This window comes from Falco punctatus (genome assembly GCF_963210335.1).
Source record: "Falco punctatus genome assembly, chromosome: 6".
NCBI classification, from domain to species: domain Eukaryota; kingdom Metazoa; phylum Chordata; class Aves; order Falconiformes; family Falconidae; genus Falco; species Falco punctatus.
This window is the reverse complement of record NC_137585.1, coordinates 7,426,371-7,570,549: the sequence shown is the minus strand read 5'-3', so window position 1 is coordinate 7,570,549 and position 144,179 is coordinate 7,426,371. Positions and strand designations below refer to the sequence as shown.

General features: G+C 41.9%; 2 protein-coding genes and 2 long non-coding RNA genes across 4 annotated transcripts; 1 reads left to right on the top strand and 3 right to left on the bottom strand.

The window, feature by feature from the left end:
* Window positions 1-6,732: 6,732 nt before the first annotated feature.
* Window positions 6,733-8,702, bottom strand: LOC308066436. The gene is made up of 2 exons (XR_013929155.1): window positions 8,618-8,702; window positions 6,733-8,069 (listed from the first exon to the last, which is right to left on the bottom strand). It is a non-coding gene; the product is annotated as an uncharacterized lncRNA (long non-coding RNA).
* Window positions 8,703-27,480: 18,778 nt separating this feature from the next.
* LOC308066435 lies at window positions 27,481-80,479 on the top strand. Its single transcript, XR_013929154.1, has 3 exons — window positions 27,481-30,548; window positions 36,220-36,289; window positions 76,908-80,479. It is a non-coding gene; the product is annotated as an uncharacterized lncRNA (long non-coding RNA).
* LOC308066429 (lymphotactin-like) lies at window positions 41,126-46,034 on the bottom strand. Its single transcript, XM_080393711.1, is given in 4 exon segments — window positions 41,126-42,141; window positions 42,882-42,999; window positions 45,544-45,645; window positions 45,648-46,034. Coding segments are annotated over 4 exon segments (366 nt in total). The 5' UTR covers window positions 45,688-46,034; the 3' UTR covers window positions 41,126-42,035.
* Window positions 80,480-104,874: 24,395 nt separating the features above from the next.
* On the bottom strand, window positions 104,875-133,921 carry DPT (dermatopontin). Its single transcript, XM_080393707.1, has 4 exons — window positions 130,449-133,921; window positions 120,509-120,634; window positions 110,348-110,455; window positions 104,875-105,177 (listed from the first exon to the last, which is right to left on the bottom strand). Exons 1-4 carry the CDS (start codon window positions 130,745-130,747, stop codon window positions 105,111-105,113), a joined length of 600 nt encoding a protein of 199 aa, XP_080249833.1. The 5' UTR covers window positions 130,748-133,921; the 3' UTR covers window positions 104,875-105,110.
* Window positions 133,922-144,179: the final 10,258 nt, after the last annotated feature.

Below are 144,179 nucleotides of genomic sequence, written 5' to 3'. Positions count from 1 at the left end.
TGAATATCAGATACTTTACCACCCAGGTGGAAATCAGCAGCAATGCCAATTAGGTCAAAAGGTTATCAAGTTTGAAAGTGGTAGGAAGGTGAAATGAGACACAGTCATTTAACAATGAAGCATGTATGATTTTGGGAGGGTTTTTTTTCCTTCCTGGGAAACATCCTAAAGCAACACATGATAGATAAAAAAATAATGAAATGCCAGAAGCTAAAAAGATAATTTGGAGAGTAACGTGCAATTCCTCTCAACACAGAGCAATCTTAGTCTCATTCAAACACATTTTTCAAATTTGTTTTTTCCCTTTCCCCCAGCCCATATCCTAATTCATATAATGTTGCCTTCTTGATAGTTTGGCTTCTTACTTTTGATTAAACAAATTAGTGCACTAGATGAGCAACCCTGACACATTTCCAGATATCCTTTTTGTTCCTTATTGATTCCTGCATAAAAAAATTTACATTCAGTGTCCATGCAGAGGTATGCAGTTTGTTATTATAGTGCTCTCTACCATTTTAGACCATGTTTTCTCAGGGATCAGCAAAGCTGATGAACACTACTGAATTCTGATTGTGCAGCTACAGAAGCAAGCCATACGTTCTGTGCGTGTCCTGTGTGCAAACACAGGAGCTGCTGCACTGATCCATTTTGAAGAGCAGAACAGTTGTCTCCTACAGGGGCTAATGCATGTTCCTTAGAAGTAGGTATAAAAATTGCTTCTCTGTTTAATCACTCAGGTTGGATCAGTGAATAACATTTTTTCCATACCCTGTATGGAAAGCAGCTTTATTATCAGAAGTAAAAGAACAGAGAACAAACTAGGATTTTATCGTTACTGGTGTAACATCACATACGGTGCTTCATCACTCCGTGATTTCTAACCTCTGTTGGTTTTGACAAAGTTGCTGTACTGTACCACAGTCACATCCTGTACCAATAAGGTTTTGGTTTTTCTCTTCTCATCTTCTCAGAATCTCTAATGCATAAGGTTTCTTCCAGTATCTGCCATTTACTCTGGACTTGGAGCCAGACAAAATGCCACAGTTTCAGCCTGTGGAGGACTTTGAATGTCATACTGGTGAACTGGGCTTTTTCTTACATTCCTCTATAAAGTGTTTCCCTAGGTTGCTTACTCTCTTTCCCAGAGGATGCTAGCACTTGGTAAAGGAATCATACAGGTAACAAGTCCTGGGTCTGTCTGCCCTCCTACGCTTGATAATGTTACAAGAATTTGCAACTGGCCTTTGCCAACCGAGGAGAGAGGCTAGGACACCAGGTATAGAATTACAAGGGTAAATATTTATTCCTGTGCCTGAGGTTTGCCAGCCAAATTGGGGCACTCCGAGTATGGTTTTACACAGGGTTCTTAGAACCTTCAAGCTTTCAGGCACAACATGATTTGGCTAATCACTAACAGCTACACTACTGATTACTAATCATAGTAAAACTTTGCAAAGCAATTATATTTCTGTAGTGTCCTTGCCTCTTGTCTATTGTCCACGTGTCCTATGATGCCAGACAATGCTGGGAAGGTTTCAGACATGTGTTAGAGGGCCTAGGATGCTGGTGTTATTTCAGTTGTCCAGGGCTATCTTTTATCCTTTATGGACAGCTCTAAGCTTCCAGGAAGCAAAGCCTTTACATTACTTCCAGGGCCAGGCTGTACTTTAGTTTGTTTTACAAGTCTCCAGTAAAATTCTCATACCTCAATCATTGCAGTGTATAATGTGAACTGATACATATTAACAAATTTAATACACTGTCATACCATAAAGACTGATACTATAGTTAGGGAGGGGAATTTTCATAACAATACATCAGTTTAGAATTTTCCAAAGAACTTTTTCCATTGGACTCTGAGGACACTTTCATTTTCCTATCGATCACTGTGGCAGATTTTTGTGACTTTGATTCATGATGACAGTATTGAAAGTTTATATTTTTGTACCAGCACTGATCGTGCTGCTTGTTTGTTGTGCTTTTTATAATTGTCTTGCTACATAGCACCTAATATGGTCTTTTACGTGACAGGTAAAATTATTTACACGTTCACCTACGTTTGATGGGTGCCTTTGGGACAATGCTATCTATGTATTTTGTCTTTCTGTTATTGATAAATGAGCTCTTTTATTAGGCTACATGTGCTAGCAGGTGTCACTCCTATTCAACAATGTTATTGAACAAATTTTGGCAATATTGAGAAAACCTTGAGGTTTTAAAAAGGTTTTAGAATGTTCCATTATATTTCTTACTTGCCTTTAACAATCTCATCCTCTGTGGACTGTGGCCCTGTCCATACAGAGAACTGTAGTCGTTATGTGCTCTTGATAAACTCCAGCTGTCACTGAAGACTGCTGGCTGATGTTGTCCTCATGCCCAACTACACATTCAGTGGCACACAGTCCTTTGGGCTTAATTATTTTTGCTGCTAACCCATAATATACTGTAATCTTCCAGAGATTTGTCTCTCGTTACATGCTTTTCAAGATCTTGCAGGAAATTCTTAGCATTTTTTGCAGGAGGTGCCTTCTGCTGTACACTTTGTCAGTAGTCAGAAAGTAAAGGTGTAGTTGGCACACGAGCTCCCTGTTCAGAAATTTGCCTCTTTCTTTCAGACCTGGTGATCCCTTTTGTAATCATGGGGAGTCATGAGTCATGTATGCCTTCCCTCGATACTACACTTGGGCAGGTCATCTATTTTTGCAGCTTCGCTATGAAGCTTCTTCCTCAGTGGCTTCTCTGTCTTGTTTCAAAGTGCATGGAAACTCTGGATGATTTTTCTGTCACTTGCCTGAAGCATCTCTCCAGTAACGGTTTCTTCTCCAGCCACTTTTCCATTTTTATGTTTAATAATGGAGTTTCCTCTCAGTGTTACAAGTTAATTACACAGAAGCTCTAAATATTTCAGTCTGTGTTACTGATTTGCTGTCATCTCTTCTGAGCCCTCTCCTGAGCTTGCATCGGGGGAGAGAAGAGATGGTTCTTTCTATCCTTCTATTTCAGAGATTTGTTTGAACTGTCACTCATTTGGAGGGCTGTCACTTATTTGAAGAGTAATCACTGATTTTAATCCCAAAGCTACATGATATAACCTTGAGTAGTATTTGTAATCAGAAGTAAAAACTAACAATTATGAGGATGGAGGGAGTCTTCCATGCTGAAAGTATGAAATTCATGACATAGGAATTTCTAAATAACTTCTAGGGATCTTATTTCAGATGTAAACCACAAATTGCTTCCTACTTTTGGATATACATTTGCTTGAAAATTTGCCTATTGTTGAGTCCTTATGAACTTGAAGATAGGTTTGTACCAAATGATAAAATAGAAGTGTTAAAACATTCTCCAGCTGAGATACAGGAATGTAGTCTGTACGCTGCATGCCCTCAAACTCTGATTATGAGGTGATCACGCTTGTTTGGGGTATGACTGCTGTTTGTTACAGACTTACCACAGCCGATTCCTGTAGTAATACCTGTGGGCTGGCCAGATATTAGGTCGTGAATTATCTTTTTCTTGTGGTGCTCCCAGAGCACGGATCTGATGCCTGGGGTCCTGTATGTAATTATGGAGAATCTGAGCATTTTTTAAGAAACTGTTCATTCTCACTCCCAAGCAAAAGCAAAACACCAGATAAAATTCTGTTGGAGTAGAAGAAATTTCTGGCAGTCCAGTGAGATGGCTATTTTTCATGAGGTGTCAAAGTCAGGGAAATTTCCTCAAGTGTTCAAGTCTGGCTACTCTTCCAGACCTTTAAAGCTGACCTCATAGTTTCTAGCTCTAAAAGTCTTAGTACTTGTTTATAGCATCCTTAGCAACTAGAAAGAGCTGAAAGTCAGACCAAATTTAAAGTCAGATCAAAGGCTTGCAAGTCAAGAATAGCTGACACATTTTTCTGAATTGTTGCACTATAGGCTTAATTTGTTCTGGTTTTTGGGTTGTGTGGGGTTGTTTGGTTTTTGTTTGTTCGATGGGGTTTTTTTGTCTCTTATGTCACAGCCTATAATAAAGATTTGGCTGGTGAAAATTGGTTGATATCTACTTCTACTAATGATGAACAAACCAAAATGGAAGTGGCTTCTTTCTCATTACTGTTCTGTCTCCTGTGGGTAATTAGAGGTTATCTCAGCAGAGCTGTGATATCCATACTGAATTCCCTGTGATTGCAGAGTGATTTTTTTGTCAGGTCTTATTTTCCCTATGTTGACTTTTCCAGCCTTTGCCACATTAAAAACAGAGACCTTAAATAACCACGTTCATTAGCTATGTGCTGATGTTGCTATTCATCCCCTGTAGTAAGGCTGCCTGTTGCAAGGCTGCGGGACCCCTGCAGTCATGAAGGACTTTGCCCTCAGCTTGCATCAAGGTAACACCCACCCTTGTTCACGGCCTCTTCTGATGGCTCCTTTCCATGACAGCAGTGATGGCCAAAGGCTGGGGTGTTTGGTGATCAGGAGACAGGTTGTTCACCCTCCTCTCTGACCACAGGCCTGTTTTCAGGCATCAGTGCAAAAATAGCTTCTTCCACTACACTATCCCTACACCAGTCTCTTTTTCCACAGGCAAATAAAACCAAGACAGTCCTCAGATGTGCAGCCAGCAGTTTGTTCCAGGAGGTGAACAAGGGAGGTGTGAGAGAGAAGAGCCCGAAAACTCAGGACAGAATCTTATCAAACTCAAGTGCGTAGCATGGCACAAGTAAATACTTGTGGTGGCTTTTCTTGAGTGACTTGAGGAAACGTGGGGAATCAGTGGACCAGTAAGGCACAGGTGATAAACAGGAGCAAGGTGCAGGGCAGCTGAAGCACATTATGGGCTGGTGGGCCCTCACCAGAGGTACTACATGTTCAGCAAAGAGCTGCTGCTTTGCTTGCTTGCAGATGTGCCCGAGCTGACTTTGGCCCCTAAACCCCCTCTCTGAGGACCCAAGGTCCTGCATTTGGGTAACAACAACCCCCTGCAGTGCTACAGGCTTGGGGAAGAGTGGTTGGGAAGCTGCCTGGGGAAAAAGGACCTGAGGGTGTTGATCAGCTGCCAGCTCAACATGAGCCAACAGTGTGCTCAGGTGGCCAGAAGGCCAATAACATCTTGACTTGTATCAGAAACAGCATGGCCAGCAGGACTAGGGAGGCGGTTGTCCCCCTGTACTCAGCACGGGTGAGGCCACACCTCAAATCCTGTTCAGTTTTGGGCCCCTCACTACAAGAAAGGCACTGAGGTGCTGGAGCATGTCCAGAGAAGGGCAATGGCAATAGAGCTTGTGAAGGATCTGGAGCCCAAGTCTGATGAGGAGTGGCTGAGGGAACTGGGGTGGTTTAGTTTGGAGAAAAGAAGACTCAGGGGAGGCCTTATTGCTCTCTACAACTGCCTGAAAGGATGTTGTAGGCAGGTGGGGATTGGTCTCTTCTCCCAGATAACAAGCGACAGGACAAGAGGAAACATCATCAAGCTATGCCAGAGGAGGTTTAGATTGGATATTAAGAAAAATTTCTTCACTGAAAAGGTGATCAAGCATTGGAACAGGTGCCCAGGGAGGTGATGGAATCACCACTCCTGAAGGTGTTTAAAAAAACACGTAAATGCAGTGCTTGGTGACGTAGTTTAGTGATGGACTTGGCAATCCTGGGTTAACAGTTAGAGTCTATGACCTTAAAGATCTTTTCCAACCTAAACAATTATATGATTCTGCAGTTCTATCCAGAATCACATTATGGCAGCTTTTCACTAATGTGGTGTCTGTATCTCTTTGAAAGTGGGTGAAGATCATGATCCTAGGAATTGAAGTGACTACCTGATACAGGGCCAGATCACTTCAATACCTGCAACCCCAAATGCATTAATGTCTTCATAGATATCAATTCCTCTTAATTTCTTTCCATCCAGTTAATCTAATTAGTCATATGTTGGTCTTGCAGCTCTCCACTGCAAAACAGAGGGAGGTGCTTCTGATCTTTCCTTTTTGCAGTTTTGAGTCCTTCTGTGTCACACTACATGGTTGCAGCTAGCTGCTTGGATAACCTTCAACATGAAGCCAAGTTCATTGTGGGCTGACTCTGGAGGCTCTGGTTGGTTAGCTGTCCGCAGACTAATGTGGGTCTGGTCGGTAGTACTTTGTATCCTCATTAGCAGCACAGAGAAGGAAAGACAGAGTGAGATAGGGAATTTAGCTGATCACGGTAATTTGTTTCAGTTGGTGAAAGCTGTTGAGGTTTGTTAGATGCTCCAGGAAGAACTGAACATCTTGGCAGTGCAGTGAGAGATTAAATTTGATGTGGATAAAGCTACAATAATGCCCAGTGGCAAAAGTAACCCAAGTTTCCCTTCACCTGCCTGTGCTCTGAATTTGCAGTCTGTTCTGAAGGCAGAACATTAGGATAGATATTATCACAGACAGCTTAATGAAGTGTGTAGCTACAGTTTTAAAAAGGGAACCGAGCTGCTTGCATGTTTGAAAAAAATAATACAGTAACACAGAGCAAACTGTGATACATGGATATTCTGGTAGAAAGTTAATGAAGAACACTTACCACAAAATTACACTGCAGTTGCCTCCTGCTGGGACCAAGAGCTCAGCAGGTAAAAAAAAAAATAAATCTACTTGTACAGGTATTAAAAGTGCCTCAGATTAAATGATATGAGAGAAATACTTAGAAGGCTGTTCCATTTGTATTATTCAGAGGCATAAGCTAATTCCTCCCTGAGGCAAGGAAAAAAGTGTTATGGACATAGATATTGTTTCTCTGTTTTTTTGGTTTTTTTTTTTTTTTTTTTTTTTACATCTTTCCTTTGAAGCATTAGTACTGGCTGCTGCCAGTGGGACAGAACATCAGAATGGACTTCAGGTCTGATCCAACGAGGAAATAAATCATATTTGCATAGGAAAATTACAGTGATACATAGTACAGTGCTCTGTCATATCAGTAAGCTCTCAGATAGTACGTAGATTTGATCATGCCTCCTTTAAAAACACCCACTGCCATCTTGTTAAATGCTAGATCTGTGAAATTTTGTGCTGAGCTGGACAATATTTCATTCAATAGGAGATAGCTTCAGAAAGACTAAAGCTCAAATGCAAGAGGTGAGGTTTTAAAAAAGTCTGGAAAACTCTGCAGTTCTGACGAGCAAGTATCTGGTTACCAGATGGGTCTGCCCAGAAGAGAGTATCAGCAGAGTATGTGAAAAACATTTTGACCTCTTAAGGTGAGAGGCATAAGGATGTACCAGAAAATACAAGGAGAACCAAGGGCAAACACTACATTTACAGGTTGTGTAATGCTTTTAATGCTTCTAGTGAGTGTTTTAAACCCATGAAAGTAGGAAATACAAACATATTCAAAAGGTAGTTCTCCCTTTACAAATGCACAGGGTAGGTAATACTGCCTTTTCACAAGGTGATCAATCGACACTGGGTTTTAAGTACCTTACTTCTTGATTTGCTTTTTCAGTGCCAGGTTACAACCCAAACACTTTCTCATGGAGCTGTAATCATTTCGGAGCCATTATCACACCAGACAGCTCAACTTTGTTTTCTTTTTTTTCCTCAGTTTGCCAGTCTGGATTTGGTTTTGTTTTGCAAGCTTTATTGTGCTGGGAGGAAGTGTTGTTCTGACGGTCTAAAGGTGAGATTCTTCTCCTTGCAGGCTGTAGCAGCACAGGAAAGCCAGTTCCCGTTCCCGGTGAGCGCACCAGGGCTTGGGAGAAGAGTAGAGTCACCAGGGCCTGGCCAGTCCTTGTACTAAGTGCATTGTGGGGACTGCTGACATGACAATTTTACAGTATGGACTCACAGGGATAAAACTGGAGCCAATCATTTCACAAGGGTCCTTGGAGGTTCAGGGGTTTCGCATCACAGATTTGAGGTCTGTTCCTGCAGACAACCAAGGTCAACGTCAGGTCTTTTTGCTTTCAGCCTTGAGCTACCAGAGTTTTGCAAGTCGGTGCTGGTTGGGAATTTGAAACACCTTGTGTCATTTCTTCTGCATTCAGTGGTCTGGCTGGGTGCTTAGATGGCTTTACCTCAATACTTCTGCAGAACACTGTAGGGCCAGATTTTGCAGAAGAATCTCATCCTTTGACGTGCGGAATTAGACTCTATAACTCGAAAGTTATAAAGTAGGTATGTTTATTGCACGCAGATGCACGGGGGATCGCTCCTCCACAAGCGTGCATGCCCGAAGTGACGAACCATCTCACATTTGTACAATAAAACAAATGAATATTCAATTAACGCCTATACATATTCGTTACCTAAACCCGCTTACTCTCGCTTCGAATGTTAATTAGCTTATCAGTCCTTTGCCTGGAATGTGGTGGTCTTGCAGGTTTGTAGGTGATTTGTGTTCTTGTGACCATCCGATCTTCTCCAGCAAGGAGACTTAGCACTCCCTCCCTCTAGATAGCATCGGAATATCTCTCATCCTTTTCTCATTCTTTTTAAATAGCCCCTTTGTTAGAGGAAGAAGGGCAGGCGTCTCCTCAAAACTGTAGTTGTCTCTTCAAAGCTGTGTGCCTATGTGACCAGACACCGCACCCATGACTAGTCACCATACCCACATTCCTTGAGCAGACATACAATCGATGTCCATTGTCCCCATTTCACACTATTTCTCCCTATCACCTTGGCTGTTCCCAAAGGGGACAATGGGAGTCTTTGGCTAGTGAGCACCTTCAGTAAGGGGCAACACTAATGGCTGTGCTTTGTGGTACTGACCTTGTATTCCTTGAGACACTGGCCTGATGCATTTAATTGTTTTTTTGAGGAGGGAAAACATGAGGAAACTTGTTTTTCCAAAGTCTTGTTACATGAATTTATCACTATAGTTTGCAAAGTGCATGCCTTCTGTAAAGCAGCTGCATGGTATGTTTCTTGAGTCTTGGTCACCATTTGTTGGGAAACAAATCAAAAACTGTGGCTTGATCCTCAGCTGATGAAAAATAGGATTTGAAGCCGGTCAGGTTTTGCTAGCTAAGAACTTGACTCCTGCTCTTTAAGAGCCTGCTTTTTTTTCTTCCCTACCCCCCCCCCCCCCTTCTTTTTTAGCATTTCTTGTGATGGGAGACAATTATGAAGTCAAAAGAGAGGAGACATCCAACTGTTCTCATATGTGACTCTTCCAAAATACAATTGAAGGGTGAGAAGGAGGAGGCATAAATAGTGTTTGGGTGGGGAGGCAATAAAGCTTTGTCACCCAGCTATTTGCTATTGTACTGCAATAGAGCAAGGACTTTGAAATCCGCTGCTGCCATAGAGGAGTTTTGCTCCTCTGGTCGGGAACAGCCATAGTCTTGTCATGCAGAGTGAGGCTCAGGGTATTTTGTCAAGTGCTCGCAGGACTCCCACTGAGTACAGGATACTCATCACTGCCTTCGAAGCTGCACCTACAAGCAGTTTCTAGTTCTTAGCGACTCTCCCTCAGTGCAATTGAATTCTGAGTGGCTGCTGTTCTTTTTGAAAAGAACATTTAATTGTTTAAAAGTGTAATGATATCAACCTTTTTTGATTTACCATCTGTGCTCTGTATTTGCAGCAAACTGATGTTTAAAGCTGTCTGTGTGGTTAACCCATGGGAGTAGAGGTAAAGAGCCACAACTGCCTCTGACAGTACAAAGGAGTTAACCATACATTTTCTGCTGAGGATCTTTGGAGTTACAGTAAGATTAACGGGCTCTAGTTGGTGCTGCCTTGCAGTGACACATCATTGCCCCTGAGTCAGTAAGACCAATTGTGGCACTCCATTTGCTAATGCACGTTGATACAGCCCAGCGCTGTGCCGTGCTTCAGCACTAGAATGCTCAGATGCTGTAGTAGCTTGGCTGGTTGGTGAAGTGTTATGTGTCTTCTCGGCACTGCCACGGGTCACTGGCTTATCTAGCAATTTTCAAGATACTAATGTAACAATCTAGATTTGATTTTCTCTTTCTCACTGTGCAATGTGTCATTGAGGCCTGGTACCTCACAAGCTATCCTAATGTCCTATGACCAAATGAAATACTTTTTTTTAAAAAAATATTTTTTCTCCCCCCCCCCCCCTTTTTTTTTTCTTTCTTTAAATAATTTTTAAAAAACCCAGTCATTTTTCTTCAGCTAGAATTGTATTTTTTGTGTTAAGTATATGTTTTGGGGAAAGGAAGGCAGGTTCTTGAGACAGCTAGTCTAATTCCTGTTCTACTGAAAACTGTATATGCTTCCACCAGAACTGCAGCTTGCATTGTGTAATTACTGTCCTGGTGGCAGGCCCAGATGAAAATCCTGCTAAACATATACAAATGGAAAAAGAACTATCTGATCCTACAACAGGGAGATATTTGAAGTCTTGCTTCACTGGTGCTGTTACCGTGGAGATATAGAGGCAAACCCAGGATTTTTTATCATCTATTTTTAGGCTCTGCCTAAGTGTGTCTACAGAAAAGCATGCCCTATTACTTTTATAGGTTAGTTCGATCCATGGTCCGCATCTTCCTAGTGCACAGTCTGCAGACGCTTCTCCCTCTCCTTCAGGGAGGATAAAACCCACTTAACAGCTACCACTGGGGCAGCGTTCAGGAGGCTTGCATTGTTACAGGGGATGGCAGGCCTGTTTTGTACAGGAACTGAAGTCTTATTGCGTATCTGTACAGTGCCTACTAAAGATGTTGTTCAGGTGCTGTGGAGCATTCATCCCTTGACAGAAAGCAAAAGCAAATATGAAGTCCAAATTTTTTCTTCAGACTGCTACTATAAATGAAAGGAAGGACTTAATCTTTATACGTGGTTAAACCTGCTGAAGCTCTGCTGAGCTACAGATGGAAATACGTTCTGGAGTCATGGACTGTCTATAACTGTACCAGATAACGCTTGGTATCTTTTAGCATCAAAATGCTTGTTTCATTAGTCAGGAGTCGGTATCTACTAGAACATACAGAAATGTTTTTGGCTACATCTGTTGAGGAAAACATAATAAGTCCAAGGAGCCTGTGATTTACCTCAAAACCTCTAGTGTCCCCTTGCACTTTCAAAAAGTTTTCTGCTTAAATGGGAAATTAGAATGATCTGAAACTTGCAAGATCTCATGCAAGAGGGCTAATGGAAGGAGTTGTCATCGTGACTTCTCTGCCACCTGTCTTGGGGTTTTGAATGTAGCCAAACTGGTTGGTGCCTACTAAAATTGTACTAACTGGGGCTGGCTGCCACAATGTCTGGTGAGATGTCTGACTATTCAGTGTTGTTTATTCTGAGGCAGTTAAGCAGAAATTTGCCACTGTCCACATCCTCTCTGTGTCTGATACTTGATTGTAAGGGCTATTTAGACTGTCCCTTTACAAAGGATGTGGAAGGTTAACATTGATTTCTCAACCAATACCCATGTATTTTACAGACCTGTATGGTGTTCCTATCACCTTTTTAGCTGAAGAGCATCTTAAAGAGAAGAGACGTTATTTCTGATCTTACTGAGAAAAACTGCTGCTTTTTTTTTTTAAAGTCAATCAGGATAGATTGATAAAGGATGAAGCAAACGCTGAGGCAAAAAGAGAGTGACATTTCAGATTTTTTGATAGTCTAATGATTTATTTATTAATTTATATTGAAATTTTATCTGCCATGGAATATGATTCATGTCCAATACCTCAGCAGTTTATGCACTCATCAATGTTACTGTGGGCAATAATGCATTGCATGGTTTTTTTATGAAGTCATTTGGATACCTGGACCGAGAGGGTGTGTTAGAGGAGACTGGTTGGCTTAAGAGTGGCAAACAAGTCCCTGCATGGCCTAGTCCTTGCTCTGAGTTTCACATGTAGTGACAATACCCAAAAGTCACAGATTATTTTACAGTGGCTGATGTGAAAAGTGTTGGTGTTACCAGTCAGGTGTGAATAGGCTGGCACATCGGCACCCACTGTGGGCCTTTGGGGTGAACTGCTGTGACCAGTGTAAAGGTCTGCTTCCATTACAGACCCTCAGCATGGAGCCGCTACTGTCTGTCTCGTGCTTACCTTTCCCATCCCCAGAGTGCGAGGAGCCACCCTGCCGCAGGCGCAGGCTCTGGGGACCCAGAGGCAGGGTCGGGGATAGCAGCCCTTGGCCCAGCCATAGGGCACCACTGATAACGATGGTGGAAGAACCTTGGTTACTCCTGCCTTTTTTTGTGGGCCTCATCCTCCTATAAAGACTGGTGTTTTTCATTTAGGAAATAATTTTTCCAAGTCATGTTTCAGGCCTATTTATATTGCTACTTACACCTTGTACCTTTTCTGCCGATCAACAGAAGACTTTAGTATCTGAAACTTGTCATTGTCACTACAGTTCACTCAATGTCAGCAGCTCTCTTGAAATCACAGAGCTGGGACCCAGAGGTGGGGAGCTCCATGTGGAGTGGCCACTGATGCTTGCAGGAGTTTGCTCCTGTAACAGAAATGGCAGTATGAGGAGGATCTGGGTCTCACAAATGAAAGCACAGCTTTCTAAAGAACATAGTGGTCTTGTGGCCAGGAAATAGTGTTTCTTCATGGTGTGAAATATGTGGTAAGGTGGGGGAAAATATGTACGTGATGCCACATACTTGGAGGGAAAATGTTAACTGAGTGGAGTGATGGGGTGTGTGTGGAAGGGTCTATGTGAAGTGCATGGGTAGGAAAGGGTTGGTGTGCCAGGAGGTCCGTGAGAGTGCTGTGAGATAGGGAAGGAAAGAGTGGGCTTTGCTGCTGACTGCTTTGTGTGCTTACTTTTGCTTTGGCTTGCAGAGGAGGAGAAAGGTGGAGAAAAGAGGGGTGTCATAGGGCTCTTCTGAGGTAGTAAGTAACCTTATGCGGTTTGAGAAGGCTTGCCTATAATCATGGGTGGCCATCTGAGTGGTTGGGGTGGAAAATATGCACACTGTTTGAGTTTCCTTCCCTTTCACTAGTGTCTGTAGTTTTTAAGCAGTGGCTTCAGGCAAGGCACTTCTGGTGAGGGATCAAGGAAAGATCAGAAGCATTGACCCCAAACAACACAAGCTCACTCCTTAGCATGTGGGCTGTAGAGGGTACTCTGAAGCGGGAGGATTTCCAGAGGTTACAAATCAACTTCTGAGAGGCTGGTATATCTCATCTGGTGGTTTTGAGCATTAGAGAGCAAGTATTTCAGGCAGTGGGTTTTAATAGCATTTAAATGTTTAACTAATCCCAGTTTCTGGAACCTGTGAGAATTTTTGGGTTCTCTGCAGTCTTTTTTTTTGGCTAAACCCCCTTCTGAATCCACTGTTTTCCAGAGGTTCTTTCTGTATGCTGTGGTTGGTAGGTCCGTGCTCTTCCTCCAGAACAGCTACACCTCACTGGGTTTAGACAGTGGTCTGTCGGTGCAATTTACCTTGCATGGAGACATCTGTTTTGCAGTTAATTGTGTAGTATCCAGGGGACGGTTCAAGTCTGGTGCTGACAGTCTTGAACGGCTGCCCGAGGTCATCCTATCCCTGAAACTGCAGGCTAAGGAGGAATTAGCCAATTTAATTGCTGGTGGCAGCAAAACCTAATGTTTCTTTCCATTTCTTTATGAAGGAGGGTCCAAGCGTAAGTGAAGATGCCTGTGAGGTTTTATTTTTAATTGAAAAATAAGCAAATAATCCTTGCTTGTTCTGATTAAATCCAGTTACTTGCCAAGGACTGCCTTGTTCTTACAAGGCTGTAGGGATGCGTGTTTACCTGGCAACGTATTCACAGGCATCTGTGGCAGATCTGTGGTGCCTGGTGCTCTGCGGTATTTACCATGTTGCAGATACTTTGCTGGTCCCCAAAATGCAGCCAGTGACAGCCAGCTTGTAAACTGCAGTTCTTCTAATTTCAGGCTGATATCTCAGCTAAAAGAAATGGCTTTGCACTGAAAGAGGCATTGAAAATCGATGGGGGTGGTGGTGCAAATTCAGGTGTGTTATTTAAGGACAGGTTTATATGATCCTGCCAGCTTCAGTATGGTGACTGCCATGGTGCCCCCTCTCCATACCTGGGGCCTTCTTTTTCTCTAACTTTTCAGCCTCTGATTACAAGTAGGTCTATGACAAGCCCCACAGCTTTTACCTGTTGCCACATGCAGAGCTTTTCAAAACAGCAATAAACTTTCCAAAGGGTGAATACATATGGGAACATGTGAGAGTTCTGTCTTTACTGCATCCCACTGGCTTAGAGGCATACAGAGGGAATATGTGTCAACTCAGTTGCTAACTGTAAATTGTGTGAAAGCAAGACTTCAGAGACATATAGGTACAGGCACTTGTAAGTCCTTATTTCTGTAGCACTTCCCAGGTTTGTGGGATAAAGGGCAGTGATTCAAGATGAAGGTAAACCAAAACTTGATAGCTAATATAGTGCTTTCAGTTCCACTGATTTGTGCTGAGGATCTGGTACCTTCTGCTTCTGCCTCAGGTAGGCTTATTTTTATTGTAAGTGGTTATTATTGTTGGCACGGGAGGCAAGGGAGCAGCTGCAGGCTTTGTTTGCTCTGATTTTGAATTTAACTTTTGGCAAAGGCAATTTTGTACCCATGATCAGTCATTTCTTTTCCATCTATTTGTTATAAAACCAGATAAATAAAAGTCTGTCAGCACAGAAGTTGAAGAAATGGAATCATACCATTGGATGAAAAGCCAAAGAGGATAAAATGAATTAGATACTGGACTTAATAAACCCCCATTAATTACGATGCAATAGTGTATTTCCTGCCTGCCATAGAAATGGATTGTATTTCTCTGTTGCATAAAACATTGTAATCTTCTCTCACATTAAGACTAAGTCTGAATAGAAAAATGTGATTTAATTCTTCTGAGAGAAACCTTTCTCCTCTTAGTCCCCAGGTCCTCGTCAGGAAGCAGGAGAGCAGTAATAGAGTATGGAAAGAGGAGAGGTAGAAAACCGATGTCCATGTTGGATATGGAGTCAGTGAAAGAGGATACATTTAGGACCCATTGTGCTCTCACTTGTTTGCAAAGATCTTTTTCAGGTGAGGAACAGGAATGGGGAAAAGAGTTAATGGAATGAATATGCAGTGGTTGTAAGACTAGAAGCAAGCTTTTTACAGCTTTGCTGGAGAAGGCCAGAGTTGAATTTTGACCAGCTAAAGTATTATTAAGCTAGTTGTCTATTCATGTGACTGCATCTTGGAAATACTTAACTGTATGGAATTGGGACTTTACTGTTGGTCCATACCCACTGGGAAGGTAAGTGGTTATCTATGAGCATTTGTGTTTACAGTAATACACTGTGCATTGTGGGGAAAGACAGGTAATTAGAAAGATATTTTTGGCTTATTAAGGCCCATTTAAACCCATCATGAATTATCTAAATTCTGTGATTTCTTATGATAAAAAGCCTTTAACAAGGCTAAATGTGGAAAAGCCTGTTACAAGGCTGAGTAACACATGGCTTATGGTCTGCATGAGGTGTATTTTGTGTACCTGTTTGTGCTCTGCAAATTCTCAGCTGTGTGTGCTTGGTCTTTCAAACCTATTTCAGTTCAAGGTAATGACTTCAGGGAATGTTACCTAGGCTCACAGAAGGCTTACTGTATTTGAATCAATTGACTTTAATAACCAGAAGGAAAATTAAGTATGGAGTATAAAAATAGGTATACGAGGTAGGTACATTCTTTTAGGAAATGCACACAGGAACTTTTTCTGCTTTTGGTAACAAAGCTGTTCTTTTGAAAGCCCCAGTTTGAAACCCCCCTGAGAACATCTCCAAAATTAAACAGGGCATACCCTCTTACACTGAACAGCTTAACAGTCTATAGTTGATAATAAAACACAGTTCAGACTTGTCCTTTAGGAACATGGTATAACTTTAACACATATAGTAAGGACAAGGACTAGCTTAGAAACATCTGACCAGGATGCTTAGCTGAATATTGCTGAGAATCTGACCCAGAGCTCAGTTATCACCTCAAACTCTTCCAAGTCCAGAAATAAAGCTTCTTTCATTTGTATTTGGTGAAATAGTTAAAAGGCGAGTAGACTGTGAAGCAGATGTGACACATCAATAGCAGTTTCTGCAGATGAATAACAAAGCTCTTTAGGAGTGCTAAAAATAGTCATAAACTGTAGTTGTGAAGAGGCAATCCCTAGTAATGAATCTATAAATAAATAAGCTAAAGGCCAATATGGTAGGTTTATATCTTTCATATATTTTAAGCACGTTTGAAATCAGAGGTAGCATGACCTGGAGGTTAGAGCAAAGAGCTGGGAAGTGAGGACTGTTTCCAGTGTCTGAGACCTGGTTTACAGGACTTGCCGTAATCACAGCCATAGGGTTTGGGGATCTTGCAGAGCAGTGGTACTATTTTCAACCTTCACCAGTTTCACAATGCAGTCAGCTAAGATGAGTGGGACATTTTAAAATGCAGTCCCACCACTAGATGGGGGGAAATAGTTATCCTGATGGTACTTTACAGTCCCCCTTATTAAAAGGAAAACCAAAAATCTTTACTGTACATGCTGTTCTTTACCCTATACACCGTTTTTAAGCACAGTTCATCTGTGTGGATGCCTTCAGTCTGAGTGGGTTGCTTGAACTCTCTTTATGGGAGAGAACAATGGCCACATCAGCAGTTCACCTTCTTTTTTCCTAAAGTAGATCTCTAAACATACAGGCAGTTGAATGACATTGTAGAAGTGCTTGTTTCCCCTGTCCTGGACTATAAAGGGGATCCTACGTGCTCTCTGTCTCCATATGAGATGGAGACATCTTTGCTGTAGGTGCCAAAAAGTGGGTGGAGCAAGACCCAGATCTTTTCTTCACTCCTTGCAGGTGTTGCCCTTCACAATCTTATATTCTGGGGAAGCACTGCTGTCTACCAGACTGAAAGATTAGGGAGAGCCCTCATCTGCCTTGGAAATCTGAAAGGTTTTGGAGAAGCCTATTTGTTTTTCTTTCACCATCTGTCTCCTCTAAAACAGGGTAATCTCGGGGGAATACAGATGCTTTGCCTATAGGACAGGGATCCCACCGTGGCCAGGGCTTCTGCATGCTCCAGTTGGTTATTTTGTCTCATCAGCATCACATATATTCCAGCTCTGTATGTATAGCTGAGGGAGACTTAAAGTAATTTCCACACCTACTCCCTTCTCAAAAAAGCTTTCACTTTAACTCATAAGAATGTACAAATGTTTGGGGGGCCTTAAAGATGGGGTTTTGGAGGCAATGTTTAGTTTTGCAAGACCTGTGTCTGTTACAATACCTAAACCAAGCTGACAACGTCCCCTCAGGTAGTTCTTCACCTTTAAACAGATATTTCTAAGAGACTTAAGGCTTGATTCAGCCCACAGAGAAAACAGATAGCAATGCTCTTCTGAGTTTCATTGGCAATGGATGAGGCTCATAATTCAATCAAGAAATCCAGGTGGGCTTCTGTATTCAAATTTTCCAGCAAAAGTGGTTGCAATTAGTTCAGTTGGAAGCCATTACATTGTAAAAAAGCATAGAAATGCTCCTGATCTGCATCTCACAAGGCTGTCCGGCCTGTCTGCTTCCCCGATCTCTTTGGTCGTGCTAAGTTAAAAGGTCATAAGTTAGTGTGACCTGGGTTGCTGATTGTTTTATCTTCATCTCTCATTCTACCTTCAGACAGTGTCTTACATGAAAACGGACAGAATGTACCTGCCAATAACTTCTAAATTTTGCAGAGGCTTCCTGCTTCCTTTCTAACATGTAAAAATGTGGGTTTACTTGCAAGCAGTTCATAGTGAGAAAATTGTCAGAGATACACCTTTGTATTTAGATGGTTTATATTTAGTACTTTTTTTTTTTTCTTCAGAAGTGATTAACAGGAGGTGCTGCTAATGGTCCTGCAGGCTTTTGATGAAGGCTGATTTCATATCTATGTATGTACATACACACACAAAATAGTTCTGTTTTCTGAGAACTAAAAAAAAAAAGTAGTATATTTTCACCTAAAGGCATTGTGTGATTTCACAGACATTATTGCTTGTCTTGGAGGCTGCAATTCTGAGGAAAATAGGTACTGAAGAGAGAGGAAAAATGAAGGGGGTGGTGGGGGGAAGAAACCAGCAGCTCTTATAACGCAATGAACAGTCTCATTAGGCAAGCCAAGGACAGGTGTCATTGCAAAAGGTAGGGTAGTCACTTCAGATACTGCTAAAGCATGCTGACAAGCAGGGAATATTTCAATTGCCAAGGCTGATAACCTTGACTTCTTATTGCCATTATAACTGTGGGATTTTTTAATGAGCTCCAGTTGAGAAGCTGGACTTTATTTCTACGATTAGAGGTTCAAATGAGAAACTTTTAAGGTCATTCCCATCCTCTTGAGACAGGAACTCTGGCTGGCTACCATGCAGGTGTAGTTTTCCTCAGCTTTTAGTTTTCTATTACTTTTCAGTTCTGCTAAAGGTAGAAAACCCACCCCCACCCCCCCTTTCACTGGGGAATAGGAGTTCAACAGGAACTGTGAAAGAAATATGCTGCAGTTTCATGGCGAGAAGGCTATTTTTCTAGCTGAGCTATGAAATAATAATACTTTTAAGCCAGGAAAGGATTGCTCTTTGAGGCATAAATTTCTTTGTTCTGTCAGGAAGGCTCTGAATGAGGAGAGAAAGCGTGATTTAGGAGCTGAGCTGAGAGCCAAGAGAGCTGCATTCGGTCCCTTGGACTGTTAACTTCAGCAAGTCACTCCTTGGCTTTATGCCACCTATAAAATGGGATGAGAGATGCGTTCACTTCTTGTTCATCTCGCCTCTGTAGATTGCTGAGCATATGGTGCACGAATTGCCTTTTCCTCGGTGCCAAGGACACTGGGGACCCGGATCGCAGCTGTGGGTTCTGATGCATGCCATAAACTATAACTGGAAACAAGATTTTTGTCTTGCCTCTTTTTTTGTAGAGACCTTGTTAAGAATTTGTGTCCCTCCACTTAACCTGTAAAGATACCCAGCTGATTCCCAAATGGGGGCTAGCCACTGTACAGGTGAAAGGGGTATCCCCAAAGTCTCCTTCTTGCCAGGAGAAAGGTCTTCCTCACCTAACCCTGCCCTCCTGACAAGGGACTGCTTGTCTGTCTTGCCCAGACTGAACCTTGAGTCATGAAACAAGTACAGCGGTGCTTTACAGAGAAGAGGGGAGCCAGCGAGTGGCTGTGGTTAGAGTAAAGAAATGGGATGTGTAAAGCAGTGTAAGTATTAGCGCTGGGGAAGATGTTGAGCAACATAGGAACACAAATAAGGCAGATAGGAGTCTTTGGTAGAGGAGGAGGATTTGGAGGAAGCTTGTGTGTAGTATGATTGTCCTGTCCCCTTACTTAAAGTGAATTAAGAGCTGCAGAGTCCTGTAGCTTGTTCTGCTACTGGCAGTGTAGTAATTTTACTGACAGTTTCCACAGGGAAATGCTGTCTTTGAATAAAAAACTGGGGTTTCCTTTGAGGAAAAGCTACCTGAAAATTTTCAGGTTAAATCAGTATTCTGAAGAGAAATGATGGTTTTGATTTTCCTTTGTCTTAAAATGCTTTTTTATTTTCCTTGTTTATGAATAAAAAATATAAACCACAATTCTGTTTTAAATTGAAATGGAACAAAAATCATTGTTTTACATCAAACCACACGTGTAAGCATGAAACAGGATTTTTCTTTTTTGTTCATAATTTCTTGGCTTAATAGTTGTAAATAAAGGGTTTTTTTTCACTTGAATTTAATCAGTAGGAAAAAATCTGGTTTTCTAGCTCATTTTTAACTATCATTAAGTTGCACAGTACAATTTAGGCACATATAATGTTTCTTGACAGTTAAGAAGCAAAACTATTTTGTTGGGAATGAAGGGCTACAGTGCTATGTACCTAAGACTCACTTCTCAGGTAATCGTGGCTTGCATGGTCACTTTCCTGCTGAATTTGAAGGCATAAACAAAGTACAGAAGGACCACAGTACAAACATCACTGATGGGACAGTGGGAAATGGGTGGCCTCCAAGCATTACTGAAATCCTTCTGCTTTATTATCATCTGTCCTCATCTGTAGGGCCAGTTGTAGGTGTAAGTAGGCAGCTGCCCAAGGTGAGTAGGCTGCTGTGGGCAGTAAGATGGCTGCTTGCTTGGCCTGTGCCAAAGCCCTGCAAGGCCAGGCTGCTGCTGGAGAGATGGTGAGCCCTGGGAAGCTGTGGCTGGCCCCTTCCTGTGACCACAACCTCCACCCACCCTGCCATCGGCCATGCAGCTGCTGGGGCTTTGTGTCCCACAGATCTTCATCCCAAGTTCTTCCCATCTTTTCCCATGGCAGGGGCGTCTTGTCCCTGGTCTCTCGTTCTTGGCCATCCATACTGACTCAGTGTATATAGATGACCAGCCTTGAGCTGGCTCCGCTTGGCTGTGCAAGAAACAGACTACAGGAGTCTGCTTCTCATGGCACTAGGCAGTGCTGAGGCATTCATCACCTGCAGCTGCTGATCAAAGAGGAGGGAGACTTTTCCTGAAAATAACTCCCTGCAGATTAAACTCTGTACATTGCCTGAGTCAATCTGATTTTTAGCAGATTGCCATAAATCTACGTGTGTCTTTCTCTTTTTAGAACAGTATCTTCAGCTTTCCTTTTAAGATAAAAAGCTAGAAGAAAGTCAAGCTGGAAGTAAAAATAATTCCTTATATGTATATACAGCTTGCATAAAATACATTCCGGCAATGTTTGCTCTGACAGCTGGAGAATAGAACTATTTTTTTTTTCATTTAAACTTTGTTTTTTGGGCTTTGGCATACCAGATGCTCTGGAAGAGTGTTAGCCTAGTTGTCTCTGCGTTGAAGCCATATATAAATGGTTCCATTTTTGGTGCAGATCTAACATCAGAATAGCAGTCTTTGGGATGTCAGAAAACAAACTAATTATCGTTATGAGTTTTGAACTGCTACTCTATCTTGACAAATAGCATGTGTAATTGGAAGCAGAGGAATAACCCGTACACTCTCTAAAAGTCATCTGTTACCAAGTAAATATCTCCTGCTAAATGACTGTTGAAGTGAGAGCTGTATGTTCTATAGCATTTGCTGTGGACTGTATAGAAATAATAATCCAAAGAAAAATGAGTTACTGTGTTAGCGTTATATACATACAGAAAGCTGCAAAGCAAGTATCAGGGAAAAGGAATTGGAATTGAGAAAGCAGAGTAGCATTTGGAACTTGGAGAAATATCTATATTATATTATCTTGGTATCAGCTGTTGGGAACAAAGGCCATGTCTCTTAACCTTAAAAATTATCTGGTCTATACTTGGATAGGAGCCTTTTCACTGGCATCTATACTTCGCTGGCAGCGGTGATGGTGATTTATTTACTCTCCCAGCTAACCCCAGACTGATGAAGAAGGGGTTTTTAGACTTCATATCACAGGAAATAACCATCCTTTAAGTGAGATCTAAAATTGAAGACAGCCTTACTTTTCACCATTTCATTCCACTCATTTCTTCAAAGCTTTGAGTTTGCTGTAGTTTTGTTTCTTGTGTCTTGCTGTGGTAAGGTCTGATTTGGTCTGATATTCCTTGTTTCCCCTTTTCACATTCTGTTTTGGATGTGAGTTAAGCTTGAATACTTTTTACTTCAAGCTTTTCTCCCTGATGCTCTTGTTACCTCTGTATTAAGCTGAAGCCCATCCACTTAAAGAAGCCTCTTTTGTAACGTAAGTGTAACAAGCGGTTTGGATGTCACAGTAACTTTGTGTTTGATGCTGCTTTCTAGAAGATGGCTTAAGCTGGCGCAGAGTCCTGGTGAATTTGGTACATTTCTGTTACTGTTCGTAGCTGTATAACAGTTGCCACATGGAGGTCTGAGCCTTAGTGCACTAGGAGGCACCTCTCCTGTGGAGAGACTCGATGTTCAGGTAGCTGAGAGAGAGGCCTCGCTCCCTGACGCTCCTCAGTCTGATCTTGCTAATATTAATGTGAAGGTGGTCTTGAGGTAGTATTTTTTGTGACATCTCATACTTCCTGGCCAAAGGCACTTGGAAGGAATTGACTTTTGATGATGTTCCACCGAGAAAGTCCAACAGGAAAATTTCTGACTCAGGATTTAATTATTTTTTTTTTCAGTGAAAAAATGGTATTGGTGATAGCTCACATGGAATGTAGGAATGGCTACTTCTGTCACGTATGTTTGCTTTTCACACAAATTACATACGTGGTGCTGCTTCTGTCTCTGGTTGCATTTAGAAAACTAGCCTTTAAAAAACCACAGTGAGTACTGAGCCAAAAGTCAAGTCTTTTTTTTGCCCCTCATGGCTGTAACAAGGGGAGTTGGGGCAGCAGTTTGCAGACCTTGCTAATTTATTTCTGTCTGTCAGTGTTCTAGTCAATAAGGTCTGGTCACTCATACTGTAGCGACATGAAATGTCACCTTTCTCTTGCTGCTTATCATGCTGTCAGCTTGCTGGATTTTGTGGTCATGTAACAGCACTGGCAGAGAGGTGTATGCGTCTCTGTCTTGGCTGCTTCAGCTTGGTGTAGGAGTCTGGCCTGTTCATTTACACTTCCAATGAAAATTGTCCTGCACTACTTTGCTAGGCTGGGAACTGGAGTCCCAGCCAGGTAGATGCACCAGTCCAAGCTGGCGGAATTACAGCAAAATCAGAACAGGCCAACTTTGCTGCTCCTGACTTGGGTTTGGTGGACTCAAACAGGCTGAAGGTGGAAATGCTGTCAGGTGCCAGGCAGAGTTGGCTTGAATCTTTATGCAGTTTCTTGTCAAAGGGGAAAAATTTCTGCTTGAGTATTTGAGTTCCAAAGCTTTTACTTCTAATATGAGTAGGGGATAGAGATTTAAAAAAGCATCTCAGAAAATATTCATAAGAAAGTGAAAAAAAGTTACTTTTAAAAAACCCCAAAAGTCTTATGGACTCTACTTGCTATTTATTAATCTTTCATACTGTAGTCAGTGTCACTCATGCATTTGGCTGGGTCTGTTATAAAGCAGAAGACAGTTTGAAAAATGGTCTCTTTAACTTGTATCATTGTCCATGTATCCCAGTTCTCCACAATGCTTATACTAGTATTGCTTAAGACTAAACTTGGTTCACCCTGTGCTGCTCCCTGGGTACAAATTCTGACTTTGGGAAACCAAGCTTTGATTTGTTACTTATACAGCAGTATTAAAGTACCCAGTCGGTCCTCACCATAACAGATAAGTCTTTTTTTCCTGAGAAGACTGTAATTTCCTAGTCTTCAGTCATGTTCACACCTCTCTTGAAACCAGAGGAGCATCCCTGGTGACTGAGGCCCAAAAGCCTTCAGAGTTGTTTCTGGGATCGCTGATCTATAACCAAATCTCTGCTGGCTCGTACATGCCCAGATATCCTTATATACCTGACTTTTGCACAGCCTCAAAAAAGATAGGGAGCTGGAAAACACTGTGCTGAAGTATATTTGTTCTGGGGGTCCTGAGGTAGCACTGCTTTTCATAGTCTTGGCTCACATAATCCAAAAGTTAACATGAACCACTGAGTGGTTTTGGCAAGCATGAAAAGAATTGAACATATTTAAAATTACAGTTGGCTAGTTGTATCCTCAGCTCTAGGCTTCTTTTTCACCAAGTCAAATGTGATGAACAGAACAAAGGGCTATTGGTAGGCCATGCTCTGCTGGTTTCTTATGCCTTTTTTTTTTTTTTTCCCTTCTCTTTTCTTTTCTTTTACTTTTTCCCCCATTAACAATTGTAGCAGGGATTCTTCCAGCTCCTCTGGCCAACTCAGGATGGTTTCTTTAGAGATGTTTCATTAATGCAACTGCTGTTCTCATCTGGAGAATGTTTTACTAGTTTTAATATTTAATATTTATTTTAATATTTAAAATATTTTACGGATTTTATCTGTTCTTTCTTCCCTCTGTAGAATTTCTCAAAGAAAGTAGCAGGCATGCTGCTTATCTGGTGAAACTGAATCCAATGTGCTTCAGGGAAGTGCTCACCTGCTCAGTCTTGCTTCTGGCTGCACTGTGGTAGATGGATTCACATTTCATGTAGCTGATGCACACCATGACTGCCCTTCCAGTAACCCTGCCCAGCCATCCTTTCCTCCAGGTATTGTGTACGGGCATGTAGTTTCATTAATAAATAACACTGGTACAGGACATGGGCTCCTGCAGGCTTCACTGCTTTAATAAAGACAAACCAATTTACACATAGCTGAAGTCTGAGATCGGGGTGCCCAACATCAGGGGTTCCCAGCTTTTAGCTGTACTCTTTGAGGGCTGGGTTTACCTTTGGCTCACACCTACTACTTCTGGCAGTGTGGGTGCCCGTGCCCTTCCCAGCTTGTCAGGGCCATGCTGCCGTGCAGGGAGTTACATTACCTCATGTAGCCTTGCCTTTTAGGACAAGTGTTCCCACAGCACAGAAGGATCTCTGCCTGTTCCTTACAGGAGAGGTGCAACAGATCTGTCCTGATCTCTTAGAGGCAAGGAGGAAGGCCCACTGTACAGGGTACGTTGCCTGCTGGAGACAAACAGGACATTGGGGTGTGACAGCTACAGGGTGGGCTGGAGAGCATGAGGGAAGCTAAGTGCCCCTCCCTGCCCTGCGGTTAGAGTAGTGCTGATGAGAAGGCTGAAGCTTCCACTGTACTGCTTCCTCCTTCCTGCTGGTTTATCTGTTCTCTAATGCCACACAGCCTTGCACAGGGAAGCTGGACTGACCTGCGAAGCACAGGGACTCTGGTGAAGGGCTGAGCAGTGAAGACTTAAGAATGAAGTTCAGGGTCTGGCTGTAAGATTTGTTTATATGTTTGCTCTTGCCTTGCGCAAAGCACAGTGTGGGAAGAGATAGATCTAAAAATAAGAAAGATGGGAGCTTATATGAAATAGGAATATCTAAAAAAAGGGTGACAGGGAAAGCAGCAGAAATAAATGGGACAGCAGTACCAGCTTGAAACAGAAGGTAAGGTAGGAAAACGAAGGTGAAAGCAGTCACTGAAGTCCCCCCTTCCTACATCATCTTACGTGCAATTCTACAGAAGGCTCACCTTGCATTCACACAAAACACATCCTGTTACTTGTGGGGTTTTGTGTAGGTGTGGAGATCCATGCTCAGAGCTGCTTGCCACTTAGCTAGTTCTGCTTGAGGAAAGGGACAGTAGCCAGAAGAGAACTAGGGACAGATAAAAACCTAATATTGGTATGTAGCAATACCTACAGCATCTCAGCACCACCAGAGGACAAGCTCAGCTCCTGTAAGAGAAAATAAGATCACCTCTCAGGAGACTGAAGAGATATGCTGGTCTCCAGTATAAGCCAGAAATCTGGCAAAAGGGAAAGTACCAAATCAACACTGTGACCTGGTGCTATGTTTTTGATCCCATTAAAAGCTCTAAACCCCATTTTAACAGTTGAATAATAGCTGCGTTTTTTAATAGGATTTTATCATCATAAGATTATCAAACCTTTCAATGAACATCCACTGCATCTGGCAAGGTTGGAGGGACTAACCTTCAGATTTCAGAGCCTGGGATGAGGAACCTGCTGACAGGGCTTTAATATAAGTCAGAAGAACAGACTGTCTTGTGAACCTGAAATAGACTGTCAAGGGAAAACACCCTTGCCTACTCACTGGAAAAGCTCAGGATAAAAAGCCTGATAATCATTGTGCAGCTGAGCAGCCCATTCAACTCCTTTGTGGAAAGTTAAACTGGAATGTCAGAAATGTGGGAGTCTTGGCTAGCTAAATCTGTATTTAATGATAGACCTATTGCATAGGTACATACTGTGGGCTGGTTTACAGTTACCAGGAGGCTGCTGTTCCCCTTTCTGGCAGTGCACAGTGGTAAGAATCTTACCCTGTATATATGAATGTGTATAAAATGTATTGTAGCTATTTATATAAAATGAGGAGGAGGTTGAAACAGTGCTGGTTATTTCTGAAAACTCTTCTGAAACAAATCATCTATGCTTCTGTCTAGATAGTTGTATCTGTCTGTCTAATACACAACTTATTTCAAATTGTTTTTCAGAAATAGCTGTCATTCTAAAAACACTGCCCTCACTGAGGATGGAGCTGATGTCTTTTTTTGGAGGCAACATTTATCAGTGTTTTTAGTTGCAGTTTGGTTGTGTCATCTGAGACAGGATGTTCAGTTCTTGAAAGTACGTATGTAAGGACAAAGAAAGAGTGGTGCTTCAGTGGTATAAGGACTCTTACATACTTGGCAATATTTGTTTAAGTTTTCTACATAAACAATGTAGTAGGGCTTGCTGTAACACTTCACAGCTTCTGAAAGCTTCCTGTAGGTCATGGATTTCCATTAGGCTTGCAACCTTAGAAACCAAAAGAAGAGAAAAAGTGGTTAGCCACACTGGCTGGAGGTGATCTACATGTTTAGTGAGTGCAGCACTGACCTAATGAAAAAAGGCAACTTATCGCATTTTAGTGACTTTTTTCCTTCTTAATTTTGAAGCTGGGTGAAAAAAAATAAAATAATTGTTGACATACAGGGTTATAAACCATTAGTAAACAGCTCGGGAAAAAAACTTCCCTTGCTTAAAGTCATGGTGTCCTCCTCCAAGCCAGTTCTAGCTCAAATTGAGTGTTAGACACCACTGAATCAGGATAGTTTAACAACTGATTTATATGGAACCCCAATTCTGCCTACAGGATGCACTCTCTTTTCAGGAATGTAATGAACCAAAGCACAGAACAATGGAGAATCAACTCCACTGTCAGTCTCATACAGTCAAAATAACTTGCTGCTTTCTTCCTAATGTTACATGCATGTTTCTTTATTATCTGGTGTTTTTTTTTCTATTTAAAAAATAATTCTGTCTTCTGATATGGATATGCTTACAAAATTGTATGAAAAATACATAAAACTGATGTATAGATGGACTGCAATAAGAAAGTTCTTGCATTACAGACAGATTAGAGGCCTCTCCTCAGCAGATCTTTTCTGAGACTTGGCATATGTTTAGAGAATCCACTAAATAGTAGGTAAGCAACTGATTATTTATACTACTTGAAATTCTTGTTTAGTACTTGGGACATTTTTAATTAGATGGTTTGTTATATAAAGCAGTAACGAAGACAAGAGCCTGGCAGATTGGAGCATTTTCTAAGACTCAGGAATGACTTGGAATGAAAACTTTTGCTCTGCTCTTAGCTCTAACACGAGTAGTTTAGTGACAGGTGTGCCACTCAACTTCTGTGTCATTTGACTCATTACATGATGATAGGTAAGATTTATCAATACATAATTGCTGGACTTGTCATAAAGTCTTAATTATACAACAAGACACTCTCAGGTAGGAAAAGCTACCAAAACGTTAAGTTTTTACAGCTAGAGATAGTGAAAACTCAAGATTATTCAACCTTGGGAAGTTACGACATTCAAGAAAAAAGGAGGTTTATTTCCATTTGGAAACAGAAAAATGCCCTAGACCTTTCTGTACAACTGAAAATGGTTTTTCAGTTTTGAGGAAAAAAAAAAAAGTTGAAATATTTTATTTATTTGAAACACATCCCAGCTTCTCTGGGACTTCAGTTCTAGGGATTCTCTGCTACTACCATGTTATCCCTTGGTATAGAGAGTGGATTTGGTAGACCATGATCAATCTGCCTTGAGCAAGGGTTCTTTGGGCTTTTGGGCTTCTACCAAAGTCTGTGTATCCAGCATGCACTTGCTTTGGAGCAGTGCTATGATATCTGCTTCTCTGATGTTGGGGACCCCAAAGCTTTTAGAATCTGAAACTGTGGGTTTTCAAAGTGCACTGCTCCAAGAAAATGACAGAACACATGGGCTCTCCTTGGGCGAGGCCACACGCAATTCATGCATGACCTGCTAAGCCAGAAACACAGATGATTTGAAGGGTCACTGTCTTCCCTGCTGGCCCCATGGGAATCTGAGAAACCAGATTTAAGCCACAGTTGTCAGCACTTCCCCTCTCCTTGCTGCAGCATGTCCCGCTGAGCTCCTAGTGCTGCATAGTCTGCTGGTAAACTCTTGGGGCAGCCTGAGAGGCAGGCTCAGCTTGAGTCTCTTGAGAGCCTGTTTGGCCAGTAGGAAGGCACCAGGCAATGAATCAAGAAAAGCTCTTTGGAGCAGTGGCACTTCTGTACTGAATTTTTGTCTTAGGGGGTTAGAGAGGGTTTTTTTGTTAGGAAAGATGTGTCAAGCTGTAATTACAGTTTTGGAATAGTGCAGCTTCAAGTCAGTGTTGTGATCTCTGTTAGACTGACTTCAAGTCAGTGCTGCCAGCATTCCCCAGCTCAGCGGCAGGCCTTTAGCATTTCTCTCTCCATCCTGAACAGTTTCACACAACTACTGAATTTACTCATTAATTCTTTGTGTGGAAGAAGTAAAAATTCATTAGTGTGGAAGAAGTAAGCCACTGCATTTACTTCATAAGCATTTGTAAGGCTTCGTTTGCTTGGAGATGCTTTGGGTGAAAGATACTCTAGGTGCAAAATAACAGTAACAGAGGTCTATCATACCAGAACTCATAGCAAAGGGATATTGTTATAACAAAGTTCTTTGTTTTATTGTACTCTGCTAAACAATGGGTAATGACAGGATATGAAGAAATATGCTGACTTGAATTGAAAATGAGAGAATAACAACCTCATCTTAGCTTTGATTACAGAAATAAACATGGAGAAAAGCCTTATCTGCCTCTGGCAAGTAGCTGAAATGAATATTTCAAAATAAGACCTCTCTTTCTGCTCAGCAAAAAGCATCCTGTTATGTTATTAGCTTGGCCTCTCCCTGATGCTCATCATCTGGTTTAGAAGGGAGAGAGCATGATGTTTTTAGTCACCTGAGCTTAGCTGGGAAGGTGCATGACACTTACAAAGCAAGCACAGATTGAATTTTCAACCTTGCATATACCATCCCACCTTCTCAGCTGTAAAAGGGATAAGGATTGTGAAGATTGCTATAGAAACACTATTGGCATCTTTACTGTTACAGCCCTTGGCTGCTTTTCCTGTTAGTCACAAGCTGGTGACCACAGAAACTATCCCCCATGTGAAAAGTAATTTGTTTTTATAACTGGTGGTATTGCAATGATCTAGACTGAGAGGCCTAGAACCTGATGTTCTCTTTCCACAGAGTGGTTCTAGCCTGAACACCTTCAAAAGTAACCTTCCTTAGGATTTACAGCAGTGTTTAATTCCTTCCAGCAGAGGAAGCGAGAAGGGAGATGAATCTATGCAATCTAGATCCATGCTACCCAAAGTGTGTGCTATGAAAGTGCCCAGAGGGGTTTATGAAGCATAGGAAAAGCTGAGCAATCAGCATTTCAGTGCGTCCAGAGAGTGTTTGTGTAGGCAGGTCAGTTCTGAGTTAGGTCTAGACCTTCCAGTGAGGTCCAGAAGCATGGATAGCTGTACATCAGCTGGCCAAAATCACTTCTGTCATGGTAAACAGCCTGCCAGGTGTTTTCACAGCTCCCCGTTGCTACTCATCTACAAAAGGCCATGCCACCGGTATGGGAGTAGTACAGTCTTAGCCTATTATCAGTCCCTTGGCCATCAAATCATATGTATCACAGCTTGCTAAACAGAATTATTCATAATTTCAGATGTAGATTGTATAGTTTTGATTGTTAGGAAGGATTTTTTTTTTTTTGTCACTAGCAGCAGTCCAAGATGTCAAAATCTTCATCATTCATTATTAGCATGCAGCACACTCGTGTATGTGCTGTGTTTTCCTCATCGCACCACGTATGGGATCTACTGTTGTTTCAGTGGAAAACTCCCCTGCTGAATAGCTGGCTAAAAGCAAAACCATGCTTTTGATGACACAAGGATCATTTTTGTAAGTTTTTTGTAGTTTTTAAGAGAATTTTGCTCACAGTCAGCTAAGCGAATAAAGTTATTAGAGATTTGTCTCTGGCATAACAATGGCTTTGGAGAGACCCTGATGAAAGGACTGTGCAACCCTACATCCCCAAGGAAGCACAACAGACCCAGATAGTCACTGTGCCTCCCAAATGCACACCCTTTCTTCCCCTAGCAAGGCTGAGCTTCACTACCTATTTCAAGTGATGGAGTGTGCCTGCAGGCATCTATTTGGGTGCTCAGACTTTCTTCTTGAAACCTTTTAACTTAAAATCTGTACAACAAGTTTTTTCAGAATTAATAACAGAAAGAGATTAAGCAGTTAAGCTTGTAATCTGTGAGGAATATATCCGTCAGCTAAATTGAAAGTTAATAGGGCATCCGTTTTACACACGTTTACATTTTACTGGCCTACAGTAAGGAGAGACATTCCTTTGTATGTCTGGAATGGGTTTATAACTGGGTTACAGTTAGCTTTGTAATTCTAGCTGATTTGATCTGAGGCCAGGAAAGAGAGATGGAGCAGCTCACATAAAAATGCAGTCTCATGCAGTATTATTTCATTCTTGGCAGTTCTTTTTGCCTTCTTGTCTTACCTAGCTGTATGCGCAGGATCACTGACTCCTCTCTGACTGTACCAGCTTGCATTTGGAGACCTGGAGGGACGGCTTTGGCTGAAGGACATACGAATCTTGTGCAATTGTGGTTGCCCGTACCACCCAGGAGCAGAAGCAGAAAGACAGTCATTCATACAGTGCTGAATAAATCCACGAGAGAACTTGGCAGAGAAAAGGAGCTAAAGGTTAGTTGATCTGAACAATCTCAAACTAACACATCCCACCTTCTCACCCCCCTGCCCCCCCATATGATCTGAATCAGCTCTTCTGAAGTGTGGAAGCGCTTTCCAGTAACCCACTTGAGCAACAGTGAAAAGAATTCCCACGGGAATAATCAGCTAAAGCAACTGTGATTTTGGCCAGTTAAAACTACTGGACCAAATTCTGCAAGTCCTTCATCTGTATTCTGCTAAGTTCCTGCTGGCCTCAAAGGGAATAATTTTGCTTGAGTAAAAGTATAGTGATTGTATGGTGCTGCTGGACTGAGTGAGTATTTCTGGATCTGTTTACTACTTGATGGCAAGAGCACGAGCACCACTTGTCTGCCACAGGAATGAGTGAGAAGCCACGACTGGTGTTTGCCAAGTAAAAAAAAACCCACTGAGTGAATAGGCAGAAGGACTTTATTGTGCCCCAAAATCACAGCTGAGCTGACAGGCAAGAATTAGAGAAATAAATGGGACGGCATGATTTGTCCATAAGAGCTACAGCTTAAAAAGAGGGTCTGGCAGCACTTTTAAGAATGTTAGGAGACTGGGAAGATGGGTGGTTTTGCTCATTTTCACTGTAATCTAGAAAGCTTCCTCCAGGCTCCCTCCTCCTCCAGTGCTGCCTGTGAGCACTGTTCTGTTGACAGCAAGAGCAAGCCCCAGATGATCACAGATTCGTTGGTATAGCCAGACAGAAAGGGAGGCTTTAGGCTTTGCTCCAGGTGAAGTACAGGATTGGGATTTTTTTGTTTATCATGAAACAGTGGGGGTGGACAGGTGCTATGTCCATGGGAAATTTAATCTGGAATAATAGAAGGGAGAGGGGAAAAACTCACTACAATGTGAGGCTGCACACACTTTGGTAACGCTCTGCTACAAGTGGTGGGCTTAGACTACAGCAGAACAGATTTCCCCTCCTTCCTTTGACACTATTCTGTATATATGAAGGGAGTTTGTATTCCCCAGAGTATCTTAGTTTATTTAGCAGCTTATTGGAAGGAAAAAATTGTAGGTTAGTTGATTTGTTAAATAAATTCTCATAACAGACTCCTAGAATTGCAGGTTTCTTAGGTTTAAGGGTATTCCTTTTTTCTTTGTTTGCTGAGTTCTCTAAGGGTTGAGCTAATTATATTACAGCAAGTTCAAAGTAGCTGTGTGTATGCCCTGGGCAGCTCTCAAAAATATGCTGAAAGGTATAACAGGTGGCTAGGTGGTACACGGTCATAAATAATCCTTTACTGTATTGTTGGGATTCAAACGTGTAGTTAAGTTGTGTCCTCTGTCTCCTGTCCCTGCTCTTGCACAGACAGTGTCTGTGGTTTTGGTTGAGGGCGGCGCCTGGCAGGGATTAGAGCACTGCACTGAACACTTAAGCAGGCAAGATAATTTCCACAGTTGTTATCTGAGTAAAAGTGAGGTTTTGTTGGACCTTCCCCCAACCACCCTCGTGCAACAATTGCTTTGTTTATTGTGGCTTGCCTGTTGGATGTATTTTCCCCTCCATTAGTCCCCTTTTGCCACCCCACCACTTTGTCATATGTGTAAATGTCAAGTGGCTTTAAAGATGAATCAGAACTTTATTTCTGTCACCCTCAGGTATCTGATTGCCTCCACCTCTGTACTTGCCCCTCTGAAATGCTCTCTGTAATTACTTGGTATGGACTAAGTTGGACTAATTTGGTAAAGATAAGCGTAAAGTGAATTACTGGAACTTACTTGATTCCCCAGCCACATTTCAGACTTCTCACGTATCTTTCCTAAATTGTAACAACTAATATGTGTACCTCATCCCACACCATATTGGCATCAATGCCGGGATTTGGGAGGGTTTGTAAGAGTACTCATTCCTCATTTGGTCTCAAATTAGGCTAAAATGCAAACTTTATAAAAACAAATGCGATTCATTTTTCAGGAAATTAATATTTTTATTTAATTTTCAATCTTTAAAACATTATTAAACAGTATATAATATAAAATATTATATATGAGATTGGAAAAATATAATTTTTAAAATTTAAATGTAAATATAATTTAAAAATAAATTTAAATATGAAATACAAATACGGACAGTTGAAACAGCTAAACCTTTTCAGAATTTTTGTGGGATTTACTATTTGTATTCTCAACTCAAGACTCTGCCAAGGTGAAGAAGAATTTGCAAAATGTTTTGGTCTACCTGACACTTCTTTTTTTAATTTCAGCAAAGTCTCAACCACCAAATGTCATCTTCAGCTGCATGAGCAGGATTCTTTACTGAAGTGAAATAATATAGTGCCACGGCTTCAAGGAGCTGTTTGGCTTATTTGTTGAGCATGGATTTACTCAAAGGGCTCTAGAGGCTCAGAGAACTCAAACTCCATCTTTCAATCTAACTAGCAATGGTCAGTGTGATATATACATTCTCCTATCACATGGTGTACTTACAGCTGGATGGCATAGTAGTTAATTCTCAGAAAATACAAGCAGAGGTGTAGGGCTGAATGGAGCCTGTATTTGTTCAGAGACTTTCCTGCTGCCTAGTGAATAGCAGTTTCAAGTACTTTCAAGGTACATGTGGTGAATTTGCTGTTTCTTGCTATATTTGGTGCCATGTTTAGTCACCTGCCGTAGGTTTGCACTGCCAGTTTTGAGTGGGTTTTAAAGCGACTGTGGGTCTGAGAGTGCATTTGGGAGAGGCTGCGTGGTTAGGAGTGGATATAACTTTAGGAATGGACGTGGCCTTGGGAGCTGGTTTGGGAAAGATTGTGGCCCTGAGGATACATTTGGGGAAGCATCTGGGGCTGTGAGAGAGAGCAAGCTTGGGAGTGAATGGAGCTTTGTGCGTTTGGTAGATGATAGGGTCTTTGGAGGAATATCAGGAGTGGGCACGGTCTTTGGAAAAAATGCAGTCCTTGGTGTGCTCTTGGAGGTGGTCTTTGGACTGACTTTGCTTGAGGGTTTGGGAACTTGTCTTGCTTTTTGTGTGTTAAGACTGGTGCTTATGGCTTTGCTGGAAGGTCATTTTTTTTGACCTGTCTTTCATGGGGTATTTTCATGGCATCTTGCACCCACTGGAGGTCAGTCCTCACATAGATCTTGTGGTGTGCTATAGTAAGGAACCTGCAGAAGACAAGCAAAGCCAGGCAGCCATTACACTTCCGGTTTCTAATTTTTAAAATTCTAATTCACTGTAATTGCAAGTATAGTACAAGTTTATATTGTTATACTGATGTGCAAGGTATGCAGAGTTAGTGTTGCTGCCTGCAACTGTGAACCACTCTGGACAGTCTCATATACAGCAAATAGCTGGTGAAAAAGTTACGAAGCTAAAGGATAAAATTACCTGGCAAAAAGCCTCATATATGCTTAGAAAAGAGGTATGTTTGTGGAGCAGCACTAAGTACCACTGGTGGGAACATCTCAAAATGTTCTCCATGTATATATCAGCAGTTACAGAGGATGAAAACCATGCTCCCTTTTTCTTCACGTGTATAACCCCAGTGGTTTTATTTTGGGTGCCAACTTCCAGTACTGTACAGCACCTATAAATTCTGTATGCACAGCAGCTCCAAAAATGAAGGTTATTTTGTCTTAAGATAGGCATCCAAAAATAGAAGCCACCCCCTCCTTCCCCTGGTATGCAGGGGAATGTATGAAAAGAATGAAGCATCAAAAGGCCAACAGCTTTGTAGTGACTGCTCGTGAAGTGATGGTGATCCCAGTCATTATTCCTCTCTTCCCCATGCAAGTGTGTTCTGCAGAGGGAATGCACTGAGGGTTTACTATGATGGAGATGAGAGCCTAAAGGTATGGGTGGGTCTTACCAAGGAGCTTATAGCATCTATAAGCATGTTCTCAACTCATGCTGCAGGAACCAGCCTTCTAAGAGAAACCAGAAAATGCCATGAGCACCAAGGTCCACGTCTAGAATTCCATTTATCTAATTTCTTATCTCCTGCCATTCATTTTTCTGATCCTTTCTTGCCTTTTCTCCTTCTGTCTGCCTCCCACGCTCCTTTGCCACTACTATTCTTGCCCGTCGTTCCCTCTCCAATTCTTCTTTACATGACAGGACCAATCCATCTCCCCTGTTTTTACTCCTTGCAATTTTTTCCCCTCATAAAATGTATGGCTGCCTTCTGTACCTGTAGCACTGACTTTTTAGAAAAAAAACCAAACTCACCTTGCAACCAACATCAAAGTTCTTGAAAAGCATCCTCACAACTTGATCTCCAAGCCATGTTTTTTTGACTCTTTTTCACTTTGTTTTTGGCATAATGTTTCTTCTATAGCATGTTAGTCAACAGACCTATTATTTACCTTGGTTACTCCTCTGAGCCTTGTCACCTCTGCATATCTCTTGTATTTAACAGCAAAAAATCCCAGGGTGTTTTTTTTTTTATCCCAGGGTATTTTTCCACAAACTTTCTCCTGCATGTCTCTCCCCCCACATGGACATGTTTTATAGCAAATTATCCCTCCCAGAAAACAGGATTACTTAGCTCTGAAAAGCTACTAACAATGCTGCAAACAAGAAAGATCACACATGGAATTACCCTCCATGAAATTGCTCAGAATAAGCAGCAGCAAAAATAGTGGCAGTAACCTCAGGGCATGCATGGGTTATATCACAAAAAAGTTAGAGGTGTCCTTGTGTCGCAGCACTCTGCAAACTAGCCAGCTGCAGCAAGGTCTTTTACCATCACATACCAACATGCTCTTCATGCCAGTCCTTCTGCTGCCTTCTCCTAGTCTCCCCTCATCCAGGGCACTCTCGCTCTTCCTTCTCTCTGCTTCTTCCTCCTCTCTCTTCCTCGGCTGCCCAACTTCTCAACAGAACCAGCCACAGCTGCACCTTGTCTACATCAGCCAACCCACCGCCCCTGAAGCCAGCCCACAGAAGTATGTTATCAATGTCAATTAACCCAGCTTCATTCCTCTACATCCTTGGTTTTGGCTTTCCCTTGTATTGTGAATGTGAATGTTTGTGCCTTCATCTTTGCATTTTGATGGGTTTGCATGAGGCTATATGTGTGTGATTTTTTGCCCTCTCAAGTCCATGCAAAGATTTTTCTTCCATTTGTGATTATGCACACCATGTGAGAGCTTCAGCAGCAGGCATGGTCTGTGCATTCAAGGCTATATCACATCACCACTGTAAATAATGGGCAGCAGTGGTCTTAAGGTCTGAAGTGTACAAAGTCAGGAATAATTTCATTATATAAATCACTCGTACCCCGTTGTCTTGAATGCTCTTTTTGTTTCCACTATCCTCACTTCTATAACATATTTATCAGGAAGATAAGAACCCCAGAAAAAGGTAAGATGCATTGTCAGAGAGCTGACTGACTGATAAATTGAGGATACTGGAAGATGAGGTCTGTATAGATTAGAGAGCAAATAAGAGGTGAACTACGAGTATGCACAGCAAAAAGGGGAAAAACTATCTGAAACTGACTCAGGAATCTTCATAAATTATTAACCTGTGCAGCTCATTGCCGTAAGGCATCAGTGAGATTAAAAGACATTACCTATATCTATGGCTTCAAGACTTCATACTTACAGGAGAGAAAATAAGGCATAGAAACTCTCCTTGCTTTCAGGTGGAAGCCCACCACCAAGATGAATCTTCCATGTAGGCAACTTACGCTGTAACTCTCTTCCACAGGATTTCTTGCTGATTTGATCACATGAATCCACTCTGGCTGAGAATGAATCCTGAACTCATCAGACTACAGGTACACTGGGGTTGGGAATTCCTCTCTTCCTGTTGGCTTGCAAATTTGTGTCTCACTTTGTGCACAGTGAAGATATTAAGCCAAAAGATGACCAGAATAACTGTGATGCAGTTTCATTGCTGGTGGCTTCTGTGCCAAGGCAGAGAAGAAAGTGATTAACACGAGCCTTCCTGCATGGAGCTGATGTACTGTTGTTCAGTTGTCACATCCTGGTTTTGCCAAAAAAGGTAGTGGCATAGTGGGAAAGGGATACATATGTAGAAAATTCTTATTCTTTCCAATGCCAACGTTTCAGGGGGACTCCAAGTCCTAGTGATTACTCTTAAAACAAACCCTTCTTCACCTAATGGTTCTTGAGGAAACTGTAACCTCAGTGTGGAACTAAAAGGCTCAGAGACTCAATTGGAACAAAAAAGTTATCAGATTAGTTTCAGCTCTTAAAATTTCTAAATAGCTTTTGAGGTTTGGGTTGGTCTTTTTTTCTCTTCAGTTTTTAAGGGCCTAATGCAAGAAGTATTCATTATAATAAATAATAATCAGCCCAAATCAAGTGACAGCCACTGCACAAAAATGAACAATTAAGTCCTTAATAGAGCAGGACATGAGTTTGCATTTTTGGAGTCCCTTTCTTGTGTTTTGAGACAGGACCAGCCTCTTTCTTTGCATAACATGTAGCAATTTGGTCTAGACTCTTTTGTTCTAAGCCACAGTCAGACAGGAAGCAAAACCAAAACTTGTCCAGGAAAGGGCTTGCTGTGCAACTCCGTTTTCTGTGATCTCTTTAAAGGAAGAGGGTAGGGGCAGTAAGTAGGCCTTGAACCAGCACATGCTCTGGAAATGTCTCAAATGAGCTTTGCAAAGTTAGGGGGTTTATTTAAATTGCAATCCCATACATGGTTTTGGGATATTTATTTCCTGTTTCATATGACAGGCTTCTCCAACTCCCTGGAGATCAGGTGCTGGAAGGTGTGTCCATGGTTTGCTCTGGTCGTTTTCTATATGGGGTCTATGGGCTGATGTATCCTGTTTCTAATGATGGTGAAATTATTAGCAGACAAGGTGTTTTTGTCAGTACTTCCTTTCCTGTTGGAAATGCAGGAACACACAGGTAGATTGTACAAATATGGAAACACTAGTTTTTGTCAGTCTGAACCTGCTGGTTCGGTTGTTTTAATGTTTCCTAGGCTAAAGGTTGAGAAGGATCAGGTGAAATAGGTTTTCTTCTCTGCTTTTGGCATTAGTTCTTTGTTGCACAATTTCCCTTCCCTCTGCTGCCTTTAGCTGTCAGGTGAAATGAGGGGAAGGTAAACCATGACATAACAGCAGAATATTTTTAAATGTTCTGGGCAACCTCTGTAGCTGTTGTCCTGCCAGGTCTGTTCCCTTCTTCTCAGATGTCCTAACCAAAATACAACTTGTAGGTGGATAGCATGGTGTGGGAAACAGCAGAGAGAAATAGCTCGCAGTGTTAGTAAGTGCACAGGCATCGTGGCAGGCAGTGAGGGGAGTCAGAAGGGTGCTCGCAGCACAGGTCAGGTATTGCTGCAGGACGGGCCTTAGACCTACCTGGAGAGCGGATGGGCTCCCTGGGGCATGTAGCCGTGGTGTTGCTGATCACAGAACGCGCTATATAGATACAGTTTTATCATGCTGTTCACATCAAATGCTCAGCTAAAATTTGTATTCTGAATTACACTGGCAACCACTTACAGTGTAGTAATTTCAGATGTTTTCAACTTATTGATTCCTAAAACTTTGCTACTGGGAGAGTATAGCTTGGGGCTTCCAGGTTTATGACACATCGTTTAAGCTTCTGTTTTCCCAAGGTGATGAGAACCTTACCCTAGCGCATATGCCCCAGAGCAGAGGTGACAACTCCAGAGAGCAAGTGAGCTGCTAAAAGATTGTGACTTACTAAGGATTTAACAGCAGCTACCTCATACCACTTTCTCCTGAAACAACTCCCTGTCACTCCATTCCTTTTTATTACCCACCTACCTTTCCTCTCACCTTCTCCTCTACTGGTTTGCCATAAAATTTGAATTAGCATCTTCTGTAGCAAACCCCAATAATTTGGATTAAGTAATCAATTAATTTTCAGTTTTAAATATAAGGTTTGGCTTTCCAAAATCCATGCAGTGCACTGTTCCATGGGGATGAGAGAAGAAAATATTTGTAATTGCTGAATTAACATGCCTTACTTATCATGTCATGTAGCAATATTTGGCAAAATAGCATCACCGTTGCATGAACATTTGTACACAGGTGCCCAGTCCTCCTCCATTTTCTTCTTCCCATGTAGTGTCTTGGGTGATCTGTTAAAATAGGTGATCAGCTGATGAAAACCTCCAGTGTAAAGCAAAGCACAAATGATAGTCAGAAGGCATGTAAAATACCAATCAAAGAATATTCCAGCTTATCACTGGGGGTTAGGGATTGAATGTTGTATTTTTTTTTCCAGAAAAGCCAATTGTCATTGTAAAACCTTAACTTTTTAGTTCGTTATTTAAAAATAAGCAGTGAAAAGAATACATCAGCTGCAGCTACATAAAGTCATTGCCCAGGAAGTACTCTTTTAGTGCAAAAAGCCGGCATGCCCAGAGGGGTGGGTAGTTGTCCTGTCTGCCTCCATTGAAGTTAGTGAAGCTGTGAACACAGGTTGAGGGTTTGTTCGCTGTGTCCCTTGCTGTCTGTCCCCTGTGCTAAAGATCTGAGCACAGCACATTGCTTCAGTCCCTTTGGAAACTGAGCGAGTGGTGTGCGACACAAGAGAAATGCTTGACTTGTTTCAAATATCGCTGCCCTCTGGTCTGCCGTGTGTATTTGGAGGGTCTTTTCTGGCAGAGTCGGGCACAGATCTTGCAAAAGGAGTCAAAGGAAATCATGTTCATGTTACAGGCTGCAACCTAGCAGAGGATGAGCAGGAAGGGAAGGATTCACTGTGAGCCCCCTGCTCCCTGCCTCACTTGGAGAAGAAATGCTGGGCAGCCAGGTGGAGGGAGGACATTAGTGCAGCCACAGCCCCAGATTTTCAGATGTACCTTAGAGTCTAACTTCCTGTTTTTCCATCTAAGCGAGATGTTTCCTAAGGATGTTGGACAGACCGAGACTATGGTTCTTAATTGCCTCCAACACAACAGCAGCACTTGAGTTCTTCATTTTGCACTTTCCTTGTGTGTGTGTGTGTGTGAAAAGGTTTAATCATACTTTCTGTTCTTTCTAAAGCATTTTGAGAGCCTCAGGGAAAAGTGCTAGGCAGGAGCAGTGCCATTACAGATAAGCTTCCAGATTGTGCACAGCTAGAGATGACAAAAATAGCACACAACTGGGACCACAGCAAGGACTGGAGTAGGGAATGGTCAGGGAAAGACAGGGAAGTCCCTGGGGTTTAATGGCTGAGGAGGAAAAGATGTTGAGAGCATTGTTCACCCATAGCAAATAACTCCCAAGAAGTGCACAAGGATCATTACAGATCTTGCAAGGTATAACAAACAAGATGTAATTATTAAATAGGACAATTCACTCTTAAAAATTATTATTAATCATACTATGAACTGTGATGAGGATGAGCAGATATTAAGTATTAATTGCTATGTGATGGTTAATTAATATATCCTCAGGTTGTGATAGTCCTAATTAAAAAAAAATTATATTCACTTCAGCAAGATTAATTCCAGGATAAGATACTACTGAGTATGAGCAAAGGAATTAAAATTCTGCCTGCCAAAAGCATGCTAGTTAGTTCTGGTCCTGGATGAATTTGATCAGTGGAAGCTGATGATATTCATCAGAGAGAGCTTACCATAAAAATGCTTTTATAAGTGACCTGGTTTTATAGCCTGCTGATAGTCTGATGATGCTGAAGGGAACAGAAGTGCTTCTGTTGTCTACAATATGAGAGACTGGGGCCTTGAGATTGGTGATTCAAAATGAATTAAAAGTTTATATATTGCCATACTCCAGAAATATCTTCACTCAACATTTCTTTCTACCTGTAAAGCTCTTCATACAAAGTTTGTAGCAAAAACTGTTTGTTTTTTTTTTTGTTTGTTTTTCTAGTGTAGATGATATTGAGAATTTCAGTAAGGAAGCATCACTCTGTATAATGGAGGCTCAGTAGCCTGCCTTGGCTCTGTTCTGTCATGTAACATGTACAGTCATCCTTCTCTTCCCTGCCTCAGCAGTAGCACTGCATTAATACCTGTCCTGGATAGTGAAAACTAAATGCATTTCCCTACACAGGACTGACCTATAAAAAACAGTGAGCCACAGGAGACAAATTCTGTCTGCAGACTTGACCAGAGCAGGGAACTGTAAAGACTGGCTTTTACAGTAACGTGATTTTGTTTCTATAATGTAGTTTGGAAGTGCTTTATCTTCATGTGTATTTCTAAGAGGTTCTTTGCGATGAGAAGCCCATAGTTTAGCAGTGTTGCAGGCTACATATATGTGGTAGTATGAGAGGAAGTTTATTCCTGGAGTCCCTCTGCCTGTACCTTTCCTCCACCCCTCAAGCTCCTCAAATGCCAGTTTTTTTCTCTCTCTGTCCCAAGTTCTTCTGTGTCTGCTTCTGGTAACATGTAGATCTTCCTAGCATTGTATGAATTCTGACTTTGAAGTACCTGAACTCTTGAAGAGATATTGTCTGAAATATGGGCTTTACAGCTGAAATATGGTGTAGAAAGCTCAGAATCAGATTGCTTTTGAACAATCTGAGTCACGAGTGGGCAGTAGTGTCAGCTCTAGCTGGCTTGCCCAGAAATTCTCAGATTTATGCTGTCATCTTGGCACCAGTTTCAACAATCTCCATCTGTATTACATACTAGCAGATAAGTGTACCGTTTGATTCCAGGTTTATATTAACTTTATTAAAATTAAAACCCTTCTGTCAGTAGAATTTATAAATTTTTAAAATACAAGATGTTTACATATACATAGTTCAGTAGGGCAGGGAGTTCCTATGAGTTTGTGAAATACAGATTCCAGACATGGTCTGTTCTTGCTTATTCAGAGAAAAGCAAAGGAAAAAGTAAAACAGTTACTTCAGGTTTGTCTCACACGAGAGTAAAACTGAAGTGACTTAACAGAAGTCAGTGGGTAGGATAACTCTTCCCCAGTACAAAGCTGAATGGGGTTAATTCATAGAGTTACACTGAATTACTCCATGTCATCCCCTTGTGAGGAGTATCCATACGTCATTGTGGACTCAGCTAATAGTCAATACTGTGTACTAGAAGACCCAAGAATCTCCTTCTGAATATCGCACTGATCAGGTGATCAGAGCCTGAAACACAAGATTAGTTTACTTAAGAGATTATATAGGCATGAGTAACCATTAAATGATACAGCACCTTCTCAAACCCACTCAATGCAGAACATTCTGACCTCCATCATCATTCATCCAGCTCTGTGCAAGGTCATCTTCTTTGCTACAGTATGTGAAAGTATCTGCCTCACCCTTAAACACCATACTGGTCAGGACAACAAGGATGAGAAGATATCTACATTCAGTTGTAAATAAATATTAGCAAGCATTTTAGAAAATAAACAGTGTAACAGAGTCCAGCTATAAAACAAAGGAGTCAGCCAGTGATGAACAGATTCTGTTGAGTTCATGCTTGTTCAGAGATTTATTGCCAACTAATAAATAGGAATTAAAGGCAGATACTAAGGTTTTCTTCCCTGTGATGTGCAGCACTGATGATGATTCCATTTGGTTGGCCTTAGATGCTTGCCTAGGACAGTATCATTTGCCCTTGGTGGTACGTGTTTGGTCTATTTTCTTTATAGCAGCCTGCACCTGTTTGTGATCAGGGCTTACGCAGATCTTGATACCTTTTGCAGTGATAAACCTGTAGAAAGAAAGAAAACAAACCAGCTGGCCATTAAATTCCAGTCACCAAACTCAGGTTTGCTGTTCTTTTTTTTAATGCAGAACATGAGGAATAATGTGGTAAAACCACATCACATGCCAGAGTTTGTAGTTGCTCGTTGGAATAAAAGCAGTTAGCAACATTAGTTCCCTATTATGACACAGGTACATATGTAACATACATGGTCATGTCCATATATACTGATACCTAGAAAACTGAACATACCTGGTATTCTGAGATTTTATGTGAAATCATGATGAACATTTACTTCCTAGGAGCAGATCCCAGATTTGATAAAAATGTATGCTCATGAGATCAAAAGACCAAATACATCTCCTAGCAGGAGTCAGAGTTACCCCAAACTCTTCTACATGACCTTTCCCTTTGGCTCAGTTCAGTGCGCTGGGCTTCTGACTGCTCCACCCTGACCCCTCACTGAGATCTTTCCCACTTTCTGGGCACAAAAGATCAGGCTGTTCAGTGAGATTTCAGTCAGCTTTTGTGAGCAGCATACATCTCCCAGCTCTCTGAGACCCACTCCTCTTCCCTCACTCCCTCCGCTGCCAGGTGACTGCTTCATGGGGGAATGGAAGGGTGATCCGAACTAGCCAGATATAGTGAGTTGAGCCATGAAGTGTCTTCTGATTCCCTTTCCCTTTTCAATGGTAAGTGTGTTTGCATAGATGAATCTGAAGGTGAACTGGGCACTGGATACTTACATGATGGCATCTACTGGAACTTGTCGCTTTTCATAGTTGACAAGATTTCGGATATTGAGTTGCCGGGTAGACAGACGTACACAACTGAATTTGGCCATGGACTGACTTGCAATGCTTCCTAGAAGGGGAAAAAAATAGATAAATGACAAAGGCCGTCAATACTGTATCAATATTTAGCCATTGTTACTTAATAATTATGAATTCCAGCAGATTTCCAGTAGTGATTAGAACATGAGTGTCTTATGATGTACAGCCACAATACCAGTTACGCAGAAAGCTTAAGGTATATTTTTGTGATGCAGCCTACCATCTCTGAAGTGTTACTGCTATTTCAGTTAAGCCACCAATTTTCACCCATTCTCCTGAACAACTGTGTAGTTGTTCTGCCCCGAGGAAGTCACTGCTTCAATAGCAGACAAAATATTTGGCATCATTCATAATTAGGTCTGTATCATCTGCAGATAAATGTCCATATGGAGTAGCGCCTAGAACCAGCACCTTTATGGGATGGACGTCTAAATGCCATCTGAATGTGGATCAGTAATTCCCCCTGCTTTCCAAGTGAAGGAAAGGAAAACGTGGCTACTTGTCTCACACTGGACATCCAAAACCAGCATTAAAAAAAAAAAATCTTGAAAGAGAGAGAGGTATATCTGCCAGAAGACTAAGTACTTACATACTGTTGCTATAAGTCTGGTTTCATAGGCAATGGAGTGCTACTTAATCATCTCTTTCCTCAACATTTTTATGCATTTCAGGGAAATGCACTGGTGATTAATAAAGAGGATTGTGGTATCAGTGTAAAATTCTCTGGGCCCTTGTTACCTTACGTGATGATAACTAAAAATGGGAGGTCATTTAAGTGAGATGGAGTATATGTATACATGACTGGAAGGCCCCACTTGCTAGTTTCTGGTTTTCTCCTCCCCATCAAAGACAGGTTTGGGAAGGCATGAGTGGGGCAAACAGAACACTGCTGTATTCTGAGTTTGTTTTGGTTTTTTGTGTTTTTTTTTTTTTTTAAATGTGTGGAGAAACCAGCTTCAGAAAAGTCCAAGAGCTGTTCAGGTACAACTTGCAAAATATAAAACCTGCTTCACATAATCTCATTATCTGTGAGCTTTTCTTTGTTTGAAATAATTGGAATAGCCGAGGCAAACACACCAGCCTTTGCAGAAGCTGTAGCATAGTCAGTGCACGGGTACTGGCAGAGTTGCTCATTCTTGAGATTTTGTTTGCCTGAAGGAATATCTCTTCTGATCTTGCTTTAGTCATGAGTAACACGATGTATTTTTTGATGATTCATTACAAATACGTTTCTTACAGCCTCAGACTGGTTTTCAAAATGTGGCATTTAAAGACCTCAAAGATAGTCAAGCAATCCTTACTAGTCCTGGAAATATTCTCTCTGCTACTAACCTATCTCCAGGGAATGTGTGTGGGGAATACCAGCAGAGCTTCTCTAAGCCTGGCAACAAACCTGAACTGCTCTGCACCTATAACTACCCTTTTTCTGTTGGGTTGTTTTGGTTTTTTTTCTTTATCATTCTTCTTTCTAATCCTTTTTCTATCCCTTGCACGCCACCTCAATGTGCTTTTTCAGACTTGGTGATATTTATGGCAAACTATACAACCTGGAGAATGACATGACAAGCTGGTTGTCTGTGATATGAAGAAATGAGCAGCAGTAGCGTTAATCCATGTAAGAGAATGTAGTATGATTTAGCTGTAGCAGCACATAACCAGTGTGTAGCTACATAATTTTTTATGCTTAGCAGGTCTCAGTTTGGTTTTGGTGTGGTTTTGTGAAGATGCTTTTTCTATGTGTTCCTCTTTGCATATTTTTGTGGGTTTGCATATGAGTGTTTTCTGTGATTTTTATGTGTTTGTGTGAATCTGATTGTGTATAAGAAGACATGTGCTTATGTGTGTATGTTCATGTTTTCACATGTGTAGCCTAATCCAAAAGTTACAGACCTAAACATCACTGTAGACAAACTTATTTAAAGCATGGCTAATAAACATGGCTCATATCAGTGCTCATAAATGGTCCCAAGTAAGGTGTTAGACTGTATGAAATCAGGAACAGAGAGAAGACATTGCATAAATCCATTGCTCTCCTTTGCAGTTTTTGTTCATAGTTTGCTGATCTGTACAAAACATTTGGACAGAAACAAGCAAATAGGCAAAATGTGATATAAACTGGAAGAACTTTTTAAAATAGGGACATTAGAGGGATTAAGGCTATATAGTTAGAGAAAGAAAAAAAACCAAAACCCAAAACATGTAAAAGTATTATATCTGGAAAAAGAAAAAAATACATCTTATTCAAGAGATATTTTTCATAAAATATTATTAACCTATAGAACTTATTGCTATATGACATCAGCGAGATTAAAAGACATTGTGTCTTCAAGATTTCATGATTCTAAGAGAGATAACAATGGCACAGAAACTCTCCATGCATTAAAGCAGAAGCCAACCACTAATTGGCAGGGCATCAGATGAAATCTCCCATAAAGGTGCCTTTGTTGCAGTTCTGATTTGGATTTCTTGCAAGATTTACCTTATGAATCAGCTCTGGCTGAGAATGTATCCTGCTCATCAGACCACTGGTACAATGGGAAGCAACTCCTGTATTCCTTTTGGGCTGTAAACTTACCTTTCACTGTGTGCAGAGTGAAGATGCCAAGCCAGAAGATGACGAGGATAGCTGCAGCGTGGAGCTTCATTGCTGGTGACTTCTTTGTCAAGGCAGAGAAGTGGCTATTGTCAGCCCTCTTTCACCAGGTTTATATATTGTCATTCAGTGGTCAGTTCTTGTCTTCACTTTTGGGGCGTCATGGGGGGGCTGACGATAAGTGGAAAAAATTGAGTGGCAGTACTTTTTCTGGTGACAGAGAACCACCTCCTTTCCCCCACTCGTCCTTCACTAGCCCCCCTGTGAACGTTTTTCCTGCTCAAACCCTGCTGTGGTTGCACTTGCTGTGTTGCAAGTAGGGTTTATTTCAAGCTGCAGAAAGTGAGAGCTCTTGTTCTGTAGTGGAAACCTTTAATGAATGTTCCTGTCCTTTCACAACTCAATTTAGAGAGCTGTAGCTAAACCGCACTGCAGAGGCACAGAGTAACTTTCAGAGGTACCTCTTTGACCAATGGACCACGGACCACTGAAAAGGGGAACTGTGAGCTAAAGGATTATGGAAACAGGAACGTCTTGGCTTTTTCCATGGTGGCTGTAGATAGTTGGTCGCTTTAATGTGTAGGTTTGGAGGGGTATCACTCCTGTTTCCTGTGTATGGTGGAGAGTGTCAAATTCTGTTTTCTCTGTGATTTGATATGGTCAAAGCTGGTATTTGCCATGTGCTGGGAGAAGGAAGAGTGAACGTACTTTTACATGCAGAGCCAGATCCACTAGCCCACCTGCGAGTCGGGCATAAGTAAAATACAGTGGTTTCAAAGAGGAGTAAGAGTATAAAGTTGTTCGTGGGGTTTTGGTGCGGGGTCTTTTTTTGATTTTTTTCCCCTTTTTTTTTCTTTTGTTTGCTTGTGCTGTGGTCGTTCTAGTATAAGGAATGGAGCCCAAGAAAGTAGCCAGACAATCAGAGAGGCAGAATTTATAGGAAAGAGGAAAAAAGTTAATTGCATTTCTATGTAAACATGGTGTTGAGAACAGGTCTGTCAACTTGTTCCAGTTGTACCTCTATCAAAAGTTTTGTTTTTTGTGGTCTGTGTTAGTCCTATTACTTAGTTTTAGGTGCCCTTTCTGTATTGTGGTAAGGTGGTCTGTGTTACTACTCAGAGCACTACAGCATTGCTACATGCATTAAGAAAGAATTCTTCACCAAAAAGGTTGTCAAGCACTGGAACAGGCTGCCCAAGGAAGTGGTCAAGTCACCATCCCTGGAGATAGTTAAAAGACATGTAGATGTGACACTTAAGGACATGGGTTAGTGGTGGAGAGCTGGCAGTGTTATCTTTATGGTTGGACTTGATGATCTTAAACATCTTTTCCAACCTATATGATTCTGTGATTCTATACCAGTGGTTTTTTGCCTGCAAATACTTTTCAGGCAAGCTGTGGACTTCCAGGCCACACATGAAGCAGCACCTGAGCTGGCATCGTCATTCAGAGCCTCTGAGCAGAAATGGTCTCTCATGCTCTACATTCTGAAGCCTGGTACAAAAAGCAATGCTTGGCTAGGCCCACGGAGACCCAGGCAGGGCTGGTGTGAGTGGGTAAGCACCAGGCTGCCCGATGCCTGGGACTGTAAGGTGGCGGTGCAGAACAGCTGTCAGTGCAAAGCCTGGAGCAAGCATCCATTCATGCGAGTCTGAAGTTTCCCCTGCTCTTACCTCCAGGCCTTGCTTCAGCTGGTTACTTCCAGTTTTCCAAATTCTTGACAACATCAGTGTAACAGCATGTGGAATTAAATTCCCTAAGATCGCTCAGGCTAATTAAGATCAAGGTAAGAACTAAGGTCAAATGCTTGACTCCTAGGCTCCTAATAGCTGGTCTGTAACCTGAGGAACAGTCTATAGGTCTTGCAGGTAGAGAACACGCTGCTTGGTACACTTGTATATACACGTACCTTCTTTGTTCCTTTTGGTTGGATTCTTTCATCTTACATATACTGTGCAACCCAGGGAAAAGCAACGGCAAAAGCAGACAGTAAGCAGGTATAAGGTACTTGCTGCTTTACTTGAATGCCTGCTAAGCCCATTGCAACACTAATGAAGCTGCAAGAAAATGGAAGCCAAAGCTGCAACCAAAGCCCCTAAAGGACATGCCTGATGCCACACAGGGGCATAACTTCTGACCTCATAGCACTACCGGGAAATCTATGTTAAGTTTGTATTCAAGGAGCGTTGCAGTCTGGTGTTATGCTGAACCCTGCCTGAAATCACTCCTTGAATGAGATATTCTAACTTCTTGCTGCTTGTCAGCTTTAAGATGCAAGATAGAAACTTTTTGATTGATGGTTTTCTCCCCGTTAAAAGAGGAGATGCAACCCACTTGGGCTCACTGCTATGGTATGTACATGTATGTACATACTCACTGTCTACAGCTTTGAGAGGAAGGGTCACCAGCTGTATTGAGCATGAGCCAGCTCAGGAAAAATCAGTTCTTCCCACAGAAGCTTCTGAAAGTTGTCAATTCATCCCTGAGGTATTGCTAGAAAGTGTGGTGCTTCTTCCGTTTTCCACCATTTTTAAGGTGGGATGGAAAAATTGCCCTGTGGCAAGTTTTCCCCTCTTTGTAGTTCTCATTTGCTGTGGCTTTCTGGGCTGTTGTTCTGTGTAGCTGGCTTATGTCCAGTAAAGTCTCTGTTTTGGAGAAGAGTTTTACAGGCTTCAGTCCCACAGCCCTGTCTGTGGCTATTTGGTATTGATGTTCCAGTGTTGCATAAGGCTCATTTTGCATGTACGTCTGTGCTGTGGCAAAAGCTTAGCGCAACATGGTCAGATGTATAGTCTTTCTGTTTTCTTGCTGGTAAGCCATGTTCAAAAGACAGCTAATAAGTGCCCAAAGTACTTTTCCTATAACTGCTTCTCAGCTCTGGATAAGTTGAATGCTAATGATACTTGTCTGGGGGCTTGGCCGCCTCTTGCATGGCTCGGTTAACATAGGCTGCTTTCAAAGCATTCTGGAGTAAAATTATCATTTGCACCTTATGATACACCCACAGACAAAAGGCACAGTATGATTATGGAGTTCTCTAATAGTTTGTGAAGTCTGAATTTTGGATACAGATGGCTAACTTTACCGTGATGCTTCCCAAACTCTTGGGTACAGGTATGATGTTGTGTACCATGAGAGCTGCCCCCTTTTCCCTTCCACATCTCACGTTTAACATGTGCACTCTTTGCTGAGAGAAGGCAGGTGCAGACAGTGGGTATCGCAGGTATGGGTGTGGAGATGGATCAGTATGTGACCTTTGGAGCCTGCTCGTGCAGAAAACCACAGGCTTTGAGTTAGTCTCCTAGGCTTCCTGTATGATGTGTCGAGAGGCTGGGACACACAACCCTGGGAGAGGACAGCAACAGCAAGCTCCTTCTTGAGATGTTCAAGGGCTCTCCTAAGTCCTCCCACCCCTGTCCATGCAAAGCAACCTGCCTTTTTCTGGTATTTTACCAATACGGTGGCTGGGACACGGAGAGGTGAAGGGATGCGTGAGACTGCTCACACCCAGCAGGAGGCAAAGTCAGGGCCTGCTTTAGCACAGCTCATAGCCAACTGCTGAATGCAATAGTTTTCTTAATTTTTAACAAAGTCACTGAAATAATTGTAGTATATACCTTGTTGCATGTCAGCAACCCTGCTGAAGGAAAAAAAACCCAATATGCACTAGGCAGAAGTGTCAGGCCTAATATCAGAGTTTACTTACCAGGGTGAATGGTCTGAAGCATTGCATCTTCTCATCTTGTAGTTAGCTTTCAAAAAAGAGAGGCCAAGATCTTCACAAACAAGTAAATTCTTATGCACTCTTAGAAATGAGCATCTATAGTGAATGTTCAGCAGCCCCTTGAACTTGAAGATGTGCCAGCAGGTCACCGTCACTTTTGAAGACTGATCAGGGAATTCAGTGACTTTCAAAGGACACCCAAGTACCTCAGCTTAGACACATCTGTATCTCAGACAACTGTTTTTAGGGTGGCAGATACAACCCTCAGGGGATATGTGTCTGTCTCCATGATTTACAGTAGCAATATATGTATGTATCTTATGCTGGACATAATAAGTGAGCGAAGTTAGGTGGGACAAATCTGACGTTAATGTATTTTGGTTTTGCACTGTTTAACAGTTTGGAGTACTGGTTTAAAAATCACCAGCAAGTGACATGCAGCTGTGATATTTATGTGACTTTCATCTCCCCCTTCTTCCTTTGCTTTTCATTATTTTTACTGTGTAGATTTCACGCTGATTTCATAGGTACCTGAAATAGCAGTTTATGTTCAGTCTCTTTCATTCATATTGTAATGGAGTAGAAAAAACCACATGCTCAGTGCTCACATCTCATCTTAGAGACAATGACTTTTAATCTGATCACTTAAAACACATTTTTAATAACTACTCTGTTTTGTGCTGATTTTGGCAGAGCTCCTCCTTTAGAAATGTAACCCTGTTAACAATACTTTCTCTTAATCATAATAGACTTTTTGCTTGTAGACCATCTGTTTCCACTACCATGCTGCCAGCTTTTCCCTGGTCCTGGTAACATGCTCCTCCCCTGCTGTATCATGTGCTCTTAAATCAGGTAGTTGTATCAAAATACTTCCTGCAGTCATCCAACTTGAAGCATTCAGATACATAAAATTAGACCGAGAATTACTTGGTTTGAAAGGGACCTTGAGCAAGACATACAAAGGCTACTCTATGCTCTATAGTCAACTCTACACTCAGCTGTACGCAGGCATGCACCTGTTTTCCTGATGATTTAAGGTGACATGGCATGAATGTGGCATTCTTTTTATAGCAGATATCTTAGGTCTTTCATTCAGTGTTGTTTTCTTTCTTTTTTTTCCCCCCCCCCCCCAATGAGCAGTTATACAGTCACCCAAGAGTTTACAAGAGGAAGACTCTGATCCTCACCTATATTATCTTAGTCTTGTGTGTTTTGGTTCCTTGTGAGATAACATACCAGGAAGCTAACTAACCACTGTGGTGCTGCAGAGAATTGCAGAGGTAGGACTGTAGCTCAATTCTGGGAAAGTATCTAAATATGTCACATGCTGAAACAGAAGCCAGATGCCTGTGGGAATTTGTGGAATAGTCTCAATCCATCCTATTGCTTTTTTCTTCCTTGTTTTGATTTGGCTTCCCCCCACCCCCCTGCTTTCGCTTCTGTACAGCTCTCATGTAAAACAGAGAATGCGGATTTTGTTTGGCACTTCTTCCTGTGCGTGCCATATCTGTAGGATCAAGGATGTGGGAACCAAGTCTTATTCTGTTAGTTTTCAGGTGAAGAACCAAGCCTACTGTGTGAGTAATAAACCTACTTCTTGGTTAACCATGGATAGTCAGTGTCTGTAGACACTGGAGATGGATCTGGACCAATGTGTTGCTTCTGGGTAAACCTGAGCTTTCCTCAGAAAACTGAAGAAGCTCAGATGCTTATGCTTTCTCAGTGGAGAACAGTTTCCTAAACTGTATCTCATGCTTTGGAGAGACTCCCTTGTCCAATCTGTGTGTGTTTGGATTCCCTTGCTCCATGACGTTCATCGCAGGAAATATGTTGAAGAGCTAAGGATTTTAGGGGAAGGGGGGAGTTACAGGCATAAGACCACACATCAATGATATTAATATGTCTCGTTCTGATCTGTTGTGCATGTGCTATTATTTTCAAATACGCAGACTTTTTCTAATGACTGCCATTAAAACTTTTGCAGTCATATCTCTTTTAATGAGTGTTTGGAGGGGGGGCTGTGTGAAAGAGAATCCCAAATAAAGCAGCAGGTTCCAGGCAACACAGAGCAACAAGGAGAACAAACCTGGATTCAGCTTTCAGTCCTTTATCTGCTAACTTCTCTTGACTCCACCCAGGAATTACTCTTAACTCCTCAGCATGTGTTTTCACATGCCAAAGAAAATCATGCATGCTCTCCACATGCTTGTGGCTCTCCAGTTAACGTGTCCCGATAGACCTGCTGCATCAAATACCCCTATGCTGCTGGCTTTTCACTATAGTGGAGGCCCTGTGTTGAGTCTTCCTCCTGTTCAGACACTAGGTTTTGAAAAACTTGTAGGAATTTCTGCCTTTTGTTTTGCATTGGTTGAAACTGGCCAGTGGGTTAAAAAAAGAAATATATAAAAAAATTAAGGGAAGAGAGATGAATAATGCAAAATTCCTTTTTTGAAAATGTTACCTTCTTGAACTTTCCAAAAGGAAATCCTTGGGATTTATTTCTTCTGGTTTTCCCCACATAGTTGATATCTAATAAGTGCATTTGTTTAAAACAATAATACTTGTAGGGGTTTTTAATAACCAAATCTTCATGAGGTCCTATGGTGGAGTTGAACGAACTTAACAAAGTTTAATCTACAGTTACTATGTTAACCCCTATGGCTTCCGGGAAAAAAAAAATGAGAAGAAGGTAGGAAGAGATCATTCCAGAGTCTTTGCGAGAGAAACCCATGGATTTTTTATTTTTTTTTCAGTGAGGAAAATTTTCTTCCTTCAAAGAGAGTTACAATAGCCTCTGGAACAGGTACTTTTCTACTTAATCTCTCAGATGAAGAACTGCCACACTTTCTAACCACACCACGGGTGAGGTATATTGCCTTGCTTCACATTGGTTACTATAATCTGACAATTTAGGGCCACATCCTGTTCCGCAAAGTGTTACAGAATTTCTTAAAACTGATCACAGCACTTGATCCTCATCAGCCCTATGAAAAGAAACTTGGTGCTCATGCAGCCATACCCTTGAACAGATACAGACTGAGAAAAAGTATTTTCTTTTCAGTTGGCTTACATTTCCTTAGCCATTTGCTCAGTGAGCCCATAATGACAGGATAGTGACGGTGCAAACAAAGGCTTAAATGAGAGGGGCAAGGGAAAAAGAGCTTAGCTCACAGGGGCCTGCTGCAAACACCCACTCTTGAAATAAATGTTCCGCTCTGAACCTTCTAAAAGAGAGTCCTTGGGGTTTATTCATTCTCTGGGTTTTTCCTCTTCATAATGACTATGAAAGCATGTGTTAGACAAATGCATCAGTCTGTATTATTCACCTGAGCTCACTGCAGCGAGTGATGCAATGTGGGAGGCAAGAGGGGATGGGAAATTTTCCCCCCTCAAGTTAGCATTCATTTTGTTCTTTGCAGTTTCAGACATGAGGCTGTGACTGTTAAATGCTGTTTCACTTTTCCTTTGCAAACTGCTTTTATCTCTGACTAAGGGCTGCAGAACCACCACCCCTCCCTTTGTCTAAGACAGCAATAAATTGAGAGCTCCCTCCCATGGTTATCATATTTCTTGCACTTAATTCAGCTGATTTCAGCGTGGCCATGGGGTACTGGATCCCTCCGGCATGGTTCAGCATGCCCTCATATGCAGCACTGCATCCTGTTCAGCAAAGCATGCCAGACCTGGGGAATATCCTCACCCTCCTCCCATACACAAACCCAGCCCAAACTGGCCACATATCCCAGTGGCCACTAAGGCTACCTGCTTGTGTCAGCTCTAGTGTCAGGTTATCAATCAGTTTCCTTTCCGTGCACATTTACTGACATGGAACACGGGTTTCGGCTATCCCCTATACTACCTTCTTTGAGATAAATAATCCTTTTCCTCATTTTCTAAACAGAATGAGGAGGCGGCTACTGGTATCATACTATCAAAGGCACACATGGGGAACAGGTGACCTAATCACTACTTGATGGGTCAAGTTATACTTCAGAGCAAGCAGGTGTTGATGCAGCCCCAAATTAAATGGGATCAGAGTCAGCTGAATGTTGCTAGTTAAAAAAATCTGGGGACTGCCCTACCTGTTTAGTCCAGTCCTTACCTTGCTCCAGCTCTTCTTTCTGTCAGTCTACCTGTGAACTATTTTGCCTCCTCTAACTGCGTGCAACCAACAGATTCACTGTAAGTAATGGCACTGCTTTTGTGTGGTGTTTCTCTCCTGAGGTTCTCAAAAAGTTGTAAGAGTATTGGAAAGTATAGTTAGCTCTATCACACAAACAGTGCTTTAGCAGTGCACTGTTCCTCAGGTCAGCTGTGGAGAGGGCATGGTAGCTCCCAGGCACCACTTGTTTGCTGGATTTCTGTGCCCTGTCAGGGGATGGAGCTCTGTTGTTCAATTAGATGTAAAATAAACTGCATGGTGTAGGTCTTAAAGGCATTAGGAAATAGCTGTGACATAAGTAGGAGCTGGACTTTTGCCTTGAGGTAGCAGTAGCATTTTTCAGTGGCCACTTGCTGTAGTTATTAGTGTTTATGTAAGGTTTGTATGTATGTTTTACTGTCTGGTAGTGAAGCCCACAGGAGGTGTGCAGATTTGGTGCTCCTTGCAGAATGCTGGAGTTCCCTCACAGAAACCTGGAGCTGGGAAGTTTGTAAACTCTTAGTCTCTGTCTCCAGATTTGTACCTCAGTCCTTCTATCAGAGACATGTATGAGCCTCATAATCTTGATTGCTCCTCAGCCTTGAAGTGCTCTCACACTTTTTACCTGATTTCTTTCTTCTATACCCTGTGGCTAAATATATCTAATTTCTGAATTTTCTTTTTCTTTATGAGGGAGCCCAGCTCTCACTGCAAATCAGCTTGACAGCTGGATCAGGGTCCAAAGTTCTGCCTAATTTCTCTAGGCTCTTGTGTGTCCATTTGCTTCTCCTTTGAATAGGGTGAGGCAGGTGTGTCATGGAGGTTGTTGCTCCCCCATTCTTCAGACCTTGGCTTGTAATCTATGTGGCTTGTAATCTGTGTGGCTTGCGCAGGGAGTACTGGCCATGTTACAGTGCCATCCTGCTACAAAGACTCACCCTCTCGCTGTATGGCAGGTGAGTACAAAGAAAAGGGAGGGAATGTAGATCTGTCAGAGAACATTGTAAGGGGAAGTGGACGGAGGTAGCTGCAGTCTTGTCCAGGTAAATCATAGTCTTTAATGTCTCATCTACTCCCTTATTACCTGCCTCTGTTTGGGGATTTCAGCTTTACCTTAGCGAAAGAGAAGGTTGAAAGGTGTGTGACGAACAGAGCGCCTTAAACCTGGGCGAATTAGTAGTTATCCTGGGAAGCCAGCGGGAAAGAGACATTGCAAAGAGAAGAAACTAGCAGGAGAGTGCTAAGCCTCCTCTCCCCGGGCAGAAGTGTTGGAGGGAGGGGAGAAGTGGAAGGTATTCCAAGGATTTAGTCTTGGTTGCCTTGGCAAAGGGCAGCCTAATAAAATGGATTTCAAGGGCAACCTGATCTGGCTTACTTTTGTTGTGAGGAAATGAACTGAATGTTTGCCATACTGTAAACACCCCTCGTTCTTCCCAGTCAGGGACTGGAGAGACTCATTTCGGACCAGCCCAGGCCTGCTGATACCTCACTGCCAGGTTAGAAGGAGGTGCCTTTTCCCAGCAGCTGTTCTCTGCAGCAGCCTTTGTCATGCAGGATGTCAGGCTAGGTGGCCTGCTGGTCCTTTCTGGTCTGAAAAACTGCTGAAAATAATTTTCCCTCAGCAGAGCTTTCCTTGCAGCAATTCAGTTTCAGCTGGCTTTGGGCATGACCTTGCTTAGGCATCTTCACGGTAGGGGGAAGGACGATCCAAGTTCAAACAGGTGAGAATCAGGTTTTGTGCCTTTGTGATCCTGATGGCTGTTGTGCCTTGGAGGCTCCCTGCACTCTGGTTGCTCTGTGTGCATAGCTCTAGCTGGAGCCCAGCAAGGCAGGAGGAAGCCAGTGAGGCAGAACAGAGGTGGTTAAACATCAACAGGGTGTACCAGTGAGAGATAATGTGCTATGCTCTCAGAAAGGGAGAGATGACTTGCAGGGCTGTTTTTTCAAGACCTTAATTTCATGTAATAATGCCAGAAAATGAAGCTTCCTCCTCTTAGCAGCTGACTGTTGAGGAGCATCTCCTTTTGAATTTTATTTTCTAGGCTGTGTGTTAAGTCTGCTTACTGGCACAGTTGCGCAGTACAGAGAGGCTTCTTTGTTTCTTACAACAGCAGGGCAGAACTGCAAGACTTTCCACAAGCTTGGGATTGATGAACTGCCAATACCTACTGAAGTGTAGTTCGCTCCTGCTTGAGATTGGGCTGGACTGTACACCAGCACCAACACCGGCTTTGCCTGCCTGTGCTGCCGTTGTGCAGCCGAAGTCGCTGCCTGCTGCTGCTGCCTGAACTCCCTAGTGCAGACAAGCTCCAAATATCACACCGCAGAGCAGCGGGATCTGTCTGCACATCAAAGCCTGCAGTGCTGGGAGCTCCGAGGGACAGAAGGGGCTTCTCTGGGCTGCAGGACTATTCAAAACAGGAATACAGAAAACCTGACAATGGGTTTGGTTTCATTGTGCGGAGTCTGTTTCCCAAGGGCAAGGGTTTTAGGGGTAAGCATGTTCAAAGGGTTAAAAATCACTACACTTGAATTATTATAATATCCAGGCCACAGCATGGGCAACTTATTTGGGCAGAATAATAAAGAGTGCAGTATTTTCTTTGAACAGCCACATCACAGAAATCTTATTTCTGAATGACCTGGATGACCTATACTGTCCTTTTAGATAATTCTAAAGCCCCTTTCACCATAAGCTTGACTTCCTCCAGAAGAAATTTTTCTCATTCCCCTCAATATGAGGTGAGGCCCTTGGTGCAGTGTGAACAACCAAACGCATGAATAGCATTTGCACAAATGGTTGAATACATTTTGTCACATCTTCAGTGTGATGTCTTGTATTGTCCCTATTTTCCCTGACCACTAAAGGAATTGGAAAGACAAAAAAAGACATTCAGCTGAAGCAGAGCAGGACAGAAAAATGTAATTCTCCACCTTCTCTTCCACCTTCTTTGCTGTAATTGTTAAACAGTCACCCTTCACCACAGCATCTGGGTTAAACGATTGGGTTCAAACCAACAACCCCCCGTCTGTCCAAAGTTGTCCATTCTTGTACATCTCGGCACCTCAAAATCATGATTGGGATCAAGAGGATTTCTTGGCTGGTAATTTTTGCAGGTTCAAAAATAAGAAATGCTGGCTTGTGAAGCTGTTTAAGCACATCTAGAACCTGATTTGGATTAAGCCAAAGGAGCTTTCCAGAAGTCTATGTTTTCTGTTATGAAAGAGAAAATAATATTCCCTAACAGAAGTATAAACTGCTGAGGTGACCTGACTTTGTTAGGATCACTTGGGACATTTCTAAAGGCTGCCTGTGTTTGTTCCCTCTGTTTCATACCTGAGGATTCAGCTTGTTTGCAGAGATGACACCTCTCTGCCCTTCCAAATGGGGTTACACAGCAGGTTCTTTCCAGGGCAGGTTTTGTTTTTCCTTCCCGGCTGGCAGTGGCCTCAATTAAGAGACTCCACACCAAGTCATTGCAGTTGTTCTTTATGCAAAGAAAGAGGCTCACTTTTAAAGAAAGCGTTACAAAAGTATTCTGAAAACTTGGATTTGTGTACTGCTGATTACCTCTTGTAACCTTTTGCACGCTGCTTCTCTGGCTTTACCTGCCCAGTGAGGATATTGTTACTTTCTTCCTCCTCTTTATTTAAAATGTGTGCTCCTAAGATGTTTGGTTATATGGTAACCAGCTTTTCTAACCCTGAACTCCTAGCAGCTGAGCCCCCCCAGAGCATGAGGTTAGATTAAAAAATCACGGCACTTTTTTGATTAAAGGAGGAGGGATTTGTTTTCCTGTGCTGAGGATTTGGAGTATTTAGGGATATGGTCATGCAAAATTGTCAAGATTTTCTTCAAGATCTTGAGGGAAAGATTTATTTCCCCTAGAAGGTAAAATACAAACCAGAACCCCCTCTTAACTTCCACAAAGGAGTGTGTGCTCACCTCCTGAGTGAGTAGGGAAGCAAACTTAAGAAATGTAACTGCCCTCATTGTACCAGGCATGCTGGCAATGTTGAATGTCAGGTGACAAATCCCTTGGGCACTGCTCTAAAATAATCCCTCTTTTATGGTTTCCCTGTTTCTTCCGTTGGGCATATGGTTCCAGATAATGAAAAAGATGAGATGAGTGTTAGCCCAGCATGTGAAACCAAACCTGTACCTTCTCTTGCTGCTTGTGCCTCTGACTCACTTCGAAATGGCATGCTGAGCATAGGTCTCGTCTGTAAAAGCAACTGGGTGGCTTAACATGTATAAAGGCACCCAGGAGCAAAAATGTGCTCATGTGGCAAAAGCTAGACAGGCTTCGTGGTTTTTCCTTTAATCTTAGAATATTCTGTTTGAGCTCAGGCTTCTCTGGGGCTGTTGGCAAGTAAGTGCATGCTCATACACACCGCTACCTTAGCAGGGTGCCCTGGTGCTGGCTGGTTTTGCCTGCACTTGTACTGTTGCAGATTGGCAATTCCAGGAGGCACAGAGAGCTTGCTGTGGTTTTTCTGCTTTCTTTAAAAGCCTGGATTCCAGAGAGGCTTTGATCAAGGTGAGCTTTCCTTCCTGCCCCTGCCTGCATAGCTGGTTTACACACCGTTCGCAGGCAGGGAGCGAGGTCCCTTGCCAAGCCTGCCAGGTTGTAAGCTGCCCCAGTGGGGGATACCAGAGTCCCAAATGCTGTCGGAACTGTGCTCCAACCCAGTGGCTGTTTCCCCTGATAATAAACAGTGTGGTAGCTGGTGAGTGTGGTCTTGGGGCTGCTTTTACCAGAGGGTGCAGGCCTTGCCAGAGAATTTTGGGATCCTGTTCTAAGAATGTGAAAGGCTGTCATCTTATATAAAGTCTTATGCAAGAAATTATTCTAGGGAGAATTCAGAGCTGATTTTTTCCTCCCACCTGTGGCTATCCATTACATTTTGCCTACGTGTTCTTTCCATGCCTTTTTTATTCTTTAGTGAACTTAATACCTAAGCTCCTGAGAACATTAGTAATGCTTGATTGCAGCCCCTGGCCCCTGTGCTCCAGTGCTGTAGCTCTGCTATTACAGAAGCAGGAATGTCCTTGGCCTCCTACTCAGCTACTCTATGAACAGGAAACAACACCTCATTAATATCTTTTACTGACCAGTCATTGCTAGGTGTTGCTTTGTGGAATGAGAGAAGGAAAAGGCTCTTTTATGGTATTTGGCCTATCTCCCGGATATTTATAGACCTACTCTGCCTATAAATAAACTTGTAATGGGAATTGTCTCAGTGCAAGTTATTGATGGACTAAGTATTGTGCCAGCATGGCCTCTGCTCTGAGCTGTTGTGGACTTGATTGAATGAATGCGGTCTGGGCACCTGCTGCACTGCTGATATGGGATGGCGTGTGCTTTGGGGGTGCAGGGAGTGGGCAGCTTGGGAGGAGTGAAGGGGACCCCCATGGGAGCACACTGTCAGGGCCTTGGGTGCACCAGGGAGCACTTACAGCAGATACAGGAGCACAGGAGACCCCCATTTCTGCTGACTTGCGAGCTTGCATTCACTTCAGTCAGGAGGAGCTTGGTACTTATAGGAACTAGTAGGACCTGTGCTCTACAAGTTCTTGCCTGATTCGTGTCCCATACATTAGATTAAATTGATCATGTACAGTGCTGGAAATTTCTGTCTGCCATGGTACATTTTTATTTCTGTGGAGAAACTGACTGATGCTGTACTGTAACAGTAAAGCATAGGAATGCAGGTAACAGCTTTTGTGTATGGGGATATTACACAGCCTAACTTACCTTCACTCTCCCACATACTTCAAATCTCTGCAGGATGAATATCCTTGAATAATGAGTTTCTCTCATTAATTCATCTATTCAGAAGGACCTTCCTTCTGGGGTGAATAGTGACAGGACACTGTAAGCTACTGCATTCTGCGCTTCACTCTGAAAGATCTGCTGGTGTTTCTATGCTAATTGTGCACAAATACTGTACCACTGCTGGGGAAAGGCAGCTGCCTCTGGGTTCAGTATGTCCTAGTGGTCAGAAGTGATTTGCACTTTAATTTTTCAATTTAGCATTAAAGCATTAGTCCAGATACATTCTGAAAGAAAATGACCTTCACTCAAGTTACTACAATACTGTTTCTGCTTGCTTCTTAGAGATCTCATTTGTGACTATTTGCGAAAGGTCTGCATAATAGGTATCTAAGCAAAGGTGGCTAATTTGTAGAGAATACAAGTGGAAAAAAATACACATGTGCAGTCATTTCTGCTGGAGAACTAAACCTAAGAATTGTGCTTATCTGGTGTAGAAATTAGAGGTTGCGGTATGACTTGCATCATGTATGCAGTTGAGGCTGAGAAAATTCAACTCAAAATTTCAATTTTGGATTCTCAAAGAGAAGTGAAAATGGTCTATGGCTAAGGCGTTGCTGGCCCAGAGTTATTTGGTAAATAATATTTGGTAAATAATACAGTGATGATAATTATGCTTAATACAATAAATCAGCTCAGAAGCTTTTGCACAAAATATTTTCAAATTAGGATGAAGCAAACTTAATCAGATTAAATCATTTTCTACCAGTCACTCAACAAGATCTAAGAGGGACTGATTTTAAGTCACTTTGATTTTAAATCAATAAGCTTAAAGTAGTCTTTTAATTCAGTGACTTTAATTGCATTTGTTGGTACTTGCGTTTTATTTTCCCAAATCAGGAGTTGTGGCACTAACTGTAAAATATTTTTATTTGATTGTTGTAATCAAGTAACAAACTTTACATAAAATGTTGGAGGTTTTTTAGCTAATAAGCATATTCTGTATCTGTGTATATTTAAGCATTTATATAAAAATATTTTTTTGCATTCTAATATTCCCATTGTAGAAGATTTAGGAAAAGGCAAATGAAATATTTCATATTCAGGGCATAATTAACTTTATTGTGTCCAAGTAATTCTGGAAGGAGACTGGAACACAGATTCATACATTGAAAACAGACATTCTAAATTGCTTATAATATGACTTAATAGGTTTCCCACACTGAACAAGTTTTGAAATCTTCAGTAAAAGTTGCACTGTACAGAATTCTGGATAACAGTAGTGAACGTGCCAATATAGAAACTCTGTAGGTGCTGACATTTGAATGGATAGAAACTTTCTTAATTCAGGAAATGGTTTGTTGTACTTTATTTATAAAAGGTGATAATGATAATTTAAAGGTGTTTCACCCCATCCTTTCTAAAAAATATTTAGCTACTTTAACTGCTTATGAAAGCTCACTGATTCAGTGACAGTTTTCAATTGCTTAATTTATAGTACTATAGTTAACATTTGTTGGTTTACATTAATTTGAAATATAAATAGGTTAATTTTTTAAAGTATAATGTTATAGTCAGAGAAAGATTTGACTAAAATAAAAACCTCTATTCTAATACTTTGAATAATTGATTTTTCTCTACCTTGTTTACTTATGACAAAAAGAAATTTCAAAAAAGGTAACGCTACCTTATTAAAGATTACTGAAATCAAAGTAAACAAGTAGTCAGCAGTGATTATGGCAAATTGCTGTGGGTGGTTTTGGAGTAAGAGCTCAGGTTTCTAATAGCAATAGAAATCTAGTTTTGCCTCACATTGAAACTAATTTAAGAGGTTTATTTATTGCCTGCCTGTACTTTGAATTGCCAGGATGTATTTAAGCTCTGTGCAGGGCATAAGTGTGTAACTAGTGTTCAGTGTGTGCCTGTTCTGGACAGAGACTTTGTGTGGCAGTAGGTTCTCTCCCTCCTCACACGGTCTAGAGCGTATTTGCAGCCTGGGAAAGTACCAATGAGACATGTGTTACTGGTGGAAAATCCACCTCTGCTTACTTTCTTGCAGCATTAGTCCTGTGAAGTTCAAAGTTATACTTCATGTATGTTGCATCAGTTAGATATGTCAACATCTCTAAAAACTGGAGAGCCATAACTCATAACTCTGATAATTTTTCTTTTTTTTTTTTTTTTTTTTTTTAAAAAAAAGTGTTTAATAAGTTAGTCTATATTCTGCTCCAGTTTTTGCACTGGGAGGTTGAATTGGCAGGAATGATGTTGTTTGCTTCATTTTATTCTTTCCCCTGCTGTTTCTAATGTTGTCACTCTGCAGATTTGATCAAAGAAAGTTTTGAAACCTTTCTTCCTCAGCTTTTAAGAAACTATAACTTTAGATCAACTAAATTCATAAATGTAGAGCCTAACTCTCTCGTGTTTAAAGAAAGTCAGCTCTTCTCAGTGTGTAAACATGTACCTCTTCAATGAGGAATCCAAACCAGAGAATTAGAATGTTTGGTTCATACATAAGAATGCTACAAAGTAACTGTAAAATGATGTAAAATGTGGGTTTTAAAAAACTATTTCATGTATGCTTAACAGAAATGGAACTATAGACTTTCTTTGTCTGCTCTTATTAATGTAGACTTAGTGGAAATGTGAAATTACATTGTGAAAAGACAGGAGATGGGAATATAAACTGGAAATACCCACATCAACTGAGCCCTTCTCAGGCTGACTGAAGTGCAGAAAGTAGGTGAATAGATACACTAATGGATCCGTTTTACTGCCTTAGCTCTAGGAATCTATCCTGGATCAGTTGCCTTCTTTTTTACACTTCCAAACAAAATAATGTCCATCTAACACCTGTGGCAGTTATATGATCCAAACATGTTTGTCCATCTTTATGGCATTTGTACTTTGCTTTCTTCTTACCATCTCCAAATGATGGTCAATTGGCCCCAGTCTCTACTCTTTTCTTCTCCTGTTGATGTATAAGGATGGAGTGATATGACAAACTGGCCAAAACCACAGAAATTTCTGGGGGATAAAAAGAAGACTGGAATATATGTGTGGAGTATTTGGTTGAACATCTTTTGCCTTTATTATTCTAACTGTAAACTCCTATTTTAATATAATTATCATTGCATAGCACACTCTGATCATTGACATTCTATACGATTTCACTATTTTATCTTAATCTTGGGCTCAGCAAGATCACTGGATCAGGATGCTGTCAGATTAAGTAAACTACCTTTGAAGTGAAAGAGTGAATACTGGCAGAAATATTCAAGCTAGGTCATGTATTAAGTTCCTTTTTTCCCCATCTTGTTCCTAATGTTGTGAAGAATTTATATCTGAAGATTGTTTACACTTTTTTGTCTAGCAACTAATCTCCTCATGGACAAGGAGTTACGAGGCATTTTTGCAAGTCCTTCCAGACGCTTGATTTTCTGGCTGCTATCCAAGGTAGTCAACCAATTGCTCCCGATTCCAAAGGAGGTGGCATTCATTGGCTGCATAAGCTTAAAGTTGGGTTGCATCTTTTCTTGTATACAACTTCTATCAGTGTAGGTGACCCTTTATTTTCATTGCACGTTTTATGTCTGTCTGTGGTTTCATCAACTATTTAGAGATACTGGCCTCATCTAAATGTAATAAGTCACTTCAGTTGATAGCTTTAGAAAGGATATTTTTGGCCTAAGGAAGAATTTTCTTTGTCATCACAATAAGATGCAGGAACTCCAGTTTTGCTCCAAGAACCACTGTGGCAGATAATAACCAAATATGTAACACAAAAACACTCTGTGAAGGACAAACTTACAACCCAAGTAAATAAGCCCAAAGGTCTATAACAAACAGGCACCCAAAACAGTGTTGAAGGAAAAGCCCTCTCAATGACAATGAAGTTGTCAACATGCCAAATGATTTCATGATACGCTGTAGGTCTACCTCACCACATAAACATTTATTTATATATGTTACAGACATTATATATGTTTCATATAAGATTTTTAGATGAGGATGATAGGTCCACTGTGTGTCTCTTTAGATATACAATATTAATAGCTCATTGTAATAGCACCAACTAGATCGTTTACAGGCTGGAAGGCCTCCTAGCCTGTTACTCCTTCACTCTGCCAGTCAGATACATAGGCTGCTGGTGAAATGTTTTCTTTTCAGGGGATTTCTGTTACAAAAGCTTCTGTGGTCAATGCTGACCTGAGCAAGAGTTCACTGGACTTCCCCTGCATTTCCTTCTGTACTCCTTTACTGCTCGCACACACAGAGAAGGGACTAGGGATGTAAGAAAGTAACTCCGAGTGTAGTAATACAGCACTGAAATGCAAGAAGAACTCGAAGACATTCTTCTTGGAGAAGGCAAAGCTCATCTAAACAATCTGTTTTGCACAATAAAAGAACTGGGAGTTCTCAGTTACATTCATAAAACTTCTCTCCCAGCTGACATTGATTTAAAGATTAAATTAGTATGTTCATTTACATGACAGCTGAAAGAGTACATAGTTATGTTGATAAGGATGAGAAGTGTTAAGCTAAAAGGGGGAAGTGTCATTAGTAAGAATTAAATCCACTAAGATCAAAATTTAGAATAAATACAAAAATTATGATTAATAATCAAATATCTAAAAATGCATAGTAGTATAGGAAAGGGGAATGTTATCTTTTTTTTTTTTTACAGCTGAAATGCCAACAGACAGAACCTCCTGCAAGGCTATGTGCTGAATGTCTTGCAGGGCTGGGGTTGTGTTGTGGGTTAGCCCCAGCAGGCAGCTCAGCCCCACCCAGCCGCTCGCTACCCTCCCGGTGGGATGGAGAGAGAATTTGAAGGGCAAAATTGAGTAAACTTATGGGTTGGCATAAAACCAGTGTAATAGGTGAAACAAAAGCGCAGGAAGGTAAGGAATTCATTCACTATTTCCCATTGACAGGCAGGTGTCCATTGCTTTCCATCTTTGGGAAAGAGGGCTTCACCATGTGTAACATTTCCTTGGGAAGACAAATGTCATAACTCTGAACATTCCCCCTTCCTATTCCTTCCCTCGGCTTTTATTGCTAAGCACAATGTCATGTGCTGTGGAATATCAGTTTGGTTAGTTGGGGTCAGCTGTCCCAGCTGTGTCCCCTTCGAGCTTCTTGTGCACCCCCAGCCAGCTCGCTGCTGGGGTGGGGTGAGAAACAAAAAGCCATGACACTGTGTAAACACAGCTCAGAAACAGCTAAACCATCTTTGTGTTATCAGCATTGGCTTGGTCACAAATCCCAAACATAGCACCACACAAGCTATTACACAGAAAATCAGCAGTCAAAACCAGTACAGGATAAAATATCCTTTGCCTTTTGACAGTTACAGAGGGCTGAGTATTATAGCCTGTAGCATTAAAAGTGGCTGAAATTGTTACACAAAACTGAAAAAAAATTATTGATTCAAGTCTGGGAACCTGGCTCAGTTTGCTTAATTTTATCTCCTTTTTTTCTGCACCACCTTCACCCCCCATTATGTGCTTTGTTTGATTGGCTTTTTTTTTTTTCTTTTGTTAATGTTGGTCTATAGTATAATGAGTCTATATTGCATGTTTAATTAGGCTTATTTCCAGCTGTGCTGTCACTGGCCATGTTGTATAGCTGTGGATAATTAGTATCTGAAGTCTCCACTGGCATGTGTGAGAAGCCTGAGAAAAGAATCTCAAGAAGCAGGTGTACAAGCGGGATATCACCTCTGATGTTTTACCCCTTGGGTATCAGAGAGGACATAGGTTTTGAAGAAAGTGGTAATACCTTTTATTAGTTGTGAAATATTCAGAATATGGAAAGAATATCAGGGTCATGAGAGGCTCAACTGAGGGAGGAGTAGAGTTAACCTACCTTCAGCCTTTCAGGGACAGAAATGAAAACCACAAAATTATTCAAATTAGAGGCAGTGCTGTATGGAATCCTTTCCTTTCCACATGCTTTCGGTTTTTGTTGCAAGCAGTTTATATTTGGGAACAGTTTCTCTTTTTCTGTCAATAGCTACTTCATGAACGTGCAGTCATAAGGCATTTTTGTAAGGCCTTCTGTGGGTCCAAGGCTGCCTGTGCATGAGTCCAAAGGAACATGGTTTGCACACCAAGGGGCAAAAATAAAAGTGTAAACTGATGGATAGGATAAATATCCTGAATTTTAAAATCCTTCTGCTCCAATACCTCAGTGCGTCACACCATCATCAGCTCCCAGGACAAAAACTTGAAGTCATGGGTTATGAGTTAATTGCTTGCAAGAGGCGGGTAAGTGTGTGTAGCCTGAGCCAGACAAAACTGTATTTAATTCAGCATGATTTACTGGATGTATTGAGGAGGAAGACAGACAGTTTGGGTTTCCTCAGTTTAAACTCTATGACTATATTTATGCTGATAATTAAACAGTCTGAGAGGTTTTTCCCAGATGCTAAGTATGATTTTTTTTTGTGTGTACAGTGCTCAGCTATTGTCACTGACCTGTTTTGGCCGCAGCCAAATAACACTCTTCCCAGACAATTCACATGCACAGCTTGAAAGTTGACAAGAACCAAAATGTTTTGGGCTATAAGAGTAGGTGAAAAAGGGCCAGCCTGTACTAGAGAAGTGTTGGGCGCATTTACCTTCCTGGTATAGACATTAGGTATCCAGTGAATAACATACCTTTGTCAGCAGTCCATGGTAAAATAGTTGTGCAGCTGTCACTTGCCATGAATTAACCAGGGCTGAACCTAATGTGGACTGTGGAAAAGGGTATTTGGGATCATTATATTTGGTTCTGACAACAACATTTTGTGGATCTCAGTGTTATTTTCTTTTTAGAACAGGTAGTCCTCTCCATCGTGTAGTTTGTGTATCATCATCATCTGTATGAAGATGAAATAACTATGTTAGTGGTGTTTTGATTTGGTTTCCTATTACATACTAGTTCTCTGGAAGCTGATCCGGCTCACTGCCTTGTTTCGTATTGGTAAGTGGGAATGGTAGCGGAGAAGTGGGACTGTAAAATTTTGAAAAGAACCTAACCGTTACACTTCTGAAATGCCATCATAATTCCTGAAAAGAGTTTTACATCAGCTGCTCCCACTCCTCTAGTCAGCGGCTCAGTGGGGGGCCACCTCCTTGAACTACATCTCCCACGGTGCAGCCGGCCGCAGCCTTGGCCATCTCCTCCCTGCAGGCTTGGGGTGTCTGGTGCCTCTGAGCAGTCACCTGCATTTTCTGATTCATGTGTGATGATACCTGCTAGGAAACCTGCTTTCAAGCAGTCAGACATTTTTCTGCATAGTATTTTGGTCAAAATCCTGTCTTTCCAATCTTCCCAGCCCTTTGTGATTTCTAAAGAGAAGCCAGCCAGCTCAATTTAGAGGCTTTAACTCTTCACTCACCTCTGAAAATGTTCTGCAGCACAGGAGAAATTCTGCTACCTGCAGCTGATAGGTAGGGAAACAGAGGCATGTTCTCTGATCTGTGGTGAATAGCACAACTTGGGAACAGAGTCCAGGTCATGTGCCCCCCCTGCCAAGTACGCTGGAATAGGTGACTCAGAGGTGAAAGGCCGCAGCTGTGAGGTGGCCAGTCCTCCTTGTTTAGCAGAGATAAAAATTCCTGAAAAGCCTGCCCAGGCTTATGGCAGGTAGTTATGACTTACTGTATGTGAGGGCCTTTATATTAGGCTTTATGTGCCAGCTGTAGTAAGCTCAGATGCCTCTAACCTTGGATTTTAATCTGTATTATTTTAATGTTTCTCCTTGATTTAAATAAGGAATATTCCTAAGTGGAGTAACATGGAGGTATGTAATTTCTTCTGGAGAAAGTGAACTACTGTAAATCCTCACTAGGGCATTGAACAAATTTGTTTAAAAAAAGAAAATTGAGCCCAGAACTGGATTTTCTAATTCAATTCATTCCTGTGCTAGCACAATAGAGCAGTGGCTGCTACTGCATCACCCAAGTTTCCCTGCCTGCAGTGGTTTTGCTTTCCTGCCTCCAGGAACAAGGTACCTCCCCTTCTAACGCAGCAAAGCTAAATTTAGCCCCTGCAGAGTGCACATTTCCTATATTTAGTGTTGTGAAAGTCAGACTTCAGCTAGGAACTGGCTAAACTATGAGGCATTCTGCAATCCAGGAGACAGAAATAGTAACAGTGAAGTGCCTCCTTGGGTTTTCCCCCTCTGGCCAGGCAGCAATGGCAGTGGAGGGGCCTATGCAGGGCCAGGCTTTTGTGAAAAATATGTATCATGGCAGTTATCATGGGATTCCTGAACGTGAGCGGAGCTGCAGTGCCCAGTGCCGCTGGGAGGATGCTGAACATAGCTGCTGGCTTTGTGATGGAGGGAGGCTGCTAGCAGCTCAGCCCTGGCAGCCCAGTGACGGTGATTCTGGCAGCCTGGTGCAGCATCGCCAGGGGCACTGCAGGGGTAATTTAGGCTAGATTTTACTCCTCTGTCCTACAGTTGTCTGTCTGCTTGTGTGTGCAGAAATATGCGTATGTTTGTATATGTTGAAAGGGCCCAAAGCTTGACTAGTATCAGCTTGGCAAGATTTGTAAATCAATATAATACTGTTTGTTAAACCAGGTGATGTATTTGGGAAAGAAATGGGAAATCTGGGTCTCGCATCAGAGCAGGTGATTCAGGCCACAGATACAGCAGTGGGGGTGGAAATGTGTTGCGGCTTTTACTTACGTGGCGCCTGACCAGGTGGATGAGTTGTGTGGTCATGGCGGCACACCGATGGCAGTGCGCATTCCCCCTGCGTGGCACTGCACCGGCCCCTGAGCACAGGGGGCACTGCTAGAAGTCTCACAGCCTGGGGCTTCCCATGTCTGAACTCTAATTCAAAATGTAGGATGTGCCAGCATTGAGCCCTTTTTCTGTTGCCAGTGGAGGTTAATGGAGTTAATGTAAATGGGTATTAAGTGATCACTTTAGACTGCCTCGTGGGTCCTGCAAGCCATGTGATTTAATTCCTGGGTGAATCGGAAAGCACCTTTTGGACAAACATCAGATCAATTTGGTTGAGCAAATTGCTGGGTGGTTTGTTTTTGTTTTTTTTTTTTTTCATTCAAATCTGCAGTCTGTACCTTAAACAAGATTGGATTAAAATTTGATCAAAAAGGCTGGTACATAAGAGACAAGCCTCCGTCAGGGTATTATTCTAAGAGCCTTGTGTGAGCCTGTTTTCAGAAGAAATGTAAATGCTCTAGGAAGAGAAGTATGTAGGGCTAGAAGATTCCTGAAATGATCCCCTGCTATCATAGCCATCAAGCCATACAATGATAAAACTTTTCTAAACTGATCTTGTTATTTCCTAAAAATAGCCATGGCTTTTTGCCACCTGTACTCCTCCTGGGAGGCTCTTCCAGAATAGCACAGGTAGAACCATTTTCTAATCTCCAGCCAATTTTTATTGTGGCTTGCTCACTCCCATTTTACTCTCATTTGTTCTTGTACTATTTGTTCTTCTTCCTCCCCAAATATAAATACACCTGGGATAATCATATTTGGTGCCAGCCTTTGCTTGGCTGGGCTAAACAAGCAGAGCTCTTCAAATTGTAGATTCTGAAATAGGCTATCAAGCTTCAGGACCGTTGCCACAAAGCATAAATGCTTCCTTCCCCCCCCCCCCCCCCCCCCCTTCTTTTACCCCTCTGTCCATCAGAGAACATTGCACAAGTGGGGTTACTGTGGCATGGGGAAAATTTGCCGTGATGTCTTTTTATGAAACGTGGCATCAGAGTAGTTTTGAGTCAGAGCATTGCACTGAGAGAAACATTTTATGATGCCACTTGCCAGGTACTGGTGTAGATGGGCCATTTTCCTTTTTTAATACCTTGATTTGTAATTATTTTTATGCAGAATAGCTTAGTTGCTATAGAGAAAATCATACCGTTATAAGCCAAGGAGCATGACCATTGAAAACCATTTGAACAAAGCAGCAAGAACAGAGGAAAAAAAGAGCAGAGCCTTCAAAACATCTCAAATTTTCCTAAATTTTCTGAGAGATGCAAAAGCATGTAAAAAGTCTTCAGGGCAGCATTCGCACAGTTGCTTCTTACATACAGGCTGGTGCTTGGAAAGGGTAAAATGTTTCCAGTCTTGTGACAGTATCCCAGACTGGAGTGAGCCCTCTGTTCCTTTTGCCTCTGTCTCCTGGCTGAGCTTCCACACATGTAAAGAGTTGCCATTGATGGCTTTTGACCACTCCTTTCAGCTGGGCACCAGCAGTATGGAGCTGGCAGGCAGTGAAAACTGAATCTGTGTAGGAATGAGAAAAGGGACACATGTCAGAAGAGCAGGGCTGAGTCCACGCAGCAAAGGAGAGCTCGTGGCTGAGAACAGCAGTCAGTAACCACTGCTGTCCATGGAATCGTGCAACCTGAACTGTCTTGGGGTGGGGGGTGTTTACCGCACACTGCGGCCACAAAGACAATCCCTTGCTACTCAAGTTCCCGTTTAACTTGTCTGTTACCCATAAAGCACACTCTGACTTGAGCATTCATGCTTTAACACAAGCATTAAGAATATCTTTTAGAGTGTATCTATTTTGACATCCTTTGGCCCCATGTTCAGGGCAATGCTTTGATGATAAAAGGGGAGTGAAAGGGCATTTATTTTAGCTGGAGGCCAAAAGCTGCTACAAAGGAATGGGAAGGGGATTTCATACTGAAGGTAATCAGAGGAGATGAAGTACTTAAATGAAGTGAATGCTTCACTGCACTTAGAGTTAATGCTGAATTTCACTGGTCTGGGAAAAAATGCTGAAATGTTGCTGCTTAGATTTGTGTTAATAATTTTTTTACATGCTACTAAATGACCCAAATCACTTTGTCATGGGAACAGAAGAGTAATGATCCCACTGGTGTCCTGAAGACTCTAGGAAAAGACTCAGTACAAAGCAAGCCACCTCTATGCTATGTGACAAGAAAGTGTGTAAATGATTTAATATTATCTCACTGGTAGATCCAAGAGCCAAAGCAAATGGAGGCCTTGTTGGGCAAACGGTGCCCAAGAGCTAGAGTCACAGCTCCAGTAACTTGTAGTCTGAACAAATGCAATGGAGAAACAAGGGAGGATGTAGCATTGAACTAAATGGGAGGTGAGGAGTGATAGCAGTGTGGTACACTGTGGGAGCATCTGCCACTTCAGCAATATTCACAGCTCACAAGCAACCTTACCTCCTGCTTCTAATCAATCTGCACTTAAAGGTGATGGAAACTAAGTGCAATACAGCTGCTTCTGTAGCAAAGAGTCTAACAGCAGTGGTTGCAGGCAGCTTCCTATGGCCTGGCTGGGTGGCAACTGCCAAAGTGATGTCTAAAAGCTCAGCTCTCAGAGCCTGTATAGCCCTGTCAGCGCATTGCCATGCCTCAGCTACAGGGTGCCACCTGCCCAGGGCCATCTGGGAGCTCCCTGTGGCACAGAGCAGAGGTGCTCAGGGAGATCTGGCTAGGCTGCACCCACCTAGGCCTCAAGCTTTTGCTGTTTCTCTGTATCACGTGACACTAAAGTGGTGGTGAAAACCAGCTCTGTTGCCAAATTCACAGTGACTCTAAAAAGGCCAGAACTGCAGCCTGGCAAGGTATTTAGTAGTGCCATCCTCACAGCCATAGCCCAGGTAGCCAAGGGATGCAAAACTCTTTGTGATTCTTTTTCCCTCTCATGTTCCTAATTCACCTGCTAACTAGCTACTGAGTACCAGTTGCCCTTTTTCTGTCTCTCAGGTACTTAATTCTGCTGCCAAAACGTCTCCCTCCCTGGCAGGCAACATGAGGGAGGATGGCACCCCTCTCTCCTTCCCCAGATGGTCATTGCTGTCTTCTCAGCTACCAACTGCTGAATGTGAAAAGAATCATGACATGAGTGTTGACATAGTGAGAGGCTGAGAAATTCCCTGGCTTATAGTACTGTCCTCAGCCCGACCTTCCTCTTCATCTATATTTTCGTTTGCCGCTCAGGGTGGAGGAGTGAGGCCGTGAGTCATCCTGGGGGCTGATGACTCATATTTTCAGTTAGAGCCGTCAGCATGCTGAGGGTTTCTTGAGGCTCTGCCCAAGCTTTCCTGCCTGAAAGCTCAGCGGAGGGAGGGGACTCTCTCCATCAGGGGTATGCACATGGGTTTTCCTCACTCTGATTTCTAGCCCCTAGTTGTCTTTTCTCTATTTCATTGTTTCCTACCTTCCTGGTAGCTTTTATCTCCCCTACAATCCACCTCTGTGCTTTTTGGTTCCTGACTGAATCTGCCTGTTTTCCATATATGCTAACATTTTCCTCTAATATCCCGTATTCTTCTGCTGTTGGAGAAAGCCTGCTGGTATTTACCGTCTATATGAGATTGCTGCTCTACTGCGACTTGAACAGCCTGTGTCAGTGTGCTTTTGGTTGTGCTAAGAAAGACCGCGTTCTTTTTAGTGTTCTGTTGCTAAAATGCACGTGTTACTGTATGCCATCCCTTGCAGCTGGTATTGCCATGGGTTAAATGGGCTCCTTTCCAACTGTGCATCTGTGGTTCTTAAAATACCCATCCAGTCCCTAGTTGAGGTTTACATATCATCCATGGTGACAGGCTGAAGCAGCTGCTAGGCCCAAGCATCTCCTCTTTTGAGGTTCACCTTCACATCAGACTACAGTATCAAGCAGCAGCACATGTGGGATCTCAGGGAGCAATGGCAGCTAGGAAGTTGTCCATGCCTGAGGCAGGGTCTGGTCCAAAAGGAGATGATGGGAGACAATCTTGAGATGGTTGGTGAGAAGTTGCAGGAAGGATTCTGTAAGCCATGTGGTGATATTGGAAGGGTATCTAAATGAGAAGGGCAAATGAGAGGTGCAGTATGCTGGGGCAACTGGAAAAGAGGACAGCATTGGAGGGTAGCAAAAAAAGTAGTTGAAATAACCCTTCCCAGCTCCTTTGAACTGAGGAATTCTGACCTTCAAAAGCACCAAAACACAAACACACACAAAAAAAGAACTTATTTGTTTTGTCCACTGTGTGACTGATGTGTTGGCAATGTTTTGTTGTCATTCTGCATGGCTTTTAATTAACGTTACCTAGAAAAAGTAAGGGGCAAAAATGATTCACTATGACTGAGTTCTAACCATGGGGGAGTTCATAGGAAAACCAAAAGTGTCATGGATAAGAATGGAAAGCCAAATCAGGTTTTTCTCAGTCTTTTTGGTTCCTTCTCTATTTGTAGACTTTTTAAACAAAAAACATAGAAGGAAGTGATGCAGGTGAGTTATGGTTTAGTTCAGTCATTTTTTTCTCTGATTGCTTTCCTTTTTCCAAATTGAGAAGAAAAAAGAGAGAAAGGAGAGAAAAGTGAAAAATAATTCAGTTGGGGTTTCTTAATTGAAACACAAGCTGAATTTTTAATCTCACTACAAATTTTCTCCGTAATTTTGATTTTTTAAGAAAGCTGAAGATTTTGTTTGTTGGAGAAGCAAACCAAGCCCCTATGAATTGAAAGTTTAAACCACTCTGTGCTTGACAGAATGAACAAATGGCTCCTGTTCTCTTCACATGCCTTTGCTTCAGCAGATTTTAAAAGATGCAGTATACATAAAGAAGACATAACTACACCATTTACCAAACTACAGTGCACCTCACATTTTGTGTGATAGGTTAAAAAGCTTGTATTTCATCTGAGCCAGCTCACGCGTGGATAATAAATAAATGAGCTGCTAACAGGCTATCAAGGATGTGAAGCCACTCTGCACCCTTTGTCTAATTATGAAGTCTAAAAAAACAGTATCAGGCTGGGAAGTGTATATACATAGAAGTTTTCAGATCAAAGTGTCCCCAGAAAAAAAAAGATTTGCTGAGAGAAAGTAGCTTCCAAAAAACTCTGGATAGTTGCTGTGTTCATGGAGCCAAGCCCCCTGGAAGCTGCCAGCCATGTTTGTGTCTTTTGGCACCTCTGCAACATACATAAATAGCTGGAGACCTTTCTGCAGCCAGGAACAAGTGGATGAGAAAAAGACTCTGTTTCTAAATTTGAAAAGAAAGCTGTAAACAACAGGCATGCTGATTGTAAGTATGCCAGGGGACTTCAGGAGTTTGCCCTTTGATCCTCTCTGCAGGCAAGGTCAACTTCCCCTCTGTTTTTTGTAAACACAGACGGTGCATGAACAGTCTGGGACTGCTCTTTCCTGAGGACCAAATCCCAAACCAGGAAGAGGAAACTTATCCCAGTGCTTTAATAAAGTGTTGGTTACCAGTTGTCCAGAGTGGCTGCCTTAACAATACATGGTCCTGCTGTGCAGTTCCTCTAGTCAATCTAGCCTTTGAAGAGGTCAGGCAGGGTTATTTTTAGGGGAAATCAGAGCAATAAATAAAGATCTTAAGCCATGGGGCACAGTGCTAAGTTAAGTAAATGGCAATTTACTACAATTTGAGTGGTGAAAGAGTCCACATCCTACCCCTCTCCAGGACCGCCATGTATTTGGCATCTGGCCACGTGAATTTGTAACAGATATAAGATGACTTTGCTGTTCCCTAGTGTTATTCAAATGCCAGCCATATTTCCAATTTCCATGAACTCTACACACGCTACACAGTGGGCTGCAAATTCTGTTGATGGTGCAGTTTTAACTGCTTCGGATCCAGTCAGGAGAGAGCGGTGTGGTCTACTCAGAGAAGCAAAGCTGTATGTTAAGCTATCTTTTCCAAGATTTCCATTATTTAACAAGTTGGGGTCTCATTTTAAAGTGGCTTAGTTGTTCTTAACTGAAGATTTTGCTACATTATTTTGCAGAATTATTTGTATCATTTCATAGGATCATAGAATAATTTATGTTGGAAAAGACCCAAGATGCCACGTCTACACATTCATGTATTCAAAGAGAAACATAATCCAACAAGATAACTCAGGACTTTTCCAGCCACAGTATTATCTCAATGGCATTTTAGTTCCTTTAGAAAAAAGGGTTGTATAGCATGCTAGGAGCACAACTGAAGGCAGTGGCTACCTAGGTGGTATTGTGCATCACTGAAAACTAGAGCTGAGTAGGCACCTGCATGTGGTGCATTTCACACCTCACAACCACTGGAATAACTTTTCAATTGTTCCTTACTGCAGGCAAGGTTGTGAACTCCAGAGAAAACATAAACCAATGCCTAATCCCCAAAATTGCTCAAGGTACTTCAGTTATTAAGCCTTTTGGCTGCGTTTTGCTTGCTTTTCTAGCTCAGTGAAGTGATCCTTTAAAGTTTTCAGCACTGGCTGTAGCTCTGGCTACAGGCACTTTTTGTAGCTTTTTTTGCTGATGTATTTCAAATACTACTTTTCAGAATCATTTCCATGAGTTTTCTACTTCAATCTTTGTAAAGCTGAGTAGCAGATGATCAATTTTTATATCCATTTTTTATTTTGGGCTCTGGGCTTATTGTAGGAAAGAAGGGCTCATTCTATGGGTCACCAGAATGTTCATCGTGGCACTTTATATTCTGCTATTTGAGAGGATGTTCCTTCCCGTGTCTGGCCAGTCACATTTATCCAACTGCTTTTTGCAGCATCCACAGCCCATTTATTACAAATTGTCCAGGAGTATTCAACTGTTTGTGCAAAGCATGTTTTCCTTAGAGTTCTTGTTGTGGTTTAACCCCAGCTGGAAACTAAGCAGCATGCAGCTACTTGCTCGCTCCCTCCTGGTGGGATGGAGGAGAGAATTGGAAAAGTAAAAGCGAGAAAACTTGTGGGTTGAGATAAAGACAGTTTAATAAGTAAAACAAAAGCTGTGCGTGCAAGCAGAGTAAACCAGAAGGAATTCATTCATTGCTTCCCATCAGCAGACAGATGTTCAGCCATCTCCAGGAAAGCAGGGCTCCATCACACATAGCAGTCACTTGGGAAGACAAATGCCATAACTCCAAATGTCTCCCGGATCCTTTTTCTTCCCCCAGCTTTTTATGCTGAGCATGATGGCATATGGTTTGGGAGATCCCTTTGGTCAGTTGGGGTCAGCTGTCCCAGCCGTGTCCCCTCCCAACTTCTTGTGCTCCCCCAGCCTGCTCGCTGCTGGGGTGGGTGGGAAGCAGAAAAGGCCTTGGCTCTGGGTAAGCACGGCTCAGCAATGACTAAGACATCCCTGTGTTATCGATCCTGTTTTCAGCACAAATCCAGGACACAGCCCCATACTAGCTGCTGTGAGGTAAATTAACTCCATCCCAGTGAAAACCAGCACAGAACTCCAGTCTTTTAAAGGTTTTGCTTTTGCTTATCTTTTTCACAACATTCTTGGAAATGGCATGGTGCAGTTCATTGATCACACCTGTCACTGCAATAAACTCAGCTTTATCCATAGTACGTAATAAAGTTTAATAACATACACAGCAGGGTCTGGACACTACCAATGAGATCAGTTTCTCTGTTTCACAGGGGAGCATTGTTCCTCCTGCTTTATAGACAGAGAACAGCACCTTGAAGAGATGAACAAGGAAAACATGGGAAAACCTGGTTTGTTTTCTGAATACTTTTTTTGTTGTCCAAATCAGAGGACAGTCCTGCCTTGCTGACATTCCTCTGGTGCCATGAATTGCAATGTACTTAATTACCAAGTAGCAGTGTTCCTCCGTGCAAGAATATTTTGTTCCCAAATCTTCCTCACATCAAGACACAAGAAATAACTGTGTGGATGAGAGAGCTGTTACTTTAGAACAGCTGTTGAAATGCACATAAACACCCTGCTGAAATTGTTCTGGTTATTTTGCATATGATTTACATTAGTAAGAGGCTTTAATAACCATTTCTAGTTTGAAATTTCAGCTCCTGTTTACAGCAAATGCTGGTACAAGTTGCAGTAGATTAGAGTGGTTCCAGAACACTGTTCTGCTGTTTACCTGCAGAGAGTAGAGCTGGCTGGGGGAAGGCTCCCTCTGGGACACGTAGTGGAGGACACTTCTTAGCTGTTGCCTGATGAATTTTATCCATTTTGTCCTCAAAGCTCCTACTTCCTACAGCTTCCTGATGCCCTCTGTGCTGGGCATTAAGGTGGCTTCAATTACATTCCTGGTGAAGAGTTTCTGTATTAGCATAGCTGACGCCCAGTGGGTTTTTTTCGTTGTCATAACAAGGCAAGTATCAGGGCAGTGGGGAGACGAAGCTGTTCCCTGAGGGCAGGGCTAGGCTAAAAGTGCACTGTGTTGTGACTGAAACATATCTGACGTGTGGAAAAAGAGAGGGCTGCCATCTCTGTGATGCTGCTGCTCTTCTTAAAAGAGGATACTTTGTTTAAATGACTGACACGGAAATATAGAGACATATCAGAATGAGACATACTGCATTTTGGACATTCAGTACAACTGCAGGGAGACTGTATGGGATGACGTGTTAGCAGTAGAAGCACATGTACACACCAGAGTGGTTATAAATTTACTCAGTGTGTTGACCTTTGTGGAGACACACCAGTTAGCAGTGGATGATGGCTTTGTCAGAAGTTCTTTAGTTTCTAATGTAAAATACTCAATTAAGTATATATTTGATGTCTTCTATTTGCTCCATGCTATTTTTTGTTTGTAAAGCAGTTTAATTTCCTAGAGCTAGTAGTAAAACACACAACATTTCTCTGTCCAAAGAAATCTAAACTCCTTAGCAGTGTTACTGTAGCAGCACAGCTCTATGGTTGTCCACCTGTGTTGTAGGTACAGGGTGAAAATTCAAAAATTTCTCATTTGCTAATGGTAGATTGTTGGGGATTTTTCAGACTTTAAGGTCTTGGTGATGATTTCTGAACAAATACCTCAGGTTGAAGATGGACCTCAACACCTGGGGAATATGATGGCAACCAAAAGCGCAGTGATTTTGCACTGAACGCCCTGTAAGACCAGGCTCAAACCATCTCTGGCTTCACTGACACACAGGATAATCCCCTCGCCTTGTGCCCGAGAAGGCTGAGCAGATACACCTCTTTGGTGGTGCTGGAGGCCAGCAGAAACACAGCCACGTAAGTAAATAGTGAATGTTGTTAATAAAGGTTGTTGATATGTTTTCCTTATTAGTGTGCGCATGGCTTCTGTCACATCCCTTGTAACTGTTTGTTGTGGAAGCTGGTTGCTTTCTTTCCAGTACCCCAACTCATATTTTTTTTTTTAGCTCTCAGTCATGGACTGAGAAAATGGAAAAATATGTTGCCCTCTGGATTTGGTGCCAGTGCCAGTGTTTGGCAGCGGGAGCACAGGGTGGCCCCTGTGAGGCACTGGACACAGCCGGTTCCAGCCGGATGCAGCCGCCCTGCCGCAGGGTGAGGGGAGGCGCCTCAGGGAAAGCCTGTGCAAGCAAGGGCAAAACGCTGCTCTGCAGTGAGGAGCGAGGGGAAAAAGTGTGAGAAGCAGCCGTGCGAGCCCTGAGGTGAGGGCAGGAGGACGGGAGGAGGTACCCCAGCGGTCTGCAGCCCTCAGCACTGCACCCCGCGGGTTCCATTGGGAAGGCTTTCTCCATGGTCCTAAGAGGTTGCGTTTTGAGAGGAAATGTTACGATCTAAATGTGTAGACTGCTGCTGGGCTGTGTCTGGGGCTCAATTTTCCACCTTAAACCAGCTGTTAGCATCTTGAAGATCATCCAGTGTAGAAACTGGGAGTCTGTGAGGCTGAGAAGGGATAGAGATGTAAGGGCTAATGAGTGGGAAACTGTCTTGTGTGTTTGTCTGGTACCGACATGGCTGTGCAAGCAAATACTCCCTTCTGATCGACCCAAAGTAATGAAATAATGGTCTTTGCCGTCTCTGTGGTTATATCACTTTATTCTCTTTGCAGCATGATAGGTAAGGCTATTACACAGAATGAGAAAGACACAGTTTCAGTCTGTTTTCTGAAGGTGTTCGGTCAGCTTGGCAGCCGGGGCCCTCAGAGGAAGGACAGTTTAATGCCTTCTCGCATAAGGGCGATACACCTATCTAAACATATCTTTTTCTGTGTTTTGGAACTTGCAGCTGTTGCTATACCAGAGGTCCCAAAGTTTTTTCTCAGTGATTTGAATGACACTTTTTCAGGGCTCCCGTCTTTGTGGAGAGATGCAGGCTTCTGAGCAATCTAGATGGCTTCCTTCAAAAGTTGCTTTGGGGGGTTAGTCACATGGAAAACTGCTCTTCTCAAGGTGCTGTGTTTTTCAAAGCAGTGACAGGATTTGTGATAATGAGAGAAGTGCAAGGAAATGGGGAGTGAGGGGAATTAGATTATCACCCTATGGGGTCAGGCTGGCTGGCTGGGAATGTGTCCAACACAGCAGAGGACCAGTAGGACACTGCAGACTTCTTCCTGATTGCAGTCTGAGCACTTTGTGGCATGTAAAATCCTTGCTCCTTCAGTGAAGTGGTTGCTGATGCTGAGAGCCCACCCAGATGCAGATAGAACCCATGGAGTAATTCCGTGGAGTCTCAAGATTTTGGAATGGCATTCTGCATTTTAGTAAGTAAAAAAAAAATGAAACCCAGTCACACCCAAAGAGTCTGCTTGGGCCAGCTGAACATGATAAATGACAATGTGACAGAATTGGGTAGAGGCTAAGAAAACAAGCATTTTGTGAAGCAAGAAAAGAGGGTATCATCTGGGTCAAAGGGAGAAGGTAATGGGAGGATAAATTTGAAAGATGGAGGACAAAGGTGTCGTGGTTTAACACCAGCTGGCAACTAAGTACCACACAGCGTTCACTCATGCCCCACATCCCTGCCCAGTGGGATGGAGAGGAGATTCAGGGGAAAAAAACATAGAACTTGAGGGTTGAGATAAGAACAATTTAATAATTGATAGAAAATAAAATTTTAATGATTATAATAATAATAACGAAAAAGAGAGGGAAGGGGAGAGGAATAAAATCCAAAGGGAAGGAAAAAAACCCCAAATGATACACAATACAGTTGCTCACCACCTGCTGAGCGGTGCCCAGCCGTTCCCCGAGCAGCGATCAGCAGGCCCTGGACAGCTCCCCTCAGTTTATATACCGAGCATGACGTTCTATGCTATGGAATATCCCTTTGGCTAGTTTGGGTCAGCTGTCCTGGCTGTGTCCCCTCCCAATTTCTTGTGCCTCTCCAGCCGTTTTGCTGCAGGGCCTGAAGAAACCAAAAAGTCCTTGACTCAGTATAAACATTACTTAGCAACGACTAAAAACATCAGTGTGTTGTCAACATTATTCTCAAACTGAATCCAAAACACAGCACTGCACCACGTATTAAGAAGAAAATTAACTCTATCCAAGCTGAAACCAGGACAAAAAGTTTACCAGAGAAAGGCTGTCCAAAAAGAATGTGTTTGTGCAATTTTGTTTTGATGAGCTCTTACAGATGGGCCTCAAGGTTTCTATCTAGTTTATTGTAACAATCTAGATGAGCTCAACAGTTAATCTTCACCTAGCAGTCAGCCACTGACACTGTGATACATTACAGGGAGAGCCTGTTTTTAAAAAAAGTGATTTATTGAGAGCAAGACATCACAAGCCTGTGTCAAAATAAAAAAGGAACAAAGAAACTGATACATTTGCAACTTCATATTCCCATCAACCTAATTACAGAACCTCCTCTTTTAAGTGAAGGCTGTCATGTTTTTAAACACACTTAGACCCCTAAGGATGCATAGAGGTGCCTCATGGCATTTGTGAAAGTATCTGCATGTCCTACTTAAGAGCAATAGGTTAAGTAACTTTCATTTTCTTACTTGCATTTTGGATGCTTAATTTTTTTTAAAAAAGCTAATGCTGGAAGGTCAGATATGTCACATTTTGTGTTTATTTATTTATTACTAATGTGTACCTGTGGTCACAAGCATTATTTAAACATTTTCACCATATTTATAGGCATCATACAGTATGCATGCCACAGAATGGTTTAAATTGACTTTTTTTTTAAAAGGAATTTATAAAGATTATTTCCTCCCTACTTTTCAGTTCTCATATAAAAGCTATAAACAATACAGGGTATTGTAATAGTGATATCTAAAGTGTTTATTGATCTGAATCTGGAATGACTTTTCTCTACTGTGATTTCCTTTCTAAAGAATTATCCTTCTCTTCCAGAGAGCTTTGATTTCCCAGTGATGGATTATTCATGCTTCTTATAAATATTGGGTTAGACTAGTCACGGAAATGAAACATCACCTTTAACAGAGGTGAGCAATCAAACAAATGGAGTACATGTTGCAGAATGCATGGATTGGAATACATACCAAATAGAACAAAATTATTAACCAAACAGTTGTTTTTCTTTTCTCATTGCTACTTGGTTTTTTTCTATTTCCTTCCTTCTCCTTATTCATATTTCCTCTTCTTTCTCTTTGCCTTCTTCCTTCCTGCATAGATGGAGAACTACATTTGTAAACTTTGATTCAGCACAGGGCTTAAATGCAAAACTTACGCTTATTGCCAGGTCAAAGTAGTAGGTCTTAATCTCCCCTTATTCATGCAATTTGGTGAAAGGAATTGGAAAGAATATGGGTTACATTGACACTAGAGGAAGAACCATCACTTTTTGTAGGCAACCATCAGAATTTTGGGATGTTTTCTGTATGTAAGCACAAGATGAATTACATTCTGTTACCAAAGGCAAGGAAGAAATTATCTGGTAAAAATCTCTGTTGACAATCTATACTACAGGATCAAAGAAGTAAGAACTACCATTGGTGCAACAATTGCAGATATAAGGGTGAGGTTAATGAAAAAAATTAATGGCTTAGGGTGCTGGAAAAATTATCTTTTGTATTATTGATCTGTAGGCTAGTTTGGTTTGTCAGAGAAGAAAATCCATCTGTCTGAGTTTTCTAGCTGTGGCCCCATGTTTTCAGCAAATTTAAAACAAAATACGGCATCACCCTTCTTGTTTAAAGGCTGTTCTTGCATTCTGTGGTGGTTGTTCTGAGTTGATGATTTGAGCGTTTTTCGTTCTCCTGCCTGCAGCCATGGTTTCTCATATTACCAGTCTGGATCATACTTAGACATGTATATTTAAGTTCTAGTTCTGTTGTAAGGTAAGTTGAAATACTCATTGCTGACCCACTCTGGCAATGGTGAAGTGTCTAATTATGAATGCAAAAATATAAATCCTATTGGCTAGAAGAAATATGACTGTGAAGCTGTCCCTTAAGTTTGCAGGCGAGGTTTGTATGTTTTCCCATCATCTATATGATTCCCCAGTGCAAAACCATCTCATATTGAGCTGTGCAACCTCCGCTAAGTCTCTGGGGTGGATTACTCGTGTTACAATAATGGCTCGGCCAAAAGAACCTGACAGGGAACAAAATAAATGAAAATTGTGGAATAGGTATATGAAGATTTGTGGTGGCTGCTAAGTGGTCTGGACCACTTGGTCACTAACAGCTGTGTACAGCTGAAACTCATAAAGCAGCAAACAAGCTGCTGCCACAAGAAAATGCCAAGCTGACAAGTAGAATTTTGTTTTTCTCATTGGATGCATTTGGATGTTAGTTTGAACTATGTATTACCCTACAGAGTTAGCTCTCTCATTTGATCTTAAAAACAGTGTTCAGACTTAATGGTTTCAGAGAGAAACAAAGGAAAGCTTCCAGGAAACCAAGCAGGTTGCTTCCCTTGTGGGACATGGAGTGGTAGGTTCTGCAGGTAACTGTGATTCATCAGCCTGCCTGCAGCAGGGAGACAAACTTCTGCAGCCACTTCTTGTGCTGGAGCTGTGCCTGGTGTCACTTTGTTGTCCTCCATCTACGGAGTTGGTTCCAAGAGCAAAGCAAGACAGCCAGGTTAGCAGTCACTCTGTGAGCCACATTCCTGCTACAAAACCCTAGAGGATGTCCTTTCTAAGTTGCTAGAGGCACTAAGAAAATCAATAGCAGTTGACATGCCAACAGGCTTGAAAGATTGTCCTGCTGGTGGTAACCCCAGTGCCTGTCAAATTGCTATTTGGCCCTCAGTAGTGAAGGAGAGTGGGAATTTGTGCTGAAGTGTGAGTCAGGCACCAGTACAAGCCTGGGAGGAGGCAAATGAGCCTGAGAACAAGATTTGTGTTATAATTAATGCTATTGAATAGTGCTGGATAATACTTGTTCTTTCTGTGAAGTCACTGCGGGTGATGGCTTGAAAATGCAAATGCTCCCTGGCTAGCTGGCAAAAAGATGCAAGTTAAGCCAGCTGCATTCCAGATAGGGCACAGCAGTACCTGCATGTGTTACTGCTGCTTCAGCTCGTGAAGGAGAAACATGGAAAAGCCAGGGGAACACAGAAATCTGAGTGAAGGCAGAGAATGGTAGGCACCAGGTGCTGAGCTCTCTGTATATGGAGGCTGTGGGCTTCCCTCTCCTGCCACAGGGATGGTGCTCACCGCTCTGGTGGAGCACAGAGCTGGCACAGTCCACTGCTTTTCTAGAGGAAGGCACCTAAAAATAGATGAGAGGGCAAAGCCAACCTAAGAACATGAGCTTGCTGGGAAGCTTGGAAACCTATGATACACACACAGTGCTCCTGTGCTTATTCCATAAAAACTTCTTGAAGGTATCTTTTGATCAGAATAATTTAAAATGGATCATAAGGAGAGATATGAAAGGTCCAAGAAGCAAAGAAGGTGCTGAATGACACGAGATGGATTTACTGTCATTAAGTACTAGAAGACTTCATTTTTTTTTTACTCCACATTTCTGAGGCAAATCAGTTACAGCAACACGTTTTAACATTAGTTTCTCAGTAGAAGATCAATCTGAATGGCGGATGTTCGTGGTAAGTCAACAGACTGTAGGAACATTAGGGGCTTTCTTCCACCCTTGCTGCAAATTTCCACTTGGAAGGGCCTTCACTTTTATGCTGTGGTGCATATGATGTTATGCTTTTCCTGACTGCTGTTTGTGTAGCTTCATAGTACTGTAAGAGGAATATCCTATAAACAGCAGTCCACAACCACAGGCTGTGGTTGACCTGCATCTTGCAGCACTTTGCCAGTACTTTGTTAACAGCTGCTTTTGCGTCCATCCCCCTCTAAAATTCTAATATATAATTCTCCCAACCTGATATCTACAGAAGACATTTTTTGCCATGCTTCTAGTTTTCCATGGGCTGAGGTTTCTGTAGCTGATTGAGTGTTGTATGCAAACCAGATGTTTCACTTCTGTCCTCTTTCCCTTGGCACTCTCACATTTGAGGCAGGATGGGTACTGAAATATGAAGTGAAAGACATGGTTGCTTTCAATTCAGTTTCATTGTGCAGGGAGGTACAATTATGAAACTGAACTGTACATTTTAGGATAAATCTAGACGTTGTTAAAAGGTCCTAGATGGAACTGTCGGGGCTGGTGATTTTTAGATGAAGATATCTGCCTTCCCCAGACTTGAAACAGCCCTTACTTACCGACATTGTTAGATAGTAAGGCTTGTTCTCTGACTGGCTTCTCTAGTGGGTTTTGGCTGCGTGGAGAAGGGCTGTGAAGGAGCCATTCTTCTATGGCAAGTGAATGTAGTGCTGTTGTAGTTTGCAGACTGGCTTGTAAGATGAATCTGAGTCCTGTGTGCATTGTAGTTTTGACAAACAGTATAAATATTTACAGATCATGCTTCCTTCTAACTCTCCAGATGGACTTTTTCATGAGAGAGAGAACTAGCTTTTACTTCCTTGCTTCCCATGCAATCAGCAGGATATGAACTGGGTTTTGACCTTGTGATGATTCAGCCTGTCAGATTCAGAGATTTATGGACAGCCATGACATGACCTTCATCTAAAGACAGAGCTGTGGAGCTATAACTGTCAGATAATAGAAGACTGCAGCCTGCACTGATTGGTGCTGGTAGGAAGGCTTAATTTGCTGGTAAATGTGTGCTTGAGTTTGCAAAGCCAGCATATGGAGAATGAAGGGAGTATTTATTTATTTATTGAGATTCATGTTTCATCTGGAGTTAATAAAAGGCAATAAATGTTGAATGAGAAAGTACCATATTTAGTGAATCTCTTCTCGGGGACAGAAATAATGGCTTCTGAGTTGATAAGGAATGTTTTATATGCATTCTCTTTGGTTGTATTCTTATTGCCTAACAGTGGAGTTTACTACAGTTTCAGTACATACGTAAGTTGGCAGGTGTGGCTGTGCTGTGTTTAGTTTGGTCGGGCTTCCCCTTAAGCTAGATGATGAGCACATGTGAGCAGGAAAGGTTTTGCTTGGGCATATAACTCTTGGTCTTCTGAGCTTTCTGGGCAGCATCTGTACAGTACTGACTTCTGTCCACTGAGAGGAATTAGATTTAAATCAGCTGATTTCTACAGCCACCGAGCATCACATTAGATTGTACCAGCTTTTGACCACCATGAAATTGGACCAGATTGGTCATGTGGACCTGAAATGTTATCAGTCATATTACAAACCCCATGAATCGCTCATTGCCACAGATAGATTTACCCAGTTCTCTCCTCATCTTTGCAAGTGCTTTTCCTCAATTTGATTTTCGTTTATATAGTAATAGCAGCTGTTACTAATTTTTGTGTAATATATTTTTCATGCCATCTTTGTTTTGTTTCTTCATCTCTACTATAGCTGCCTTTTTGTCCTTATAAAATGATCAAGCAGGTTGATATTTTTACAGTAAAATAGGAGATAGAAGGGAAAAAATGAGTACACAGGTATCACCAAAATTTTGGCCCAAGGGTGATTTTGCTAACAAGTTAGCAGTTCCTGGTTTCATGAGATCAGTTCTTAACCCAAAAATCATTCTGACCTATTTTTTTATGCAAAGATTTATTATGAGTGGGGAACAAACTGGGTGACTATTCCCTTGTGTATCCACACACACCTACACACTTTTATAGTTTATTTCTTCTTCCTTTTTTTTTCTTTAACCTATAATAATGATAGAAAAGCCCAAGTGAGAATTATGGCTTGGCAGAAATGTAGATTAGTTTATCTTGAAAGGATCTGATGTTGTTATGATGTAAACACAGTTCTTTGTCCTGCGTCAGAGAGGGCCATATAAATCATAATTTCTTACCCAATTACTTCCCTAATTTTCTTCCAATGGAAGGATGTGACTGATTGTCATAAGCTAGTTACTTCCAGTGTGCTGAGAGAGTGTAACAGGATGTGTAGGCCAGTAGCAAAGTTTAGAGGCTGACTAAGCCATTAGCTATCTTTAATGACCCGCTTGGCCTGCTAGCCTAGGAACGGCTTCCCCTGGCAAGATCCCATAAAGCAAAGTATTTTGAAAGTCCATATGATTTGGAGAGGCCATGTGACTGTAAGGCAACTTTTCCAGACAGTAACTTTCCCACTGAGATTAGGCTGAAGCCCACTTTCCTCAGCAAGCATTATGGGAAGGTGTTTTCACAAACTAGATTGCCAGTTTGGCTCCCAAAATGCAGGAGTGTCAAACTATGGGATTTCAACATGTCAAAATAAGAAAATACCAGAAAGCTACACATTCTCTATCCTGATTATCAACACCTGTAGCTAGATAGCTTTCTTGGCAACCTAAGAAATGAAGAAGAGAGGCTCTCAGTGATATTCACTGCCAGGTGACTGAGGTACTACTGTTTGGGAGATCCCTGCTGATGAAATATCTGTACAGATACCTTCTCTGTTGGCTACTTTTTGCAACTGAAGTAAAAATCCTTGAAGATGCAGAAAAAAAAGGTCAAAGTAGCTCATAATTTCTATATTCTATAGTTCTTGTTTTTCTTGTTCTCTTTTTCTTTTGAAGGAAAATTATTCTGGTGGCAGCATGTGGAGTGTGTGTGTTTGCATGCCACACATATTCTTGATAAGACTGCCTTGACATTGGCCCTGGTAATGCACACTTGTCTATAAAATCCAAGTCTGAAGCTCATCTATGCCAGGTATTGCTTCATTTAAGGAAGTTTTCTGAAACTGCTACTTTGTAAGGTGTCAGCTTTGTTTAGTAAAGCTACTTTGATCTGAAATAAGTAGGTAAATTGCTCTGTAGGTGATTAGATTAAAAGGATACATGATAAGAAGAAAATTATTCTGTTGCTAGCTGCATGATCTGCTCTGGCTGTTGATGACTAAACCAGATAGCTGGAATGTCATTGTCACCAATCCGCTGATCTGCGAGGTCAGATTCAGTTGTGAGCTGGATTTTGTCATTCAATGCTAAGGAAACCTGGGAACGTTAACAGTTTTCACTTCTGTGGTGGGTTTCTTTTAAATTAATGACATCTTGCTTATTTATTTTATTCAGGCCTGCAAAAATCAGGGAGTGCTGATTTGTTCCTTCTTAAAGCCTTATGGGCTGAAAATGTGTAATGAGGTGAAGCAGTTGAGTATACAGGAGTTTACACTGAATTTACATATTATTTTCTACATACTTTAAAGTGTTATTCTTGCAACCTGCCAAGAAACAAGTATTATCAATGTTAAATATTATATTTTGGAAATAAATCATCCTTGCAGTTGAATATGATGCCACCAAATGTACTAAGCAAAATTATATGCTGGTTGTTTCTAAAGGGACTGTAGTCACGCCTGGCAGACCCAAGAGAAATTAGTCACAGATTGGAGAAGTAAATAAAAAGAAGACAAGAATATTGAAAAGGTAGTTCCTCTGTTGGAGAACTTGTGGCATTCACATGGGAATGAATGCAAAAGGGTAGAGACTTTGGTACAGTTTAGATACATGGGTCTATTAGGTTCTGCAGAATGAGAACTGTTCTTTCCCAGAGCTTTGCATTGAATGCTAGATGGGCTTGTAACTTAAATTTAAATTCAGGAGTTGTAGCCAACTTTCAAAGCACCCATGTGCTGCCTTTCCCTAAATCCCAGACTTCCTGTAAACTGGAATAGCATTAGCAGCAGTTTGACTGTTTGGTGTATCGTTTGTCTTTGAAAGTGCAAGAGAGACCATCCATTGAAACAGCTGCAAGATATCATGTCACATAGCTTCTCTTAGAGATCCTCCACAGACAATCCAATACCTGCCCTCCCCTTTTGCAACGCCTTTTCTGGGAAATAACATACTAGATCAGTTAGATCCAATATCTCATGAGAAACTGGAGCACATTGCATATTAATAAATAATGAGATTTCTTTTTGCATAAACTCACCTTTAGCAGAGACAGAGAATAAAGTGTTAATTGCAGGCCAGAATTTTATAATTGGTTGGGAGATACCAGGTTTTTTTGGAAATATATTTTTTTTTGATCCAAATAAAGATTTCTAGTGGTTGACATTAGCTTTCATTTTGGTCTACATTTGTCATAATTTCTTTAATTTTTTGATGTTTGTTGAAAATGACCAAAAAAAAGGAAGAAAAACTTCCTGGTTTGGGAGTCAGGTGCCCAAAACCAAATGGGTGAGTTCTACTCTGTAAGGTCTGCCAGCCCATGGTGCACAGGGTAACAGGGCATCTGTTTGTGGAATACATAATGTCTAAACAAACGCTGTTCCTTGCTGTGTGAAGACAGCACCAGTGCAGCTTTATACTCTGTTCATAGCTACTATTATGCATCTCCTTTTTTCTGTGTCATTTATTGGACAATTATGCTCCCTATGTCTGGGAGGCAAGTGCCTCTTGGAGGATCGACGGATGGCCTGCTGGCATTGCTGTCAGCCTTGCTCAGGTGCTTTGCTCTTTCTGAAAACTGGACAACATGCTCCAATAGTGTGTTAGAGGGCAACGTGTGGGAACCACACTCAGGAATGTGACATGAGAAACAGGAATGGTGTTCACTGCGTTTTCCCTTCACAGTCTTTTCCAAATACATCCAGCATGTGGAGGAAACATGCCTCAGAGAGAGCAGGATTCCTGTTGTAGTCATGGCACTAACTTAGCATGATCCTGGATAAATCCTTTCCCCTCACTTAAGAGTCATTTTCAGGAGCTATAGAATCAGCCATTGAATAATATTTGCTTCTGTTATCATGAGCTGTTAATGACTGGGAAATGCTTTGAGGTCTGTAGGCAAATAGCACCAGATTTATTGACTACAATGTGCTGTATAAAATGCTTGGCCTGTTTCAAAGGGGTAAATGAAAAAGGGCTGATTATAGAGCCCTTTGAAGTCTGTGTTAAAGTTTTCACAGATTTCTGTGGGCTCTGGGTCAGATAATCAGTGTGGAGGGAGGGCTGGGAGAAAAAATCTTATACAAGGTTATCATCTACTTTTTTTAAACAGGGAAGCAAGCTGGTGAACTTGTGATTGATTGCCCTTTATTCTGGTCCCCAGAAAAAAAGAGAGTGAGGGAAACGTTATTGAGATCCCATTGATGTAGAGCCAGTTTTGGAAAGGATCATGGAAACTCTTTGTATCAACACTGTCTGAATTCCTCTGTCTGCAAATGATGATCCACTGATGAATCTGCTCATAAAAATGGAAAGAACACCCTATGCTGCAGCCCTGCTCAGCAAATCCTCTCACAAATAGACCCTCCAGCTACTCGGAGTCACATTGCCTGGATTATTTCAAGGGTCGGTGCTCGGGTGAGGAATGTGACATCTTGAGCCATTTATGTAACCACCTAATCGTGTAACAGGTGAGCAGGGAGCCAGTGTACAGTGTAAACAAATCCCTTTGCCATTGTTCCCTGCATTGTCAGGCTTATTCTAATGGAAAAAAACATGTGAAACTGAAGCCAGGGCATCAAGGCTTAGAGCCTGCTTGGAGCTTCAAGAGGAAGTGCTTCAGTGAGGGCACTTTCTGACATGTTTCAGGTGAAGACTAGAGTATTTCCCCCCGCAGCCTCTGTCTCATTTGTTAGTTCACTTCTGTGCCACCTCAGCTGAGTGCCGGAAATACTTGTGCTCTGAGAAGAGTGGAGAGGGTGGTTGACTCCAAAGCACGTGGCTTGGTGCCAGGAGCTGTGGTCTGCGTGCAAATTGTTATTTGGTCCCTGATCAAATTACCATGTCTTGGTTTCTTATCTGTGAGTGATGCGTTATAGAAAAGGCTGTGTTCCTTTGGTGCTTCCTGAAGGAGGGAGCTGGGTGTCTTCACTGTCTCCACTACAGATTTCTTACCTGGGAGCCAGGTAAGTGCTGGCTGCAGACCAGGGAAAGGTGCCCCTGACTGCACTTAGTCCCTGATGAGTGTGCACAGCAGCTGACAATCAACTGCTTTTCTCCCCCAATGAATCTGTGCAAAAGAAGGGCTCCTGCATCTACTTTCCATCATCAAAAAACCCCACCCCATCTGTAATGGGCACCTCTTAGTTGTTCAAGACCATCAGTTTACTCAGCTGGTACACACCACAGATTCTGGCATGTATTAACATCTTTTGCAGTTTCCTCTCTATTTAAGTGCAGCATACTCTTATACTTGGAAAACACAACCCAATATTTAAAAAGAAAGACATTTCTCCAGGTTTATCAGGGCTTTACTGTAGTTATCGTCAGTAAGAATATTTAATAGGTAGTTGCACTTTCTTGAGGGAAATATATATGTGTATGAAGAGGCATTACTTGATGCCAGCTGAATATTTTTTAGCCAAGTTTCATAAGTAGCTTGATTTTTTAAAAATTGTTTTTATGTGTGCTTTCTCTGGCAAGGACACAGTTAAAGGCAGCGTTGTATATATTTTATAGTACATAGTAAATATTTTATTAGCATTATAAATCAGGTTAAAGGGAAAGAATAAAGAATTAATAGCTTAGATTAAGCTGATGTCAGACAATGTAGAACTGTTATAGCTAAAATATTTGCCACATTTCCTATTTGGCAATCAAATTGTCTTGTATCTCTACAGCATTTCTGCACTTTGCTGGGCTGTTTCACTCTGTACACGTAGTACTTATCATTAATGTGTCCATTAAATCAGCATCCTGTAACAGATCTTCATGTTGCTTGGGTTTTCCCCTGTGCAATGAGTATCTCATGTCTTGTTTATCTGGGTGTTATTTGTATATTAGGGGAAGGTACAGAACAAGGGAAGCAGCAGTGTTCTGATGCTGAGTCACAGTGAGCAGGAGGTCTTGCTCTGCATGCGTGTGTTTGCGATGCATCCTCACACTGCCTCCCTAAGTCAAGCAAGAGCTAATCTTATGCTTTGTACATGTATAGATCAGAATCATAATGACTCCCTTAAATTAACACAGCTTTGTATTCTGTCCCCATGTGGACACAGATCTAAAGCCTGTTGAATTCCTGGGGAGTTGGCTGGTCAGCTGAGATAGTCTTTATAATCTAGGAGAGTGTCAGGAGAGTATCAGAAGCAAGTAGATGTGTGGGAGGAGTTTCTCCCAGCTAGTCACAAACCAGCAGTACTTCCAGAGGCCACAAAGGACCAGAGCAGAGGGAGAGTGACAGAAGTCTTTTGGACCTCTTCAGGAGATCCAGAGGTGGATCTTCTTTATGTAACACTAACTGAAAATGTCCATGGAAGTACAGAAATCTCAGAAGCAGAGATAACCCACTGGGAATCAGTGACAAACACAGAGAATTGTGAAAGTTTTCTCTTGTCTGGTCCTGTTTGAAGCACAGGCCTTCAGCACTCAGACACTCAAAACATCCAAGCTGTTTGCAAGAAACTGTATGCTTTCCTGCTAAGCAACTGAGGTTTTTTTTTTTTTTTGCTTCCTTTAGTCTATGCTAACCCGTCCTTACTGGAAACACAGTGGTGAGAGCATGGAAACAATTTAACAGGATTTGCAAGGAAGGGAATTATGCTATGCTAAACCTCACTCATGGTAAACTCCATTAAGCCCCATGGAAAGCCTTAGTTATGGCTTTGGGACCTTAGCTTTGCTGTTGAGAAATATGCCCATAATAGCTTAAAAATGAGACAATTTCTGCCTTACCAAGGATTTTCCATTGAGAATTCCTGTGCAATGTCTGCCAGTGTTTGATGTGCTTAGCCTACTGTATGAAGGCTGCCTGGATCACCACTCTCTGTGCTGTGCTTTTCATTTGCTCACTTCTGGACACAGTCCAGTGTCCCTGACGTCTCTCCATTGATTTCTACTTGCACTGGATTAAGCCCAGCAGTCGCCTAAACATATTCATTTCATGGTTGTTTGTGGTTATGTTTTGGAGGTTATGAGGGTACTGGATGTTATAAATATCTTTATAGTTTGGCCTTACAAAAATGCAGTGCCTTTACCATGTCCTCATGCCTTTATTATTATCATTATCGAGTTACGCCTTTTAACCATTCTGTGGTTTAAAAGTGGAAAAACCTTCCATTACAAAAGCATAGCAGCCTCCTCCATAGAAGAATATGATTTAATGTCAAGTCATTAGCTGTGGAACGTTTTGACTTGGTTTGTAAGCATTTACCCTAATCCACTAGCTAATAACAGTTCCAGCAGGTGGGTCTTAGTTCACACTGCTCCACACTCGGAGTTTCTTTAAGCTCTGTGAAAGCTGTGCTAACTAGAACAGTGACTATGCCCATATGTCACTAGCTATCTATGGAGGCAAGTTTTGAGAACACGGAGCTAAAAAGGGTTCACATTTTCTTGGCTACTGTATCAAGCAGCTTTATGTCAACATCTTCAAGTTACATCTAGCCTTGACCTTCAGTAACTGGCTTGGGACTTTCCAGAGTGAGATTCTTCAAATGAACAGAACCAAGATCCTGGAGCTCAGTGTGTGGCCTCTTTTGTATGGGCTACCACAGGAGATGCACATAGAATTGCATTATGTTTTTCAAGAGTCAGTTCCACACAGAAGCCTAAGTGCTTAGTTAGGTGCCTCGGCACTTCCTCTCAAACCCCAGCCAGCAGCTGTTTCAGTCAGATATACCTGATTTCTATATGCGTATGAATCTTCTAGGAAAATCCTGACTAATTTATGCTGCTGGGCACAAACGGAGCTACTCATTTTCAGTTGGCTCCATCCTTAAAACCCAACAGGTTCTCAGGCATCCTTCACCTGCAGGACCCAATTTTGTTGCCATTCCCAGGGCTAGCAGTCTGGTTCAGGCTGTGCACAAGACAGCAGTGGTTAGGTTTACCTAAGGTGTAGGTGAACCCACTTAAAATCCCTCTGCTGCCTGATTTAGAGTAAGAATTTGCCTTCAGATTTTCCACTTGCTGGAAACTATTAGGTCGCTTTGTCTTCTGGCCTGTGTTGCTTGTTTTGCTGAAGCCCCTCTCCTCTGCATGAAAGACACAGCATTTGTTAAAACAAATTGCTTTTTATAGTTGAAAATGTGAGTTGATCAAGTTACCCTCTCCTCCTTTGGGGGCTCAGTGAATAGTAACGGTGTATATGCTGTGGTGGGCTTCCATAAGAAGTTATTTTCTTCTGAGTAGAGGCAATAGGCAAAACAGTCCTGGATCTTGGAGGAGGTTAAAGGGTGATTAACCTTGCCCAGTATCATAACTGTGGAAGTCTCCCTGTGCTTAATGGGGCAAAACCACATACACACACACACACGCATGTGAAGTTCACTACTTCCTGATAGCCTTCCCAACCTGGGATACCTTCCTTCCTTTATAGAAAGAGCCACATAGTTTGAGGGACTGTATATGAGTGTGTAAGAAACAGTTTTTCATCCACCAAATCAGCTCTAGTAAGAAACTGTAATTAAGCAACTGCATACCATAGCATCTTTCCCTGGTGGAGGGACTTGGTTTTTCTCTTGAGTAAAAACGGTATGTTGTTGACTGTTTAAAGCATGCATATGCCAGCTTCAGACACTTTTACTGGAATGAGAGGTGTGAGGTAAGACAGGATAGAAGAACAAAGGAAAATAACAATTATTTATTATGGTGTTTCTGAGTTAGAAAAATCTATTCTTACACCCTGTGAAGAGTGTAAAATGAAGTACATAAAACTTCTTGGGCTGGTAATAACATAGCAACGTACATGGATCACGGCTTGCACTCTTCCTAAATGCAAAGTATATTTTTTATAGTCTAATAAGAAATTGGTAGATCCTGGTCAGGGGGATATGCCTGGAAGCTCCTTAAATCAGTGTCTGTAAAGCGTTTTAATCAAAGTCTCACTCTGATCCTTTAAGAACCTTTTCTCTCCTTGCTGCAGTGGACATGTGTGGTGGTAGCTGGGAAAGGTGTCCTTCGTAGCATCTGTGTTGCCTGCAGCACTTTAACAGTCAGTATCCCATGGATGAGAAGTGCAGCCCTAGTAACTTAGGGGCAGCAGAGTAGTTCCACAGCTTTCTTCTGAAAGACCCTAGCCCAGAAAATAGGTAACTGGCATAGCTGAAGATGATGACACTTGCCTAGACCACTGGTGCACCTTATCTCTTCAGCAAGTGATTCCTGACAGGTGTAGACAGCCAAGTCAAATTCATGACCGGCTCATTGACGACACCTGCATGTGGTAGCTGGCCTAGGAGCAAAAGGTGAAATAGGCAGGGTGTTGGTTGCTGGCCGTGTGAGTTGTTACATGCTGTCACTCCCAGGTGAAGTAGCTGTATTTGAAGGGTTTGAAATCATCATCTGAACGGGGAACTTGGTGCTGTGTGGTGCATTGTCCTGACTGTGCTGACTGGGAAGCTGCCACACTGCTGTTAGCTCTGGAGGGACCTGCAGGGCAGCAGAGCCCTGAGGAACCGGACATGATGCTCTTGGCATTGGTACTCTAGGCAAGCACAAAATGCCAGAGGGTGGAGCCAGCACTATCACACTGTGATTCATCTGATCTGTTGTATTTAGAGGTATCTCCCTGCCTTTTCTTCATCATAGTATTTCAAAGCCTCATTGTTGTCATTGTATTTATTTGTGCACAATGCCAGTGATGATTACTATCTCTGATTTATGGAGAAATGAGATGCAGAAAGACACAGGGCATGTTTCATATGTCTATGTTACACATGAAACAAAGCAGTCTTAGTGTTAACCGAGCTAGCTTGGAATCAGGCAAGTCGTGTTAGCTGAGGTATGTGTTTGGATTAATTAGCAGCCTGGGCATAATGAAAGTATTGCTTTGAAAATGTGTTAGCATCTCTGTGTGGGGCTTTTAGGAGTATCAGCCCACTCAAAGCTTGCAAGGGTGATCTTTAGCCTTGTTCCACAATGTGGCATGGGAGCCTAACTCTGCCCACATGGAGAGTGGATGGCTGAGCAGGAGCCTCTCAAGTCCCTGGCTAGCACTTTAGCCACTGGGCAGTCTTCCCAGGGAGACTATTCACAGTGGGACTGTTAACTGTGACTTATAAGAGAGGGTTTTTCATGGGCCTAATCACACCTCAGCCCTGCTGTGGATGCTTATTCCCCAGTGCTCCCTTACTTTGTGGTGGTTTCTTTCTTACATCCATTCCTTCCTCTCTTTCTTTTAGCTGTGAAACAGTCTCTGGCATGACTCAGGCATCTTTTTTGCCTTGCACAGCATTCAAGACACAAATCACAGCTTGAACAGCTTGTTGGAGCATGGTCCTCTAAACAGAATAATGAATTTGTTCCCTCAATTGAAGGGACTTAGCAGGAATCAGTGAAAGGCCTTTGCCCAGGTGAAGCCTGGAAAATGACACTGGTGTTTCTGCCCTGCACTTTCAACCTGACAGCCCCCAAAGAAACAGGCAGTTGTAATTATTTTTGCTGGAATTCTCTTCAGGTTCATTATCCTGTGCCCACACAAGCACTCTTCAGTTTTTAAGATTTCAGATAATTGACTGCTTCACTAGCAAAGCCTCATGATGAATATTCCTTCTTAATTTGTTTTTACTTGAAGTTTTCACACTTCATCAGTGTAACATTTAAAGAAAACATTAGCTATCTTCCTACTGTCAGGTTGACTGCACATGGGTTTAGGGTATATATTTCTTCTGTCCTTCTCCCTGTCAAAGCTTATGCTATTTTAGGTATGTGCCTCACTCTGGCATTCACATCTATGGCTGAGCTTGGTGTGGGGGACCATGTCCATTGTACCAATCTGATACTTATCATGCGGCAGATGTCACCTTCTAATCCTTTGTCATCCCCTATCAATCTCAATTTCTAACAGTTTTTTTCATTGTCCATGCAGAAATCAGGAAAGTACAGTATCTCATTACAGGTAAGGAGTGAAGAACGCTGGGGGTTTGTCTGCATTGTACACTGCACAGAGTACCACCTAGCAACACCCAAGCAAATGCTAAGCAAACTAGCTGGCATACAGAATCGTGTCTGAATGGGCCACGGAGGGCTAATTTACCTTCCTCCTCTAAAGGCGTGTCAAACAGCATTAGGCTTTATATGCAGAAGATCCAGGTCTCAGGAGAAAGGAAGACTCAGTAGTAGAAAATAGTCTGTTTTCTGATGACAGCTATCTCTGAAGCACTAGCCATTTTTTATAGTTTTAATTAACTCAACAGGAGAAGCGTGATAAAATTCTTAATGCCAGGCTCTGGCCAACTGGAATTACACTGCTCTAGCAAGTTCATTTCAAGATGTTCCAGTGTGTCAGCACTGCACTGTAGTCTGCTCTCTATTATGGCTAAGACCCTTTGTGACAGAAGGAGGCAAAGGAAAATTCAGAACCAGCATTGGAACTGAGGCATGTCTTCCATGGTCCATCCTTTTCGCTCAGGGTGCTTGGCTCTGAAGGCATTTATGTCTTGATTTTTCTTTAGTTCTGCTCATCCCACTCTACATCACTACCCTCTTTGTTTATTTGGCATGGTCCTCCAAGTAACAGGCTGAAGGCTGAGTCAATTTTTTAATAGAGCAGGCAGGAGAATAATATGTATTAGTCACTTGCTTTTTCTTTCTTTTTGCTTGATCAAAAGAGTTAATTCGTTGCTGCTGTAAACTTTCAGCTCAGAAAGATGTAACAACAGCTCATTATCTTTGCAGGTATTCATACAGCACATTATGGAAATATGTTATTAGTTTTATTGAATACGTATATAGAATTTGAGTGTTGTGCTACAAGTGAATGTATCTGACTTTGCAGAACCAGAGTTGTTTACATCTAACTCAAGTAATGAGATCAGCAGGCACAACAAATGGAGAACAAGTGCACACGTATACTGTTTGAGTAATTTGATATCCTTCTATGATAAGGTCACCCGCCTAGTGGGTGAAGGTGAGGTGGTGGATGTAGTTTTTCTGGATTTTACTAAGGCTGTTGATCCTGTCCCTCATAGCATCCTTCTGGACAAATTGTCCTACTGTGGGATGAGCAGGTTCACAGTGCACTGGGTGAAGGACTGGCTGAAGGGCAGAGCTCAGAGGGTTGTAGTGAATAGGGCTACCTCTGGCTGGCAACTGGTCACCATCGGTGTTCCTCAAGGTTCAACTCTAGGGTCAGTTCTCTTCAATATATTGATAAATGATCTAATCTGGATGCAGGAGTTGAATGCACAATTAGCAAGTTTTCTGACGATACCAGACTGGGCAGTGCTGTTGACTTTCTTGAGGGACAAGAAGCCTTGCAGAGGGATCTAGATAGTTTGGACCACTGGGCTATGACTAATGGGATGAAATTTCCAAGTTCAAATGCTGGATTCTGCACCTCAGATGGAGTAACGCTGGGTACAAGTATAAAATGGGAGAGGAGTGGCTGGAGCGCAGCCCTGCAGAAGGACCTGGGGCAGGCTCAGCGTGAAGCAGCAGCGTGCCCTGGAAGCCAGGGCGGGAAACCACATCCTAGGGTGCATTAAAACATCGCCAGCAGTCAAAAGAGGTGATTGTCCTGCTGTATCCAGAATTGGTGCAGACTCACCTTGATTACTGTGTGCAGTCCGGGGCCCCCACAATTTAAGAAGGATGTGCAAGTCCTTGACTGCAACCAGAGGAGAGCAACAAAGCTGGTGGAAGGGCTGGAAAGAATGTCCTGTGAGGAGCGGCTGGGGGATTTGGGCTTGCTTGTCTAGTTTGGAGAAAAAGAGGCTGAGGGGCAGCCTCCTTTCTCTCTACAGCTTCCTGAGGAGGGGAAGTGGAGAGGGAGGTGCTCTCTGTTGGATCCAGTGACAGGACACATGGGAATGGTTCAAAGCTGCACCAGGGGAGGTTCAGACTGGACATTAGGAAGCATTTCTCTTCTGAGAGAGTGGTCAGACACTGGAACAGGCTTCCTAGAGAGGTGGTGGATGCCCCACGCCTGTCGGTGTTTCAGAGCATTTGGACAATGCCCTTAATAGCATGCTTTAGCTTTTCATCAGCCCTGAAGTGGTCGGACAGTTGGACTAGATGATCCTTGTAGGTCCCTCCCAACTGAAAATATCCTATCCTATTCCATCCCATCCCATCCTACATCCCTGAGTAGATTAAGCTAAGTCTGAGAAATCTCAGCCAACCTTTTAAGCTGAGCACTGGGTGTAGACAGTTGCTAGTGTAAGGAAGATAGAATAAAGCAGAGCCAACCCAAATATCAATTTAGAGAACTCCTGGTATTAGAGAAAGGTTTGTTCAAAGGTGCCTAATGCGTTAAGGTTATTTTGTTTTTCAACAACACATGAAAGTCTCACTGGATTGTGTTTAAGTATCTGAAATTCCATATGGTGTCAGTGATTTCACTTTTGATGTTAATGATTTTTGTTGTTTAGTCATTACAATTGTTATTATGGTGTGAGGGGAAAGAAAGTGAAATGGGCATCTTGGAGGGCTTGACAGGAGCTAGGTCAAAATAATTATGTTGTGGAGTGTCCCATGGCATACACAGAGGCTGGATGGAGATGCTGGCAGTGAGATTCTGTGGCACTAAGCAAGCAGCGCAGCCATGTGCTCAGCTCACACTGAACAGGAAAAGTTCCACTATTGCTGAGGAATCCAGCCCATTTGTACTAGCTGGGCCAGGAGACAGATTCAGTTTAACAGAGGAAAGTAATGACCTGAAGGCATGACATATATTTCTGGCTAGTAATCCTGAGAATGTGCTGTATCTGTATGAAGTGGATGCAGAGCACCAATGCTCTCTCAGTCACCATTTCAGATTAATGCCTTGGTGATCTACGTGTTTACTGTGTCTGCTGAGCAGCACTTAAGTACTCAAAGCCATTTTTCTCTTGTCTGCATTGTTAAGTAATGCAGAGAGTAACTGCAAAGGAAAGCTCAGGTTATTGGCCTGTGAATTCAATGTTTGCTGCGCTGCAATGTGAAGTGCAGGGTCTGTGATGTGGATGCCGTAGTTCCCACATGCAGCAAAGGCAGGTGTCAGACAGAGGCATCTGGAAAGCAGATAATGTTGAACCAGCAAAAGAGCAAACTGCAGGCTCTGCTGCTAAAAAGGGTCAGATTTAACATTTCAAAGTGATAGAAAAGGATGTTTGCATCAGTCTTGTCTCATCTAGTTCTCTCCCAGTACTGTACAAGAAATTGGCGTAGGTGACTTTCCAACCCAGTGCAGCACATCCAGCAAATAAAGTCCTTGAGAAAATCTCTTCTTGATGCTACAGTCCAGCCTGTGAGCAGTAACAAGTGCAAGCCTGTTACAATTTAATAACTATTAGATTTGCTGATCTTGAATTAAGTTTATGCTTACAAGTTAGTTTCTAGCAGAGGAGGGACAGCAACTAGCATCACTTTTGCCCTTTGTTGCTTGCTTCAGCAGTACAGCTGTTGGTGAGTAAGCCACAGACACGTAGTTATTCTCCTAGACCCGAAGAGGTCCATCCAGGGGAGGTCAGAGATATGTGACAGAGAAGCGCTCTGTTCTCCAAGTCCACCTCAAATTTTCCACCAGTGCCAAACTCACTCTGAATAAGTAATATGAAAAATAAAGGAAGAAAGGATCTTTCCATGTAAGATCATGATCAGAGTTAATTCATTTATTTATTATAGTAGGATCCCCTGCCTGCTGCTAGCTTAGGACTGGGAAAGATATGTGAGCTTTCTCCATGTGAGATGGCTCTATTTCCTCACACAAGGAATAATGCAAACCTTATAAAAATTGATGGAGAGGCTTCTACCATTACCAGTGGTCTTTGGACCAGGACTTTGGGCAGTGTGGATGTATACCTGAAATTACACTATGATGATGCTCTTTTAAGCTGTAGTCCTTTATAATTTTTATGGCATTTCATGCGGTTAGTTTGTATGTGACTTGACAGGCAGAGAAGATTGCTGTCCCAAAGTCTTTCAGTAGCTGTAAGAATAACATGAATGCAGGAGAGAGAGAGTGAAAGCATGGGAACAGCCAGCTTCAGTGCAAAATCACGTGAAACTAGAGGAAGCTGGACCACAATAACGACAGAGGAGAAGCTAGTTGCATGCCTCCCAGGTTATAGTACCCTGGCTTGGGGCTACCAAGGCAAAACCCACAAAAGGCCATCTTATATGCTTCATAATGCCAAGTTCCCTGCCTCCTAGAGGAAAACAGAAGTAATTGAGGAGCAAAAATCCTGTGAGCTTGCCTGGATGGAAACCAGTGGATGGCAATCACATTTACCCCTGGATATAGCCATGGTATCTCTTAGATTTCAGTGGAAGACAAAAGCACTTATTTTTGGATGACTCATGTAATTATGATAGTGTTTTTGCTGATGACTTTAAACTTTAAGGTAGCTTGAGCAATGTGTTTATGTTAGCTGAAGCAAAACCTTGTATGCAGCCTCACACAACCTTGGAAAGCTAGAAGTTCAGTTCTGGGGCCACATTTTCTTTAATTTTTTGAGAACTTATTTTTTTCTTGCCTCTTTCTTCATCTGTGATCACATCTCCTCCTTCTACTCACACTTCATTATTAGCTTATTCCTTATGTTCTCATCTCTTTTCTCTGGTTAAGGGTTAAGAGCTCCCAACACAGATTAAAGGAATTATATCAACATTATCAGTTGGTTCTGCTTCACTTGGCAAATCCTCTGCTTTTCAAGGATGGTATTTGATATACTGTGCTGCCTTTTTTTCTTTACAAAGTTATTTGGGGAGCTTTCTCCAAATTCTTGAAATTTTGCTGGTATTAAATTATCCTAGTCATCTCATCTCCTAAGATAGAGGAGCATGCATTTATTTTAAGAAATTATATAATGGCATATTCTTCAGGTGGCTTCATGTCTTTCTTTTACTGTTTCTGCTTCAGTTCTTGTAATTTCCCTCAGTTTTCCATGAGAACCATCTCTTGTGTACCTGTGTAATCTTCTGTGTTTTCCATAATTCAGGCTGATCTTTTTAGGACCAGGTTCGGTGGTGTGGTGACTTGTCTGGTTCAGGCAAGGCTTGTAGAATTTGATCGTGCATGTAAAAGGTTCACATCCTGCAAAAATGTAGCTGTGTCTGTTTTTTTTACATACTGGGGTTCATCCAATTGACATGGCTTTAAAGCTAATCTCAGCAAAATTTATCTTTATTCTTCTTAAATGATTTAAAGATAACCTAAGGCAGATTGTGTCCTGGTCTTCAAGAGGTTAAGTCATCTAGACTTTTCAGATACAATAGACTAGACCATTTCAGTTGGAAGGGACTTAAAACAATCATCTAGTCCAAGTGCTGACCAATTCAGGACTTAGTCTGAGAAAGTACGAACAGGATATGCAGTGCCTTGTCCATCTCTGTGTATCTTGGCACACTCTTCGATTGATTCCCTCTAACTCAAAGTCCATTTTTTCCAATCTTTCTTGTAAAGATGCACCAGCGAAGCTAAGATCCTATAAAGTATTTAGATACTTGACTCTTGCTTAAGACTGAGCTCCATTGATTTGGGCCAAAGTTCACAAGCTGGATAAGACTGAAATCGATGCTGTTAAGGTATGGAGCTCAGAAAGGCAGAGCCAAGCCTGCTGACTCTGACCCACAGGCACTTGTGCATGTCTTTCATTTTCAGCATGTGGGCAGCTCTGCTGCCTTTTCTAAACTTCTCGATGCATAGGTCCAGGTTACTAAGCAGAGCATCAGCTACACACACACACCAGTATTGTGAAATAATGAGGAATAAGTTAGCAGTTCCCTGTTTAAGTACTGTGTCTTGAAAAGTAAATCTAGGCACAAGCAATATTTCAGGTTTGATAATGTATTATTAGCAGAACTCCTCCTGCCTACAGTTCATGACAACAACTCTGGTACAAAGTGCCACTACTAGTGATGTTCATACTCTCTGTTTGCAAACAGTACTGTAGCCTTAAAGATGCAGGCCAGTACAGCGATATGTTGCTGGTGCAATAAACATGGCTTGAAATAAAGTTTAAAAACAGAAAAGGTTTCAATGGCTGTGAGTCAAGGGTCAACTAAGTTTTCCTAAGAGCCAAATGATCTTCTGCCAGGTCTTCTGCTTCATCCACAGACTGTTTTCCCTTCAGCTGTGTTGGCATCTCTCTGCTTAGGTGATGCCATGACTCTCTGCCAGGCTTATCACATATTACAAAACCCTGAATGCTGGACTGGAAGAGGTTGAAAGGTCTCTCTTGATTTTACAGGAAATATGCCATATTTCAACATGGCCATGGGTTTGCCATTTCATTTTTTTATCAGTGCTGTGTTGCTAAGTCTGATATATTTATCGTGAGTCTCATAGTATTTGTTGTCCTGTAAAACTAATCCCAGATCTCATTGTTAAGTGATTAACAAGAATCTCAGCCTTCTCTTAAAAAACACATTTCTAGGCTTAGCATTGTTGAAAAGTAATTGAAAAGTACTGTTTGAAGCACTTAAAGAATAATGAAAGTGAAAAATGTTGGAAGTGCTTATATACTCTGCAAACTGAGAAATCAAAATATATGAAAAAAATAGAGCGCTCTTATTTTCTACAAGTGTCCCATGGATTTTAAGTTAATCTTGAGATTTGTGAGGAAGAACAGTAAAGTTCTCTGTATGGGGTTGATAGAATGCTCTATGACTTCCCCAATTACTTAGACTTCTTTCTTACCCAAACATCTCTTCAAGAGGAGCAGATCCATTAGAGGATGTGGGTTTGGCTTAGCACCAGCTTTCACTGAGTTTTAGGTTAAAGGATATCCACAAAGGGAGCTAGTGTTGGTATTTCTCTTCCTCAGCCATCCCACCCCACTTTTTCCTCTTCAACTTTTATATTTAGAGTTAGACAAGCTCAAAAGGTTTTCCTTGTTTTTTGAGGTTTGCTGCATTTCCCTTTGTGAATGCAGACTACCCTGCCCTAGTTTATTTAAAAAAATTACTGACAAAGCTGACAGCATGCCATCTGCAGCCCTTGTAGCATGACTGGGGCAATGCCTAGCATTTGTGAGAGTGCTTTTCTCTCAGATGTTTGGATTCAAGCTGTACAGTTGTTATTTATTAAATAAATAAGGCTTTATTTCCTGATGATTTGTTTATTAAAAACTGAGGGTTTATTCAAAATGTTAGGCCTATATGGGACTTCAGTAATGCATATTTTATCTGAGGTTCTTGCTAAGCGAGAGGCTAGCGTGAGCACAAAGAAGCTCCAAGAGCTATGCAGATGGGTGGAGGAAAAAGGACACTTAAAGGACCCCCAACTGATGTTTAGTGTGACTGAGTGGCAAGAGATTGGGGATTCCCTTTGGGATGCGACCCTTAGCGGCAACAAATCGGCCAAGGAGTCGGGACCAGCCTGGCGGGATGTCATGAACAGAGCATAGGCTCTGTGTTGGCTCTCTGATCAGGGGTGACTTTTACTCCGAATAGTACAAGTGTAGATGGGATGCTTCTGTGTCGCAGTACACATGAGAATGAAGAAGTGCTTGTGGGCTCCCCGTATTGGGTATCCGTGCTCAGTTGCTCTTGGTCTGAATAGCCATAACTCTTGTTCGTTTCCCTGCAATGGCACCTGGTTTGTGTTAGCATGAGTGAAATGTTCAGGTTCAGTAAGGTGTCCTAAGCAGGCTGAGAGGCTCTCTTTTCCAGAATGGTTTTAGGAAAGTCAAAGCAAGTTTGATCAGGTTTTGAATCCACTGAACTTTTGTAAGACAGGCTCAACATTTCCTTGCTCTGTGATGAGGAATTTGGTTTGGAACCTTATCAGCTTTGGAGCCATGTCTTCCCACACACAAAGATTACCTAAACATTAGAAATGGATGCTGCAACTTAGATAAAAACCAAGTTCAGTTCCTACCTTTGCTAACTAGTTGTCCTAGGACTTCACAGAAGCTACTCTTTCTCTGCCTCAGTTCTGCTTTTTGGGTTTTTTTTTTTGTTCCACATCCCATTTCTGCCTTCCCCCAAGATACATTCTGTTTCCCACCCACACCTTTCCTCATCTGCGAATTACTTAACTTTCTGAAGAGGAGTCCTGTGAAATGTATCCTACACAGATGCACTGCTAGGGTGGAGCTGGGAATAGAGCATGGGTGGAAGGAAGCGACTGGGACAGGGGTGGGGGAAAAAGGTGGCATATGGGGCAATATGACACTGCAACTCCAGTGGACAAGAAAGAGAGCAGAACTGCTCCTTTCTGTGGCACTGTGGCTCTAAATCAGCTTAGACTGATCTTGCATGGTCCCCTCAGAGGCCTCCATTGGCCCATGGTGTACACACAGAATTGAGAGCAGCCTAGTTAGTCCAGATAAAGTTGTGTGGGAGATGGGTGTCCATCTAGAGCAGGTTCTGAGAGATGATCCTTGTACACCTCATTATAGGGCCTGGCCTTTTCCATCAACTCCCTGGTGTGAGTGCCTTCTCCTCTGGTGCTGTCCTGTTTGGAGCTCCCTTGGCTCCCTTTGCCTGTCTACCAGTGTCAGCTAACAAGCTTCTCCAGCATCCCTAGGCCTCTTGATTTCTCTTTCCCACTGTTACTTACATGTCTCAGCAACTGGCTCTCACAGAAACTCCCTAATCACCATCATGATCTCTGAGAATGACAGTGGGCAAATTAACAGGCTGGTATGAGTAAAACCAAGAAAGAACAAGGCTACAGCAATGCAAAACTTATTATTCTTTATTGGACAAGTGTAGTTTTAATGTTCACGCTTGAGGGTATGCTAGTAAATATGTTAAAAATGCTTGGAATGTGGAAACTGACTGGCCGACATCACTGTTTCCTGTGAAGCTTTGCAACCTTAAATTGATACATGGGGTCACCATGCCCCTTGAGCTAGCACCATCGAAGCCACTGCTAAATTTACCATTAACTTCATCAGCTGAGAAACAGCCCTAAATTCTGTTTTGTTCAAGACAAGAAATCCTATCTCAGATCTTCCTGGAAGAGATCAATAGACTTTCTTGTTGGATTACAGCTGCACAAGTGCTGTGCAGTCTTGAAAGGTGGTCAGTGTATCCTTTACAGGGAATGAGATCTGTAAGTTGGAGGAACAGAGGTCACCTAAGTCATTAGTTTTATTTGTCTGTTGTAAGCCAAGTATATATTCCTAAGGGCAGATGGATATTGTATAGGCATCCATAGTGGAAACCAAATCCACCTGAAAAGTAGAATCCTGATGACAAGTGCAGTGTAATATTTACTGGGAGTGTGAGTGGCCTGACCTACTCCTGGGTTTGTCCAGAGTAGAGCTCCTGGCTAGTTGTATCATTAGAGACTTTTAAGACAATGTAACAGATCCTCAGTGAGGCTGGGTTAGACTTCTGTTTTTATTGATGGATCTACCCTCATTTTAATCAGACATTGATGTCTTCCATTGTTCTAAATACTTGGAATTCATTGCCCTGTGCAGGCAGACCTTTGTTGCAATGGAGTTATGCTGGGGGCCGTAACAGGTGAGACGAAATGCAGTACATCAGAGACCTCCTGATGCTGCTTTCAGCACATTTTCAGCTGCTAAACACTGAGAAGCTGGTAGGAGTCACTAGGTTGGTTCCAAATACAAGTAGAAGACAAAGTCTAGTGGATGTTGGAAAGCTTATAGTATGTTTCCACCTCATTTGGAGTGATTGTGCTGGGAAGCAATTTATATGAAGTTGCTATGTGAAAGAATGGCTATACATATATATAAAAAATGTAACTGTGCATATGCCATAGATTTGTGTATCATAAATGTGTATGTCATAAGCAATTTTATTTTGCTTATGGGGGGGATTTGCAATGGGGGATACAACTGCCAGTGCAGCTTGAAGGAATCCTCCAAAACTGCTGTTGCAAGCACGTGGGTTGGCAATTTATTTATTAGCTCCAGAGGGAAAGAATTATATCTTCAGCAGACAGCTGATGAGTGTTGGTGCTTTTTTTTTTGTGAGCCTATTTGCCCTTCTCCTGTAATTATTGACCCTCATCCCACCCTGTCCATCCCCACATTTTCCTAGTGGGGTACACTCAATCTTGTTAAACATTTTGAAATGGGCAATCATACTCTGTCATCCTGCAGACAATGAATTTCCACTGACGATCCCTGCATGAGAGAGAGACAAGAGAGAGATATTAGTGAGACAGGACTGAAGAGGATAAGACTATACAAGTAAGAATAACTTTACACTAGGTATTGTGTCAACAAAAATATCCATTTGCCATTACCTGACTTTCCTCTGGGTGCTTTGTGGTTTTATGGGCTGGAAGGACATTAAATCACTCCCTTACAAGTTAAGAACATCAGCTCTCTGAATAATTAGGTTTCTGAGCATCCTCCAGAAAGCAATGACTTGATGGTGATCAGTCCTGAATCAACTTTAAATCAGTGACCAAGAGGAAAGGCGTGGTTCTGTCAAAAGTTATTGTCATGTGATATATTGCTCATGGAGGTGTACACACTAAAATACATGGGTGATTTTCAAGCCATTCTGAAGTGGGGAGTTGTCCACACAGCAAAAATCACTCTTTTGTTGTTTTTTTTTTTTCCTTTCCACTACTAGGTCTTCTAGCTGATATCCTTTAATATACATGTGAAGCGATCAATAGTGAAATAAATTAAATTCACTTCTCATCCTTGATCTGCACAAGTCACATGTGAGGCAGGGTAATGTTTGCGAGTGTAAGGAGAGTTTATGCTCCTCCTAGTTTATGAGTAATTGGATGTCTGTATTCTCTCTCAGGAGAGTGATACGATACCTCTTAACTATTGTTAGTAGGAAGTGTAACTGGAGCAGCAGGATTCAACAGTGGAAGCTGTTGATTTAGTGTCCAATAGCTGCAGCAGGCTGCAAATTTCCACCTTAGCTTATTGTGCATTAACTTTTCACTTGAGAAAAAGCATGATTTCAGAGGATCAAATGCTGTCCTGCTGTGGAGCAAATGTTCAATTTAGGCTGCTTATTACCTGCTAACAGGAGTTAGATCTAAAGTACAGTCCTTGGAGATGGCAGCTGTCATATAAATTGGTAATGGGTAGTACTCTGAGAGGCTTCTGGAAGTTTGGATTCTGCTAATAGTGATCTCCTAAACCTAAGGCATGGAACAGGTAATGCTGCTGAGTGATTCAATAGGAGCTTGCTTTACAGAGCCCTGCTCCATCCTGGTTTTCTGGTGGCCAGCTCCAAACAGCGAGGAAAGTTGTGCAGAACCTGCTGCCTCTCAGGGATGTGCTGAGCCCAGATTTTGGTATTAACTGCTCTTGCGTGGTTTCATTGACTGGGTGAATCTGTCTTGGAATAAAATTAATTTGACTCTTAGCTCTGCGGAGGTGTAAAGTGTCTCATTTCAGCTTTCACGAACTGAGTTTTTAAATTGGGAATTTACTATGCTACTTCATCAGTTTATGCTAAGTGTCATTTGGAACTGAGTCTGCCTCATACTCATCAGCGAGTCAGTGTTTAGTTATAGAATGTTTAGGTTTGGTTTTCTTTATGCCTTTCTTAGATGTTTTTAAATTGTAATTTCCTCATAAAACTGTTATCAAAGGTTAATAAAATGCAAGATTAATTTCTAGATTTATTTTGGGAAGTCCTCGTTTGGATTATGTGCACGCTCTTCAAAGAAAGCTATTACCCTTTTGGTCACTAAGCTACCCAGAGAGACAAAAAAAAGATGCCTCACATGTAGATTAACAAGACTATATGGGTCAAAATTAAGGTCTGCTAAACTAACACCCATTGTCAGAAAGACTTTTAGATCAAAAGCTGAGTTCAAGTAATTTTTCTAAAATAGGGTATCGTAAAGTTAGAAGTCAAGTTCGTGAAAGTAAGTGTATTTTTGTTACCTGAATTAATAACAAGCTTTAGAGTACTCGAACAGAATCATTTCTGAAGTTGTAATTTAAGCTTGAACTTGCAGACACTTTAGTATTTATGCAGATGGTTGATGGCCAATAGATTTATGCATTTAATGTCTTAATTTATCTTTTTTTTTTTTTTTTTTTTTGCATTACTTGAGTTTGAAGTTAAACATACATGTCCAACTTTTCAGGATGCAGGCAATTACTTTGTATCATTGGTGCTGTGTGTTTAATTCAGTAGTTATCAGCCTGTTTCCATTTTTAGATCCCTTACCGGTTTTCCAGTGCGGGTGCAGATCCTGTCAGGAATTGCCTTATGTGGCATACTCCAGAATATGTATGAACTTGCCTTTGCAGATCCTTAATACCAGTTTATAGGTCCCCCACAAATTGCTAATTTCATGCATTTTCCTTGTAGTCAATATTGAATTGTCACTTTTACTCTCCAGCTGTCGTGTGCTGTCAGATTTGAATTTTTTAAGCTATAGGCAAAATATCTTTTATCTCCAAATATTGCGGACTAATCTGTTTCCAGTTCAGTTAAAAGATTCTGTGAATTCCTATTCATACTGACTTTGGAAAAATCCTCTTTCTTTGGTTATATGAAACTTATTAGGCATCTATTATTTTGCTCAGCTAAGCTCAGTAGATATCCAACTTGTCCAGTATTTCAGATGTACTTACTGCTGGGGTATCTGGGTGTTGATCTGTCTTTCAGTGATGATTTCTGAGCATTTTAGAAATGACCAGCTATTCAGAGCAGAGAACAGTTTTGTGAAAAAAAATAGCTAATGACAGTCTGTATGTGCAGCAAAGGGCAAGCTGTGGCAACTACTGAGCACGTCTGGTAACCCCCACCTCCCTGTCCAGGCTACTTGCTGCAGGTTGGGCTGTGAATGTTCCAGTGGTGCTCTCTGGACTCAAGAGTATTGTTATAAATATGTAAATATTAACGATCTCCAAAGTCTGTTGTCCACAAATAAGCACTTAAAACTGATGATGATGCACGGCAACTCCTTCATTCATTCCTGATACACAGGCATGGAGACTCACAAAGTGATTACAGAAAAGAAGGTGGGGATACCACTTTTTCTAAACTTTCTACAGCTTTTTGCCAGAGGCATCACATACTCTCTCAAGTATCTGTGTATTGGTAGTGACCTCAGTGATGCAATATTTTAGGGAGTAGGAAGGGAGGATATGATTTCTGCAAGTTTATTCAAAACCTCTAAAAATACCTAACTGTTTGAAGTGATTAGAAAAGCTTAAACTGAAATACCTTCAGAGGCTTTTTTCGTGCCTCTCGTTAGCTCAAGGACATTGCACATCGTGGGCTAAATAGTATGGACACAAGTTTAATATGCTTGAAAATGAAAAGAACTCTCAAAATCTACAGCATGTTTACACAGACAAGTTGCAGGTGTCCAAGCTCCTGGTAGACTACGACTCAGGATAACTTTTTCTGCTCCTATTCTGCCTCACTTAGCTGCAAAGAACCATTTAGGATAACAAACTTTGCTGACTGTTGTGAGTATATTACTCAGGAGAGTTACAGCGTGAATCTGAATTATGAATTGGTGTAGCAGGATTTTTTTCCACTTCATATGCTAGGTAACAGAAATTGGTTTTAGTCATTCTGGAAGCTGGGGGCCAGAAAGTTCATTGGCACAGAAAAGTTTCCTAGACTGCAATTCATGAAAAAATTTCTCCATGCTTTCCACCTGCTACTATTGCAGGTTCATCGCTGCTGTCACAGCAGTGGTAGGACAAAGGTGTTCGTGTATTCTTTCCTTCCCAGGTACTGTGATTCCATAACCTTGAAGGCCTGTACTCCTGCTGTACATCCCCATGATGCTGCCTCTGCTCCTGGCCAGTCCCTCCACCGCCATCCCCTTCTGAAAGCTGTGTTAAGCCTTTAGCAGTCACAGAAATCTGCTCAGAGGCAATTTGTTACCTCAACTGCTCTGTTTTCCGGGCTCATCCTTGTGATTCCTGACTACTCTGGTCCACATTTGATTGAAGCTGGGAACAGGGGAGTGCACTGTCTGTGTTACCTCCCCTACTCTGCCACAGCCATGAGGAAGAAGTATTAAGAATAGCAGTGGATAATATTTAAGAGAAAAAAAAAAACAAACAACAACAACAAACCACAACAAGGATGTCCCTTGCAACCTTGGAAATTCTTTATCTAAAGGGATAGATAACTTTGAGTCAATTAACTGTGAAAGTTACTCTTCCGCTTCTAGGAACAATTTGCAGACATGGTTTCCATTTAGTAATAAACAGGCTAATGGATTGTAGCCAGAAAATTACAGTTATGGACCTGCAGCAGTCTGACAACGTGTTATTATTTCTGGAAGAGCCTCCTTACTTTAGGTAATCTTTTGGCTGAGAGATCCCTAGTGAACTCGGGCAAGCTGAGAGCATCACAGTCACAAAAGCACCTCAGCTTCTTTGGGTGTTATTAGAGACAGCTTGAAATGTTGGTGTGTTTAAACTCCCACTTCTCTTTTCTCTCCCCTCTTCTCCTGCAGCCAGTCTTGGCAGCAATACGGTGCAGCACACCTTGCCTTGCTGTCTGTGCTGTGTTTGATAACAAATGCTTTAATATACTGGACTGAGGTGTCTGTTATATAATAAACATCAGCAAAGAAATAGCTCATGATGTATTAGAGGTCAGCTTGAGAGGAAAGAATCAAGATCCCTCTCCCAGAGTCAGGTTTCAGTGACTGCTTACACTCTCCTAGTAAAAAGGGAGAGACACTTAATTAACTGAGCCGAGCAATTATGAGTCTGCATGACTACAACTTCACTAGCCATAGGTCCTCACTCAAGAGGATTAGCAAATGTCAAGTAATGACCAGGACTGATCAGGAAAAAGTAGTTAACACATTTTTGGAAAGGGATCAGTTCCTGATGTTGCTTCAGATCTGTTAGAATTGTGTTGCAATGGCTTGGGCAGTTTACAGCATTCACGCTGCAGTTTGTATGGGCTTATCTTTGAATGCTGGCAGATTCCCTGTGCTTCTTTGCAAAGAAATTGGGCCAAAATAACTCTCTCATCCCTTGAAATGACAGGGTGTTCAGGCTGGTTTTATTGAGTTAGGTGAATGATGGTCCAATTACAGATAGGTGAGAAACAATACTAAAAATCTGTTACCCTTTGTGGAGCTCAGATTTAGCCAAGCCTACCATTGCTATATTTTTTACTACTCAGACATGGCAAATTATCCCCTTGTGCATGAAAATGCCCTGTTCCTGATACACCACCCTGGACAATCAGCCACATGCACTGTGAACTTTGGTCTGCAGAAGTACTAGCCTGATGTAGAGTAGCCATGCAGTGTCTGGGGGAAATAGAAAAAGAAGACTTTTTTTTTTTTTTTTAAAAAAATGAAATAGATGAAAAGCAAACCTGTGCACAGCAGAGAAAGTTGTGGTTGCCCCACGTATGTAATGATCGTAGCTGTACATCATCATGTCCATATCTTCTCCATAGTGTCCTGGATGTTCTGTTGTTAACCTTTGCATTAAGGAAAAAGAAAATAATATAATTTACCATCTTAAAGAAAAGTTCAGTTGACTGAATGCAACTCAAATAGATTTTTCCTTCTTTGGAAATTCTTGTTTCTTAGCAGCACCACAAGACATAGTCTCACCTATGACACTGCCTTTTGCTTCTACGCAACTAATTCATGTAGCTATTTGAGTAAATTTCAGTAAGTTTAAAAATGTTAAGAGCAAGTTGGAGTATTATATGTGTATGCATCTGCAGCTCTGGAGTAAAAGCAGCCTGAACAATAATGTAAAGCTTGTCTACTACTTTTATCTTTATTGCAAGGATTTGCTCCATCCTCTTGTGAGTCTGGTTGGTTTGCTGCTGTAGAGTGCTGTAAATGTTACCAAGTCAAATAACTACAAGCATTTATCCATTTATTAATTATATTAAATGAATGTAGCCATTAATCCATTCCTTTGTTGTTTCTAATTTCTGCCTAGTTAATAATGTAAAAATATGGGCCTGGACAATATTTGTGCAGAGTATTTTATCTAAGGAGCTCAAAGTGCTTCCGCACTTATTAATCTGATTAGAATTATAGTTACTGCTTCCCTGGGAGACAGGCAAGTAATACTGTACTTGGTTTTACAGATAATGAACAGATGCAGGAAGGGACTGGGACCTTGACCAGTACTTTATGTCAACATTATGTTAGAGGTCAGGAATGGAAACCTGGCACTCATTTCACATGGGAGCTGACCAAGGATCCACGGGTTTGCAGAGCTCTTGCAGTGCTATGCCTTTGAAAAGAAATGAACAGCAGTATTTCACAGGTCATGCAGACAGCTGCTGTGGACTAGGAGAAAGAGAAGAAACCACCTACACTGGCAATTGTTTGGATGGATAAATATATGGAGTCAAATGTATGCACTGCAAGTGGGAAAATTAGAGCCACAGTTTTCAGTCCAGCTCCCATGAAAGTCCAGAATGAGACCACTATGGATTTAAAGGGAACTGTCTCTGACCCAGATGAAGAAAATAAATGCAAATATTACAAAAAGCTGTTTCTCATGACATCTCACCAGTTAGCTGGTGATTTTCCATAGACTAAAGTTCATCACCTAAATGTGTTTCTGTTGAACCATGGCAAACCTAGTTTATTTTTTTGATTGAAGGCTGACATTATCATTTCTGCTTTTAGATCTCCCCTTGTGCTTCTAAATATATATTTATTTGTCAGTGTCAGAAAGTTTACAACTCTGATTTGAATACTTTTTTACTTTGACAACCTATGACTTGAATCTGTAACACACTTTTGTGGCCCAAGAAAAGAACCTTAACCTGAGCATAAGCTGGTCCCACGGTATAGCCAGCTTGCTGAAAGCCCTCCAGTTTGTAAAGAGCTGCTTTCAGGGCCCTGCACTCCATGCCCAGAGCTGTAATGGGGGCTAGACTATACTTCACAAAGCCTGACCTCTGCTACCTGGTCTGTATTTTGTCCATTTTCTTTACACAGAAATCGAGGCCTTGACGAGGACTTTTTTGCACGCAGGAATCTCCCATCAGTGAAGTGATGGATCTGAATCTTGAGAATATTTCTGGATCCATAGCCACAGGCCAAGAGAAACTGGGGCTACATCTATGCTAGTAAATTACACAATGCCAGAAAATGTTTCCGGGCACTGTAACTTGATTGCTTAGACATGTAAATTATTAGAACAGCCCCTGGGACAGTTTTAGCCCAGACCAACTAGCACAGTCTCAGCAGATATCTCAAAGACACAATTTGTGAGTTAGCTCGTGGTAGGTACCGTTCCCAACAGGCAGAATGTTTTGGAGGATAAGAAAGTTTAATGGTGTGTCTGCTCCCTCTGTCAGATGAGAGTGCCCATATTTAGTTTACCAAGTTGCAGCCTGAGTTGACTGATAGACACATCTTTGAATGTTCCTGGGTCATAGCAGGTTTTTAAAATCTGGCATGAAGACTAGCTGTGGACCAGGATTTCATTTTGTATTCACCCATCAACCCCAAGTTTGGGGGCTTTTTTTAGCTATTATTATGAGAAAACACTAAGACGTGTTTATATATGTTCCACCAAATGTGTTTCATAACATCTGTTTGGCATTCAGCAAGGAAAATGTTCTGTAATCTTGACCAACACTATGTACTGGGCAGACAAGACTGCACAAAACACAAGGTTAAAAAGCTGCTTTCAGCTCTACTCAGAGACAGAACTGAGAGTCAGTTCTTTGACCTTGTTTCATGAGCCTTTTCTTCAGCTGAAAAGTGAATCCGATGACAAGCTCGTGAATTACTGTGAAGGGTCTTTCGCAGAAGCAGGCAGTGTTATTCTGAAGTGAATGCAGTAGGCAGCCTTCACTTAGCTTCCCTCTCTTTTCTTTCTGCCTGCTGGCATCTCCCCCTCCTTCTCTACTAACTTCTCCACATTACTATTGAGCTTCTTAAGGCTTCTCTGCTAAGAAATATTCAAAAATCAAAAATATGCAATTACCAAAAGTAAAGTATTTGGGGACTTGAGCTGCTCTGGATTGTCTTGTTACGTAGACAGATGCCTACTTATTCCTTTTGTTCAGGAGAAAAAAATTATAAGTAGTCCTATGACAGCAATGTTCAAGTTCACTTGGGTCTGTGTGATCTGTGTGTCTAATTCAGTTCTCTTTGATGTTTGCCATACTCAGTTATGAAACTGTTCCATTAAGCCCATGCATCTCAAGGTCGTCTGGATTGCGCTGTATCCTTTAGAGGAAAATGCAATTGGTTGTCCATATAGCAGAGCTCTGTGGTGTGACCCAGCCCTTCTCTATTATCCCCATTTCTGGAATCCTGGGGGTAAGTTGCACAAAATGTATCTGCACTGAGAGATGCTGTAGCGTTTAATGCATAGGGATATTCAGTACATGGTTTTCTCTTCATGAGGGGGAGAAAGGTCATTTAACTCAGCCATTAAGGGTCTTCTTAAAGTGGTCTGCGCAGCACAGGACAGTGGTTCCCTCAGCATTTGTGGTAGCTTGGTGTGTAAACATTATCAAGTGCTTAACTGAAAATATTATTTTACTCTATAATGCATATCAACTGTGAACCACCTACGAGGACCCTACAGACAGGTAATTTATTTACAAATGTGGTAGCATTTGTAAGCCATTTGTGGCAATGTATGGTTTATACCTGAGAGGAGTCATGAAACAAGTGAAAGACACTTTTTGCCCTAGTTGGTAAGGGTTTGCCTGCCCACAGGAGTCTGGACTCCTGAGGAGTCCAAGCCCAAGGACAAGACCCCTTTGGGAAGAGCCACTCACAGTAACCTGCATGGGGGCCCTGTAAGCACTTCTGGCATTGACCTCTTGGCAAAGAAAACAGGGATAGGGGAGCAGTGCGAAGCTTGGGTTTGCTGAGTGACAAAGTTGCTGCTGCCACTTGGGATGATCTAAGGCCTCTAGGACCAAGCTGTTGTGCTTGTGGTGCCTGAGGGGGTACGTGAGGGAAGGCCCTAGATGAAAGGCTTGCAAAGCAGCTGTGAGAAGTCCTGTGTTACACTGGTTGTGAGACCTAGGCACTGAGTAATTTAATGCCAAACAAATCTCAAGGAGGCAGACAGTCTGTGTAGGGGCTATCATGGTGTATTTGGAGGGATTGCTTACTAAACCCAGATATGCACAAAGGTGTTAAATTTGGGGAAGGGCTCGTAGGAGAGAAAGTAGTAATGTGAGACCTTTAGCAAGTGGTAGTCTTTTCAATCCATATAATCTGTTTGCAAGAATTAATATAGGAAACAGAGGAACTCTGATTTGGCTTTGCAAATCCACTTCAGGTTAGTATCTGGTGTATGATGTTTGGACATAAGACACTCAGAGCACTAGTGGCATTGTCAAGAGAGGAGAAAGCACGTAATTCTACATTAAAGACTGGGAAAGAGAAATTTGTGAGAAGGATGTAGGTGGTTTGGCATGTGTGTGGGAGAGCAGGAAAACCTGACAGAAAAAGGTATTTTCACAATAGGGTTTTCAACTGGTACAGAGTTGGTGTGGGATGGTTTGTCTTCTGACTGGTTTCAGCACCCCACCCATCCCCACATGTTTCTAACATACTTTACTATAATCCTATAAGCCTTGCTCAGGGTATGAAGTGTATTGAAAAAAGGTGTTAAATATTTAACAGAGTTACCATTGTTATTATTTTAATCTGAAACTAGTAATGTTGTTTATTTTCCATTGTGAGGAATTACTATGTTAGAGATTAATAGAAAACACAGAGTTACTCGTTTAGTACACAGAAGAATGTTTTGTACTAAACTACGGTGATCCCTAGCACTCTTTAATGACTGACTTCAGATATAGTTATCATAAGTCTATTTTTTACTGATAAGAAGATGAAGTCACACCAATGGCCTTATTAGTACTGTACAGCCTGCCCCTTAGAGAAGTAAATGGGAACTGTGGGTATGTCTAGCCTCCGGATATCAAGCAGACAAAAGAAATGAGTCTTTTAAAATATCAAAGACAGTCAGTGGTAGAGCTCAAGGTTTCCTACTCCAACTGTTGAATATACTTATTCCCTGCTAGTAAGTACATTGCTTTGGAGCGCCTTACACTTTCCACTTCTTGTGCAACTACAGTGCTAACAAGATGAATGGCTCCTCTTTAACCTTCATTTTCCAATTTGCTGCTGAACTCTTCCTCTAACAATTCCACAGACAAAAGGAGCTGTTCCATTTCAAGAGGAAAACATAAGCTTTGACATTAACTTTCTGACCTTTGAGGACAAGGAGTGTCCCCTGAATAGCCTTACTGTTTCAGAAGTTGTTTACAAATGCTTCAAGAATACGGCTCTCCTAAAGGACAATATTTTTTCAAGAGCCATGAGCCTGCATGTTATATTCGGTCAACATGGGAATGTTAAGTCTCTTTAATCAATTTCAGTTCTTTCTCCAGCTGGAAGCATATTATGCTGAAAAGCTGAAAGGTCTTAGTAAACTGTCTAAAGAGATTCCTGCCAATGCTTCCAGTACAGAACCCAGATTGCTGGGCTGCCAGGGAACTAGAGATGTCCTGGAATTGCTCTAGAGATGAGCAGTTTTCTCATGTGGCCATGTCACATGCATTTTGGAATTGAGTTCAGGCTCCAAGCTCCAAGATCATAGATTCACCTAGACACGTCACTGCCCTTCTGTTTCCACTCTGTTGTAGTGAAAGCCACAAACTCTCACAGGGCTGAGGAGCCATGAAGCCAGCTGTGGGGACCATGGTTCTTCTTGAAGGCCTACATGAGCTAGTGCAATACTGACACAAGTAGCAGCAGAGAGCCCAGGGCACCTTATGCCTATTCCTCAAGAAAAATGTCTGAAATAACATTAGCCAGCTTTCCAATGTTAAGCAAATGTATTTCTCCTAAGATGTCTCTGGAAGATGGTCCTGGAGATTGAACTGTAAGGTTGTATTTTCTGGGATATAAAAAAAAAAATCAGTTAAATACATAAAAAAAATCAAGGGGGGAGGGGGGATTGTGTTGCCCAGAAGAGCATGTTTCCACCACATCTTTTCTAAGTTCACCTCCTGGATTTGTATCTCTGCTGTTGGTAATCTCTGCAAAACCTGCACAGGATCTCATCAGTTTCAATATGGTAGCAGGTTGAACCAAGAAAACAAATAAGTTCTTTAAGCTCCATAACTCTTGGAAAATGTAATTGTTGCCTGGATAATGTCACCATGACAGAGAGCAGCCACAGCTCCAGACAGGCCTTCTGGCACTTGGACTGCTGGCTGTTTGGAGAGGGGAAACAGTCATAAACAGTCTGTGCAGACTTGGGGCTGTTCTGTGACATGTTTTCTTTTGAGAGTATGGAGTTGAGCTTTCAATTTCCTGGTAAAGAGAAAAATCTGAGCTCTAATGGGACCACTTAAGTAACACTGTCTCTGCATCTGCAGTGGATTTGTTTCCTTTATGATCTGAATCAGCACGCAGTTTATTTTACTGTGGTAGCATTCCCTAGCCAGGTAAATAACGGGAGCTTTTCTGCTTCCTGTGAGGAATGTTAATTATTTCCAGTGTGGAAAAAACGTCAGAATCCATGACAAGACTTGGAATGGTAAGGAAGGAAACAAAGTACTTGTAAAAATTAAAATAGCAAGTGCAAAACTATGAGACTAGAAAAGACTAGTATGTTTATTTTCAATATGGCCTTACTGTACAGGTAAACTGAGAATTAATGATGAGAAGACGAGCTATGAAACAGAACTGCTGGGTTCTTAAGAGTAAGGGTGTAGATGCTACCAAGCAAAGTCGTTAAGCATGTATTTGGCTTTAACCATGTTCTTAAGTTAAGCAAAGTGTTTAAGTGTGGGTTTCAGTCAGCATGATGGTGTCATAAATTAGTATTTCAATAAGCATTAGCAGGACTCAAAAAACACAGGGATGTTCCAGCTGTAAAAATTTGGTCAAATTCTAATAAACCATTTGAGTGGCTCATATACATAGAGGCAACCTGTCTTTATTCATTGTAGGGAACACCAGCTCATTTCAGAAGGAATGTAGTCCTGAAGAAGTCAAGAGAAATGGTGCTTAAGGATCACCTGTCTTACTGCTTTTATATTGGCCATAGAGTCCTCTATGGAGACAACTGGAAGAAAAAGGGATCAAATACCAGGATCAAATACCCAAGGTGAGAGCTAATTTAAAACAGTTTTGTTATGCCTCAGTACTGTCGGTTTTCTCAAAAATGCCTTTATGCCCATGTTTAGCTTCACAATGAAGGACTAATTGCACATTAAGGACTAATTGCACATTAAAATTCAGGGCTGCTGAGAAATTCTGCAGTCTGGATTGTCTTTGAATATGGATCTTCCTATGTTCGTACATGATCCAGGAGGCATCACAACCATTGCTTATTTTCCTGGTATTACTTTTCCACATAGTTTTATACAAATAGATGCCTTTGCATGAAATTAAGCTGCTTCAATGAAGAAAAAGGAGTCAGCAACATGTTAATAGCCATTTTTCCACGGCTAGTTTACTGACAGCTAGTTTCTGGAACAGAATAAATACCATTATAGGTTGGGGCAGAAACTGTAATAAATAATGATACTGTATATGCACACACAGTTTTGTTGTGTCTTACAAGCATATAGATTTTGAGGTCCTACCTGTGGTAGCCCAAAACTGCTTTGCAGATTGTTTGGAAAACACATTGTCTCTGTCAAATGTATCTTAAAACAGAGTGCAAGATACAGAGTAGAAGTGTGATGTGTGAAAACTATTTTGTGACAATAACTTGGAAATGCGAATGGGAGTGAAGTTGTCAGTGAGATCTCCTGGACTTAGGGAATGGGAAGTTTAGTTGCTATACACTGAAGTTTCACAATTCAGACAAGTCACATCTGTGGTAGTAGAAGTGGGTCTGAAGCATGGGGTTTCATGCTACCACACTGTAGTTCATGTTGCTTGTATGTTAGCATAACAACTAGCACTCTCCCAGACACTGTCAAGGCAGGGTAGAGGGAGTAAAACAGAAAAGAAAGCATCCCCAGCAGACAATAGGCAGGAGACCACTGTTTTGGAGAGGAGATTTTAGCTGCTTGGTGTAGGCCCTCCAGCAGAACAGTCCGCCTATTTGGAATCACAGGATAACTCTGGCAGGAAAGGACCTCAACAGGCCTCTGGTACAGCCCCCTGCTCAAAGCAGGGTCAACCATGAGGTCAGACCAGGCTGCTCTGGGCTTTATTCAGTCAAGTCTTGAAAACCTCTGATGGTGGATCCTGCACATCTTCACTGGGCAACCTGCTCTAATATCTCACTGTCCTCATAGAGGTAATAGTTTTCTTTATATCCCTCTGAACAGCAGTCCTGTCCTCAAGCACATCAGCTGTTCCCCCCAGTCTGGTGTCATACACAAACTTGGCGAAAGCGTGCTCTGTTACCTCCTCAAGGTCATTGATAAAGATATTAAGTGGGATGTGTCCCAGGGCAGACCATTAGTAACAGCGCTGTGCTTGTAATGGGCAGCCAGGCAAGGTATCTACCCTTTAACCACTACCCTCTGAGCCTGTTATACCACGAGTTTTTTAGCCATCTAGTTGTCTGTCCATCCAGACCATAACATCCTAATTTGGATAACTGTATGTAGAAAGAGCTTGTACCTACTTTGCTGACTCCAAAGTCAGAATGAGACCTTGGAAGGAATTGGTAGAAATATATTGTAAGGAGGCACTTCAAGAGAGTAACTCAAACAAGGCTCTCAAGTAGAAGAAATGGTATGACAGACTGTCCAGGCTGAGAGTGGATATGGAAGTATAAAGATAGGCCAGTAGCTTGAACAGAACAAAGTAGTCTCCAGATGGACTGACTGAGCCTGGTAATACAGGGTACAAAATGATTTCATAATGAACCCATAATCACAAACTGTGCACCAGAGGCTTTTTACAAGGTGACAGGTCTTCCTAGAGGTTTTTACAGCTCTCCCCTCCCAGAAGAACATGAGCACATGGGATTTCTACCCTGCTTAGAGGGAGAAACACTTCATCTGCCTTTGAAATGCTGCTATTTCTCCATGGAAAAACAATAGCAGCTGAACTGTATAAGGCATTCTTTTTCAGGAGTGTTGTCACTGTTGGAAATACAAGGACAGCATAGGAGTCCTGTGCAGCTGAGGTGAAAACATGAGACATCAGTACCCCCAAACATTTACATTAGGGTTTGCATTACTCTGAATGCCAATTTGCAAGGCAGAGACAAAGCTGTTCCCAGTTGTCAAGACGACGTCTGAGAGAGGCAGAATTGCCAATAACAACAAAAGAGGTCAGAGATTTCTGCTGTCTCTCTGAAAATACATGTGATATGAGAGGGCTGTAAGAGAGATTGGAAGAACTGCTTAAAAGTTAGAGTGAGTTTCCCTCAGAATGAAGAGCCTGGGCAGGTATGTAAATAAACCCCCAGGCAGAGAACATCTGTAGGCAGTGTAGGCTGGAAAGGGGCAGAAAAATGATCAAAGGCTTTGTTACAGAGTTCCTGTAGTTTAAAATCTTTAAAAATAATAAAAAAATTTCTTTTCCTCCTGGCTGCAAGGAGACTGAAGGATGCAAAGCAAGGCACTGCTGTTGTGTTTGGTCGGTAGCCAGCCAGACCAGTAAGATCAAAGGGCATGTAAACAGTTTGTATGCATCTCAATGGGAAGTTTACTTCAAAGCTGAGTTCTGGAAACAGAGATTCAAGCAGATTTCCCCCTCCTTTTTTTCTTTTTTTTTTTTCCTAAAGTGCAGTTGTGATCCTTTGTATCAGTGATAATAGCTGTATTATAGCCCTGGAGCATAACACCATGAATTCTTTTATGCAGAATGAACAGGAGCAGTACGAGCTTTCTTAACACACTCTGCTTCTGTGCTTCTGTCTCAATTTAGAGAAACCTGGGAACACAGGGAAGCTCGGAATGTGTAGTTAATTTTTCCACAGCCTCTGTGAGGTCGCCACCACCAGTTGTGATACTGTGTTGGAGTGAAGCCACCTTTTTTTTTTAGGTTTGGACTATGATCAGTAGCACATTTTGTCTTTGGTCTTCAAACAGCCTTGAGATAGGGAGCAAGTTGTGTGCATTACTAATACAAAAATCCCAAGTTGTCAACCAGAGGATATTTTTTCTGAGGTAACGGACAGTGAGTTCACTCCTGTAAGTCATTGTGGCACAATGGTGAGGTGCAGAAATGCTCCTACTCCTGTAAATGTGCTGGATTTACAGTGGGGGCTGTATCACCACTTTTCAAGTGCTGTTCCACTTTGGAGACTTCTGTCACGGTTGCCAGCACAGCTAGGCTGCTGCTAGTACCCAGACCTGTTCATTTAGGACTAGCTACTGCATTGCACTCATCAGCATCACTGTGCCCTCGTTCTCTTCCCTTAGCCATGGATCCTCAAGAATCCTGTTACCAGACTGGAAATAACTTGGTTAGACCCAAAAAACACAGTTAATTTTTTTCTCAGACAAGGCCTTTAACAGGCCAAGAAGCTAAAAAACATTTATAGGACTGCTGGGGAAAAAAGGCTAATGGGTTTGGTTGCTGCTTGAACTCACCAGCATGAATACGGGCATCTCCGGCTATAGCGGCAGCAGTAAAATTGCCATTCACGGTCAAGCACAGATGGAAAATACTGACTCTGGAAACCAGCCACCAGCCCATTGTTTGAGCAGGTTTGATACCTAATAAAGAGGAGAAAGAAGAGAGCACATAAGGAAAACAACATTAGATTCCCTGATAGTTTCAAACATTTCTGAAAACAGTGTTAAAAATCTTGATTCAGGGTGGAAGCTAAGGGTTTGGCTTTGCATTGAGAAGCACTGTATGCACCATTTTGTATAAGAAAGCAGCGCTAGTTAACTAAGGATGTCTTAACATTTATGTTGCACTTTAAACTGTTCTAAAGTATTTAATCATTCCTGTATGCTGATCAGGCAAGAAGATTGTTCTGGTGTTGACATTCTCAACTGTTCACAAGTCATGAGACTGACTCCAAAATAGTCCATTAATACTTTGTTATTTTGTCTTTGTTGGTATTTGATCATTTGGGGTTCACTGGAGTCATTTTTTCAACCGCTTCTCTACACAAAAGAAGCCTTAGAAACTCTTCTATGAGAGAAGTTCAACAATTTATTTTATTTATTTCTCAATTATCTGTCTGAAGGAGAAGGCACACTTAATTCAAAACATTATAGGTTTGTGATGAAATTGTGATTTGCTAACAATCACGTGAGGAGAACTGAGACTCAAATGTTATAAAATTTAAGACTCACATAAATTTTATGACTGGATTTCCAAAAGAAAAATGTGCTGCTTCATGATTTCTGTGCACTCAAGAATTATGTCATACACATAAGTATTGCCTTCAAGTAAAATAGACATGGTCTCTAAGTATGCAGATATGTGCTTTTCTTTCTGCACACCCTGCAAGCAACTGGACAGTGACACCCGAAGTAATTCAAGTGATAATCAGTTTGAATAAGCTTGCTTGGAGACTAAAGACAAGGAGAGCATGAAAAGAGACAACTCATTAACTCAGCATTTGAGTGCTCATTCTCTCAAGCCCCCTCCTAGGCTTATTGTTTCTTTATTGGAGAAAATTACAGGGATTCAATTTCTTGTATTTCCTTTCCTTTTCTTTACTTTCTTTTTCCTTCATCAAGGAAAAGTGGCAGCCTAGAGCCATAGCAAACCTTCCTTGCGATACTGTAAAATCAAATACCTTGATATATCCAAAAGACACATTCAAAAGAACTTTATGATTAACAAATACCAAAAAAATTCCCCTAGTTTAATTCAGTGACCTGATAGTTTATTTTAATGAGCCTGGAGAAGGGAAAACACATCATCTAGCAGAGTTTAGTGTTTGGAAAGTCGTTCACTTGCGCATACAGGTGTTAGTGCTCGCAAAGCCTGAGGCTCAAGTGTTTGTATGCATAAACTGAAAAACTGATTGGTTTTGACCAGTGAGGGGATTAATTCCTCAGTCTAACTTTCAGCTTCTGGCTTTGAACCAGGGGTCTCTTCTATATGTCCCTTCCACTGTGTTCTGTTGTTCAGATGAGTATTTACATTTGTTTGTATCCCTGCATGTCCCACATTGCTGGGGCCGCACATACTTGCTGTGCTTTCTGAGACTCCTTTGAGGACCTTCAGAGTTAAGCAATGATGGGGACTCTGAGTTGCTATGGTATCACACCAAGTAAGGCAGTTTGGCTCTAGCTCAGAGGATTTCAGCAGGACTTTGATAGGAAGTTGCTCTGTTTTTTGGCACATAGGCCATGGGAACATATGGCTAAGACTCTGTGTAAACATATTGGTTAGCTGCAGATGATTGGTGTTATCCTGGTGGAAGAAAGGTTGATACACAGAAATATAGGGAATGGTTGTACCTGTTGCAGGATGAGCATTAATCTGTGTAACACAGAACCAAATTTGTATCTCTTCATCTTTTGCCTCTCCCCCTTCACAGTTACATGCACTTCCACTGCTCAAGACTTGCGCCCCTGTGAGGTTTTCTAGATGTTTTGCATAGGTGTGATACCAGGAGCATTTTGTCCTCTTTTTCCTTTGCACTTACTCCCAGTGACTTGGCATTGATCGGCAATTTCTTGTCCCCATCAATCAGCATTTGATATTCCTGCCCGTACCTGTCTTTGCAGGATGTTATTCCTTCTTTTTCTCTCCCCACTTGCTCACATTCAGTCTGGGAAGACATGCCCTCTTTCCCCCTCTCTCTGCCCTACAACAGTTTTTATTTTCTTGAACACCTCTACTAATACAGTCTGATTTTGATGGAAGGATTCATTTTGATAGAAATGTGTCACTGATGGACCCTTCTCTCTATAGTGGATTGAAAAAAGTATAGCTAACTTATACACGCATGTAAACATGAGAGTGTTATTTGGACAGCAAACTTTAGGAAGATTTGGTTATTTTTGATCCTGATTCTATCCTCTCATGAAAAGTTTATTTAAAAAAAATATTTTTGGTGTTACCTTAAAAATTAGTTTCCTGGATGGGGAGTGTAACTGGACATAAGTCATGTCTTATAATTAAATTTCCAATATATTTTAAAACATTCCAAATAAAATCTGAAATATAATTTTAAGCTCATTATAACTTCTCCCTCTCTACTTCTGTCTTATACACATAAAGTCCTGCGATCTGTTATTCAAGCTCAATATTGGGTTCAGTGAAAGAAATATACTGGGAACGCTGAAGTACTTTTCTTTAGCTTTGACATAATGGAAGGTCCCCCACCCCCACACCCCCCCCCCCAATTTTTCTAATTTCAAGTCAAATCTAGATATTCCTGGATGAAGAGATGCTCCCAGAAATCGGAGTATTTATTTGTGAGCTCATATAAAATCTTTTCTTTTCTTTCCTTTTCCCAGCTGGCATCTTTCCTACAAGCAGAAAGTAATTCTTCACAGGAAACAAACAACCCCTCCCCACACACCTTTGTAGTCAGTTGCTCTATGCGCTAGTCTGAAAACAACTTTAATATGTGAGGATTTCTTCCTTCTCTGTTAAATTTGCTAGTCCTGTCACAGCAAATCCTGCAAACCAGTATGGTGAAGAGAAACTAGTGATTCAGGACTTTTGATTTATTGTCAAGTGAAAAAAAAAAAAAGCCTTTTTCACTAGACCCACTCTGTGGCACATCTGTTATAGAGGATAATTCAGTATTCAGAGTTCATGTCACTGGGTTCTGCACACTCATAAAATCCTGACATTGCAAAGAAGAGAGGAAGATACTGCTTAGAAGTTGAATGCAGAAGAGTATGAGAAACTGGCTGGGACTGTGTGGGATTAAACTTGGCAATGGATAGGTTGTTTTGTTTTTCTGTTGGCTGAAGTTGCATAGGTTGTTTTGTTTTTCTGTTGGCTTAAGTTGCAATGCATGAAGAGTTGCCTTTTGGATCTGGTACTGGGAGAAGAGGAGGTGAGCTGGCTGGTAGGTGTGGGAGTGGGAAGATTGGTGGTGGTGAAGGTCAGGTGCTGTTGAATGGGCAGCTGCCCTTCCCTTCCCTTGTTTACATCTGTTGGAAATAGCTGCAGTGTTTCATAGAAAGTAAGTAAACAATGCAGCCTTATTTTGGGAGGAGTTTGGTGTAATAACAGGGATATGGTAGCTGAGACTTTCCTGGCCTGCTGCAATTGCTGTGAAGAGCCCCTCCTTCACCAAATCTTCTGAACTGGTTAATGAGTGTTGCACAGCTGAGTTCTGTCGTGGCAAGCACCCATAGTGTACATCCACGTTACCAGTTTAGTTCAGATCAGGACTGCTTTCCTTGTTCATCAATGAGCTTTTATCTGTGAGATCAAACTAGAGCTGGTTTGAAACAAATCCACTCAAAACACATATGTGAATTTTGGGTTCATACACAAACTGTTTCACCCTACAGATGCACGTAAATTGTGCCACATTATTTGCAAACATTGATAGTAGCCTCAGTGGCCAAGCGTGTACCTCATTGACTCAACAGAGTTGTCTGCCAGCCTGAAGACAAACACTGCTTGCAACAGTATAATAGTTTTGGGCAATGGCACCAATTGTGGTGACACTTCATAATTATGCCCTCATCTTATTTTTACTCTTTGCTCGACAAAGCCCCAGAGTGTTGTGCCCCACCTAATGCTGGTGCTGTGGTGTACACCTCTCTCTAAGGCCCCCTGTCCCTCAGATACCTCAGGAGTTAGCCTAAGCGGCATGTTGTCCTGAGGGTGACAACCCAAAGAGGAAGCCTGTTCATTACAAATCCCCTCAGGGAAGCCCAAGTCAAGATGCCATAAGTGCATCTGTTAGACTCTTTGTTGAGCCCCCGCTGCACTGGTTGGCTAGCACTCCCTGAAGCTCTCTGGAAACATGCAGAGTCTGATACATTGCTCAGTAGTCACTGGGTCATGCTGCATTAAGGGCAATTTGTTCCTTACAACGGGGTAACCTGACAGTGTCATTCTATGTACTTCAAAAAAATCCCACTGTTTTGCTGTAGAGCAGATGGCTTCTGTAAAACTTGCATCATTAATTACTTTAAAGCTATCTCTCTAGAGCCTGTCGCAGCAGATTGGATCTGTATATTATGGAGATATATCAGATAAGGCAAACTGACATAGAAATAATTCTGCATGCTTTCATCTGCAGTCTTCCCTGGATTGCATATGGAGAGAAGTGGCCTAACCTTGTGCAGCCAGTAAGACCACAGTTAGAGTGTGAGAGACGTTTTTAAATGAGACATTAGATAGACTGTTCTCCTGGAGTGTTATTTTACCAAAGTCTGTTCCTTTCACTATCCAAAACTTAATTTCCTTCTCATACAGTTGTGGAGGGGAGGCCCAGTCCTGCTATTCTGAGTTATTTTTTTGTAGAGTGCCTTCCTTTTGCATAATTTGGTTAGTGGCATGATGAAAGCTGATTTAACCATCAGGCTGTTACAGATGAGTGGGAAGACATAAGTGGCTGAGAGCAAGCTCAAGCCACTTGAAACTCTGGCACTCAAAGGGAACAACTTTTCCGTGTTTGATTAGGCCATGCTAAGTCTCCGATGGTCACTCCTATGAGGAGTCTTCACTATCTTATGGGATGGTGAGATGTCTTGTCATGACTTCCACATGCCAAAGGCAACCTTACTGTCATGTTCAGCTCTTTCTTTCATTTAGGGGTCAGTGATGACTTTCTTTCTTTCTGCTAGCCACCCAGAGGGAAGGCAAGGCCCTATTCACCCTGTTGATTTCTTTTTGACAGTCGCTGATGAGGTTTCCTATCTACAGAAAGAATCCTCCTCAAATGCTCCCACTGGACTCAGTCCATTGCAGCTGTGCTAAAAGCTCATAACACTATTGCTTTAATATAAATCTAGGGTTTGGAAGAAAATTAACTTGTTTGCGTAGATAGCACAAATGGGAACATTGTGTAAGGGCAGCTTGATTATTGTGTTTGGGTAACACAGTCTCAGATTTGAAACTTGGGATTGGTCAGACATTGAGAACAAAACCAGTTCCTCACAGATGTACCCGGGTTTGCTGCCCGTGCCTGAACAGAAGGCTTCTGCAGACATTTCCGTTGCCCATGAGTCTGTCTTTGCACTAGTTTGTAGGAAATAGGGCTTTATTCCTACTTGAAGGATCTGCATGTGTGTTTGTGCACTTAAAGAGAAGGCAAAGGAGAGTGAGAATGGGACTAGGGAGGGGGAATCTAGGTATTTGTTTTCTCCAAGTCCCATCCAAACACTTTCTCAGAAGTCCAAACAAGGAAAAGAAGCAGTAAACATGCATTAAATACCACTTGGCTGGAAATGTTTCTCCTCTGTGCCTTAAGGGTAACCAGGAGTGCATTGGGGATGTGGCATGGTTCCATCTGCATCATGTGGTGTAAAACAAATGCTTTCTCTTGGAAGGAAGAGTTGTTTGTCTTTTACTTGCAAACTTTTGGTTGGTTGGTTGTGTGATTCCAGTCCTTTGGTATGATTACTTTCAGGCAAGAAAAAGTTTTTTCTTGAGTACTTTGTTCAAAGACTCTGTAGAGAGAACTTTGTAGTATTCAGCAAAGAAGTGAAGAACAGTCTCACCCACAACCACTCAGAACTTACCTTTTCTTAGGTGCTGAAATATTTACCCAAGGTCAAGCTTCCTCCAGTACAAATAGAGCAAAGAGCATAAGCTTTATTCTGTCTGAAAAGGCAGGATTCCATGGGATGTCACAGGATACAAACATTTAGAAGGATTGTGTGGAATCAGGGGATGTCCTGAACACTTTTCCCTACTTCAGACTTGAGCGTTTCCAAATTAGCCAAGAAAGATTCTGCTCCCAGTATTGAATAGCATCTTGGTTAACAGGTAGCCATTGCAGAAGTAAGGTGTTGGGACAGATTCAGCAAAGCTTTTGTACACTTCCTTAAATTTAAATGTATTCACAGATTAATGAAGCTGAGAAGACATCCTTGATCAGGTGATCCAATCTATTGCCAAAATTTTCCCTGTGAGTCCTGTAGCATGTTCACATGTTTCTCATGTCCATTCAGCAAAACGCAAAAGAACATGCTGCCTTCAGAAGTGTATGTACATATATCCTTAACTTCAGGGATGCATTTATTAAGTGGAGTACCTATAGTTAGATGTATTCTGAAATGTCAGTAGGTAATTTTAGGCAACTATCAGAGATGATGGGTCTTCATGAGTCTGCTTCTGGAGAGAGAGAGGTTGCCCCAGAGAGCAGTTTTTAGAGTACCCATTTCTCTCCATTGACCCTGGAAGGGGGCAGAGGTGATAAAGTAGGCATCGTGATTAGATGCCTAATGTGGATCTGGGTAGTTGCCTTCTTTGTGTGGAATACATTTTTTCATATCTGTAAGATGCAGTCTTATACGTTTGTTCCTGGAAGTCCATATAATACCTAGAGTTAGTGTAGGAAGTAAACTTACCTAAACAGTGGTTTCCTCCTGTGCTCCAGCCCCCCAACTCTCCTATCGCTATGCTCCCCACATCCATTTCTGCCATTCCCCTCCTGTGCTAATGGCCAAAAAAAATGATTTAGTTGGAGACTCTTTCTTCTCTCTGCTTTATGTTGGCACTTCATTTTCTCTCTAAAGCTTTCATTGTTTTGTCTTTTCTAAGGAAATATTTCTTGGGTTTCTCTCTGTTGTGCAGCTGCACAATGGTCAGGAATGGTAATTTGTATAATGCCATAAACATAATTTGTCAGAGGTCATTTTTTGGTGTTTCTGACAGACTAGAGTTTCTGGGACACGTCTGAGAAACTGGAAGGAATTCAGAGGAGAGCTGTAGGTATCATCAGCGCTTGCTTAGGAATGTTGGAATATGAAACTTCCAAAGGAGAAGAATGGAGACATGTTCTGCCTGAAAGCAAAAGCATGGGTGAAGGTCTGTGAGTGAGGGAAAGACATAGCTGCTACCTATTAATAAGTTAAAGAGATTTTACAAAGGATGTGGTGTGCTTGTTCTCAGTACTTAGTGAAGGCAGGACAAAGAATAAAAAGCCTCAATTACAGCAGAGGAAATGTACCTTAAATTTTGGGGAAAATCTTGTCAGTTTTGTAGTTATTGGTGGTATAAGTCATTGAATCTCTCTGGATGTGATGTGCAAAGTGAGACGAAATACCTTGTGAGGCAGAGCTGAAGAAGGAATATATGGCAGTTCATCCTGCCAGGATGGGGAATGGACTAATGAGTTCAGCAGAGCACTGTGTCAGCTGACGTGAGGGTGATGTATTGCTCACCAACAGATTGGTTTGTCAGATCAGTGGGGAAACAGAGGTGGCCAAACAGGAACTAATGGTACAGAATGTGACTCATATTTGTGGCCACTTGATTACTAAGTGAGTCGCTTTAGAACTGGGGATGGCTCCAAATTACACTGAGCTGGGCATGGAAGAGAGAGAGAGAAAATAGATGCAGCTATGAGAAGCAAAATTGCCAAGAGAGAAGGTCTGGGACTGTCAAAGGCCCCACAGGCTACATCCATGCTGTCACGTTAATCTGAGGTTTGAGTTGGCACTCAGACACTCCAGGCTGGCTGCCTGCTGGCCCACACTTTCACTCCAGTCTGGGATGAGCCAGCTGGGTTCTTGGGCAGCAGTGTCTGGACACAGCAAGGGATGTGCTGGCTTACAGCAAGCTTCTGTCCGTGAAGCACTGTAGATGCAACCAGCACAGCCCTGGGTGCAGAAAACTGCAGAACATAACCAGGCACAGCTAGCTAAGATTTACAGAAATAGCCTAAGTAATTAGGAGCACAAGTTCACCTTTGCAAAGGGGTATGTGTTCCCTAATCTCTTTGGTGTATTCCTCCCCCAGAAACAGGCAGAAGGAAGTAAGAAGGAGATCTGTGCAGAGAAGACAGGTAGATGTAAAAGACAGAAAGATGGACTGGAAAGGTGAGCTAGGGAAGAAGTAACTAAAATAACTCCTAAAGCTAGGAAAGAGAATGAAACAGTTAAACATATTAAAGAGGGGTTGGAAAAGAAATACATTTGGGGAAAAGATAGGGTTAGCAGAAAAAAAAATGTAGGCAAGAAAGACAACAAAATGGAAAGATATCTTTAAGAGGTGAAGGAAATAATATTCAGATAGTACATTGTGGATATAGTCATGCTAAGCATACGGAGCATGGTGATGAATACAGCCCCATGGTTAAACAGCAGAAGAAAACATTCTGTATAGATTTACACAGTATCCTGTTTGTGAGAAGTGAACTTGAGCAATTGCTGACAGGGATTTTTAGAAAGAGAATAATAATTTTATTTTGAACAATAGAAAGGTCTATTAAAATTACTGTGCAATGAGTAGAAATTGCATCAATGTATGAAAAATGAAGAAGTCATCCAGGATTATCACAGTGTCTTTCTGCCTGTTTTGCAGCCCTCCCCCTTTCTTTTCGATTCTTATTCCAAAATTAAGTATAGGGTCAATCTTTTTTTTCCTTAGCATTGCATCAGCCATATGAATGTGTCACGTGGTAAATGAAAGAGTATGAATAATTCAGAACAAAATTTTGAATCATTTAAAAAGCAGAAGCTTCACATTTCATTGCTAACCTGTTCCCATATAGCATGAAATCTACAAGAATTACATTGCAATTTCTGGAACAAAACCATTTAAAGTATTTCGAAGTATTCTTGCATTCATTTCATTTTGTCCAAAGAATATTTCAAACTCAAGGGTTTCCAAAACTGTGTTTCACATTTCTTCAAAAAAAACAGAAGATAATTAAATACTGGGTACATGCTGCTTAAACGTGAACTATCTTTCCAGAAATTATTGTGGCCATAAAATGTGATCACCTTTGCCTCTAAGGTTGATGGAAAATGTAATGTTTAGTTAACCAAAACTGACTGTATTAGGGAATTAACGTGATCCTCTGCTATCATGATCACGCATATATATGCGACCATCATTGCTTGTTAGTGTGCATTTTTGGCTCCTGTAATACCAGCATGACTAGAAAACAGCCTTTGACTGTGCCTAAGCCAAAAAGCTTAGCAACAAAATCACAAAGAGAAAACCCAGTGCAATACAGAGACGATTTTTTTTTTCTAGTGATAAGAACAGGAGGATGGGGTGAGGAGTTCTATAGTTTGTTCCCCAGTTTAGTCACTGTTTCAGTGTGTGGCCTTTCAAGAGGGACTTTATCCTCTCCTCACTGAAGGTTCATGCCTCATTTTCCTCAGCTGTGAAAAAATAGCAAGACAGAACCACTTTGCAGCTGAGGTGAGTGACCAAGCAACACAGCATTTCTAAAGCACACTGAGACCCTCCAGCAAGAAGTTGCTATAGAGAAGGCAAATGTGATGCTGATCATCTCACACACATGCATCATGATTAATGAGTCTAAGGCAGTCGTTCGGGGCAGTAAAGCTGCTGGTTATGATGGCATTAATATGCATTTGCATTGCTCTGACCACAGTATTAGCACCCTCATTCCACAGGGGGTAGCAGGGCTGTGCCCTCCAGGGATGGTTGGGGGTATCCTACCATTCGGTTCCCGCCCTGTTGATCTCTTCCCACCAGCACTCTGTCGGCTCACCGAGGCTCTGTGCTGCTGGCATGCAGGCGTAGTTCCACAGTCTGTCGGAGCCTTCCTTCTTGTTGAAAACACTCCTGACAGCCACGATCACCTGCCCATGTGGGCACTGGAAGTTGAAACCCTGCCGGTACACATTGACCCATTCATCGTTATCTCCATAGTTGTAGGGACCATAGTAATAGTCACTGTACTGGCCCCATGCCACAGTCACCAGAGGCAGGAACACACAGAGAAGGACGAGGTCCATCCTGAGGATGTTCCTGGCTTAGAAATGCCCTGCTGGTTTGTTGGGCTGGCCCTTTTATATCTCTTCTAACATTTGGCTTCCAGATGTTATGCTTCCAATCCAAGTGCAATGTGTCATTGCTTAGCAAACCTCTGAGTTGCAGACTCGTCCAATTACTTTTAAGGTGGAATTCCGCAAGTACAGTAAGTCTGCAGGCCGTAAAAGCAGGGTCTTCCCACAACCACAAACCATCTGTGAACCCTTGCTGCAGAGCTACTGTATAAAGCAAGATGCGCATTATATTATAACTGTCACAGACGTCCCACTTTCATCCTCAAGACAACAGTTAAGTTTGAAAACTATTTAAAATTAAAGCTAGATTTGAAGTTATCATTTTCCATCATTAATAACATGCAACAAAATGTGGTCGTGTGTGTGTCCCCACCTTCTTTTCCCTAAATATGTGACACATGATTCTTCCAGTCCCTAGAAAGAATGGAATTGGGCAAGGTGGGGGAGTTCACCACTCCTGTTGTAAAAAATCCTTTAGACATTTTGGTTTGGTTTGGTTGGAGGGAAGGTGGAGTCTGAATGACTGAGACTGACCTCGCATGGAAACACCCCACCCTGAGAAGCAGGGCATTGGCTTCTTCCATACAGAACTGATTTTGCTACGACTGTGTGTGGCACTGTAAAACTGTGGACTTGGCAAATGTTTTAATGTGAGGGTAAAGCACATAAGCAAGTTACAAGGAGATAAGCTCCCTGTGTCACCATAGCCTATTGAAATCTTTGAGCAAGGCCCTTTAAGCTACCTCGCATTTATCATGGGCTAGAAACATGGGGCTCCTGCTGAGGAGCTACTGTGCTGCAATTTCAGAATGTGACTTGCCACTTGGAAATGTGTTTATATGCCACATCCTCAGGTAATTTCTTTATCAGGAACCTACCCTATTCAGGAGAGTGGAACAGTGTGCTTTACTTAACTGTGTACTTGACCCATGGAAAACAGTGAGACTTGAGCATCTTTTAATAGGTGAGACAGTCCAATGTCTGTCCAACATAGTCTACACATATGCCTATGTTGCCTATGCTGTGTTACTAGTGAAATGTGTGACCCTGAGAACAGCTCCAGATTCAGATCCTTTCTCTTCATCAGTGAAATCACCACAAGGGACCCAGAGACTGTTTCTTGCTGAAAGTTTCTCCTCCATTCTCTTCACTACCTCTTTTCCCTATTTGTGCCATGGAAAAAAAAAAGTTTTTTAGAAAAGTGTATGAGCTTTTATTCTGTTGCTGATGCTATCAGAAAGAAGATCTGTGATGGGTAATAGTGGACTTGTGCATCTCTAGGGATCTCCAAACCCATCGTGCCTGGTCGCTGCTTTGCAGGAGCATAAGCATCCCAGGAGGCAGGTGCTTTTACTAACAAGCCCAAGACCTCAAAAGGTGCCTTCAGCCTCATCAACCAGGTGCTTTTGTGCCTTTAGCTATTGGCTTTTTTTTTGTAGCAGAGCCTTGTTTAACAAAACTGTAAGGAGGGGTTGAGCTCTTTGCTAGGAGCATAGTGCAGCCATATCTCAGTTGCCCGTGCTCACAGCTGGTGCAGATCCACATGAACCTGGCAGCTCAGAGTGGCTGGTTTAGCTCAGTGCCTCACCTCCAGCTGTAGCAGCCCCAGATGCCGGGGGAGGAGGGCTATGGAGACAGCACAGAACAGCCCTTGCCTTGGAGCTGCCCTCCTCTAGATCTTAGGGAACACTAGGGGACACAGGTAGCCAAGTCTAAAGAGAGAGGAGGTTAAAAAAACCGACGGGCACCAGGATGCAGACTTGAACTGCACGATCTCGCATGAGTTTTTCAGCTCACTCACTAGTGCATGGTATTTTTCCCTCTCACTTCCTTACAGATGTAGTCACATCTGAAAGCGCTGCACAGTGCTGTATATGTCTGAGAGGCATTCTGGTAGATGTTTTAGCGGGAAGCAGCACATTATCATATATATATGATCCTTACCTCACATAACCCACACAAAACCAGCAGCAAGAGGGTATGAGTAGGGGGAGGAGGGCTCTATGGAGAGTAGGGCACAGTCTTCCTTCGCCTACCTTTGACATGCGTGTGAAGCTTTGAGGTGTCTATTGTCACTTGCTACATAGTCTACCCTGCCTGATCCCAGTTAGTGGATAGGGTGGCATTTCCATGCTGTACTGTGATCAATAAGTGGTTTGGCTGGGGGAAAAAGCTGTGCAGGGAAGAACATGAACATAAGAGATGTGGAACTAAAACTACCTGTTGCAGTCACGGCAGTGCAGACATGTCCTGACCAAGGACTGCCTAAACATCTACAGTTCTGTGTTTCTGGATCCAGTGCTTTCTGGGAACTTTTAATATTACATTTTATGCTTCATTCTGATACTGAATAAAACCAGAAGAGAGCAGAATTTCTTACAGGAGGGACATAATGATTTTTAGTCATCTCGGAGAAGGGTGGTATTTGTGAGTGGGAGGAACTGTGATTTGAAAATTCCTGTAGGGGTTAAAAAAAGAGAATAGTGTGCATACATGAATTTTGTTTCTGAGTAATGCTCGTTCAGCTCTGCAGTTCACAGCTGCTCGATTCATGGAGAAAAGCTGAAGCTACATGCAACTTGTTTAGCTAACATTTCACACCATTGCTCCAACCCAGATAATTCCACTTATGTTGCCAGTGCTGAGAGCTGGCTGTGTTTCCATTGACTCACTGGCATGTTAACCACTATGCCTTATTCTGTTCTGGCCAGTGAATCACACATAGCAGTTTAAAATCCAGTGGCTAGAAGAGCTGCAAACTAGTCTGCAGCTTGGTGACTTTAGGCTTCTTCAGCTAGAGTTTGCATGAGGAGAAAACTCAACAGTATTTAAAAATCAGTCCCTCTCTGAAATTTCTTAACCTTTAATTTAACTTTAAAAATGTCAGCTGCATGCCTTCCACATCCAACCTTTGGAAAAGCAGAAAGTGTGAATGAAGTAGTAAATACGAGGTGCTGAGACCAAACTTTCATTATCAGTTCCTTGCCATGGAATATGTATTGGCTGGTAATTTTATTCCCGATCAGTTCTTAGAAATGCTGCATTTAATGCACACAAACAAGTATTTAGTTTCAGCCTTGCCCAGTGATGGCAGATGAAAGTGATTGTTCTTGCTACCTTTCCCTCCCCGCCCGCCCCCCCCCCCCCGGCTTAAATAGCTCTGCCTTGAGCACAGTTTGGACTAGAGGCCTTAAGAGGAATGCCCTTTCCAGCCTGAATTATTCTGTGTTTCTCTCCTGCTGCAGATACTAAATGCAGCGTTACTTAGTGCTGCAGCTGTTATTACTGCTGTGGAGCCATTAGGAGAAATGCTGCAGTATTCTCTTGCCATGCCTTGTTACAGCCATGAAATGCAGAGAGATTGCAGCGCTTTGAACTAAAATCACAGATGCAGTAGTACTTTTTGAATGAATAACAGTTGCCAGCTTAATGGGTTTTATTTTAGCACCCAAGCTCTGTACTAGAATAGGAGAAAGAACAGAGAAGCTTTATTATTTGGCAAACACAGAGACACTGGAGCTGCAATGAGAATAGCAAGGGTTCAGACATGGTCAGGGGCAGGTACAACTCTACAGAACAGGGTTGCATGAAAATAGTGTCATCTGGTCTTACTGGAGTAGCCATGCTGCCAAAGTTCCTGTGTCTGAAATGGTCTCACTCATGGGCAACCTAGTTTTTGACCCCACTGTGAGGGAAGAGGGGACATATAAAAGTGTTACCTCACAGCACTTCAACCTTTAGGATGCACAAGAGAGTTTCCATCCCATATTATTCAGGACTATAACCAGAAGTGAAGCTTTGCTTTTTGTGCTGGTGAAGGAGGCTGAGTGTATATCCCCTGTGCCATGAGGTCTTCTGTACACAAAGTGGGTATGACAGAAGCGGTGACAGTAGCAGCAGCAATATACATATGCTTCCAAGCTAATGTAACCATATCATGGTATTTCACAGTGAGAACAAAGTGTTTTTCATGTCAGCTCATTGCATCAGTGAGGTCACACATTTTGAACACATTTTCTGTATTTTATTACACACTGTCTCAGGGTGGTTCTGGTAGTTCTGATAAGGCAGAGTGGCTTGGATGAGTCAGGGAGGCTGCATGATCTGGGAACTGTAAACCGAATTCAATTACTGATTACTTTTACATGCCATCTTTGCAGCATGACTTTTTTTTTGGTATATATAAGCTTCCTGCATTGTCAGTTTTTATAAAAGTGTGAGGATGGGTGCTTTTATTAAGTCTTTTGAAATGAGGTTTCAGAAGTCTTGGTAATGTGGAGAAGGATGAAGCTGCTAGAAAGCTGTGCTTCATAAGGGAAAAAGATATATCTTTGTCATTTTTTTAGCTCAAAGTCATTACCTTCTTTTGGATTGTATATGGTGAAGGCTGGAGTTCATTTGTCAAGGCTTCCTACTGGTAATATTTTTTCCAGCACTTTTCCCTTTATGTTCTCAAAGTACTTTGTTGAAGTTCCGTCACCTTCTTGGAAAGCAGAAGAGGATAAAACCTCTTTATTTTATATGGTAGGTCCAGTGACCTGCCCAAAGTCCACCAGTACTTTAGGGCTAGAAACAGATTTTAAACTCCAGCATCTAGACTGTCAGCATCAGACTCCAGCCCTGGGAAAGCACACCTTTTCCCAACACCTTTTCCCTGCTACTTCCTTACAGAGACACTGGTTCAGCTTCTAATTTGTGTAGCTCTTTCTTTGTAAAAGGGAAGCTACTACTTAAGAACCTGTGATATTAGAGGGTATTGCAGAGATATTTTCTCTTTGGAAGTAACTGTAGAAAATTCTGATATAATAGCACCTGGAATATTGCTGTGGAGAAAAAAGGTACTACCTGCAGTGCTGTTTTTCCAAGGTTATCATAAGGCTTTGGATTACTTTTGTAATACCTTCCTGCCTGCATGTGTATTAAACCGTGGGTTAAGTAATAGAAGCAAACAGGAAATACAAAATTTAAGTCATGAAGTCTCTGAGGAAAGGGTAAGGACCATGCACCAAAGCACTAGTAAAGGAACAACTGAAACAAATGTTCCTAGTCTGACAAACCAGCTAGATGCCATGATAAATCTTTTCCATCTGCAACTCTGAAATCTATTATTTTGAAAACATAGGTTTCAAGGAATCAGTGAACAACTGTTTCATAGATTGATCACCATTCCTAGATCAGATTACCCTGAAAAACTGAGTACAAAAGTGAGAGTCACAAACCTTTGTGATAAACCTTTCCCTAGGGAGTGGAAAAGAGCTAAACTGTGCAAGGGGAGATGTCCTTATCAACTGCAGGGTTTGTGCAGACATCCTACAATGTCTACACAGAACGTTCTGCCCTTAAATAACCCAGGAGCCTATTGCTGTCATTACCAACTTCCACAGATCTCTTCCCAGAAATAATTTCAACTAGATTTACTCAGGGATATTTAACCAGTTCTGATACAGCCATTCCTCAAATCTAGGCATGAGGAACTGTGTAACTTGACTATTATGTACATGTAGTAAGAAGTCATGCACAGCATATGAACAGAAAATGATGCTTTTTCACTTTTTTTTTCACTTAGTCGTGAAGAAGTTGGATGTTTCCTGCTCTTTCACCTCCTGTATGGTTTAATCATAGTAATACAGGCTTTTGTCAGAGCAGTGATATAACTGCTCCTTCCCACTGTACATCAGGCTGTAAAAGTTGCCCTGTACTAGTAACTCTTACCATTTGTGCTAATAAATTCACTCCCTAAACTTGTTGCAATTTACAGAGCTGTTGCAATTGCAATGACTCTTCCAGGATCATTACAACGAGGAAAAGCCAATTTGATGAGTGTTTGCCATTATAGTTTCAAATGTCAGGACAGGGCAAGGTATTTTTCCAATTACATGTCACTGCTAAAAGCCAGGTGTTTTTTCCTAGTACTCTTTGCTAAAAAGGTCTTTTATTATTGCTGTAGCTGTTGTTGTTGTCATCACTATATCTTTTAGCATGTATGCTTAAAATCTGTAAGAGGTCTCTAGCTACAGTCTCGTATAAAGCCTAGACAGGCAGGGTGCAGTGTTTGAAGGTGAAGCTGCCAAAAGAAAAGAAAAAAGCCTCAAGGCTACAGGAAATTCAGGTGGCATTGATTCAGGAGAGAGCCAGATGCTTCAGGCTGAGTCAGTGCTGAACCTCCTCACAGATTTAGTAGGCAGCATTTTACCAGGACATTTTTATACATGAGCTGAGTAACTGAAACCTCATTTTCATCGAGGATCTCCTCCTCTTTTTTTTTTTTTTTTTTTTTAATATAATAGCTTTATCTTTAGTCTTTGGGCTGCATTCAAGCTTGGCAGTCTCTGGGCTGTCTAGAGGTTGGTGGTTCCTACTTGATATAGCTGGAGAGCTTTCTTGAAAGAGCAGTCATCACCAGATCATCAGAGGAAGAAATGATCTAAAACTTTATATGACTCCTTCAGAAAGAGGTTTCTTCTCCAGTGGGCTCATTGGACATTTAAGTGAAATCAGTATGAAACCTAATACATAAGGAGTGTTGGATAGACCTATGAAAAATGACCTTTTTCCCCTCTCAACTTGTTTTAAGTTTGGCCTCAAAATGTGTAGCTTCAGCTGATTCTTGAAGCATTGAGAATGTCTGTAGTGAAAAAAATGGGTAGGAAAAACATTAAGTTCTAATGCAGAAGTTAAAAAAAGCAATCAAGGTATTTTTGAGGTATTCTTCAAATCTGAGAAGAGATACAAAAGAGGTGCAAGTAATATTTTGTCTATTTTGAAAGTCTCACGAAAAGCTTGTTTGCATGTATGGCTCAGTAACCTTCTCTTTCAGTTTAATCCATGGAAAACCTTTTAGAAAAGGCCACAGCAGCCAGCTGTAGCATTTTCAAAATCTATGGACTATTTACTGACCTGAGGCTTATGGGCCACCCTTTTCCAGGGATGTGACTGTAGCCGTCCAGCTGAACAGCATTAAGAGGTCAGCCAGCTGTGATCCTTGTCATGGAAACCAGCTGTTGTGGGTGGTGAACAGGTTTCTCCTTCAGAGAATTTTGGTACCATTAGAAAGTTCTCACATGGCTTTCTCTAGCATAGACTGTGACCTACAGATCTTAACATCGCTGTGAAATGCTGGAGAGGAAAATCTGAACTAATCACTCATAATAACTCTGCACAGACCCACGGGGTAAGTCTGAGGTCAGGGCTGAATTGATCTTTGATGTGAGAATGGCAGTAGCTGTAATTCACTTGCTGGTCATGGGAATGGGACTCAGCCAAAACTAGTTTTCTCTGAGCTAGGTAAGGGGGAGAAGGGGTGAGAATGTGACTGAGGGGTGTCTCAGTTTTGCGTACAAAGGACCCTGTATTTGCACGATTATTCAGCCCAGTGAAAAGTGAATGCTGGGTAGGAACACTCAGAGCTCATTGTGTTTTATACCAGTTTTGTACTTTCTTTGTGCAGGATTCTTTGTGTCAAAATAAAATCTTAAGAGTTCAGAAGGATCTTGCTTTATCAGTCACTAAAGCCAGGTGCTATCTGGCAGCCCATGTTTTGTAGGAAATTAAGAGATGCTTAGTTGGTCCCTTTTGACCATATGGTTTGTGAATTTGGATAACTGGAGTGACAACATAGTCATTGAAACCCAGCTCCTGGTGCCCTCTATCTATTTACATTCTAGCCATGAGAATCATTTCTATTTTTTTTTTTTTTTTTTTTTTTTTGCTTTTGTGGTGCTGCAGATGGTATAGGGAAGAGAGAGGGAGGGAAGAAGAGAAACTTTGGGGAAGGGGCTTCTGCGTCCTGTCACTATAATTCATTGTGATCCGACCTGGATTTTCAGCCCTGCTCAGTCATCCACCACTCCGCATGTGACTGTCACCTTGCATTATTGTAATTAGCAACTGCCAGCCCCAGAGATTGAAGGTGGAAGTGAAAAAGTCCAAGAAGCTCTCTTCCAATTTAAAATTAACCCCATCACTGCAGGACAGATTGTCCTGCTCCAGAAGTAGCTCCTTGGTGCTCTGAGACAATCCCATGCTCCTGCTGTTGTAATCCAGCTCTGTTGTCTCACCCTGCTTTGTTCTCCTTGTGTGCTCCCAGCTCTGCTTCACCCTCCTTCCCCACTACATGCTACCCCTCTTTGCTGGCTATGAGAAGTGAAGCTGCTAATGAGACTGCTCAAACCGACAGTCCCAGAGTCCATGTGATTAGATGATAAACGTGGCTTTCTGTGGCTGTGCCGAATGAGGTCTGTCTGCCTAGCCTCAGAAAAGGCCCTGCTGCTCTGCACCCATCTCTCTTCCTTCCCCTCTGCCTGGGGCTTCTCCTTCTGTGCAAGTACCGCAGAGTACAAAACCACCTGGGTCCCTCCCTGCCCGTTTATGTGGCCGTTGGTTCAGACCCACCATCTTTGCTGCTGTGGATACCTCAGCCAGGTGGATGAAAGCTAGGTCAGATCTGCTTCCTCAGCCAGGTGGATGAAAGCTAGGTCAAATCTGCTTCCTTGTGCTACGTTCCTCGCCTATGTAATGTGACTATAGACTTTCTCCAAGTGTGACTGGTAACTACTGTTGTCAAGGCCTCATTACATGGCATTTACAAATTTTCCTTCATTATCTTGTAAGCAGGACATGGCTGGAGGTCACCCTTGTTGCTACTCTGATCAGCTAATTAGGAGCAGTTCCTGCTCACCTGCTGCATGGAGGTGACAGCACAGTGACAGCTCAAAGGAATGTTGCCTTCCCCTGGGAAATCTCTGGAGTTTTGAACAAAAAATTGGAATATGGAGAGTGCAACAATATCCGACACCCAGTCTCTGTAGTCATTCTATCTGTTCAAACAAATAGAGCACAGTCAGGTAACAAAGATCCTGATAGCGCTGCAGTTCAGCTGGGTGAGGAACTATTTCAGTGCGTGTGACAAACAGGTTTGACACTGCCCTGACTCAGATGCCATTCTGATAGAGTTCACGTTAAAACAAAAAATATATTTGCTTGACCTATTCTATACTCTCCTATATAGGTACAGGCCTTTTTTACTCCCAAGTTCATAGAACCTGGTATACTTCTAGTCCTTTAGGATAAGGCCATACCCTTTTTTGCAGTAGTTCAACACTGCCATCATTCTGATCCATGGTGTGCTTCCCCCACTACCCACCTGGCTGTTGCAAGCAGCTACAATGATCAGTATTGCTACAAACTCCTGTTTCTTAGTTCAGCTTCTCTGTGGGGCTGGGGCAGATCAGCTCCTCCTCATCACCACAAGCAGCGTAACCAAGAGCCCCTGAAACATGATTTCAGTATCTGGACTTCACATGCTCAAGCCATGAAGCTCCTGAGCCTGCTGTGAGCTTTCAAACATGCAGATTTGCCTTTGCACCACAAAGTTTGTCATGCCTTATGCCCATCCATAAGGCAGGCCATTTTTGTAAGAGCACCCCTGGATTTTGTTGGTTATGCCTGACACCGTGCTAGATCCCAGCGGTAATGGTGTTCACCAAGAAGCAGGGAAATGCCTACGTAGCTAGTACTGCATTTAACTCTTCTAATCACATCAGTCTGATGGCTCATCAACTACATCCACAGAATGCATCCTTTCCTTTTCTTTGTGCTATGCTCTAGGTTAGTTTACTGCATTGAGAGCTCCAACAGCTTTATTAGGGCAGCAGACTCCCTGTTTCTCTTCTCACCTTTAGCATATTTACAGCCAATGCTCATCATCAGAGAGCTTTGTAGGTCTGTGGAAGAGTAGCTTTGAAAGTACATAACCTTGATGTTATTATTTGCTTTACATGGATAAATGAAAATAGTTGCCAGTAAATGTAAAGATAGACATGGAAAGAATGAAGAAGAGTCAGCAGAACTCTAAAAAATGCCCGGGAACAAAGTTATGTGTTTGGGTTGTTCATAAAGCAAAGGCACTCAAAAAGCAGGTGCAGGGATGACAGGCACTAGTGGAATAGTTTGTGCTTGTATTTTGTGACTGCCTTCAAGGGAATATGACATGATTAAGAGAAATTTCTGCTCATTACTTAAGTGCCTGGCTAAATTTTATGTCCACACAGCGCAGTGCAAAGTGTCAGCACCCATTGGTTCTGGAGATCATGATTTAAGCTAACTAGAAATGTGTCTGGATAAGTCTTGCACTACTACCTTAAGCTGCCTCTGCAGCTGTACCCAGTGATGCTTTCTGATGAAGCATGGAAAATGAAAGGGTTTGTCTTCAGTAGCCATCAAATACTTGGCACCAGCTGAAGGAAATAAGGGCCAGAAGTCACTGTTCTACTAATCATGGGCAGCAATGCCTCACCTTCCTCATGTTGCAATAGGCACAGCATAGTTCAGGTTGAAAGGCACCTCTGGAGGTTTCTGGTTCCAGTTCCACCTCTTGTTCAAATCAGGGTTGGCTGAAGATCTGACCAGGTTGCTCACAGCTTTAAGCAGTCTTGGAAACCTCCAAGGATGGAGAATGCACAACCCTTCATTTTTCCACCTGCAAACAGAAAGTCTAAGTTACAGTGCATGGCAATGTGACAGTCTTTGTGACCAAAAGGAACTCGGTAACAGAATCAAAGCTGCTACTTGTGTGCTTTTCTGCTCTGCAGCTGTCTTTATAACTATCCCTTTCAAAATGTTATACTGAAAACAGTGTATTTCTCACTTTAGGAGGCATGTCCTGCCTCTGTGACCTTAGAATATTTAGCAGCACAGATGCATGCTGCACATGCAGTGAAAGTCAAAGACTGTTTCTGAGCCTATATTAGGCACATTTGCCAGCTCTCACCTGGTTATTTTTATGAAGGATGCAAAACCCAGCAGCTAAAAAGAGTGCATCAATGTTCTTTTTTGTCAGCAATAGGTTAGACCAGTTGCCTGGGGAGCTATCACTGCCCCTAGCCCAGTAGTGCTGCAACTCTCCAGATGCCCTGGCAACCTTGCGCCCAATAAAAGAACTGTGCTAATTGCTTGAAATGCTTTTTATATCCTTCTTCCAAAACTATTTTTGTCTATTTGAACCTAAGCTTCAGAACATCAGCAGTTCAGCAGCAGGTGCTGGTTTAGTAAATCCTGGAGTCCTGGGTTAATAAACCCTGACACTCTGGGTTTAGTCACAGCTCAAGCTGGCTCTGCCACTAGGCAGTTCTATATCCTTCAGCAAATTACTTTGCTTCTTCATGTTCCTGTTTGGCCTTCTGCTCATTTTTTGTCTTTCTGGCTTGATACTGTAAGCTCAGTTTTAAGTTACTGTCTTTTACTATGGATTTGACAATTGGTATCTTGCAACCCCAAGTAAACACCCATATTCCCCAGCTATTAACAGTTTGTTTCTTGCTTCTTGCTCTCTGCCTTTTCACAGGAAAACTCACAAGAGTCTCTATCTTGTCCTAATGTGAAAGAAGATGAGGAAAAAATCTTCCAACTACTCAACAGAAAACAAAAAATTCTTACCCAGCAGTTAGAACTACTATGAGCCTTTCTCTCTAGATACATAATTTCCTGACATTAAATGAATTTGACATTTACAGCTGCTTTTATTTCTTCCAAGAGCCTTGTCTCTTTTTTCCTACTTAAAGTGCTGTTAATATTGGCACCATGGGGGCTCCATATTTCTTATGTCAGATTTACTCAGAGCACAAATGTGGATTGACAGCAAGAAACTCTCTGGCTTTTGTGGCCTTTGGGTCATGGTGGAAAAGGCCTTTGCTAACTCATAACTCTGCAAACCTGGATCTCAGAGTCTGCCTGAACTGTGCAGAAGTGAAGGAGGGCAATGAAGGAGAGCATGACGCACAGCACTGAGAATAGGCTGTGGAAGAAAAGCAGAGACAGCAGGCTTTTCTCCCTTGTCCTGCTCTTGCTGCTGCGGAGGATTTATGACGTTGTAACAGGCTTTGCCGTGAGTTGAATATGAATAGCACTTCTCCTGGACTGTAGTACAATCAGCATTTTTGCTGCATTGCCTTCGTTGCTTTGCTTCAGTACTCCAGTGAGCTGACTGGGAAAGTCCAAAGCTGCATGCTAAGATCCCTGCAGAGCTGCAGGCAAAATAATGCCCAAGCTGCAGGAATAAGGAAATAATGTACCTTTTAAGTGCCCTTCACTTAGACAGAGATTCCCTGGGGAACAGTGAAAAACCTGGAGAGGATGTTGCCAAAAATTCCTTCTTTGCTGTCATCCACTGCAGAGAAAGTAATTTGCATATAGTTACTGCTCTATGAATTGCCTGATACAGCCTCTGCCCTCCACAGCAGAGAATTGCTGGCTGCCTTCATAGACAATGGACAGATCCAGATTCCCATAAACATAAGGCTGGGATGATGGGATCTCTTAGGATTTCACCAAGATGAAACACAATTAGAAAAAGCAGTTTCATAGCAGTGTGTACATCTCTTACCAGCTTACTCTGTCCATTGCTGTCTCTTGCTTACAGTCTAAATATGGGACTCTTGAGTAAGGATCATTAGGGGTTCGCAGCACTGAACACAATGGGATCCTGAGCTTCCTTCATCAATCACTGTCACCATCACATCAGCATTTATTAGGTTACACCGTTCTTTCAGCAGAAAGCCCTGCTGGGAGCCATAGTGGTAGTAAGGATAGAGCACCATTTTTCTCAGCTATGCCTCCTCTTAAGAATATAAATGGCTTAGCTCTTTATGGCACCCAAAATGACATTTTTGCATGGATATCAGTGATTATTTTCTGAGCTGGCTTTTCTCTTTTATGCCTATCTGATGCTTTTTTACACTGCAATATTTTATAGCTTTCTAGCACTATCCATTTAAGGATCCTGAGGCATTTATATCTATGAGGTACCGAAATGTTGCATCTAATTTACAGACGTGGGAAACTGAGGAAAAGCATGGTAAAGGTTTACTTGTCATCAAGGTCATGCTCTGAGTTTATAGCACAACCGACAATTAAAGAAAACAGGTCACCACAATTTCACCCACTGTTTGTAGCCATTCCCTTCCCTTATGCCTAATCTCTCTCCTTTCTTCTTTTCCTTCTACCATTTTGCCACTATCTTATCCTCTCTTTCAGCAGGTCTTACACCTAAAAGCAGGGTTTGTTTTCCAAATCTGTGAATCTGGATCTGATTCCCAACCACTCCTTTCATGTATGTTTACATCATACAGCACTCACATGCTGCTAGTGTTGCTTCTTTTTTACATGCTAACAGCTAGAACTTTCCATAGCAAACTCTCAGCTATTTCAGGGACCTTGGACACTGGCAGTAATTCTCATCTCTCCTGCTTTTTTCCTGTAGCCCGTCATAGTGCTGGCATTTAACTTTGTGTTATAGGCTTAGTATTATAAATAGGTCATTCTGAAATGTTGTGGAGCCTGCAGTGTGCATAGATTTGGAGAACAGTTCCCTGGGCCCTTCTGGACC

Bases quoted from the DNA above. Each gene is read 5' to 3' on its own strand.
- DPT (XM_080393707.1), bottom strand. From the start codon at position 130,747: ATGGACCTCGTCCTTCTCTGTGTGTTCCTGCCTCTGGTGACTGTGGCA. The intron at 120,635-130,448 runs GTAGGATACCCC...CCTCTTTATTAG, and splicing joins AACAGGGCGGGAACCGAATG to GTATCAAACCTGCTCAAACA. The intron at 110,456-120,508 runs GTGAGTTCAAGC...CTTAATGCAAAG, and splicing joins AGATGCCCGTATTCATGCTG to GTTAACAACAGAACATCCAG.